The sequence below is a fragment of the Boleophthalmus pectinirostris genome, unplaced genomic scaffold, assembly GCF_026225935.1.
Source record: "Boleophthalmus pectinirostris isolate CB_2022bp ecotype Guang Dong unplaced genomic scaffold, ASM2622593v1 HiC_scaffold_17, whole genome shotgun sequence".
Classification (NCBI taxonomy): domain Eukaryota; kingdom Metazoa; phylum Chordata; class Actinopteri; order Gobiiformes; family Gobiidae; genus Boleophthalmus; species Boleophthalmus pectinirostris.
Genome location: NW_026571115.1, coordinates 11,868,642 through 12,012,820, shown reverse-complemented (window position 1 = coordinate 12,012,820; position 144,179 = coordinate 11,868,642). Strand labels below are relative to the sequence as shown.

The 144,179-nt window shown below is 36.9% G+C and overlaps 3 protein-coding genes and 1 long non-coding RNA gene across 4 annotated transcripts in view; 1 reads left to right on the top strand and 3 right to left on the bottom strand.

Annotated features, from left to right (window-relative positions):
- arhgap23a (Rho GTPase activating protein 23a) overlaps window positions 1-1,355 on the bottom strand; it is a 63,594-nt gene extending 62,239 nt beyond the window's left edge. The window contains 1 exon segment of the mRNA XM_055152251.1: window positions 1-1,355. This exon segment is cut by the window's left edge and continues 692 nt beyond it. The gene's annotated coding sequence lies outside the window, so the exon portion shown is untranslated.
- A 37,507-nt stretch (window positions 1,356-38,862) lies between these two features.
- Window positions 38,863-51,641, top strand: LOC129408535 (uncharacterized). The gene is made up of 4 exons (XR_008632006.1): window positions 38,863-39,037; window positions 41,927-42,064; window positions 49,643-49,718; window positions 49,834-51,641. It is a non-coding gene; the product is annotated as an uncharacterized LOC129408535 (long non-coding RNA).
- Window positions 51,642-73,797: 22,156 nt separating this feature from the next.
- Window positions 73,798-123,595, bottom strand: LOC110159277 (LIM and SH3 domain protein 1-like). Its single transcript, XM_020923826.2, has 7 exons — window positions 123,291-123,595; window positions 106,754-106,848; window positions 93,159-93,243; window positions 86,911-87,015; window positions 81,955-82,021; window positions 80,470-80,582; window positions 73,798-77,610 (listed from the first exon to the last, which is right to left on the bottom strand). The coding sequence occupies exons 1-7, from the start codon at window positions 123,357-123,359 to the stop codon at window positions 77,437-77,439; spliced, it is 708 nt and encodes a 235-aa protein (XP_020779485.1). The 5' UTR covers window positions 123,360-123,595; the 3' UTR covers window positions 73,798-77,436.
- A 944-nt stretch (window positions 123,596-124,539) lies between these two features.
- On the bottom strand, window positions 124,540-143,888 carry LOC110159297 (plexin domain-containing protein 1-like). Its single transcript, XM_055152793.1, has 14 exons — window positions 143,746-143,888; window positions 130,377-130,552; window positions 130,037-130,180; window positions 128,753-128,822; window positions 128,275-128,397; window positions 127,806-127,924; window positions 126,890-126,989; window positions 126,352-126,444; window positions 126,157-126,238; window positions 126,022-126,082; window positions 125,461-125,581; window positions 125,340-125,381; window positions 124,746-124,903; window positions 124,540-124,668 (listed from the first exon to the last, which is right to left on the bottom strand). The coding sequence occupies exons 1-14, from the start codon at window positions 143,822-143,824 to the stop codon at window positions 124,555-124,557; spliced, it is 1,482 nt and encodes a 493-aa protein (XP_055008768.1). The 5' UTR covers window positions 143,825-143,888; the 3' UTR covers window positions 124,540-124,554.
- Window positions 143,889-144,179: the final 291 nt, after the last annotated feature.

Genomic DNA, 144,179 nt, shown 5'->3' with positions numbered 1-144,179 from the left:
TTGAAAGGCAATTTGGATATTGAAAGAAGACAGAAGATCCCAGACAATACAAAAGTTGGATATGTCACAGTTAAGGGATATTCTTACAGTTCAAATCAGGCCTCTGCAAGTACTGTGTCCAGTTTCTATATATTGCTATGGTGAAAATATAGCATCCAGATGGTTGACTCCTCTAATTCAATCAATGTTACTTTCCATTTCACCACAAAAATGTTAAAAACTGTATTTTCTTCTCACAAATTCAGTCCATATCTGAAAATGATCTTGAAGTCTTTAGTCTCTGTCTCGTAGCTACTAGAAGTTCAAATATATTAAAAAAATAAATAAAAGGGTTTCTTCCAATGCACTAACACTAGAGAATTCTGTTAGTATCCTCTGTCCATATCTCAAAGTCAAATGTTTCAAATGTTTTCCCCTTCTTCTCTCCATGAGAAAAAAAAAAATCAATTTGAAAATCTTAAAATTTTTGAAAATCTAAATGTCCATTGCACCACAATTTCTTCTTGTGAGTCAAGTCAAAATGGTACAAAATTCTTTCTTTTTTTTCTTCTTTCCTTTCTTTCGTTCTTTCTTTCGTTCTTTCTTTCTTTCTCCAAAAAGCGGCAGCGGTTGTCAAAAAGTGGCCAGATCCAAACCTAAATTTGAAAACAGTCTAATTTCCATTGCACCACCAGCATGTTGAGTTCATCTCTCAAAATGGTACAAAAGCTCAAAGTTCTGTCTTTTCTTTCTTCTGTCTCGCTCTCTTCGAAAAAGTGACAAGATCATAACCTAAAATTGAACATTTAATTCACAAAAATCAGCATGTTTCCATTGCACCATAAGTCCTACTTCTGAGTTCATATCTTAAAATGAAACAGAAGTCCACTCTCTGTCTTCTTTCTTTTCTCCTCTCTCTGTCTCCCTCTCTCATAGGTTGCAGTTGTTAAAAAGATGACAAGATCTTAACCTAAAACTGAATATCTAATTCATAAAAAATCAGCTTGTCCATTGCACCACAACTTGTATTTCTGAGTCCATATCTCAAAAAGGAACAGAAGTCCACTCTCTCCTTTCTTTCCCTCTTCTGTCTCTCCCTCTCTCATGGGCAGCAGTAGTTGTTAAAAAGATGAAAGATCTTAATCTAAAATTGAAAATCTAATTCATAAAAATCTACTTTTCCATCACACCACAAACTCTCTTCTTCTGGGTCCATATCTCACAAGGCAACAGAAGTCCACACTCTGTCTTCTTTCTCTTCTCTCCCTCTCCCCCTCCCTCTCTCATAGGCGGTTGTAGTTGTTAAAAAGGCTAAATCCGTCCTTGCTGGCTGCAGTGTAAAGAGCAGGTCCTCTGGCTCCACGTGTGCCTCTGTGTTTGAGCCACACAAACACACAGCGACAAAGCTGTAATCCACCCGCTAAACTCCACAAAGCCTGGCCCCGCCCACACCCGCCCCCCCGCACCCGCCCCACTCCACACTAAACTCTCCGAAAAGAGACAAAAAAGAGACAGCACCATTTCAAATACAAAGGAAACAAAATATGACTTACTGATGTATTGATAGTGACTTCACACTTTTATTTCAAGTACTTTTATTATTTGGTAAAACATTGTAGAAATCTGTCAACTTTAAACACCACAACTACTTACTACATCTGCCACTACCAACTACTACCATCACAAATAACTTCTACTGCTACTACTACTACACTGTGTACTACTACTTGTCTCCCCTCCAACTCAGAAAAGAGATACAGGACCATTTCAGACACAAATGAAACTAAATATGACTTACTGATGTACTGATAATGTACTTTTATTTTTAATATTACTGAAGAAGTTACTGGTAAGTTAGTATTTGGTAAAATATTGTCAGAAATGCTGAAATTCGTCAGCTTTAACTACTATAACTTCATACTACAACTGCTACTACTACAATAATGACAACCATCACAAATAACTACTACATCTACGACTACTATTACCACTTGTTTCTACTTCTAGTCCAACAGAAGAATGCAAAACTGTCCAAATGACCAACACATGTCAAATTATCTGTTATAAATGTACTCTAAAACTATTACTTAAAGTTTAGCTCTTTATGTAACATTCAGGAAAACACCTAACCAAATTCACAATGCTCTCTCTGTATGAATTTTCAGCTACGAACAATAGTGAAAGTAGACATGACAAGAATCTCTCAGTTCCAAAACAAGGCCACTTGGAGTCACCATGACCTGGTTACTGGCCTTATACTCCCATCATGCTTCAGTTCACAGGACCCACCCAAGCACCCTCCACAATGACACCTAGACACCAGTGCACTAAATCAGCCCCAACTCTTCTCACCAAACTACCAGGCCTACTAGCTCATGTGAGAAAAGCATTTAATAGATAGTGTTGACATAATTTCAGATGGAAGATGAGGGTCTATTTAACTCATAAAGGTGCATTGTGTAACTTTTCTGGTGAAGGGTGCGTCAAATGCTTTTCTCCTTGGTGATGTTATTGCTTTGTCTGTAATGTTTTACAGTATAGTATTAAACCTTTCTATCTTCACGGAGATCAAACCAGACCAAGTTACAGGTCAGATCTGTCCAAATGCCTATTTTGTAGGTATTTTTGAGCTATAAAACCTCTAATTGAATAAATGTAAGGTAGAGCTGTTTAATGTCATACTGTGTAACTTTCTAAGCAGAGAAATGACATCCATAGAAACAAGCAGGACCTCAACCAAAAAGTCCCACAGTGCACCATTAAAGTATTATCTAGAAAAGGGGGCAGATTACACAAGATTACTCTTCGTTCCGCTCCTTTTCATCCATTCCTCGTATGTTTACCATTATAACACTTTATGTCTTTTTATACTTTATGAATGAAATAAATAAACTAATAAAAAAAATAAATGAACCTTGTCATTTTTTGTTTGGGATTGGCTCTACAAAGTTACCATGATAATCTTTTGGCTTAAAGTGCTTGAAACTGCCACAACCACAACTTTGAGGTTTGAATAGTGGCACCACTTTCTCAAGCTATGAGTAAAAAAAAAAAGAAGTTAATCTTTGTTTACTATGCTAACAAAGAAATAATTTGCATTGTAATATACTGTATTGTTTGATTAACTTCCACTTAAATTCCACTTGTAAACTGTAATGGACCAAAGCATTCCATACAGTATGTTCATGTGTATGTGAGAAGTTCAATAAAGTTTTCTGGATCTGAGTCAGTTGTACCAGTTTTCTTTTTGCACTAGTTTTAGTTTCATATGTGTAGACCTAGTAATTTCAGAGATATTAACCATAAACCAGGGCAACAAATCTGGAATCTGACACTTAAACAGCAAATTTAACCATCAAGATCTGATCCTTCCTCCAGCTCAGTGTTTAAGGGCCCATATTATGCTATTTTCTGATCTATGTTATAATGTTGTTTCCTCATCAAAACCATACCTGGAGTTGTGTTTCATTTCATTCACACACACAAACTCTGCGTACTTTGGCTGAGTTCTTCTCTCATATGGAAAACAAAGTGTCCCACTGTATTTTTAAACCCTATACACCTTCACTAGAATCATTTGGATAATTTCAGCTCTGGAATGTCCAGTCTCTACTGAACTAAAGGTAAAAGGAGTTGTTAACTTGAAAATTACGACTTCATAACATCACAAGATGGAACAGAACATTTTGATCTTTTAGAGATGTAGACAGACTAATAATGCAGGATTACACAAACAAAACCCAACTCCAGGTATGTTTTTGATTGTGTAACAACATTATAACATGACTAAAAGGTCAAGAGAGTCAATTTTGTGTAATATAAGATCTTTAAATTAAACTATAGATTGTAGAATATTGCGTTGTCACATGAACCCAACATTTTAACTCCTAATAAAAAACTCCCACATCCGGATAACAAAGTGACAAAATATGCATCGAATACAAAGGGACAGGCAAGTTTGCTGTGTGACACCCAAGTGGGGCAAGTCCTGACAGGAAAGGGGAAGGAGACAGTGTATTGCCCCTGGGTGTTTGGGAGAGGCAGACTCACAGACCTGGGTAACATGTACCACAATAAAAGCCATAACATTATGCAGGAGCAAAGCCAACAATATTATAATAACATTTTAAAACATCAGATAGTAAATGTTATGAATGTATGTAGAGACATGTACTGCACTAAAACATATGCTTCACAATATAGTATAACTTTAAAGGTGCATTATGTAACTTTTCTGATGAGGGGTCTGCCTGTCATCTGTTTGTCTCCATGGGGATGTTGTTGCCTGCATGGAATGTTCCAGAGCATGACATTAAAAAAGCAGATGACGTCACCAGGACAAGTTTGAAGTCAAATATGTGGAGAGTAGACCTACTCAACAGGTATGTTATTTTATCAGCAATAAAAATACTTGTAATTGAAAAAAAAACATTGCAAGATAGATTTGTTAAATTCCATACGTTAGAACATTACATGGAAAGCAATAACATCGCCATGAATATCCCCTACTAAAAAGTTACATAGTGCACATTTAAAAGTGCCTATATTACAGTAAATTGACTCTCATGAGCTTTAAGTCATGTTAGAATATTGTTACTTCCTCAAACACGCACCTGCAGTTGTGTTTTGTTTCATTCACATGTTTGAGTAGTCCTACATTAATAGTTTGTCTACATCTCCAAAGCTCAAAATGCTCTGTTTCAGCTACCTTTTACTTTACATTCAGTAAAGACAGACAGTTCCAGGGCTGAAATTATCTAAATGATTCTAGTGAAGGTGCATGAGTGTTTTCAGTTTGAGAGAAGAACTCAGCCTAAATATGCAGGATTTATGTGTTAAACATGTGTGAATGAAACAAAACACAACTCCAGGTATATTTTTGACCAGGAAACAACATTATAAATCATAAAAAATGTGTAATATGGGCCCTTTAACACTGAGCTGGAGGACAGATCAGATTTCTATAATGCAATTTGATGTTTAAATATCAGATTGCAGATTTGTTAAGATGATTTATGGTTAAAATCACTATAATTACTGGGCCTAGCCATGAAATATATATTGTATCATACAACTGCTATTATTTTCCTTATAAAAGCAATGGCTGGCTTTAAAAACATAGTGGAGAGGTAGTGAATCATGACTTTTTCCTTGTTGATATTGTTGAAAAATACAGTATTATACATTATTACAATACAGTACAATTTAAATGCAACTGTCTTAGTTGCAGTAGTGAATAAGTGAAGTAGTGAATATCTTTTGCAAATAAAATGATTAAAGTAGGTCATAAATAGTCAGCCATCAAGTACAGATATATAGATGTTCAAAGTGCCACAGGGATAAGAAGGATGGTAACTTGAGTGAAGTGGGAACATATTTTCAGTGAAATATGAGGCATTTAAATGTTCCATGGTTTCAAATGTACAGACATACCATAGACTACAACATATGACAGTGGTTGGCAGTTTTCGTATTTTCATTCACACACTATGTTGTCTACGTCTGCTATTTTAGGTTCAGCAAAGTGCAATTCTACCACAAAAACACATAGCATCATAATTTCCAGGAAGAAATGTTTTCAAACCAAACAAAATGAGTGAACAGCATGAAACTGCAACTGAGAAACATACCACTCAAACAATAAGGAACTGGTGTGAGTGTTGAAATCTACCTTTCAAAATGTTTTTTTATTACTGCATTTTGTTTTTCTTTTTAAATGAATGGCAAATTTCTACAAAATACATAAAAACATATCTTTACATACCTATTTTAAAACACCGACAATGCCTAAAATTATTATTACCTATGTACAGTGTTATAAATGGTAAGGTTTCAGAAAGGAGTTGCAAATTAATCCTTCCTGATTTGAAGAATTCTGTGAGGATTTTTTATAATCTATTCTAAAGATATAATATTTTCAGTTGAACTACATTGCCGTAGCTCGAAACCCATGAACATAATTTGAGAAGAACAAATTTGAGGTTTGGATAATCAGGTTTACATAAAGTCTTATGTTTCTTATGTTATTCAATTTGACAAGTGGGTACATCAATACAGGAGTAGCACAGAAGCTTCAAATATACAGGAAATAACATAAGATCAATGTTTTTGGCTAGACACATTACATTTCTATTCAAACAGTAAACTACACTTTTGAACTACACCTTCACAAAACTTCTCTTTTCAAAATGGCCTTCAACTCTTTCAATGTTTCGCATGTTTTCATACTGTTGATTTTAATGAAAAGCACTTTGGGGACCTTGAGTGTTGTAAAGGGCTCTATAAATAAAGATTGCATGATTGAATACTCAGATCAGCTAACCAATTTAATTTAACTTTTGCTGTGAAGTTTCAAACATCAGTACACGACCCATCCCTGTCCTCCTCTGACCCGTCTCTTTGTAGTCTGTATTTAGAGAAAACACCCCATAATTGTGTCTACATTGGTTTGTTTGTGCCATGTGGAACTAAAATCACCAACCTGTTTTTTTTTTTGTATTTCTGTATTTCCCCCGTGCATTTCCTGGTGTATTCCCGTTCAACTAAACTATAGGTCTTTGAAACATGTGTAAACAAAAACATTCTGAATTCCGGAGTATGGAGGTAAAAATGGAAGTGGGACATAATGACATTTCAATGGGAAAAGTTGGATTAATCTCAGAATATCACAAAATATGAAACGTGCATCGTGCAGCTTTTCTGGGGGAGGGTCCGTCAAATTCTTTTTCACCATGGAGATGTTATTGATTTGTCTGGAAAGTTTCACGATATAGTACTAAACCTTTCTATCTTAATTTAGGTCAAACCAGACCAAGTTACCGGTCAGATCTGTGGAGAGGAAACCCCGCTGTTTTTATAGGTATTTTTGAGCTGTAAAACCACTTTCTGTTCAAAGTTCAAATACAATTTTGAGGTTTGAAATACTGTAGTAATTTTTTGCATCTTTACTTTCAGAAAAGCAAACTTTTTCCAAACAGTTATTCTCTGGAAAATGTGTTGTTTATTTTTGTTATAAAGATTTAAAACCATTTGCATTTAGATATGTTGTCAGATAATCATTGAAAAAACACGATTTCTGCTTCATTTTGCCTCTGGTCGCCTCCATTGCGTAACTTTGAACCTTCTGACGACAGTATTTTAAAGGGTCTATAGTATACAGTACAGTGGGGCCTTCTTTCACTGTAATGGAAAAAGTGCTTGGGGTCTGTCTGCGTGGTTGCTATGTTACATAATCTCCAGGCCTGTTATGAAGAGGATTAAAACATATCAGGGAGCTAATCGGGATGTTAACGTTAGCCACACCTCCCTTAGCCTTTTCCAGCTGGGTTTGTTTTGATGAGGGCAGGAGGTAAAAGCAGGCCCTCCTGTAAGATTAGCAGCACACGTGTCTGGCTTTGAAGTCTGTCTTGGCCTTGAATGAATTGTAAATATTATGTAAGTGTTAATACTTGGCTTGTTATAGCCTATTTTAAGACCAGTACTACTGATAAATGTAATCTATAGGTTAAATGAGTGGAACGTTATGGTGTAAAATAATATACAATAACAGAAATTGTGCACACAGTTTTTGGGCAACACAATACATTAGGACTAAAAGTAAACTAGGACTAAAATGGCACTTAACTACAATCTTGAAGAGACAAGTCAAGTTACAGGCCAGATCTGTAAAAATGCATGTTTTTTTTTTAAGGTGTTGTTTAGTTATATTTTTGCACTATAATCCCCTGTAATTGGTTAAATGAAGAATAGATTAGTTCAATGTCATAGTGAGGAACATTCCAGGTAAATAACTTCTCTACGGAGGCCAGCAGGCAGCAAACTAGTGTTTTCACAATAGATACTACAATTTCAAAAGTTATTTTGATACTGGCAAACAGACTCCATACTCAACCGATTCTGATAATAAAAACACTTTCTTTAGACAACAGAAGGTGATTTTCAACATTAAATTATAGTATTTTCCTTTATATTCCCATGTGGTCTTATATGTGTGTAATCCATCAGTGGTCCAGGTAGGTTCCATAGTGGTCCATGGGTGTATACTAGTCTATGTGCTCTTATACTTGTTCTGATACAACTCAAGATCATTCTAAAGCTGTACAGGAAAGATTCTTTTTCAGTATCGATACCTGTTTCAGTACCAGTTTTAGTATCGACTAGTGTCTGATTTTCAATACTTATGGCAACTCTACAGCAGACCCTTCTCCAGAAAAGTTACACCGTTATATTTCACCTGCCTGAGCTAAAATTTTTACTCAAAAGCAAATATTGACACCGATCCCTGTCTCAAGGCTACATGTACTTCTCACAGTTGTTTTGCATATATGGTATAAAGTCCCCCTGGGATTTTCTTTGTCTTGTCCCCTCTCAGGTGAAGTCTTTGGAGGTTGTTCAGACCTGCTTCAGACCTGCTTCAGTGGGAGGCATGTTATTGTAACTGTCCTCAATGTAAACTGTAACTCTACTCTGCCTCTTTCACTCCTGCTCTTAAGTCTATGTCAAAGATCACGGTGTTTTATGAGACAGAGAAAGGCCAGACAATGGGCTTTTGTTCAGATAAATTAGCCACTCCTCCAGCTTTGACAGTGATTAATGTTGAAAGTAACGTCAATTTATGAAACAAAGCGTAGACAGTACATTTTAAATTATTAATTTTTGCATAATAGTAATAGTCTAGTTTCACAGACAAGATATTGGATAATTGTTCAAAGATGCAGACAGACTAATAATAAAGGCTTAATCAAACATGAATGAAACAAAACACAACTCCAGGCATGTTTTGGTCGAGGTAACAGCATTATAACATGGCTTAAAGCTCACGAGAGTCAATTTTGTGTAATATAGGACCTTTAAACTGTCTTCTGTTAATTGAATATGAACCTTAAATACATACAGTTACATATTATTACATTATGTCCTGTCTGCAGGGCTGGTCCCATTGGCAGGGAGACGTGCCCCCCACAGTTCTCCGTCCCAGTACTTTATGGAGCTCCCTAATTACATAGAAGAGAGTATTTTTACCCATCTGCGTCTCTGAGTCATGTGGCGTTCGTGTGCTTTGAGTTCACATGTAAACGCTGTGCCGGGCTCTCTGCTGCTCACTCCATAAACTATTTAAACTCAGGAGGCAGCGAAGGGTGCACACGCCTCGCAAAACCAGACAGACTGTTATTTTTAGGAGCAAAAATGCTGTTGAAAAGTGAAATTTTTATAGTTACGACTCTGTTTTAGTGAGGAAAGGTTTTTGAGGTGACAGAGAGAGGAGGAGGTAAGAATGTACACTTGGTGATTCAGGAGTTTTGCACCGATTTGCAGTATGTTGTTACAAGATTTTCTGACTGATAATCTCTATATTCTGGTTCAGTATAATTCATGGTTTCCTGTTTGTAGAAGATTACATATTACGCCGTTTTCTGATCTATGGTATATTGTCGTTTCCTCTGTTAAAAACAAACCTGGAGTTGCATTTTGTTTCATGCCGTACTCCACTGTGTATTTAAACTCCATACACGTTCACTAAAATGGCATGTATGAGCCCTGGAATTGCTGATCTCTACTGAACAAAAAGTAAAATGCTGTTAACTTGAAAACTACATGACATCACAAGGTGGAACAGAGCATTTTGAGCTTTGAAGCTGCTAATAATAAAGGATTACTCAAACATGTGTGAATAAAACAAAATACAACTCTATGCACGCTAAATGAGGAGGTTACCACATTATAACATGCTTAAAAGCTCACAAGAGTCACTTTTGCATAATACAGAACCTATATAGACATTTACCCAATTAAAATATATAATATTTAGTTTTGAATTGTTAATTGTTTTGGCAATAGTGCTACATTTTCTTCACATGGAAATACATGGATAGGTCAATCCTGGTTCAATCAAGATCACTGCACTAAACATTCACTAAAACTATAATAAAATAAGTACTGTATAGAAATTATTTGAGTTTATTTATTTATTGTTTACATTTTTGATTATAAAAACTTTTGATTCTAAAAACATGCACACAAAAACAAATTGCCCATACCAATGTATTGAATTATAGATATCAGCCTAATTACACTGTACAAAGATGATCTTAATTAATCCATGGTTGAGTAAAAAGACATGTTATAAGCAGGTTAATTTAAACCATAATCTCCTGTAAATCCACTGATACCTTAATACTGCAGACTGGCTGTAGTTACATACTGCGACCACAAGAGGGCAGCTGCCACAAAGCTCATGAGCAGAGAGAGGCAAAGAGGGCAACAGGGACAGAGCCAAGTCATGCACAGTTGAATATAATTACATGTTGATGGTTTAAGTCAATAGAAGGAGCAGTTATCTGGGCTGTAGACTGAGACACATAACTAAAGGAGGACTGCACCTGTTGTGGTCTGGTCTTTATAGTGAAAGCAGGTGGAGATGTACCAGGATAAGGTCAGATCCTCCTTAAGTCCACACAGCAGCTGCAGGTGGTCCCGACCCCCCACCACTTTCAGTTTTCGTCCCCGGGGAGAGATTTATACTGTTTAGTCTGCTGGCTAAATATGAAAGTCTTAATATAGTTTTCAAATGGGTGTTAATGCTATTGAAATTAAACAACAACAACTGAGATACAGGGACAAATGCATGGACATGTTTAGACTAACTTTTAGAAATCAGATAACAATTTAGATACTGATAGTGTTATGATATCATGTTTACATATTTTAAAGGTGTACTATGTAACTTTTCTGGTGGAGGGTACGCCACAAGATTGTATCAATACCATGGAGATTGTATTGCTTGCTAATCTTGGACACAATCTCCATAGAGACAGGTGACGACTCCAGGCCAAGTTACAGGTCAGATCTGTGGAGAAGTGCCCCTGTTCACAGTAAAACTGTTACCGAATAAATGCAAAATACTTGAATGTGCACTATGTAACTTTTTAGTTGGCTGTTCGTTCTTATTTGTTTTTATGGATATGTCATTGCTCAGCCTGGAATGTTCCACAGTATGACATTAAACAGATCTTCTTTACATTTAGTCAATTACAGGTGGCTTTATAACTCAAAAATACCTAGAAAAGCAGGCATTCTGACTGTGAGCGGGGTTGCCTCTCCCCAGATCTGACCTGTAAATAAGTCTGGTGTAGTTTCCATGAAGACAGAAAGGTTTAATGCCATACTGTGAAGTATTCCAGACAAAGCAACAACATCTCCATGAAGAAAAGCATTTGACAGATGCTCCACAAGAAAAGTTACACAATGCACCAGTTTGCATTCAACTTGACCGTAAACAATATTAAAATTATTTCAGAAGTACAATGTAATTTGCAAGGAAAATATCTCATTATGTAAAAGACCTACTGACAATGTAGTTTGCATCTCCACAAACATTTACTGACACGCGTGTGGTTCTTGTATTACAGTTTCAGTTTTCTCTAATGCTCCTGGACATTTTAAAACATAATCTCTAATCACAACACTTGCAAATAAAACATTTTCAGAACTATTCAGCCCTAAAGACATTAATACTGAAAAAATCCTACCGATGGCTACAGTTATGAGATTGTAAAGCAAAAGCAGTCCACCTGACCATAGACTCCTCTCTCACATTATGCATGCATTCTTCAGGTTCAATTCAAACACTGGGTCATGCCTTTTACTATGGATACACTGCACTGCGCCTCTCTGTTCCCATAACATTTTATCACACGCTAACAAATCTGACATCTTACATTCAAACTCAATTTCAGTACTACGGAATAGACTTAATACCAATTCCACAATGACAATTAAAAACACAATTCATTTAGACAATAGAATCTGATTTTCAACATTACACTGTAGTATTTCCTTTTCTTTTTTGTCCAGGTAGGGTTCATAGTGGTACATGTGCGTATACTAGTCTATGTGCTCTTATACTTGTTCTAATACAGTAATAATCTAATAATTATTCTAAATCTACTCAGAAAAAGTTCATTTCTGTCCTGTGAATGTGACTTTTTAGAATTGATACCTGGTCAAATGAGTATCTAGTTTCGTTATAAATTTTTGTATGATTAGTGTCTGATTTTCGACACTTTTCACAGCCCTATTCCAGATCACATACGCACATGGTTAATCAATACGTGCTGACAGCCAAACCTATATTAAGTCACTCTTGGCTAAACATCCTCTGTTTCTTTATTTTACGGTCTTGTTAAAACTGTAAAAAGTACAAACTGTGCTGCACACGTTTTCAATTTTATCTGACCTAGATATATGAAGTCTCTTTATCCAAATATTTTAATGAGCAAAAACACAAACAAAAGCACTGGGCTTGACCATCCTGGAGTAATAAAAGTATTTGTTCTGTAATGTTTACCTAAGTAATTAAGTAACCAATGTTTGATTACACAGGCTTAATATCTCCCTTACATTGTTCCATGTGTATTAGTAGTAGTAATTGTTGTAGTAGTGGTAGTGTTAGCATTAGTAGTAGTGTTAGTGGCTGTAGTAGTGGAGCTAGTACTAGTGTAGATTGTATTGTACAGTGTAGAGTAGTAGTAGTATAAGAAATTGAATAATGTTAGATTACACTTAACATATCTTTTTCCTCTCTCCATGTATAGTAGTAGAAGAAGTACTACTCCTAATAGTAGTAGTAGTAGTAGTAGTAGTAGTAGTAGTAGTAGTAGTAGTAGTGGTAGATAGTAATAGTAATAGTAATAGTAGTAGAGGTGGTAGTAATATTGACAGTACAAGTATTCTTAGTGAAGTACAGTTACAGAAACAAGGATTTTCCAAGTTGCAATTAATTTGATGGTACATCTACTTACTATTGCATACTGTTATTGTTCCTTTGAGCATAACACTTTCCTCTATTGTTCACCCACTGATATACTGAGTCTATGCAAATAATATTTACTCAAAAAATGAATTGTAGACCACTTTTCCCCCCACATATCTGACCAGTTATTCACCTCTTCAAGGAATTAAAACAAAAATGAAAAGTTAATCCTTGTAGCATTATGATGATTTTAGTTGTCACGAGGGATGCATGAGTCAGTGCTCTGGTCTACGGACCAGACACACACAGGGACATAGAGAGAGCATTGTCCACAGCAGGGGACTTACAGCAGATGTTGGACACTGGACAACAGGGAAGAGAAATGAGGGCAAAGTGATAAAATAAAAGAAAAGTCATTGGAGCTGTGGAGATTGTGGAGGATTTAAAAATATGCAAGCTTTCTGCCACTCAATTAGGATATGGTAAGACCAGAGCCATCCAATGCAATAAATTAAAACAACTGGATGACAGAGCTTGACTAATTAAATAACAAATTGCTGTGCTGTCATCTCCTTGACTACATGAAGATGTTAATGTTTTATCTGGAATGTTCATTAAACTGTGAGCAGTGTCAACTCTTCTATTACAGATCTAATCTGTAAGTTGGCCTAGTCATCACCTGCTTGTCTCCATGGAGAATACATGGAGATACCATACTGTAGGAACATTCTGCATCAAGTATTAACCGCTATGTACATGTAGTGAAAACAAAAAGCTACTACATATTATATCATACTCACATATAAGGAACTGACTAATAATTCTATAGCCCAACATTCTATAGGCCAGTAATATTTAATACATATGGGGGCAGTTATAACTATTATTGTAAAAACACAGATTCTGTTCTTATACAGCAAGTTCTGGGGCCAGTCACTAAGAGAAATGTTTATGTTCAGCATTTGAGTTGAACATATGTTTATCTTTAAAGTCAGTGCATGACCCAGAGCTGAATAAAACAAGAGACTGACACACATTTCCTATGAGGCGTGTTTATCAAATTAGTGTCATCTAAATATGTCGACTAAACAATCTGACCCAGTTTTTAAAAGCACGTTTACAGTTAAAGTTAAAGCTGCACTGTGTAACTTTTCTGGTGGAAGGTCCATCAAATGCTTTTCTCCATGGAGATGTTATTGGTTTGTCTGAAATGTTTCACAGTATATCAATAAACTTTTTTATCTTCATGAAGACCAAACGAGACCAAATTACAGGTCAGATCTGTGGAGAAGCAATCACGTATTTTTCCAGGTATTTTTCAAGGTATTTTTGGACTATAGAACCACCGGCAATTGAATAAATATAAGGTAGAACTGTTTAATGTCATACTGTGGAACATTCAAGACAGAGCAATAGCACATCCATACAAACAAGCAGGTTACAGACCCTCCACTAGAAAAGTTACACAATGCACCTTTAAAGTTGAGCTGCAGCATTAATCGCAATCGAAACAAAATCACAATTTCAAAGGACACAAAATCTCAAAAGACAAAATTTTTGAAGTACCATACATTTCTTCACAAATAACAAAATCTCCTGTCTTTCAGTATTTTTCCCAATTCTTCAAGACACCTTTAAATTGTGAACTTTGAACAGAATACTATTATTAAAATACATCACAGCTTGTACAAAAAATCACAAATTTGATAGTTTTTCCAAAAAGGTTCAGCCCTACAGTACAGTAATGCATTTAATAACAATGTAGTTCTCTTTGCATTTATGAATGAAATGGGGAAGAAACTGAGCTGGTGAGACAGTAATAGGGAAAGCCACAACTAAAAACATCCTGGTTACGTTTCCCAGAGCTTAAGTGGAGAGGCGATGCTTGGCTTTAACTTAATAAGAAGGGAGTGGCATCTGAACAGACTTTGTATCTCTGAGTCACGTTTATAAGAGCAAGATGGAGTCAATTTATTTCCTACAGTGTAAATCTCTCAATGTAAAACAAAGATGTTGCTGAGTGTAAGGCTGACATGATAATCACAGCACTATATTGAGTTATCATTCAATATATGAAAGCTGGAACAATAATATCAGGGTCAGTATTTATTGTGTACTTTTGTAAGGCAGGATATCTTACAAGTTTTTGGGTACTAGTATTTGAACAATGCCTGTTTTTGGTACAGGTTACTGAAATAACTCCACCTGGACAACGGATACCACATGCATTTACAAAACTTTACAAAGTCTCAAACCATCATGTCATCTGGATTTATGATAGATTCCTGATATGTGTGGTTGCCAGGTGGATTAACCAATCAGGGAGAAACACGGGGCATTCTTGTCAAAACATACAAACTGGTTTATGAGTAAAAGAAAACACGTAGGACTGAGAAAAGGTGCAGATTTATGAAGAATCAACAAGCAAAGCACTAGACTCTATGAATCTGTGATAAAAGATGTCATAGATTTTGTTCTGAATGATATTGTGCTTGTGTCTGCTATGTATGACGCCAGTGGATCATTATGTTATAGTTTGGTTTGGATTTTAAATTACACGTTTCATCTACAACAACTTAATAAAAGAAACTTGCCCGCTGACCTCTGCATTAGAAAACTGCAGTGCCCGATGGGATCTGACGTCACTATAAATGTCATCACAACAAAGAGTCAAGAAGTTGTTTCCAATGGATAGCTGCAGATCACACTAGCCACTAGCCAAACACAGATTTTTTTTTTATTTGTATCGAAATTATTACGTAATGGTGCTGAATCCTACGTGTATCACAGATTAAGAAAATAAAATTAGACACGAAGGTAAGTGGGCATATGCCAGTGGTGAAAACAGAGATAGATCGGCAAAATGTGGTCTTGAAAATAAGTCATTAAAGATGAGTTAAACATGCACAAATCACTCCAAACTTCAGTTAAACAAATATAACATGGTTTAAAAACTCTGGAAAGTCGATTTTTCATAATACTCCCGCTTTAAACATGGTCACATTTCTACCGAGGCATCAAACCCAACTCAGAACTCATAACAGTAAACATTAAACAAGGCAATCCAGGCAGTTTACACGAGCTATATTGAGTTATTGTTCTCTACTGTAGCTCCACTATTTCTCATGATTCTCAGGTTTCCCTTAAATATACGACAATTTAAATGGTGCTAAATTGAAACTGTGTTAAGTGATACAGTTGAGTTATTTTGTCATTCATCCTGAACAGGCCCGGTCTGCATTAGTTCAAGTTTCAAATCTCATTTTTCACTTTTCACAAATGTTCTTTCTCAGAGTGTGAACAGTAATGCTTTGTTTTGGCTTGAGGAAATCTGTGGGTTTGACAGATGACGACTTTCCCCTTGTTTCATGGTTCAAACGTGTTTTCACAGCTGATTTGGGATCCTGGAGGTGCAGAACTTAACACTTAAAACTACATTCTTATTACAACTGTTTCATGGCTGTATATTGGTTTAAAGCAATTAAAATCACCACAAGACTTTCCATTTTAGCACATATAACAGCAAATAGTCTGATCTGCACACTACATTTAAATTTAATTAAAGTTTTCTTTTTTTTTTTTTTTTTTTTTTTTCCTGGGGATATTCCAATGCACAGATTTACTCGTATTATATTCATGGTTTTCACTTTCCTTTTATGAACACATTTTTGAGGACTTTTTTTTTCCATGAAAGAGATATAATATTCTGTTCTAAATCGTTAATTGCTATGGCAACAGCCCCCATTTTTCATAATTCTCTAACCCATAGACAGTGTTTACCTCATGATGCTACAATATACATTGGGACAAAAGCTGACAGTATTGTAGAAATGCAGCGTTTAATGTCTTTATTTACGTTAAAACATTGATCTTCATATTATGTGGCTGCACTGTAATGGGGCAAAGAACTATGGTCTCTGTAGTTCCCTCAGCTTTTTTGCACTGCTGCAACCAAATAATGCAATGGTTCCAGAAATCTGATAATAGTCCATAATGTTAATGTGAGACTTTGATACTGTAACATGTATCATAATATACGGATTATTGTTACATCTTTAGTTTTTACCTCAGATGCTCTTCCTATTGCCACTTATCCTTAAGATCCTGGTTTATTTTACGATCTATATGAACTCCAATATAGATTCATCGCTGTAATTGAATGTAATGCATAACAATTAATCAAATTTGAATCAAGCGTTGAGGTTCAATTGTCAATGCCATACTTGGGTCTAGAGCAGAGATAGGAATGGAAATTAGACACTGAGACTGACACTGTATTTTTTATGTTTAATAGCACTAAATTTAAAGTCATTTTTATTTTGTTTTTGCAAAGAAAAAATAAAACTGAATTAAAAATTGAGATCAATCGGTTAACAAAAAAAATAAAAGAAGAAAAAAGGCAATATTTTTTGTCAGCTCTATTTAAATATTTTAAAAATCACTGAAAAAAAATCTTTGTCCCAATTTCCCCTCTGTGTGCTTAAGGCGGGCAGCAGCTGCACTGGGTCAGGTACTGCCCCAGCTGGACTCTCTCTTATGTTTGCGCACATCTCCCCCTGCTCTTATATATATGAATACAGTTACAGTATATACTTGGGGGCCCATACAGTGACGACATCTGGCAAATAGCTGTTCCCCCTTTGACTGTACAACCCCCCATATTTTTTCCTCACTGACCACAACCACTGGGAGCAATCAGAGCGTCACGTCTCAGCTACATTGCAATAGGAGCCCAGCCCAACCCCCACACATTTGAAAATTTCTACTTTTTTTCCAAACGCTGGTGGTTTTTAGAGGTTGCCGAAGACCGCAAGACTCCAGCAAACCACCCCATTGGCCATCCCAGCAAAGGATAGGGGTGTATTTTTAGCTTGTGTGTAATTAAAAGATGGAAATTATAACTATAGGGACCCAGAGGTGACGTCAGTGTGCTCTGCAAGTTGGGGCGTGGCAGTTTGGATGCGAGACAGAGCTATGGGGCATGAAAAGGAACGAAAAAAGGAAAGCAAAAAAAATAAAAAATAAAAGTGTTTATTAGACTGAGTTAGATGGCCTGTTGGAGTCTGCAGTTTCCATTTGAGGTCATCTGGTTTTTGCATTCCTGCCGTGAACACCACAACCAGGAAGTGCACGGTCCGTTCACAAAAAGGACGTTTTAGGGAGCAGCCAAAACAGTCAATTTATTCTGAAAAAAGGTCAAATTATGGACCAAGACTGAACTAAGGAAAAAAGAGCAAAAAGAGGTCACAAGGCAAAATAGGCTAGAAAAACAAATGCTAAATTCTGAGATTTGCACTGTGTCCACTTGTCCAGTGGAGGGTCTGTCACCTGCTTGTCTCCTTGGACACTTGCAAGTCAAATTACCAGTTAGATTTGTGGAGAGGGAACCCAACTCACAGTAAGAATTAATGCTTTAAAATATATTTTTGAGCAATAAATAACGCTTATAGTGAAATAAATGTAAGACCGATTAGGTAAATGCCTAGGTTAGGTAAATACTGTGGACAATTTAAACCAAAGAACATTAAATATCTCCTTGGAGACAAACAGGTTGCAGACCCTCTCCAGAAAAGTTAACCTAAAGTGCATCTTTAAAGTTATTTTCAGTAAATTCAGTTATTATCTGCCTGGTGGACAAGAGCAGACAAATACCATGACCATTTGTAAATATTTAGCCACAAAGCATCAATTACATAATTTACTTAATTTAATTTAATTAACAAAGCTTTTTTTTTTTTTTTTTTTTTTTTTTACACATATTTAACTGGCAAGATTAGCAAGTTTCGATAAAATTCTTTGCTGAAACCTATTGCTCTTTGTTCATTGTGCTCTCTGGTGTTCTTCTGTCAGATCAAAGTTGGCAAACTATCAGACAGTAGTAAAGTAGACAGCATCTAGTGGTGATATATGAGAATACAACTGGGCCGAGTCAACCAGTCTAATTACAGATGGTAGCTTTAAAGCAATTTATCAATAAACCATCCACATTGAAGGTCCTTTATTACACTAAATTGACTCTTGTGAGTTTTAAACCATGTTATAATGTTGTTCCTCAAAAACATACCTGGAGTTAGGTATGAATGAAACAAAACATGAGTATTTGAGTAGCCCTTTATTATTAATCTGTTTATATCTCCAAATGATTCTAATGAAAGTGTGTGGAGTTTAAAAACATAGTGACACACTCCCTCCCACATGACATCATAAGGTGGAACAGAGTGTTTTCTGTAATATAAGATACTGCACAATGGTCTATAGGGGTATGGTCAAAGTGCTTGCATCACATTGTTGGCCTATGAGTTTTGTCAATGATTCGTGGTTTCGACAAAGCTGAGTGTCTCTCCTCACTCGTTCCCTTATTTCAATCCAAAAAGTCTATTTCCAGAAAAAATAAAAAATAAAAGTAAAGGAAAAGTATAATATATGAACACTATGTCTGGCTATGACTCATTGAGAATATTATGAAGTGATGATGTAAAGACGACATTTAACAGAACAGAAAATTCCTCCATATTTTCAGCATTTTCCTGCTCCATGCCAAATCCCAATCAGTTTTCCAGTTCATATATGACCTCTTTACTGCAGACACTGAACAGACGAAGTCATTTGGAAGAAAGTATCCACACAAGAATCAATTACCACATGAATATTGAGCTTTTTACACTACTGTGACGTCAATGGCAGCCTGAAGTGAAGCAGAGCTGGTCACATGAACTGATAAATGTCACTGAGATGTACTATGCTTTTAACCAGTGAAGTTGTGAAAGAAATATTTTGTTGTTGTTGTTATAGTATTTAAAGGTGCATTGTGTAAATTTTCTGGTGGAGGGTCCGTCAAATGGTTTTCGCCATGGAAATATTATTACTTTGTCTGGAATGTTTCAGTATGGCACTAAACTTTGCTATCTTCAGGAAGATCAAAGTAGACTAAGTTATAGGTTAGATCTGTGGAGAGGCGACCCTGCTCACAGTCAGACTACCTGTTTTTCTATGCGTTTTTGACCAATAAAACCACCTGTAATTGAATTAATGTAAGCTAGAGCTGCTAATGTCACACTGTGGAACATTCCAGGCAGCGCAATGGCATCTCCATAGAAACAAGCAGGTAATGGACCCTCCATCAGAAAAGTTACACAATACACCTTTAATATTTACAACTATGAATACATTTAATTAGTCTCACCCTTTAATATAAAAGTCTGTAGTACTAATAGTAATCTGCAGTTATACTCAAAACAGCAGAATGTAAAGTAAATATTTTATAGAAAGACGTGTACCACTCAGTGACATTGGCAACATTTAGAATAGCAGTGATAGTGGAAGTGGCTGGTTTAGAAGTACTAGAGTAGCATCAATAGTTTAAGTCTAACTCATTATTATTACATGCATTTCTAAACATCCTCATACTGTAGCTATGTCTTTTTTTTTTTTTTTTTTACTTTTCAGTGTACTAATTACATTCAAACTGTTATATACATTATATTTGGGTGGTCAAATGTATTGAAAATCAGATACTAATCGACACTAAAGCTAGTATCAAAACTAGGTACTCTTTTGAGCAGGTATCAATACTAAAAACATCACATTCGCAGGACAGAATCAAACCTTTCCTGAGCTGTATCAGAACAAGTACAAGAGTTCATGGACCACTATGGAACCTACTTAGAAGACTAAGGGCTTACACAGATATAAGACCACATGGTAATATAAAAGAAAGCACTATGATTTAATGTTCAAGACCAAGAGTATTTTATTTATTACTGTAGTATTGGAATCTGTATTTATCGTATCTAGGCCTTAATATTGAAATGGAGTTTGAAATGTTTGTATCATGACAATACTACAACCCTAGACCCTTATCTTTCACTCCTATAGAACTTTTAAAGATATTTTCCATTTTGCCTCTATCCAAGTGCTCATTTTCAGACCCTAAACTGCCCTAAAGTGAAGATCATCTGAACAGTGATGGTTTCCCTGTAGCACTGTATCTGCTGCAGCGACAGTCTCCATGTGCAGGGCTGATGTGTGCCCTCGTGTTAAACTCCTGTCAGTGTGAGTTAGCGCGATCTTTTAATGCAGGGATAATCTCAGCCACACAAGGCAATGTCCCCAAGAACTAAATGTCAAATGCACAGAATAAAAGGGAGGATAATGTTTGGACTTCAGCTGTGATAATGGTATAATATCTGGGAGGGACATTATCAGAACTAATGTAATCTATAAGATGTTGAAAATTGCTTTATATTATTTCAAATATCTGGCACAGTACAATGCTCAATTAAAGGTGCACTATGTAATTTTCTTGTCTCCATCAAGATGAGGAATATTCCCCATATAATGTTGTATTTGCATCAAAACCATACCTGGAGTTGTGTTTTGTTCACACATCTTTAAACACACAAACCCTGCATATTTAGGCTGCATTCTTCTCTCAAACAGAAAACACCCTGTTCTACCTTGTGGTGTCATGTGGCAATTAATACAGGAAGTGCTCCACTGTGTTTTCAAACTCTATACACCTTCATTAGAATCATTTGGATGATTATAGTCCATGGAAATTGCCAATCTCTACTGATCTAAAGATAAAAGGTAGCTGTTAACTTGAAAAATACCACTACACGACATCACAAGGTCGAACAGAGCATTTAGAGCTTTGGAGATATAGACAGACTAATATAGCATTACTCAAACATGTGTGAATGCATTTTGTGTAATATAGGACCTTGAAGCTTTATAAGTAGGACCGTTACCCATTTGGTAAAAAAAGACAAGTCTTCACAGGCAGAGGAGTGCTACACTGTTGACATCCTTCGTGAGCATATGGTACAGCTCCACTCTTTTATACCAAATTCAGTTGAGGCACTGCTTACAAAAAGATCCAAGCTCTTGAAGAACACACATCGTTCTGTTTGGTTTAGTGAGTCCACAAGCGCACAGAGGATATACAGTGGACAAATTAGACCTAAACATACCTTTTATGGCCTATAGGAGCATATTTGAAAGACACTGAGCTGGAATAGTTGACTGAAATATAATATTATGAGGTTCAGATGAGGTTTGGAGAAAATTTAAGTAGGATGCCCAAAGAAGGAAGCAGAGGCAGGAGGAGAGGGGCAGGCAGACAGCCATTTGTCAAAGTCACGAGAAAAACAAGAATGCAGGAAGAATGTGGGGTTAGGTTAAACAACAAAGAGCTTATCAAACATATGGAGTGCCACATAGAGGAAACAGGACACGAACAAGCAGCTAATAAATCTACATACATGACACAGGAGTAGGAGTGAACACAATACGTCCAGATTATAGATCTTTCTGAGTTATGTGAGGGCTTGTTCAAGGTTACTCGTAGTAGTAGTAGCTTCGTGATATGACTATAATATTTTATACTCCAGGTATGTTTTTGAAGTGGTAACAACATTATAACATGTCTTAAATATCACAGGGGTCAATTTTGTGTAATATAGGACCTTCAATATACTTTTTGACTCAATAATTTCAGTTATAATAAAACAAAACAAAAAAATGCATGCTTTAATTAACTCGTGAAACTGTGAAAACATAACAGACAAAAAAACAGGACTAAATCAAAGTTAATTTTGGACTTTACAGGAAAAGTCATGAATAAAATCAAAAACAGTGCATTTTTGTCAGACGCAGAACTTATATATAAATTGCGATATCAAATTACTGCGATATATTGTGCATCCCTAATTTGTAGGAGAAGAAAATTTAAAAAAAATACATATGAAGTATTTTTAAGAGCTACCATCTGTCTCACGCACCTCATTCATGCTTAGACAAGTTGCTCAGAGTCTCTTGGCATAGGACACAACAACAGTGCTGGTGAGAATAGATATCGAAACATCAACCTTTCAATTATAAGACAATCACAACAAGACATATATCAGATATCGTATCGGATAATTCAGTTTTCCTCAGTCAAAAATCAAACCAAATTGAACCAAATAATATCCCTTGTGGATCAATAAGGTTTGTCTAAGTCTAAGTCTGAAGCATGGTTACCTCAAGGGGTCAAAACTCAAACCACTGCGGCCTTAAATGGTGAAAAACTATGGGAGCTTGTGAGGATCAAACAGCCAACTCTGAGCTCCTGATGGTTGTGTGATAAGCCACCCATGTGATTTTTTTTTTTTTTTATCTAATATCTGTATCAAAACACATTCCTACAGATTTTCTTTTTGAAACACGAAAGAATAACAAGGAGACAGAACATTTCAGGTGAATTTGCAGCTCCTGTTTTCCGTCTCTGCATCCTCATCGTCTCAGTAACATTCAGTGTTAATCCCGATCCTGTGACTTCATTCATCAAGAGCCCCCCCGTCACTGTGTCTGTGTCTCTGTGTCACAAACAAACATTACCCATGGGTGAGAAACTGTTTACAAGATAGAACTGAAAGTGTTATAAGAAGCTAATATGCAACATTAAAGGAGACAGACTATGCTTTTTTCAGCTATTTATTTAAAAAAAAAACTGGTCCATTGCCTCAGCATTAGCAGAAGCGAGAGGCCTCTTCAAAGTGGCATTTCACTCTAGTAAGCTGCAAATTCTCATTAACTTTTTAATTGAGGAAAAATGGCTATGTCTGAATAACTAAACTAAATAAGTAGTTAGTAGATAGGAGATAAGGGGTAAGTAAAAGTTGAATTTTCAGAGTACTAATCCTGAAATGCAGGACAATACAGGATACAAAATACAACTTTCACTATGTTATTGATGAAGGAACTTTCATGGTTAAAATCTCATAAAAGTCGACTTTACATACACATTTCACATTACTTATTTGTAAAAATGCTGTTGAGATAATAATACAAAGTTATTGTTGTCATCACATTGCCAAACGTTAGTGGTAATGGATACAGCTGCTGTAACTGAGAAAATGAACTGCATTTGCTCTATTGGGGAAGTGTGGGTGTAGGGCAGTGAGTCATTACTATAGTTTAACCAGCAATAGTCCATTAATTGAAGTTTATGTAGCCAAATACGCCCTTATGTAAGCAAATAATGTGAGACTGGAATGAACATATTATGATTTTACCAGGACAAGTTGGCTTTGTACTAGAACAAATTACAAAAACATGGCACTGAAATCCAATCAAACCTCCCACACACAAACTCTCTACCACTGCAGTATTTTATATGGTAGAAGTACTGAACCACTCAACTGAATTAACCGTTAGACCCGCCCACTTAGTTAATTCTCTCACTCATAAGTTCAACCAAGACAGAGCAACTGCCTGGGAAAATCACACGCAGTTGTTTCAACATGCTTCTCCATCATTGGATAAAATGGTCCGTACCTTGCTTTCTTATGGTTTGCATGCAACAAGACGCTCTTTAAAATGTCATTGTACAGTTGAATTATAATTATGTATTATAGGCTCAAATCAAAACTAAGCCGTTAGTCATTAGTAGGGGTTTATAATAAATAAATTGTGCAATCCAGTTCCCAATTTTTAGCCACACCATTTCTGATTGATTTCAATTAATATGTCTGCTGTCATTGTATGGCTTATGAGAACTACAGCTTCTCTGTACTTTCATTACATTACAAATTTTTTTATCCAATCCAAACGTAAAAACATGGGGGAAAAAAATCTCACAAGATCATTTTCAGCACGTGTGATAATCTTGTGGCATGAGATCTTGTCCCATTCCGAACCATTAGTAGTGTAATAAATGGCTTACAGGTAACACACTTCAGATTCTAAAGAGAGAAATGTTTATTTTATCGTTTAATATATCAGAATCATCCAAAGCATGTAATGTGCATTATAAATAATAACAAAAATACTTTATATTTGTATCAAATGTCACATCCAACAAGTGCACTTTTTGACACTGTCCAGCCTGAAAAATGAGACAGGTTGCATTAGGAGAAACAGTTTTGCATTCATAACGTGTACAAAAATACTTGTATTACATCAATTTTACCCCTAATTCCTGGATGACTGAAAAACAACAACTGTAATACACATACAAACTGGAACTTCTTACCTCATGCTCTTCCAATGCTTCCCTATCTCTGTCATGTCCAAACTAAACTAAACATATTTTGCTATATTGCATTCTGAACGCATGATGTAGTGGACCCATAGTAATAATAATATCAGGATGTTTCTCTGAGAACTGCATGTCTCTGAGTATTTGACCCATTCAACCTTTCAGGAATATTTGGCACCACCTCCGCGAGTTTGTCCCGTGAGTAAACCTTCCTTCAGCCTGTCTACACGTTTCATTATTTCACCCCATGACAGATCAGATGCAGTATTTTGTTATCTGTCAGTTGCCTTTCTTCACACTGCTCCCTTCTGCATACCAGCTCTACTTGTTCAAACAGCCTTTGCAATGAGATACAAAGCGCCATTCATGTTTTCCTGCAAGTCAGATTTGAATCTTTGCGGTGCTTTTTCAAAAAATGAGAAAAATTTTGATAAATGGAAATGATAAAATAATAAATCGACTTTTAATCATGTTATAACTGTTTTCCCTTCTCATTTGCCCTCTCAGAGTTGTATTTGGAGTGATTTGTGCATGTTTGAGTAATCTTTAACCACTTTTCAAGACGTCATTTTGCAGATAAAACCCCTTTTTCACCGCCACTAGCACACGCACACTGCTCTGTACTCCAATTTTATTTTCTCAGTCGGTGATACAAGTAGAATTAAGTAACGTAGTATAGTCACTTTGGTACAAAAAAACTAAAATCTGTAAAAGGAACAATATTTCCATGGAAAGACCCAGAAGAAGGTCCTCATCTAGGCCACATACGGGTCAAAGTTTGTGGAGATGCAAGCGCAATTACAACAATGACAATGAAAAACATACTCGTAATTTCGTAATTTCTTTGGCTAAAGAGTAATCCCTTTTCCTTCATGCTTTATTAAGGCATTGAATAGTGTAATTATAAAGCGTTACCCTTACTTCTACATATAAAATACTAACACAAAAATGTCTGTCAGATTGGCCCCCAGCTGTTTGCATTGACACCAGTCCCTCCTGCCAGTTTAGCCTCTTCACTGGGGGACAAGTGTGTAACACGGGGGGCCCCTCACCTCTGAACCTTGAACTTTGAACCCTACGCTCTCAGGCCCTCCAGCCAACAGGCCCGATCCCAGAGGCTGATACTGAAGTCTGCATTTCAGAACGAGACCAGACCTGCTCCTTCCATTCTTCACATGAGTGGACCATCACATCATGGAGCCCCTCACAAGATTCGATGCATATTTCTCTGTGTCAAAACAAAACACACATCTCCAGGATACAGGGAGCAGTGACGCAGGTATGGTATGAATAGGCTGAAACTAATTAGGATATACACTGAGAGGGCATTGTTTCAAATTAAAAAAGGAGAAAGGTAAAATACTAGCTCATTGATTTGGTTGTATAGCAAGTATGTTTGTTTGGAAAATACAAATCTATGTACAAAGTAATGCTTCAAAACTTTTACTGGTTTAAAACAGACTTTGTAGATTATGCAGTGACAATGTTATAGTTGTTTCCTCTCACCATTTACTCTCTCAAAGTTCGTTTTCCAATTTTATTTTCTTAGTCACATAGGATTCAGCAGCATCGCGTATTCATTTTGGTACAAATGAAAAGGAAAAACACACTACTCCTCCCAAGCATGATGTTCAGCTATCCATCGGAGTTGGCAACAACTTCACAGCTGCTCCCACTGGGCACTGCAGTTTTCTAACGTGGAAGTGGTTTTAGATGAATATTGCAATTTAAAATGTGCAAATTACAATATAATGATCCATGAGTATCATAGATTATAACTATATAACAGGCTCAAGTACAATATGTCATCTTTAACATACCAATTGTGGTTCAGACTATTAAGCCAAGGCCATATCTTGCCCTTGGCTTAAGTATAGAGACAATCATTCAATATTTATGTCTACAGAGTGCTCTACAATCTACATACATTAGCATAGATTGTACAAACGTAACCCAATTGAATAGTAGTCTGGTTAGCTTTCAAATGTGATAAAATACCAAATGTTCCACTCTCCCATTCACAAATGCATTTATATAGAAGTGTACACAAAAGCTGGGGGCATAATGGGCTAAGTGTCTTGCCCAAGAACACAACAACAGTATTCATCTATAGGATCTGGGATTGAACATCTCTACCAATCCGGGGAGCAGGATTCAAACCACCAACCTTCAGATCAGAGGACGGAAACTCTAGCAAATGAGCTACTGTTGACCACATACCTCAGTGAACTCATGATTCAAATAAATTTATCTTGACAATACACACTGTAGTACTAGTCTGCTGGCAGTTATTTTTACTGTTTTAAATCTTGTGTATAAATTACCCCATAACTTTCCCCCCTTATCTCATCACATTCTTTGGCAGTAGTGTACACATGTGCTTCACACACAGACGCAATTAGCCAAGGAAATACTAGATCAAAACATGATAAGTGACAGAGCTGTACAGTGGACTCCTGCCACATTCATACTAACCATCCAGCCAGCCAGTATTATTTACACAAAAATAATTCAACTTTCTGAATGCTTTAAGAACATGCTGCTGAAAGTGCTGAAATCAAGACCTACTTTCTTTGGTAAAAGTGGAACCAAATGGCCAGATTAATCAAAACAGTGTGGCGTTCTCAAAAACACACGTTGTTTATTTAAGATTGAATGCTAGTCCAAGAATACATCATTGCAAAGGGGTACAAAAAACAAACAAAGCAACTACTTGTTCATTGTTGGGCTGCTTGGGGAGGGGGTTTTCCATGTGCATCACCAATCACTAATCAATTACTAAATCAATACTGTATTGGGTGTTGGACTGGGAATCGCAGGGTCCCTCACGATTCGATATGTCGATATATACCATAATCCACATACTGCACATAAAACTGTGATATATTGCAATTTTTTAGAACCAAATACATTTTAGCAAGAACATTTTTTGTTAAACCCCATTTGTGCAAAGTTATTAAGAAAGACATCTATTCTAATCATCAAAACAGTGCATATGTCAAGTGTATTGTATACACAAGCTTCATTCCACTAAATATACAACAAAACTGTAGTGTGGTCACAAAAAAAATTGCTGAAAGGTGAAAAAAATTCCATTGGTGATATATCAATATAGCAGTCGATAATAGCAATACTGTACAACCAAATTTAGTATCATGATACATTGATATTTTGATATTTTTGCACACCCCTAGTTGAGACAATGCCTTAAAGGGGCGCTGTGTAACATTTCTCATGGAGGGTACATCAAATGCTTTTCTCCATGGAGATGCTGTTGCTTTGTCTGGAATGTTTCACAGGGTGGTATTAAACCTTTCTATCTTCATGGAGACCTAACCAGCCCAAGTTACAGGTCAGGTCTGTGGAGAAGTGACCCTGTTCACAGTCAGAATGAATGTTTTTCTAGGTGTTTTTGAGCTATAAAATCACCTGTAATTGAATAAATGTAAAGTAGTTAATGTTATACTGTGGAACATTCCAGGCAGATCAATGACATATCCATAGAAGCAAGCAGGTGACGGACCCCCAATCAAAAAGTTATGCAGTGAACCTTTTATGTTATGGTTCTTTTAGATAAATAATACAACACTAGAATATATTTAGCTGTAAGCAAACTGACGGTAAACTGACTGTACAATCAATACAGAGGCATTAGCTTCAGAAACCACTGCTGACAGAGCCGCTCCCATCTCACTGGAGTAAACAAGGTCATGTCTGTCTCATGTCCTTCACCTAAACAAGCTCCACCCACTGTTTTTGTACAACTCCAACTAATTTACCATATCGTGAGTGTCACGGTAGTGGAAAATCTGCACAGTGCATATTTCTTTTTACATTTGAAAAAAAATGTGTTTACCAGTTCAATGAATCCTTGTATGGCGCTTTTCATGACACTCAAAGACACTTCACACAGTTCAAAACAGACACAAACACAAATGGAAGAAACAGATAAAAAAGCAGATGCATTTATTTGAAGGCAGTTTTGACCAGGAGACTTATTCTGCTTGTCTGCTATATAGTTGTAATCTATGAGACCAGTGGATCAATGTTATAATTTGCACATTGTAAACTGCAATATTAATCTAAAACAATGTCAGAAAACTGTGGTACCCGATGAGATCTGACGTTTACACAAGCCTGTATTGGTGTCGGAACCTCTTATGGACAGCAGATTTGTTTTTCATGTGTACCAAACGACCACGTGACGCTCCCGAATCCTACGTATTATCACCTATTAAGAAAATAAAATTGGAAAACGAAATAGGTACAGAGCAGTGAGCATATGCTGGTGGCAGTGAAAACAGGAGTTGATATGGCATCTTGAAAATAAGTGATTTAAGATTACTCAAACATGCATGAATCACTGCAAAAACAACTCCGAGACGGTAAATGAGAAGGGGAAACAATTATACCATGGTTAAAAACTCTCAAAACTCGATTTTGTGTAATAGGTCTGCTTTAACTTCACTTGTCAACAGATATCGTGATTGCAATGTTTCTCTGTCAAAATAAATATAATCAGCTTCGAGCTTTTGTTTTCAAATGTCTATTTTTAGACAATATTGATTCAGGACTGAGAAGCAAATCCAGCCAAGTCCCTCTGGTTCTGAGTGCAAACAAAGCACTCGCCATGACTCCAGTATTCAGTACATACATATTTTTTATTAAACATATTTATGAAATGACTAAATACTACTATAAAACTATAAGACTTACTTTTATATGTTTTTAAGGTTGAAGTTTAGTCCTTTTCTTTTAAGGTGCATTGTGTAACTTTTCTAGTGGAGGGTCCATCAAACGCTTTTCTTCATGGATATGTAATTTGTTTGTCTTAAATGTTTCACAGTATGGCATTAAATCTTTCTACCATCATGGAGATCAAACCAGACCAAATTACAGGCCAGATCTGTGGAGAGGCAACCCCGCTCACAGTCACAGTGCCTGTTTTTCTAAGTATTTTTGAGCTATAAAACCAACTGTAATTGAATAAATGTAAGGTAGAAATATTTAATGTCATACTGTGGAACATTCCAGACAAAGCAATAACTTCTCCATTGCCAAAGCATTTGATGGACCCTCCACCAGAGAAGTTACAAAGTGCACCTTTAAATGCAAAAAGCAGCGTATTCACAAATTATCCCTCCATTATTACTGTGACGGAGGTGCTTCTTTGACCCTATAAGTGCAAACCAAACAGCTAAAAGTGTCATTCGAACACCTGTGCCGGGCCCATGTGTGTTTGAGTGATTAGATCATGTCAACAGCCCACACAGGTTAATGATTGTACACTACAGAGAAGAAGAGCGAGAGGGGGGGGAGTGCTAGACCAGCTGCTGAAGAGGAGAGGAATGTAAAGAAGGTGACAGAAGAGAGAGAGAGATAGAGAGAGACAGTTATGGCAGTTATGTTATACTATGTACTTGGCAATGAAACATCTGTCCAGGGACTATACGGATAAAAATTAAGAGTTGTGACTAAATACAGTGCATTCACTGGAATAAACAACAAAGATTTAAGCAACAAAAATGTATTAAAACATCACACTGCATCGCTGAAGTAAAAGTACAGAAGTAGAGTTACCATAACAAACAACACACGTACTGTATTTCTAACCCAGATGCCCTTTCTGACAAAGTATCATAGCCACAGCGCTACCACTTCTAATAACACTTTAGTCCCTACTTATACATATTATATAGATTTTATACAGATTCTAAAACTAAGCACTAAATTAAACATTTTCAACGCAGTATCTAGTTTTCTATTGCTGTAAAATACATTCATTTCTTCTGAGAATAGGGGTGACTCTCCACAGATCTGAATTGTAATGTACCATAGTGATGTAACCTGCTTGTCTCCCTTGTGATAGACAGGTTTAATCTATACTGTGGAATATTCTAGACAAAGCAATAACATTTCTATGGAGACAACCAGCTGGTGGACCCTCCACTGTATATTACGCAGTGCACCTTTATCTTGCCACTACAAAGTATTCCACAACTTTTTTTGATGACAGTGCAAAAATTCATAACAGTTAATACACCCATCACAAAATAAAATCATATTACTGCTTAAAAAAAATCTGAATCACAATCAAAATTCAGTCTTCATTCATAAATCTGTAAACGTTTCCATAACTACACCACAGTCGGTGTTACGTGCCTCATAGAAGCCTGAGCATCTGTTAGCTCTCTCAGAAACGCTTTCCTCTGCACAGCCACGCATGTGTTTTCACTTAGAGCTCCTTAATCAGCCTGGACCTGCTGACTTCACTGTGGTCTGCAGCGAACGCATCCACACAAGACCCAACGGCCATTAGTGGATCAGGAAAATGCCCCTGTATAAAGTCTTCATTTGAACCACCAGTAACTCAACCAGGAGGGAGAATAAGGAGGTACAGCTGAACAGTTCGGGAAATATATGGGTTTGCACAGTATATAAGAATCATATGAAAATCACAGTTTATTCTGAAATTTATGACATCCTTGTATTAGTTTATTAGTTTATATTTCATCTCTCAAATGTTAAAGAAGATGTATAATGCTTGAGCTGGAAATACAGTTATAATCTATCTATCTTAAATCACAATATTCATTTAAAACGACTTAATAAAAGAAAGAAGTCAGCTGATTTGCAAAAGTGTAGTTCCCAGTGGGAGCTGGCGTCACTGTAAACTTCATTACAACAATCAATTCAACATGTCTGGAAAGGTCTAAGCTACACATTTTATTAGAAAGACTGGAGACTGGATATTTTGTTCTATGAAGACAATGACATCAGTCTTTGAAATTTCCAAATCAAGAATTTCAATAACCATTACATACTTATCCTTAAAGTGAGTTATAATGAACAGTAAATGGGTGAACTTTGGCACCTCGAGACGCCACTTAGAAAGAAGGGATAGTATACTGTATATTTGCTATTAGGGAAAATAAACCCCCAGCGCCTATAGACACTAAAGAGGAGTTTTATGGCAGGTGAGCAGTGGGATGAGAAGAAGAGAGAGTGTGCATTTATATAGAGTGAGAGGTGATTGGCTGAGAGGCAGAGGCTGTGAATGACTAAGAGCAACATATAGCAGAGGTACAAGTACAAATGAGAGATTTTGAAAAATTACCTAACTGCATTTTTTCCCAGTAAATAGATTTCAGATTTTTGCTTTCATATCTAATTTTGTCTAGGAATGTGACTTTTAAACTCATCCAGGAACATTACATTAACATTTAAGAGAAGACTAAATAAATACAAGCATTCCACGCATTTCAGAGCATGTTTGTAGAAGTTTAAACTACATACAAAGCAGCTCTTGACCATAAAAGAAAGGATATTTTGTTGTTTGGAAAGGAAATTATTTTTGCAATTTCTTAATCTCTACCATTGAAATTGTGATTTTGATTTGATTACCACAGAATAAACCAACATTGGAATCTGAAAGGCTGCAATTTTTTAAAGGTCCGATGTATTCTTGTTGTATTAATGTTGTTAGCTCCTCAAAAACAAAAATGGAGTTGTGTTTTGCTTCATTCACACCTGCTTGACTAATCCTGGTTTATTAGTCTGTCTGCATCTCCAAATCTTAAAATGCTCTGTTCCACCTTGTAATCTCATGTAGTTTTCAAGTTAAAAGCTACCTTTCAGCTTTAGTTCAGTAGAGATTGGCAATTCCAGGGCTGAAATCACCAAAATGGTTCTAGTGAAGGTGTGTAGACTTTAAAAACACATTGGAACACAGGATAAAAATGCAAAGTTTGTGTGTTAAACGTGTGAATGACACAAAACACAACTCCGAGTACATTTTTGGTAAGGAAACAATTATAACAGATCATAAAATAACGTAATATGGGCCCCTTAAGTACTACAATTTCCTCTACAAACAACTAAATATTCTGTGTCATTCTTTATAAAAAACAAACCAAAAACTGCAAACCCTGTTTTCAGATCTACACAATACAGTGAATGAATACAATCATTACAGGTAGTCCTATATTTCAACTTCTTCCTGAAAGTGCAGTTTGAGGCTACAGTCTCCAGTATCCTTGCCCTTCTCTTCCTGTAACAACTCTGCCATTCAGCCATTATGTAAAGTACAAAGTCATGCAGTAGCCACAATGCGATCCTGATGTAGCCCTGAACTAAAGAAGAAGAAGTAACATCGACCTCCTCATTTCAAGACTGTCATAACGCCGCTCTCATGTTTCCTGTTATCAATACAGTCAGCATCACGTGGAAAAAACTGCAGCTATTAGCCTAGCCTCTGCCCCACCCTCTGGCTCTATTGATCTGACTGCACAACATTAGCCACCGACACTAACGTTATTACAGCGTGGTCCCCGTGGTAGCCATTAAAGCAGCGTCATCCAGCCCTCCACTGCTCTGAACCTGCAAAAATAGATTACCTTGGAGCCAGCCTGACAAAAAGGGTTTAATTACATTGAATAGAGTGATTTTGAGTCACGCTTTATCAGCTGTATCTCCACCCACACATGTAGCTAAGTGGATTTGGATGTGTTGATTTTACTGTTAACATTTGATATGTTTGGTAAAATAGGATTATGTAACTATGTACTATGCACTATGTAACTTTTTGGTTGGGGGTCTGTCACCTGCTTGTTTTTATGGATATGTCATTGCTCTACATTACATTTATTCAATTACAGATGATTTTACTGCACACAAAAAATAGAAAAACAAGTATACTGACTGAGCGGGGTTGCCTCACCATAGATCTGACCTGTAGCTTGGCCTAGTATGGGCCACAATGTACCTTTAAATAAGGCTGAGCAAAGTACACACTTGCCAAGATGTGGTCCTGGTTTTAGCCCAGTTTAGTCCTGATGCGGGTTTGGTCCTGGTTTAGTTCCTTGTCCCAGTTTAATCCTGGTTTTAGTTTAGTCCTGACGTAGAACTGGTTTTGTACTTTCCTAGTCCTGGTTTTATCCTGGTTTAGTCCTGGTTTTAGTTCCAGGCTTTGATTGTTTTGAACCAACCCTAATATACAGTCTATATAAGTCTAAATAAAGCCTTTGGTCCATATTCCACAATGACTTGAAAGTGTATGTTTTTGTCAAGTAAAATAGATATAAAAAAATAAATAAATAAATCAAATGGACAGCTCAAATCAAAATATGTATTCAACAACTGTTTTGAAAATTACGCAATATAATACCTGTGGCAAGAACAAACCATGACATGCCCAGTTGATGGCAGAGAGTGCTGGCTACAACAAGAATATCTAGGAAAAAAGAAAATTTCCAAGAACTAAGATCGTATTTGAGTTGATCTATATAATGTATAACTGACAACCCATCTTTAAAGGTGCTGTGCCTGATTTTTACTGTCTTAAAATATGCACAAACAGAACTTTTTGCAGTGATCCAAAGCTCACCTCAATAGCTGTTTATGATTGTTTTATTCATTTGATTTGATTGTCACTGATTGAAAAAATACAAAGAGTAAAACTACAATTAGCAACTCCTGCTGGTGAACACAGACACAACTGAGACAGCACTGTGTAGCCAAGAAAGAAAAGAAAAACACAACATTTACGATGAAGAACGGAAAAGATCTGTTACAGGGCCTTTAAATGCATTGGGTTTTTTTTCCATTTCATTTACCCCTTGTTGCTTTTCATTTAAATATTTTGACCGATAATCCAATGGGACAAATTCCTTTCAGCACGTAAAGACAGGTGAAATTATGTTTGCGGAAAGACATGGCTAAATTAAAGCTGGTGGGTGTTGGCTAAAATATGCAGGGTCAAAGGTCAGGTATGGAAAGGGCTGGACACTGTGTTAGCTGCACAAAATAGAGCAGGAAACATATAGAGGACTATTGTACGTTTTATTTGCTAGCGTTGATAATGGAGGCCAATTTTGCGGGCTCAGACACAGCAGTCTATAGCGCACTTACTACCGGCTGTGTGGGGTTTTACAGTAGTTCGGTACCTTTGTTACAAGCCTAAAATTAAAAAGATGAAAGGTGAATTAAACACGCTTGAAGGCAATGCGCTATAAAGGCAACATAGAACCAAAGTGGTCCAATTACAGCCCACCGCGAGCAGGAAATGTTAAAGTCTTTGCAGGGGAGAATACAACAGGGAGGTAGAAAAAGTGCTGTATACGCAGGTAGAAGGATTTTGGACAAATTTATGGAAGAAAACTTCAAAAAGTTGATTTTGCATAATAGCCCCTCTTTAATGGTCCTATATTGCACAAAGTTGACTCTTGTAAGCTTTAATGTTCACCTTTAATCATCAAAACATAACTTGAATTGTGTTTTGTTTCATTCACACATGTTGCTGCAAAATTGGACTATTTGCATCTCCAAAGCTCAAAATGCTCTGCTCCACCTTGTGATGTCATGAAGCAGTAGTTTTCATGTTAACAGCTTCTTTTACCTTTAGTTCAGTAGAGATGGGCAATTCCAGAGCTGAATTTATCCAAATGATTCTAGTAATGGTGTATGAAGTTTAAAAGCACAGTAAACACAGAGTGTTTTCAGTTTGAGAGAAGAACTCCTAAACTGCCTAAATATGCAGGGTTTGTGTGTTAAACATTTGTGAATGAAACAGAAAACAGCTTAATATGGACCCTTTAATGTGAATTTCCTGTTATGGATGCCGTTTGGAGGACTTTTAGAGAAAATGAAAATAATACAATGGAATAACAACCGGTATCTTGAATACAATACGACAGAAAGATAAACTTAGCCTTGACTCATTCAATTTATGTGTTAGCGAGTCTCCTATTTTATGAGATTTCCAGTCCAATGTTTGTATAATTAAGTTTGGGAAAGAAATGAGCTATAAAAACAAAATACAACTAACTAACTAATGACTTACTGATCCTTGTAAAAAGTTGTCAAGCAAAATGAATCCAGGCTAATTACAAGCTCAGAGTTGTACTAACATGTCACAATAGCCTTGCACTTAAATGACAGCACACGATAAGAACGCATGCATATTTAACGTCTTGACCTGCATGTTGAGAACAAGATTAGACCAAACTAGACCAAGATATCCATGCCACAAGATGTTTTTTACTTTCTTTACAACTGACTTCACTGACAACACCCTCACAGCATTCAGTTGTGGGAGAGTGTTGTGGTTTAAACCCAAAAGCTAAAGAGATTTCCTTTGAAGATGCAGCCAATTAAAATAATTATGTGCTCAAAATTATAAATTGGTTGTGGTTGAGGTCAGTCTTGATCTAAAATCCAGAGGCTATGAGTCCGGTATAGTATGTCGAAATGCATGAAAAGGCTTGTAAAATGTATCGTCATGACAACACTCAAATTAAGCATTAGAGAATTAACTTAAAACACAATAAACAAATTAAAACAAGTCCTTAATGTTTATTTCAAAACCATTCCTAATAATATGATACAGTGATTTTAGTATTGTTAAAAGTTCAAAAAGCAGCTTTTCTGGTGGAAGATCTGGCACCTGCTTGTCTCCAATTTTATTGCTTGAAAAACAGTGAGCGGACTCGCCTCTCCACAGATCTGACCTGCAACTTGACCTGCATAGTGGCATTAGTGCTTGTCTAAGTTCAGTGACATATAGAGCTTTATAGGCAAAGCAAATCTCCATGTATGTGGTGGACCTTCAACCAGAAAAAAAACGTACACAGTGCATCTTTAAAGGTGCAATATGTAACTTTTTGGTTGGGGGTCCGTAACCTGCTTGTATCTATGGATATGTCATTGCTCTGCCTGCAATGTTCCACAGTATGACATTAAACAGCTCCACCTTACATTTATTCAATTACAGGTGGTTTTATAGCTCAAAAACACCTAGAAAAACAGGTATTTTGACTGTGAGCGGGGTCACCTCTCCACAGATCTGACCTGTAACTTGGTCTGGTTTGATCTCCATGAAGATAGAAAGGTTTAATGCCATACTATGAAACATTCCAGACAATACAATTACTCCATGGAGAAAAGCATTTGATGCACCCTCCACCTGAAAAGTTACACAATGCACTTTAATATGTTGTTATAGTGACAAAGAGGTTTCCTTCATGGATCTATAAAGTTTGTCCAAGTATGAATACAATTTCCTTTAAAGTAAATGCACAGCAACAGACATTGGAAACATTGTAAAGAGGAGCTCTAAGCAATATAATGCACAAAGGCCATTATGCCCACAACCCTAGACAAACAATCCTACATTCATACAGTGCACAGGGTCGGGCAGGGGAACTCATATCCACACAACACAACAGATTGGTCCCATATGCCAAAGTCTAGTGCCCAGTGACAGACCTCCGCCCCAGTGACATCCACCCCATGACTCCTCTATGACACACCAAACTCATGGTACATTCCAGGAGTCACACTCTTACAATTACATACATACCTGGAGATTTAGCATGCAGTAAGTGGGAATAGGGCAAATAGTGGCAAAGCAGAAATAAAGGTGCATTGTGTAAGTAATTCTTGTGGAGGCTCTGTCAAATGCTTTTCTCCATAGATGTTATCGCTTTGTCTGGAATGTTTCACAGTATGTTACTAAACCTAGAAAGGTTTAATAACATACTGTGAAACAATAAACTAGAGATCAAACCAGAGTTACAGGTCAGATCTGTGGAAAAGCAACCCCATTCAGTCAGATTATCAGTTTTTTCTAGGTATTCTTGTGCTATAAAACCACCTGAAATTGAATAAATGTAAGATAGAGCTGTTTAATGCCATACTATGTAACATTCGCAGGCAGAATGATCCATATAATCAAGCAGGTGACAGACCCTCAAAAAGTTATAATGCACCTGTAACAATCTGGTTAGGGAAAATTATTCCTAAAACTAGTAGCATGTAGTATCTTTTTCAGTTATAATAAGAAAAGTTACACCATTTTTCTCAGTTAATATATGGGCCAATGTCTGGTGCAGAACAATGTATGTTTGTTTGTGGGAAAGACACAAAGATGGCACAGCCAGTTATAGTAGTATACTGTAGTGGGCTCCATGCACAGTCTGAGTTTGGGACGTCCTGTCTCTGGTCTGACAGCAGCCTGATGCAGAGAGGCGGACAAAAGACTGCGGCAGCCCACGCGTAAAGACAAGTCTGGATCAGCTTTATGGAAGTAGTCGCTAAAGCTTAAATACATGATGGCACCAGCGTCGCGCGCAACCAAGCAAAAAGCACTACATAAACTTTGATTAGCTTCTGCGTCTCAGCAGCGCAGTATAGTTTATTGTGTGTACACAGTGGCTATGTAAACTAGTGGTAATCCTCTTAGGAAATCACGCTCTCTGACCAGTCCTGGTGCAGCGTACTTCAGGCTGTCCCAACACAATAACGTGCAGGTAATAACAGTGAATCATATAACGGTGCCAGCGCGCGGTACTTACGTGGTTCTCAGAGTAGGGTGGTATTCCAACAAGGCAAAAAGCAACTCCATTCATTGGACAACACGAACTGTTCTTCTGCAACAGGGAGAGGCAGATTTTGTCGCTCCAGTAGCGACAATAAACACAGACAGACGCGAGGGTCTGTGCGTAACGAAGCTAAACGCTCCAACTCCAAACTTATACGTTCAACTCTCCTCCTGCTTCCTTCCTTCTTAAAAAAAAAGCCCACTCAGTTCCCGTTGTTTCGGGCTGTTCCCCCCGCCTCCCCCTTCTCCTCCTCTTCAGCGGGACATAACTAAATCCCTCCGTGTGTGCTCGGCCTGCCTGGAAACAGGAGCCGCAGCGCACTACACACGGGCCATCGGAAGTTCCACGAGCGCGCCTTCAAAGTAAAGGCCAGAAAAAGGTGACGGGACAGTGCGGCTTTGAACGGTAAGATTACGCAAGTCATCACAGGACAAAATTTGGCTCTGGTTTAGGCAGAAACCGTAAACAGATAAAAGTTTAAATTTAGGCGATTAAAAAAGAAACCAAACAAATGCGGAGTTACCAGGAATGAGATAAAGCGAGACATTGTCTCTAAAGTTAAAACAAACACAGTCTTCCTGCTTCAACTACCAGTTGAAGAATAAAAATAGCTCTATAAATTTATGGAGCTATTAGGAACACCATTCATTTATTTACCGGATCTCAAAGTTATGGTTAATTGTTATCTTTTGTCTTAAACCGAGGTAAATTACAGATGGGTGCATGTGGGTGCAGGCGCTCCATCATGTAGACCGGTGTGCGGGCTCCCTCTGTCTGCACCAACTCGACTCACTTTTGGAGCGGACCTACTACCACAGATGCTCGTGACACCGAAGACAACAAAACAAACAAAATGATAACGAATAAGGCAATGATTCTTTTCTACAGTTAAAGTGCCAATGACAGGTTGGACTACTCTTTTTAATAGAACACAGTCAAGATTTAAGAATTTACTAAAATGTAATTCCCCTCACTTTGGTCATTTTGGTGGTTTAAAATTGTACTTCTTAGTTGAAAATCATGCCATCACGCTAGGGAATTCAATAACTGTTACCTTGCAACCATTGTACACTAGACCAAAACCCGTTTAATGTGCGCAGAAATTAATACTTGACAAGTAGCAATATAAGAAAAGTTGTTTACAGTATCAGTTTCTCGTGTGTACAATTTGCCTAATTTTGGGGTAGAATTTTCACTAGCCTGATGTCATCAGTGTGTTAAGAACTGTAATTTTACAACATATTTTCAACATTTTGCTAATTTCTTCTTGATTGGTGTAAAACTATAATTTATATTTACAGCAGGTTTTATCCCATTAACTTAAATAGAACTTTGAATTTAAGTAAGTTAATAAGTAAATGAAAACAAAAGAACACTGTAAGTCACAACGATAGGCCAAAGTGATCTGACATTACCATACTAGGCTACTGAATATACTAGAAATTCCCATCTAAGTATATTTGTGAATCATAATAAACTTCTGTCCACAAAAACAATAACTTGTCACTTTGAGGTACAGTTTTAGCCTCATTTCTCCACACACCCAGACTGTGTATAATGCAGATGTTCTGGGAACTGTGCTGACAGATCTGTATTTTTAGCTGCATAAATAATGATTGTGTGAGTCAATGGAGAAGTGAAGGGAAGCTTACTCATCAGCGCAGTAAGAATACGCTTTGTACACTGGGGTCATTTGGCACTATTGGCCTAAGGGAAAAAACAATTAAAGGAAATAATAATGCTATTATATTTTATCACTTATCTACAAGTTATAGGGCCCATATAATGCTATTTTCTGATCTATGTTATAATGTTTCCTCATCATAAACATACCTGGAGTTTTGTTTCATTCACTCATGTTCATAACACACAAACCCAGCATATTCAGGCTAAGATCCTCTCTCAAAAGGAAAACACTCTGTTCCACCTTGTGATGTCATGTGGTAATACAGGAAGTGCTCCACTGTGTTTGAAACTCCATCTTTCACTAGAATCACTTGGATAATTCCAGCCCTGGAACTGCCGATCTCTACTGAAATAAAGGTAAAACGTAGATGCTAACTAAAAAACTGCAACTTCTTGACATCACAGGGTGCAACAGAGTATTTTAAGCTTTAGAGATGTACATAGATTAATAATAAAAGGTTACACAAACATGAGTGAATGAAACAAAGCACAACAGCAGGTATGTTTTTGATGGCAGTAACACCATTCTAACATGACTTTAAGCTCACAACAGTCCATTTTGTGCAATATAGGACCTTTAAGTATGGTCTGCTTTTAAACCTAAAACTTCACTGTGTAAGTTATGTTGCAGTCAAGAAAAAATAGATAAAACTAGGGTCATGTGTAAAGGTAAAGGGGATATATGGCTTTAATGTTGGTGTGACAGCTTTCAACTGCGCTACACATGGCTGCTATTACTATGAGGGGAGCAAGTGTCAGGCCACTTCAAAAGCCTGTGTGCCTAATGGGGGGGCAGACACAGACAAGGGCAACTTAGATACAGTATTCCCACGGCGATGGTATGTCCTAGTACTATCATTATGGTAAAAGTACTGCATTACAACTCGATAATATAATGAAGAGGACTTTTACTAAAGGTTACACAAAATGGACCCCTGCAAGTTTTAAGCCATGTTAGATTGTTGTTACCACATCAAAAAATATGCCTGGAGTTGTGTTTTGTTTCATTCACACTTTCACAACCCTGCATATCTACGCTGTGTTCTTCTCTCAAACATAAAACACCCTGTTCTACCTTCTGTTGTCATGTGGAAATAGAGGAAATGCTCCACTGGGTTTTTAAACTCTGTACACCTTCTCTAGAATCATTTGGATAATTTCATCCCTGGAATTGCCAATGTCTACTGAACTAAACGTAAAGGTAGCTGTTAACTTGAAAACTACAGCTTCATGATATCACAAGGTGGAACAGAACATGTTGAGCTTGGGAGATGTAGACAGATTAATAATAAAGTATTACTCAAACATGTATGAATGAAACAAAACAAAGTGCAGGTATGTTTTTGATGAGGTAACAACATTGTCTTGAAGCTCACAAGAGTCCATTTTGTGTAATATGGGCCCTTTAAGTAACCTATCCACCTTTGCTTTTTGTGTTCATTCTCTCATGTTTAAAGACACACTATCTTGGGCCAAAAGCTTAGACAAGATACTCTCCCAAAGTCCTGGCTCTGGCCCCTCTCATCTCCCACTCAGCCCCATTTCAGACACATAATTCCCACATGTCTTTCCAAATCCATCCTGGTTCAGGGCAGTGGACTTGAACAAGCTCCGGAGCTCTGTGGAAATCCACCAGAGACCAGTGGGACTTAACAGAGGTATCCTGGTCTTAAGGTGGAAATGGCAAATAGTCCATCTTTAAGGTGGACTAAGATAAGGATTCTGAGTTAAAAAAGATTGCATATAAAGGTATGTTTTAACACAAAGTACTTGAGTAACAGCTGAAAAATTCACAGCTGTATTTTAAAATGCTATCTACAATGTTCTTAAAGGGCCCATATTATGTTGTTTTCTGATCTATGTTATAATGTTGTTTCCTCATCAAAAACATTCATGCAGTTGTATGTTTTCTTGATTTTCATATGTGAAAAAAACAAGCAGGTAACGAACCTCCGACCAAAAAATTACATAGTGCCCGTTTAATGATACAAGTTATGGTAAAAAGTGTAGAAATATACTAGTTTATTGGTCTAATATATTTGTGGATACTGCATACTTTCATATAACATAGTTCTTCTACTGCATTACATGTGTTTTCTATTGACGCAGACAGAGAGATAAATCAGGCCAGACCAATGCACAGTTTGGTGGGTCGCTCGCCGGCGCCCCCTCCTGAGCTGAGGCCTGTCTACGCCTCGTCTTGGATCACATGAACAAACTCGGGGAACGCATAAATCCTCTTGTCAGGTGTGTAGTAAAAAAGCTCCTTGTTTTATTAATAGCAGAAGTGAGAAATTGAGAAACGACAGTCTCAATGCAAAATAACTGTGAGGGGAAACTTTAGCCTGAACATAGCAGTGATAATACAGAAGTGACCAATTTCATCAGATTATAACAATGAAACATAAACAGATGGCTGATAAATGGAGTCGGCAGAGCTAACGTGTTGGCTAATAACAGTGAGATAAAGGACACGTTCCCTTGGCTCACAGTAAGTGCAACTAAATATCAAGCAGAGTTGTAGCCAAGTTGATATGAATTAAGTAATTTGTTGGTTTGCTGATGAAATTGGCAGTCGGACAAATTTCACAGTAAGTGAAACCACAAACACAATACTACCAACTTCAGTTCAATATGAAAAATAATTCTAAATGTTGTGGTATTGATGCACTGATCCAATACAGGTATCGGATATCGGCACCAATACTGAAAAATTCTTTGGATTGAATATCAGCTTCCGAATATCAGTATCTGGGTTGGACATATAAATTGATTTAATGAGAATATTTCCAGATTGTAGTTGTCCCAGAAAGACTTGTAATTAGGGGTGTGCAAAAATACTGAAATATCGATATATCGTATTGTTTAATTTGATGAAACAGTATCGATATCATGGGATGCTGTATCGATAGATCGCTAAGAGAATTTTTAAGTATATTTTACTAAATTATTTTGTGTAAGAGCTACAGCTGTTTTGACATTTTCACTGTTTTGAGTAAAATGGGTGTTTTTCATATTTACTTTGCACAAACTTAATGGACTTAATGGACTTTTGGTATCACAGCTATGAGATTTAGTCTTTGTTTTTTACTGAACTGTATTGAATCGTTTTGAAATACATCGTATCGAATCAGACTGAATTGAACTGAAAGTGCACTGTGTCAAGATATGTATCATATTGTGGCCTATGTATAAAAGCATGTATTGTATCGCCAACTTCTTAATGATACCAAGCCCTACTCATAAAGTTTGAATTCGTATTTACACAGAGCTGTTCTGTTAGACATAAATAACAGCTGCATAACAGATTTATATCAGTTTTGTTTTATTTTATTTTTGTTTTAAGGAAATGCAATTTTTAGTCTCTCTTTATTGGAACTGAAAAACCTGGATGATTTATTATTAGTATTATTAAATAATAACAAAATCTGGCAGTTTTAAAGAAACTAGACTTCTTATATGTTCCCTAAAATCCACACATTGCATTTATTTTGTGATTAAATAAAGGTCAATAAATAAACATAAAACATTGCACAGAAAGCCTATATACCTTCTATTATCTCATTATTTTTCTGTGGGTCATCACTGGTCCCTGACACACAGCCAGGGGGCACTCTACCACATCACTGACTGTACACTCAGCGGAGTGACCATAATGTGAGTGGACACCTCTCGCTCTCCTCGCCTCAGGGCTGAATCAGGGGCCAGCGAGGAGTACCCACAGACCACAGAGGGGAGAAGGGGGGGCAACAAGGCACCCTACAGCCATTACGTAATCACAAGTGTCATCCCTTTTAGTCGCATGACCGCGCCCAGACACCCACACCCTCCTCCTTCCTGTGTCCTCATCTGGGATCTATAAGAAGTAATAGGATTTCACTGTACACTATGGAAGTAAAAATGTAATATACATCCCATATTATTATTATTATTATTTTATCTATGACAATTAGCTTAATTTAGATATTATTCACATTATTCATATTTAGGTTCTTTGTTCTCATATAATCCTTTGTACGACTGTCAAAACAATGGATACTCAGATACTAATTGATATTAAAACATATTACATATACATACAGATGCATATTTGAAAAACCGATAGTGAAAGAAGTCAGATAAATAGGAAAACTTTTACATTTCTGTGTAGTTTTGGTCTTGATCTTGAACTATAGGCACTACAAGATCTCGTGGTAATTTTAAGTAAACTATTGTTTTGTCTTGAAAATTACATTCTTTTGTCAAAAAATATGTTTTAAAATTATAACTGTAACATCGGTATCAGGTATCGAGAATTTCCTTAATAACCTTACAATCACATTTGAAAGTTCAGTTTGGTGTCACCATATTAGCCCTATTGAGACCTGGTATAGTCCTTTGCAGACCTGATTAAGATTTTATGGTACTTAAGTGATTCTGAAATTCCCACAATAACTTTTAAAATTCCTGAGATTACACTATGACATCATTAAGCGTAAATTTGATGAGTCCTGACATTCCTGCAGGAGGATACAGGAAGTGTTGCTCCTTTAGTCTCTAGGCCACTTCATGCTGCTTTCTTTGCCACTCCAATTGTTTTAACATCCTCAGGCCATCCATTTTCTGCTCCCTAGTTTTCTAATATCCAGTTTCAGTCCACTTACTCCAAGTTACTGAGCTCCCTTTAAAAGCCAATTACTGTATGTAGTAAATGAAGGCCAAGCTGATATTAGAGATTGACCGATATGTTTTTTTCATGGTCAATACAGATACCAATTGTTTAGATTCTAGAGAAACTAACGGCTGATAAGCTCTGCCAATATTTTTGGAGTGATATGTCACGCAGATATTGGTAATTCTACCAAAATTATCTTATTCACGACCTTGTTTAACTACTGGATAAGAGAGTTGTGTAGTGACATTTTTGCAATTTTTTACAGTTCTTTATGCATATTTACGCAGTTGGGCCAAACTAAATATTGGCCTGTGCTGGAAATTTAAGGCCGATAGCCAATACACTAAAAAGTTGAAATATCAACCTGATATATTGGCCAACTAATATACTGATCTATAGTTGACATCGTTCCTTCAACAGGAAATGACCAAATTCAACATGGCTGAACAATTTTGGAGGAATATTTTTGAAATTTGCAAATTGCGCCAATTCAAATAGTAATTCCAGTTGGATGAATCTTGCAACCAGGCTATTATTATTTATGATGATTTTTTTTTTTTTTGCAATTCAGTATCATTCACTCGCCAATGTCGGTCTTATCATTGAATTTCACACCATTCTCATGTTAGTTAATACAAAGTTCACTTCTGGAGCTCTGACACTGATAAGAAGATCCATTAGAAACCTTGTACTGTACTTGCTCAGCTGAGATGTGTTGCTATCTCTCTGGCACTTTGCTAATCTAATACAAAAGTAACTGTATTCTCTGTTTCTGCAAATGTAATATGAAGCAGGTTATTATCACTGTAACTGATAACATGAAGAGGGATGCACACTAACAGCTACAGGAATATGGACATGCTGAAGTGTCTGTAACAAATGTGCAAAGATCAGCTGCAAATCTTAAAGATGCACTATGAATGTTCCACAGCATGGTATTAAACATAATTGTGCATTTATTCAACTATACAGCAATATGTTTTTATTGCTCAAAAATGCATTGAAAACAAGTACTGTCACAACAATGGATCAAAACATCTTCTGGACTTACTAAACTATTAAGCAAACATTTCGCTACTAACCAGGTAGCTTGTCCGGGGCTTTGTGTTAGTGACTGTGGCTCCACCTGATGTGGGGCTAACAGGTGTCAGTCTTGGGTGGCTGAAAAACAAGCAAGCTTTCCTATTGTAAGCATAGTCACTTCTCGACAGACCTGACCTGTAATTTAGCCTGGGGTCATCCCCTGTTTGTCTCCATGGAAACGGAAAAGCTTTACTGTAAAACATTCCAGGCAAAAGAATAACATTTTAGTGGAAGTAAGCAGGAAAGTTACAGTGGATTCACGCCTCAGACACCTCTCTCTCTGTTTATTCTCTTACCCCTCTTAATGTCCTCCTCTCTCTCTCCACTATTTCTCCCCTATTTCTCTTTCTTCACCTCTCTCTCTCTCTCTCTCTTCCTCTTCTCTCTCCCCCCTTTCTCCCTCTCTCTCCTCTTTCTCTCCTCTCCCCCCTCCTCTCTCTCTGTAGGACATGGGGGCAGCCCTGTGTCTGTCAGGACAACTGCGAGAGCAGGAAACAGCTGAAGCGGCACACAAGAGGACACTGTTACACTATTTCAGTTATTACAGTTTACACAAGAATATCAAGGACACTCAACTTTAATGGCTTTAAGTGACTGTAGACAGTGTAGTTCAGTTTTGTTTCACTGTGGTCGTATGTGGCATTACAAGGAGGAACATTGTGGCCTTTTCAGAACTGGCATAAGTACATGATGTCTTGATCAGTATTTGTTGATTTAAAACTTTGAGACAAACTTCTGAAAAACCTTTGAACAATAGAGTTTCATTAGGACAGTAGTTTATACCAAGAACCAAATACCACTGGATATAAATCAGGCCTGTGGAGGTGGAACAGAGCATTTTAAGCTTTGGAGATGTAGACAGATCAGTAATAAAGATCTGCCCAAGCATGTGTGAATGAAACAAAACACAACTCCAGGTATGTTTTTAATGAGCTAAATTTTGTGTAATATAGCACCTTAAAGTGACATTTCCAAGTTGCAGTGTTATTCTATTTTTGCTGTAGGTTCCATGTTACATTATCAGAGCTGTTTCGTGTCTCATTTGTCTTGTTTAAACTGACAGACTCCAAAACTGCTGAGGCCCCACTTAATGTAGGTCTGTTCTTTGGCCTGAGCACTGGGAGAGCTGATAAGAGTCGCCATGTTTGAGATAAAAGAACAAAGACGAGGAAATAACTTTGAACGTATCACCAAAAACGATTGGATATTTAAGTGTGTCTGAACAATGCCCACGAGTCTCCAGTCTGCTGCAACAGGTCCAAAAATATCCTGATAATCAAGTGAATCATATCCACAGTTGGGACAGTCCAACTTGTGCCTGTGATTCAAACATTGAGAACATGGAGAAGCTATTTAAATAAAAACGTCTATGAGGATCAGAGGTGAAAGTAATGAATGTAAAATATCCAGTCTCATAATATTTGAACTTTTATTTACACAAAGTTGTTCTGTAGTTATCTGAGAGACAAGTTACCGCTACGTAACACATTTGGATCAGTTGTATCTTATTTTATTTGAGTTTAAAGGAACTACATGCTGTCAGGTACTTAAAGGTGTATTGTGTAACTTTTCTGATGGAGGGTCAGTCACCTGCTGTTTCTATGGAGATGACATTGCTCTGCCTGGAATGTTCCCCAGTATGATATTAAACAATCCTACCTTATATTTCTTCAATTACGGGTGGTTTTATAGCTTAAAAATACAGAGAAAGCAGACATTCTGACTGTGAGCGGGGTCGCCTCTCCACAGATCTGACCTGTAACTAGGTCTGGTTTGGTCTCCATGAAGATAAAAAGGTCTAATGCCATACTGTAAAACATTTCAGACAAAGAAAGACAACCATTTGTTACACAATGCACCCTTAAAGTCACACGCACGTCATTTACACGTACACAGAAATGGCAATGTCGTGCATAAGTGGAAGTCTTGGGGTCATATTCGGGAAACACACACCTTTTCGGATCTCTCTGTGTGTAAATATTTCCAAAAGGACAACATGATTCACAGATTAGCGTATAAATCAGGCTGCAGTGTTGAGAGGTGACGTGTTGTGTTTCCTGAATGGGCAGAAATGAATGAAAGATCACATTAAAAGACAATACCGAGTGGCTATCCATGGGGTTGAGAGTGATTCACAATTTAAAACGAAATATTATATCTTCTGAATGGGGAAAAACATAGTTGCGTTGTAGCAGGAAGCTGAAACTCGACTATGATCTCATTTATTGGAGGAAAATTTTGAAATGATGAAATTCGTTAAATGATATACAAAGGTAAATACTGGATAAAAAGTTACATTCATTAGTCTATGTTTGAGTAAATATATCATCTAATCCAGTGTTCTCAAACTTTTAACATGTATGAAAATATTTGATCTTCCAAGTAGTAGTACAGAATTATAAAATGTAAGCTTCAAAAATAAATGTTTTAGGTTAACTGTGATGTTATGCAACGACTACTGGGCTACCACTACTTCGGGTCTATTACAACAAAGGCCAAACTCTTGAACCTGAAGTGTCCAGACAGAAAAGTGAATCATACAGGACTACACACAATTGGGAGACTCTGTGTTTCTATAAAAGGTAACTCAGAGGAATTATTGTTAAAATTAGAAAGTTTCACAATAAGTCTTCTGAGGACTTTCCCAACCATACAGGAAAAACAAACATCGGTCTCATAGAAACAGCAGGAGTGCTGAGGGCTTCCTTCCTGGTTAATTCAAAATCTAATAGTGGCTTTCTACATTTCACAGCTCTACTTCCTGTATTTTGGACTCTACTTCCTGTGTATGTTGCATCACTTCCTGCATCACGAGGAGAATGTACACAAAAAATGGTGATGTCGTGGATAAGTGGAAGTCTTGGGGTCATATTCGGGAAACACACACCTTTTCTGATCTATCTATGTGTAAATATTTCCAAAAAGACAGCATGATTCACATATTAACGCATAAATCAGGCTGCAGTGCTGAGAGCTGATGTGTTGTGTTTCCTGAATGGGCAGAAATGAATGAAAGATCACATTAAAAGACAATACCGAGTGGCTATCCATGGGGTTCAGAGTGATTCACAATTTAAAACAAAATATTCTGACTGGGGAAAAACATTGTTGTGTTATAACAGGCAGCTGAAACTCGACTATGATCTCATTTAATGGAGGAAAATTTTAAATTATGAAATTCGTTAAATGATATACAAAGGTAAATATTGGATAAAAAGTTACATTCATTATGTTTTAGTAAATGAATCATCTAATCCACAGGTGTCAAACATAAGGCCCGGGGGCAAGATCCGGCCCTCCAAGACCTTTTATGTGGCCCTTGGGTGATTTTCTACTAAAATATTTTAATTATATTTCTATTAAAATATTGGTAATTTTCTGCGGTGCTGATCATAGCAGCGTCTCCAGTGTCTCTGTACGTGGCCCCTCCCACCAGAGCAGCACAAATGAAGACTTATCTCTTTCCAAACGCTCTTAAAGGACGATCGTTTTGACTGTTGACAGTGACACCCTCATCAGAAAAATGTCCAACATGAGAAAAGTGGAGCCGAGTGCAGGATTTTACAAGAAAAACTGACTTATTCCTGTTTACAAACAAGTTCATGTTAAAACATTGTGTTGAAATTGAATTTTTCTTAAAGTTTCAGGTTGTTCATAATATTATAATATTATAATAAGAAAGAGTTCATCAATTAAAAAAGATTTCTGTAATAGATTTGCGTTTTTCTGCACAAATATTTGAACTTATTGTTATTTTTGGGGTTTATATGACATGAGTTTTCTGATCCGGCCTCTTTGGGATCAAAGTAGGTTGGATACGGCCCCTGGACCAAAATGAGTTTGACACCCCTGATCTAATCCAATGTTCTCAAATTTTTATCATCTTGAAAATATTTGATCTTCCAAGTACCACCAGATCCTAATCAGGTCGAAAACAGGTCTTCACTTGGTCTAATATAAGTTTACATTATTGGTATACTAGTTATAAACAAGGACTAACCCAAAGAAGGGCGCAAATGTGGATTAAACTGATTCTAAACTCTAAACTAAGCGAATGCCAATTGCTGCGCCTTTATCCCTTATTCCAGTGGTGACCAAAGTGGGATCCGTGGACTCCTGCGGGGCACAGAAGCATTGCAGGAGAGCCCCCAAAGAAAGCAAGAAGTAAGATATGTGTTTATATTTCTTTATATTAGTATTAAGCCCACAGGAATGTGTTGTTTTAATATATAAATCATAAAATAAATTAAAAAAACATGATATTCTTTTATATTTTTAGAGGGGCCCTACGTGATTTTCACATCGATAGAAGGGCCACGGAACAGCAGACTCTGGGAATGGCTGCCTTATTGCATCTTTAACATGACCTAACCAGTTACAGTAATTGTTGTATTGTTTATGGCACAACAATGACATTAGACCCTGTTCTCTTCATATATATGTGCATAAATCCATATATTATTACAGTGAAGTGAAATGGCCTGTTTGCCTGAGGGAGATAATTTCTAATCCTCAGTGTTTCTTCTGCCTTTAAACTCAGATCACTTGGTCTGTTCGTGGCCTTAATGCACTGAGCGCTGTGTTTTGAAGCGGCAACTTAAGAGGGCACAGAGAAGAGAGTTTACAAACCAGCAAAGACAATTTAGGTTAAAAGTGTACGAGAAAGTGGATAATGTATGCTAGATCTTTGTAAGGATACTGTCAATATGTAATTATAGGAAATACAACAATTATGCTGAGCCTGTGGGGTATGGCAGGTGACCATTCTAATATTTTGTGTTTATTTCTCATTAGTATCTATGCATTTAGTCATCATTTTTGTCTCCAATGAATGACAAAATTATTATTATAACTGCAAAACACTGATCACTGAATGTATATAAGATAGTGCTGACAAGTCGCCAAGACAACCAGCATTAAAAAGTTGCACGATGTAACTTTTCTGGTAAATAATTGAAGTTTAACTGAATAAATAAAAAAATACATATGTTTAATGTCATACTGTGGAACATTCTAGGAAAATCAACATCGCCATGGTCACAAGCAGATGGCAGATGCTTATCCCCACCAGAAAAGTTGCATAGTGCACCTTAAAAAACAAAAACAAACATGAATTAATAATAATACATTTTACATACTAAGAACAAATTCTCCACATTGACTAACTGCCCAAAACTCAACTTTACTTCCTGGAAATGCGATTAACAGGAATAACGTGAAAGAGGTCTAGACAGGATTTTAAAACAATAATATCACCTATTACCTAAAGTGCAGAGTCATCACCGTCTGCGCTGAGTCTTATGAGGCTAAATTTACTAAAGAAACCACCATCTGCTCTGCTGCTCAAACGTAATCCCCCAGGGCCCTGTGAAAAGAGGTGAGCTGCAGTGACACAGAGCAGCCACAAGAGGGGGCACTACCTGAAGATAAACAAAAACAAGGCAATAGAGTTAGGTCTTGTCTGGATTAGAGAATCATTTTATAATTTAACTGTGGAAGTAAAACAGGAATAAAGTCATATAGGAAAAATTACACTGAAAAAGCTGATACCTGCTCTTGGCTTTTAGCTTCCTGTGACATTTTGGGGAGTTTTCACAATTCAAAATATACAAATGTTTTGTTTTAAATTGTTAATTAGGCAAGAGACCTAATTTTTCATAATTTTGAAACACATGTTTATGTTTTATTTGCTCATTTAACAAAGAATGGGGATAATAATAGCATTTATTTGAGCAGATTTGAGTATAGCAGATTACTCGTGCTGACTGTCCCACTTGAGTTGTGACGCGTGCTGCTAATTGTTCGGCTGTCACTCCTATAACCCCAGGCATGAATTCTCTCTCCTTCTTCTCTTCCCTTCTCTCTCTCTCTCTCTCAGGCTCTCCTTTCCTCCTTTCTCACTATCCAGTCTCTTCTCTCCTCTTTCTCTCCATCTCCCCCTCTGTCTCTCCGCCCTTTTCTCTGTATCTCTCCATCTCTCTCACCACTTCCCTCTCTCTCTCCATCTAACTCGTGCTCTCTTGCTCTACTCTCCCACTCTCTTTCTCTCCCTCTTCTCCCCCTCCCTCTCTCCCCCTCTCTCTCTCTCTCCCTCTCTCTCTCTCTCTGATACAAAGTGCTGCTGACAAGAGAGGCTTTGACCACAGGTCAACTTTAAAACCATAAAAGGACCACGCCGGCCCATCTCATTACAACTCCATTTGAATACATTAGCTTTACTAAAACAAACTGTCCCATTATCTTTGACTAGATGCATTAGGAGTGGTGCAGAAATTGTAAATTTTAAACTTTTTTGAAAGATTGCAACATAAATTTCTTGCATTTTTATAAAGAAACTTATGTTGTAATAAGTTTTATTTATTTATTGCCGCTTTTTAAGATTTTGTATTCACATTTTGCATATTTTAAACAACAGGTTATTATCGATAATTCGACATTGGGTTTAAATTGGCCTTGTATCTGGTTTACTTTTTTTTAAGTTTTAAATTTGACAAGTTAATCCAGGTATAAAAAATGAATGAAAATCTAAATGTATACTAGAATATACCATGTTTTCTTCATACTGAGCAGCCCTACTTGCTTTTATAATGTGAGTCTGAAGTGGCCATCTTGGTTGTTTACTTGCAGAAGTAGGTTGTCCTAGATTCTTTCTTGGGACAATCTGTGCATTGTCTGCTCCTATACCAGAGCCATAGTCTGAATAAGGACGTGAACTCGAGACCCTCTCCTTCATGCGCCACTAACTGCTCTTGGCATAAAAACAGCTAATAAAGATTCACCTTTTCAACACTTTTCACTAATATGAGTAATTGAATGTGTGCAGGGTCTGGTTCATGTAGTAGGGCTTTTCCATTATAACTCATTGCTGCTTTTGCTGAAATATAAATGCAAGTAGGATTGCCTGTACTGCTACTGTATACAACTAGTAGCATTTCCATTGTCAGTTTTGGTTTAAAGGTGGACTATAATGTAACTTTTCTGGATCAGAGTTTGGCAAGTGCTTGTCTCCATGAAGATGTTATTGCTTTGCCTGGAATGCATAAAAAATTGTCTATCCCCATGGACACAAGCAGGTAATGCCATCAAGTCAAATCTGTGGAGAGAAGAGTCCACTGAGAGCATGAATGCATGTTTTTCAAGGTTTTTTGAGCAATAAACCCACTGGAAAATGAAGTAAAAGCTGGAAAATGAAGTAAAAGCAGTATAGACATGCTCAACATTTCAGACAAAGAAACAACTTTGTCTCCAGGAGAAAAGTTATACAGCACACCTTTAATTGATGGCATACATTTTAAATATTGCATCATAAAATCGAGAAATTTGTTTGTAATCAGTAAAACAGTGATAGAAAATTATGAAATAAGAGAACAATTTTAGGTAAACATTTAATTTAACAGCACAACCTCAATATCTTAAAATACTCACTGAATTCAGATCTTAATAAAGTATATTAGTGATGCCAAGTATTCTCCATAGACTGTAGTAGTAACCGAGCTAAACTCCCTAAACTCCCTTATAATATCTGTATATGTCTCTAAAAGGCATAGCCAGTGTTACGCTCTTGTCATAGAAAACCGCTGCAAAACATCTCCCTGCCTCCTGCTGTGTGGTTAATTTTCATTGTGTCTTTCTTTACCCCTGGTTTCCAAATGGACAACTAGGTCAACGGGCCATAACAACTACCCTATAGTTTATACCGTATAGTTGTCTGAATGGGTGGAGAGACTGCCATATGCTTCTATATATACGTGCTTTAATTTCAATTGTAATGGTGCATTGTGCAACTTTTCTGGTGGAGGCTCTGTCAAAGGCTTTTCTCCATGGAGATGTTATTGCTTTGTCTGTAATGGTTCACAGTATGGCATTAAACCTTTATCTTCATGGAGACAAACTAGGCCAAGTTACAGGTCAGATCTGTGGAGAGGCAATGCCGCTCAGAGTCAGAATGTCTGTTTTTCTATGTATTTTTGAGCTTCAAAATCACCTGTAATTGAATAAATGTAAAGTAAAGCTGTTTAAAGTCATACTGTGGAATATTCCATGCTGAGCAATGACATATCTATAGAAACAAGCAGGTGACTGACCCATAGCCAAAAAGTTAAATGGTATACCTTTAGTGCAAAACAGGGAGAGACAAAGGGGATGATTTTTAACTTTCTATTATGCAGAACAATAGTGAGAATTCCTAGGAGTCCTATAAGATTGAAGCGTGTTAAGTAGAGGGGCTTTGGGTCAGGGCGAAAGATTTGACCACCTGTTCTTTCTTTTTATCTGCTCCCGTCTGGAACACTTGTTGTTTTTGAACAGTCACTCTGAACCGTGGTGGGAGAAGTACTCAATTTTGTTACTTTAGTAAAAGTACAGATATTGGAGAAAAAAACTAAATAAAACACTGAAGTAAAAGTAAAAATATCACATGAAAAAATCTACTTGAAGGTGTGCTAAGTAACATCTTTACTGGGGGGTTCACCACCTGCTTGTCTCCATGGAAATGTTATTGCTTTGTCTAGAATGTCCCACAGTGTAGTTTAAAACTATCCTGGGGATAGACAAGCAGGTTACAGCACTACACTGTATTACTATTCAGATCTGTGGAGAATCATCCCTATTCACAAAAGGAATAATTGTATTTTTGAACAATAGAAACACCCCGAATGAATAAATGCTAGATGGATATGTGTAATGGAGACAAGCAGGTCGCAGAAAGTCCACAAAAAAAAATTGTGCAATGCACCTTTTAAGTAAAAGTATTAAAGTACCCATTTACAAATGTATTTAAAGAGTAAAAAATAAATGTATTTTGCGCGAAGTTTTTCCCTACAGCTGTTTTCATTAGTAAATTTTTGTTTTCTCAGATGTCAAAGTTGATGGAAATAACCCCTCAACTCTTTCAGCAGGTCTCAAACAATAATAAAAAATACTTTCACTTTTCAGGCCAGTTAAAAAATGTAGTGGAATAAAAAGAACAGACACCTGCTCTCAAATGTAGTGAAGTAAAATTAAAATGTATCCAATTAAAAGAAAAGTACAGTTACCCATTTTTTATTTTTTATTTTATTATTTTTTTAATACTACTCTTACTTCAGTATGTTCAAACACTGGTTTTGAACTTAAAAACCAAACTGTCCGACCTCTCCTAAATGCATACTTTCGCAGCTTATACAAAATATTTCTAACTACTGGGTTGCTCTGAGCTAATTTTGACTGCATTCCTTTCCAGTCAAATCTATGGGAAACAGACAAAACAATTTAGCAGATAAGTCAATGGGCTGGGAGCACTGCACAGTTGAAAGTTTAAAGGCGCACACAGGGGACAGTTCAGATATATGTCGTCTTTCCGCCTTCAACTGGCCTCATGGGAGATTTCACTATCTATAAACACATCAGCAAAGGCTTTCAGATTAGCAATGGAAATAAGAGTGAGGATTGTTTTTATATTTCGTTTATACAATTAAGCTTTAGTGCATCATGAAGATAGATAAGAGGTATAGTGGGCAATAAACAATAAACGTTTACATATCACATGTCTTAAAACATTTTTATTTCTCTGGCTTTTTAGTCACAGCAGCATATAATTCTACACTTTAGAGTATGAAATTATCAGGGCATTAATGCAAAATAGATTATACATGATTTTTGTACATTCACATTATAAATTTGACTATTGTGGGCCCCCATAATGTAATTTTGCTGAAGCTGAACAAAAGGTTACTATTATATATGCTTATATAAAACTGAATCTAACTCACTTAAACATCAACTATAGTGCTCAAATAAAATTATGGTAAATGGTCACATTTTTATATAGTGCTTTTCCAACTTCACTCAAATCGCTTTACATCAAGGAAGCACTCACCCATTCACACACAGACACTTAGGGAGAGGGTGGGTGAAGTGTCTTGCCCAAGGACACAACGACAGCATTCATCAAAGGGAGCCAACCTGTGTCAGTAGATCTGACTGCTAAACTAAATGATGTTTATGTCCAGAGCGGGATTCAAACCGCCAATCTTCGGATCACCGGACAAATCCTCTACCAATTTAATCCAAAACTTCAAATAATTCAATTCAAATTAGTATTAGTATATCCTTGTGCTACTAAAATCTTGGAATAAATTTGTGGCAACACTGTCTTTCATGTTTTCTAATATTCAAAAATATAAATTCAAAAAGCTATAACCCATATGCTCAAATCATTCCTCTCCCTTCACTCAGACAATGAAAGATTAAAAATAAACTTGTTTGTGTTGGTAGCGTTTTGGACCAATCCATCTCTGAGGCCTGAGTTCGATGGACAGTGGCCGCTCTGTCCTTAATTACTATTGATCGGAAAAAGCACTAATGACCCGATCGCAAATGTACTGAACGTAACAATTAATCCTCCTCCTCGAGTTAATGTTTTACAAACTTCTATTGAGTTAGCTGGTGTTTTATGGGCTTGTAAGGGCAGTCAGATCCCGATTAAAAGTACATGCATCAAGAGTAGTTGGGAGTATTGCTTTAATGAGATGGTACTGGGACTATGCCTGCAGAAGATACTTTATGTAACCGTTTAGTCCTATCTCTGTACGGGACACTGTGTTTTATCAGTGTTGTTTGTTGATGTGTGTGTTAACTAGAGCAGTGATTCACAACCCTTTTACTCCCAGCGACCAGTATATTTACCCTTGAACATCCAAACCAAGAAGGAAAACATTGTTCGGTCAATAAAGATGATATACAACAGTAATTAGGCCTGTCACAATAACAAATTTTGATGTACGATATATAGCTGAAATTATAATATTGAAACTAATTTAAGCCACTGATACAAGAACCCAAGATCAGATTTAATCCACAAAACTATTCTAGATCTAAAATATTGTTAAAAACTCATGAACTGAATAAATAACAGAATGAAGCACTTAAGTTTGCATCTGTAATGAGTCACAGAAGTTATTAATTCAACTTTTTACAGCTTAAAGGTGGACTATGTAACTTTTCAGAGAGGGGCCTCTCACTTTTTGTTTCTATGGAAATGCTATTGCTCTGCTTGGAAAGTTCCACAGTATGACATTAAACAGACATACCTTACATTTATTCAATTACAGAAGGTTTTACTGCTCAATAACAGGCATTCTGATTGTGAGCTAGGTTGTCACTCCACAGATCTGAACTGTAACTTGGCCCGGTTTGGCCTCCATGATGATAAAAAGGTTCAATACCAGACAAAGCAATAACATCTCCATGAAGAAAGGTACTTGATGGACCCTTCACCAAAAAAGTTACACAACCTTTAAATCTTATTGTACAGCCAAAGAAATACCAAAAAATTCCCACTATTGCAAAGAAAAGGTACACATGATAATTATTGAGCCCCAAAAATTCTGTTCCAGCTTTCAAATATTGAACTGAAAGATAAATGATATTGATAATCTTAATGATAAATTGACAATAAGATTGATGAATTACAGTATCATGACGGACCTATAAACAAAAACTAAAATTGAAAGCTTGAATTGAAATTTGTTGAAATGTACATCACATCACACAGTTCCCCACAGATATTATTCTATAGATAAAAAACATCTACCTCCTTCCCACCAGTGCTCATGCCTCTCCCACAGACCCATTTGAAGGTTTCTGGTGTAAACAGGCCCAAAGGAAAAAGCCGGAAGAGATAACGCTCCATCGCCACAAACCAACACCACGAGATCACATGACTCGCAGGAAGTCCCACTCCGGTATGGGCATATTTGGGCGTTACGTCACAATATGATTTATCACAATGACATCGTCCCAGGCCCTGCTCTGCACCAAGGCCGAGTCGAGTCAGCACTTCCCTCCACTGCGCACAGTATTAATAGTGTTGGTTTCCTCAGATATAAAGAGAGGCAGGCTACTCTTTCATGGCAACGCAATTAGAAAGAGAGATTTTATTACACTTAAAATGGCATGTTAGACATTCTAGATTCAATACTTTGAGGATGCCAGATACTTTACAAAGGATTCTTGGTTCATCTAATTAAGTATTTATCGTTATACTTAATACCTAGCTAATTTTAAAGCCACACAATGTAACTTTTCTGGTGGAGGATCGGGCCCTTTCTTGCCCCCAAGGAGATTTTACTGTTATTGCTTTGCCCGAAATGTTATTATTATAATTCAGTTGTAGGTGTTTGTAGCTTTTGCTCAAAAATAATTGTGCTTGCATATATCCATGGAGATACCTTTAATGCCATACTGGGTAACATCTGTAACAACAGGAAAAGCAATAACATCCCTCTGGAGGCTGGTCCGTTACCGGCTTGTCTTCATGGAGATCTTTTTGCTTTGTCTGTAGAGTTACAGAGTATGGATTAAAACTATCTAGACCAGTGGTCACCAACCTGTAGATCGTGATCAACAGCTGGATCTTTGCCATGTCCCCGGTAGATCTCCATCTTAATTTGACAATTTGTGATACTAGATGTGCATTGAAAGTGAGTGCTTACTTTGGTTTAACTTATCTGCGTGAGGTGGCCTTTTCACAAATGAAAATCATCAAATCCAAGCACAGAAACAGTCTGACTGATAGGCACCTCACAGATTGTCTCAGTTTAGCTGTCTGCAACTATAAACCAAACTTCAAAACATTATCCAAGGAAATTCAGACTCAGCCATCACCCTGAATTTGATAATAATAGAACTTCTCTCATTAACCCTTCGATATACTGTTAATGCTGTTTAGTGGTCAAATTTGCACTATTTTGGTTGCTTTCACTGCATTTGGTTTGCATTTTGTTTGTATTGCAGTTGCACTTTTTTTTTCTTGCAGAGAGTGTTTTAGTCCCCATTCTGTAATGAATGTTCCTTTAGTAAGAATGCAAAAATAAAGCTGTCTGGAACTATAAACATGATCACGTTTGTTGTTATTTACATTCATGTTGGTAGATCTTGCTCTTTCCTCAGACCAAACATGTAGATCTTTGTCTGAAAAAGGTTGGTGACCACTGATCTAGACTATTTAATCCATGGAGACAAGCAAGTACTGTAACCACCCAGGCAAGTTACAGGTTAGATCTGTGGAGAGGCAACCTCCCTCACAGAAAGTGTCAACTTTTTCTAGGCATTTTTAGCAATAAAAACACTTCTAATGGAATAAATATAAGATAGACAACTTTAAAGCTACATTCTAGATAAAATAATGACATCTAAACTTAACGACAAGCAAGTGACACTCTCCTCCAGAAGTGTTACGCAGTTCAGCTTTAAGTACGCTATTAGAATGAGTATTTTTCTTTCCATAAGTAAAAAAAAAATACAGTAATAATACAATAATAATAAACAATAAAAAAATAAACAAAACAAATGTATGCTTTTACATATGCAAAGAAAGTCCAAACAAACTAAACTAAACTCTAAAAAGAATCACAACCCACAGACGCGTTATTGTACTGAAAAACCTGTTTGTTTACCAGCCTCACTGACCAGAAGAGGACTATGACTTTAGCTTAACTATTCTGCGCTGAGGCCATGAACCCTGCACATGTGCCCTTCAGATTTTTCCAACACAGTGCATGCTCTGTGGAGGTGCCCGGGGCTTCCTATTCACTGGGGATAACGTTATGAGATAAGCAGATCAACAAACGGGGACCTTGTTCTTTTGTCCGTCTGACCTTAAAGCCACACACGGCATACACACTATACACCTATACAAGGCCATGCTGGGTCTGACATGGCTCTTACATGGGCAGCGGGGCATGAGGACCCAAACAAACACATGGTCTGACTGGTCGAGGGGTGACATCATCTATGCTAAAGCGGGTGGGCTAACGTCACACTAACCTCAAGCTAACCTCAACGTGCAGAGAGGAAAGGAGACGGGAAGTGCCACTTTTGGACAACCTGCAATAGAGCTGTCAATGATGGGAAATATATTACTACGGAAAACTATAAGGAGCACTATGTAACTTTTTGATTGGGGGTCCGTCAACTGCTTGTTTCTATGGATATGTCATTGCTCTGTTTAAAATGTTCCACAGTGTGACATTAAACAGCTCTACTAATCCTTCAATTCAAATGGTTTTATATCTCAAGAATATAAAAACAAGCATTCTGACTGTGAGCGGGGCTGCCTCTCCACAGATCTGACCTGTAACTTGGTCTGGTTTGGTCTCCATAAAGATTGAAAGGTTTAATGCCATACTATGAAACATTCAAGACAAAGCAACGGCATCTCCATGAAGAAAAGCATTTGACGGACAGTTCACCAGAAAAGTTACACAATGGACTTTTAACTATAACATTTACCCACTAATGCAATGAAAAGGTACACACACACAAACTGGTCACCAGTGTCACTATAGTAATGTAAAAGGCCTATACATTTTGGAAAGATTTTGAAAAAACATCTAAATTGGGCTGAATAAATGGAGAAAAATATTGCTATTTTTCAGACAAACATTGCTATCGTTATTAGATCTTTTTACATTTTACCGCTCCAATTTGAGTGAAGACTGAAGCATGTACTGATAAACTAAAAAGAAAAAAATCACACAAATTAGATTTTTATATGACAAATTTAAAAAAATTGCTATTTAATAGTTCTGATCTTTAAAATTGCAATTACTTTTGGAACCTAAACGCATTATTCCCCTATAGTACTCTCTCTTTCTGTCTCAAACCTGATGCATGTGCCCTTTGCAGATCAGGACAGCAGATGAGACAGGGGGATGAGGTAACCAGTGATCTCGATACTGAGGGCAAAGAAGGAGACGTGCTTTATAAAGAGAGAAGGAAGAGGGAGTCTAGACAAACCATAAATCAAACTACTGTCTCGTGATTGCCTCAAGTGTTAATACTACACTAGAGCTACACAATAAAGAATTAATTATCATAACATGGATGTGATCCCATTGAAGTAGTTGAACTGAAATAACACTGATGTGACAAATGACTCCATTACTGTCAAACTGTACTAGTGTTACTGAATTTAAATGGTTTAGTTCATATTAAATTAATATGAGATAATATAAGACCTGGTTTAATCTTGCTTTATTTCTGTTTAATCCCATTTGGTTTTAAGTTATTAAATAATTAAAAGGTACACTCTGTAAATTTTCTGGTGGAAGTTCATCTGATCGTCTCCATGGAAATGCTGAAACTGCTGAAATGTCCCGTAGTATGGCATTAAACATCTCCATGTAGTCTGTATTTCCATGGAGTCAAGCAGGTGAAGTTACTAGACCAAGTTACAAGTGATCCTGCTGTCAGTAAGAAAGCATTTTGTTCTGTAAAATCCTCTGTAATTGAATAAATGAAAGTAATACAAGTTTAATGCAATACTATGAAACATTTTAGGCAAAGTAATAATAACTTCTCCATGGATACAAGCAGGTAAAGGACTCCCCCCAAAAGTTGCACAGTGCATTATAATTGGGACTAAACAACAGAGAGATAAACCTGGACTAGACCAAGATTAAACCAGGACTAGAGCAGGACCAAACCAAGACTGTGTCAGGACTAAACTGGGCTCAAACCAGGACAAATAAAAACGCACCATTATCTTAGTGTTCACTTTACCTTAAACTAGTCTTAGGTTTGACCTGGTTTAGTCCTGTTTTAACTGAACATTTGAATTGATACCTGGTTTAACTTAAAGGTGCACTGTGTAACATTTCTAGTGGAAATGTTCATGAGGGAGACAAGCAAGTTAGAGTACTACGCTACATTACAACTCAGATCTGTGGAGAGTCACCCCATTGACAGAAGGAATTATGGTATTTTTGAGCAATAGAAACACCTGTAATGAATAAATGTTACATGGATGCATTTAAAGTCATGCCATGGAACATTCTAGGTAAAGCAAAAACATCTCCATGGAGAAAAGCATTTAACGGATACTCCACCAGAAAAGTTACATAATGCACCTTTAACTTGAGCCATTTTAGGCCATAATTTTCAAGCAGAGATTAGTCTAAATAACTTATTTATTCATCTTAGTAACAAAAAATAACACTTTAATTAGCATGTGTTGCCCCTACAATCAGTTTTCATTTATTTCATTCATAAAATATAAAATATGTCATAAAGTGAAACATACAAGAAATTAATGAAAAGGGGCAGAAAGAAGTGTAATCTTATTTTATCTTATACTAGCAATGTTATATCTCAAATCTTCTAATGAGTTACGACATTATATTGTATTTTGTTTGACTCCACCACCTGAGTCCACCACCTGCACTTGCCCATACCTGTCTCATAATAGCTTATTTAGATGTGACAAAACAGGCTTTAGATTAAACATCCTTTTCTCCCAGTGGCTTCCTTTCACTCCACAAACACACAAATACACACACATACACACACACACACACAAATATGGGCAGGTGACTTAAGTACACAGTGTAACAGTACCAAACACTTTCAATGCTTTAAGCCCTGATGCACGCCCTCTCTACAACCATCTATGACATTAAAGGAACTGAATGTAACCTGCACTCTTTCAGTTTTAAAATAGTACTATAATCACAATTGAACCTGCATTTTCAGTGCCTAAACCTGCATACAGAGGACACATACACACAAGTTTTTCTCATTATTAGTACATGGACAGCAGCATAGGCAGTGATTAATGGCTGGCTGCAGGTGCTGGGGTTTAGGTAGTGACGGTTCAGATCAGAGAGAGTCCTTTTTCAGATTTAAACCAACTGGATTTCAGCACTGGAACTGGCAACCGAAAACAGAGACATGTGTGAGGCTTATTCTAACATAACCACTTGGCTATGATGCCCAATGTTTTTGTAATTAAGGATTATTCAGCATTAGACTTGTTAGCGGTAAAAGCTATGTTTGATATGAACATGTCTACCTCGTATCTCACTTTCATCAAGGATAACTAAGTATATATTTTAAAGGGCCCATATTATGCTATTGTCTGATCTATGTTATACTGTTGTCTCCCCTATTTTCATCTTATGATGTCATAGAGGAAGTGCTCCACTGTGTTTTAAACTCCATACACCTCCATTCACTAGAATCATTTGGATGGTTTCAGCACTGGAATTGTCGATCTCTACTGAACTAAAGGTAAAATGTAACTGTTAACTTAAAAACTACCGCTTCATGACATCACAAGGTGGAACAGAGCATTTTGAGCTTTGGAGATGTAGACAGACTAATCATGCAGAATTACTCTAATGCTGAATGAAACAAAACACAACTCCAGGTATGTTTTTGAGAAGGTAACAACATTATAACATAATTTAAAGATCTTAAGAGTCAATTTTACGCAATATGGGACCTTCAACATAAATTTGCTTGACAATCCAATTACTCCAACCACACCCCTCCTTATTTCACCTCTCATCTCCCCATCTCCCCATAGTATGTCTATAGTCAGTTATTATCAGATAATCAGGTGATGTTTTGAGCTATGTCATGTCTCTCGAGGTTTGCCTGGCACTTGTCTATCCCCTCCCCCCTGGCTGTCCCCTCCCTGTGGTGAGCCACCTATTTGCCGGTATAGTGAAAAACACACCCTATGGTACGGTGCAATTGAGGTACGAGGTGTGTGCGCGTGTGCATGCTAGTTTGTTTATACCAGCTATACAAATTGTAGCATGCAATGACATAAATGAATGAATGAACGTTGTAGACTACTCTAAACGCTCATGTCTTGTCTCGTGTCCTCACCTGGTCCATCCTAGTAGACAGTCTCCTCTCTCCTCTTCATCCCAGGCATGGCACTAGCTGTTCTGCTTCCTTGTGACCTTTCCTTGTCTCCTTGTTTCTTAGTTCCCAGTTGCAAAGAAGAACTGACCCCGCTGTCCTCATATAGCAGTCTCCCAGCGTTTCAAAACAGGCATGGTCCTTACGTGCGCTTCCTTGTGTCTCCCAATTTGACAGTTTGATAGATCCACATGGACACTCCTATCCAATGTTGTTCAAGTCCTGGAGCAGCAATGGCATGATCCTAAATGAGAAAAATAGTTGTGTTTTTAGTAATGTCTTCTTGATGAGAGACAGAAGAGAGAGGGAGAGAGAGAGAATGAGACTCCCGCTTCTTGTTCTCAAGCTGCCTGTGTAAGCTGGCCCCTTGCCCGGACCCCTCCCTCCCAAATCTCCCCTCCCCCCTCCCTCCTGGTGCAGCGAAACACAGAGTCCCCCCCTGACAGCCAATAGGAATGCAGGAGGGACGCAATTGGTCGACAGGAGGCCATGTGACCCCCGGCAGAGCTATGACAGACCCTCCACCAGCTGTCCAACCTGAAAACCTCAGTTGCCATTGACAACAGCCACAGTTCTCAGGTCATGAGGTGATTGGCTGGAAAGGATTTATGGCCCCCGCCTATGCCTTAATGTCTTATTGTAGGAATATAAAGAAGGTGAGGGGCATGCTGGGACGTGTAGTCTTGACTAGGAGCAGACAGGCATCCTCAAAGTTCAGGCAGGAGGAATGTTTGACCCACATTTAATAGTAAGATATAAAAAAAAGCTTGCAGAAAAATTTAAAGGGCCCATATTGCACTATTTTCAGATCTATGTTATAATGTTGTTTCCTCATCACAAACATACCTGGAGCTGTGTTTCAATCACACATGTCTAATACGCAAACACTGCATATTTAGGCTGTGTTCTTCTTTCAAACTGAAAACAGTCTGTTGCAACTTATGATTTCATGTGATAAGCCACTGTGTTTTAAAGTCCACACACTTTCACATGAATCATTTGGATAATTTCAACCCTGAAATTTCCAATCTCTACCGAACTAAACATAAAAGGTAGCTGTTAACTTGGAAACAACTGCTTTGTGACATCACAGTGTGGAACAGAGCATTTTGAGCTTTGGAGATGTAGACAGACTAATAATAAAGGATTACTCAGATATGTGTGAATAAAACAAAACACAATTTCAGGTATGTTTTTGATGAGGTAACAACATTATAACATGGCTTAAAGCTCACAAGAGTCAATTTAAGTGTAATATAGGACCTTTAAATGCATTGATGTAAAAACTCTCTGAGTGTAAAACATTACACATAACATATATGGACCTGTACAGACATTCATATCTTGCAATTAAATATCATAGTCTCTTTAAGTTTGAACTTCTTGCTCTTACCTGCTCAGAAGGAGGCAGATGGTTTTCCATACTTACACCTGAGGGCAAAAAACTGTTGTTAATACTTTCCATACACATAATTTTATATTAAAACCAGAGGTACTGCACTGGGTCTACAAATATCATAAGATCAGGGGCTCATGATATCAAAAGCATTAAAAACATTGCTTCCAGAAGTTAAAGTCACCCAAAATGCCCTGGACAATACGTAAGGTAAGGTATACTTTATTGAACCACATAAGGGAAATCTGTTATGCATATCTCACCAAAACAATGAGTTCTCAGGATCTTACCATTATATTATATGTCAAATACAAAATATATAGCAAATAATGTCTGTGTAATAATTAAAGTACAAGCAAGAAAGGTGTATAAAATACTAGTAAAGCCACTATAACTTGCAGAACCATTGCCTCATTAATAGCTCACTTAAAGCAGCACTGTGTAACTTTCCTGGTGCTTTTCTCCATGACAATATTATTGCTTTGTTTGAAATGTTTCACAGTATGACATTAAATCTTTCTATCTTCATGAAGACCAAATCAGATCAAGTTACAGGTCAGATCTGCAGAGAGAGAAGCGCACACAGAGTTAGAATGCCTGTTTTTCTTGGTATAACACATGTAATCAAATGAATGTAAAGCAGAGCTGTTTAATGTCATACTGTAGAACCTTCCAGGTAGAGCGATGGCATATGCATAGAAACAAGCAGTTAACGGACCCCCAACCAAAAATTTACACAGAACATCTTTAATTTCCACACAGCATTATAGGATATTAAACGTGCTAATAAATGAAGCACTAAAAATCCGGGCATTCTTAGTTATTCAGGAAAAAGACATCCTCTGCAGTTTCCCTCTCAGTTCACACTCAGGGAAACTCCCACTGAAAACAACAGGAACCCCAACCAGCACTAGGCCATGGTTAACCCAGACCAGCCCTCCTCCTCTCCCCCCTCTTCACACTCTCCTAACCATATCCATTATAACATGCCTCTTTTATTGCCTTCTTTTATTCCTTTGCTCTGTCTTTGACCTCGGAGTCTTTTGCTCTCCCCGTCCCTCTCTCTCTCCCTGTCTCTGTCTCTCTCTCTGCCTCCTTTTCTCCCCTCTCTATCCCCCTCCCCTCTCTATACCCCTCTCTCTGTTTACTCCCCCTCCCTCCTACCCTCTCCCTACTCTGTGTGTCTCTCTCTATCCCTCTCCTCTATCTCTCCCTCCTCTCTCTCTCGCTCTCTCCTCTCTACTTCTCTCTCTCCCTCTCTTTCCCTCTCTCTCCATGTTTTGTATTTTTGTTTCGTGCTGATTTATGCCCCGCCTCCTCCAGTAGATTTCTTTGGGATTCCTGCAGAGGTTATTGGAGGTTACAGGTGCCACAAAGAGGAGTTGTCCCATTACAAACCCATATCTGTTATAAGGAATATTTACACCAGAGATAGGCCTGTATAGCTTTATATACAGCAGGGTGAAGAAATGTAAAATGAAAAAGCACTAGTGGGAAATAAAATGTGGTTAAAAAGCACTGACCACTTCCAAGCACTTGCATGTACTTTCAGTGGTTAAAACATGGACTCAGAAATCTTGTTAGGTAGCAGGAGAATAGCAGAGGCACTCCGATTTGCGGTGTATTTATTAATGGTCACGCCAGTGCATTTCGACTACTTATGTGTCTTCATCAGGGCAGATAGGGAAGACTCATAAGTAGTCAGAATGTGTTCTACTTCAAAGCCAGAGAATACAACTACTTCAAATACAAGAATTCAAAGCCCTCTGGTCTGATGAGCACCTGTATGTTTTGATCCAGTGCAGCACTCCAATATCATGATTTTTATGGACTCAGAATTTTTCTAGTTCAATAAATGCATTGTCCTTTGAGCTATACAAAACCTTCACAGTTAACTAAGTGAATAAACTTTGCTCCAAAAAAAAGAGCTAAAAATACAAGAGAATATCTGTTTAATGGATACACTTAAATATGCATTATGTTACATTTTTGGTGGAAGACCGCAATCAGCGGTGGAGATTGCTTTACCTGGGATGTTCTTATTGTTTCAAAAACATGTATTGCTAGTATAAGAGGACTCGCATCTCCACAGATCTGACTTGTAAATTACATCATGGTGATGTTAATGAGGTTAACTGATAAACTCCATGGAGAAAGATAATTTAAAGCCATACTGTGTAATATTCTTGGCAAAGCTATGAAGATCTCCAAGGAGACAAAACAGTTACAGTGCAACTTTAATACTTTTAATACCACTAGAGAGGACACCTATACTTACATTATCTAAAAAAAACAACTTTATATTGTCTTAACGGTTTTAGGTAACAGCACTTTTCAGAGCTCACTTAATTCTCACAGCGCTGTATATCACCACTCTGGTATGTTCAGAGCATTCCAGAAAGCAATAATGTGTTGAGGTATGTTTTAGTGACCAATAATTTGACCCCTGAGCTGAAATATTACCCAATGAAAAGACATTTTGAAAAACAAGTTCTGTCTTATCTCTACCTAAATTATTTATAGTTGCTTGGATTGGAAACATCTGGCCATAGTATTGTCCCATAGTGTACATTTGTCATGTTATCCTATGTTTGAAGCAAATTAGTTGAGAAATACCTGAAGTTTGTCCAATAAAAATAAGTTTACAATTTGTGGTAGGAATATTTCCTTTTAAAGGCATCTTTGTCATGACGTGGATTGTGGTAGGCCTATCTACAAAAAATACTACTCACTATACTATTCACAAGAGGAAACAAGGACTTGAAAACAATAGAGCACCTGAAATGGCTTACACGATGGAGCTGTTATTGCTCGACTTGTATCGTTAAAGTCTATGGCATTGCACTGAACTTATCTAGCTTGCATATATTTAATTAAAGGTGTTATTAATGGTAAAAAAAAAGCATGCTTTCTGACTATAGCCCGTATAAAGAAGTCGACTAAGGGAGTGTGACGTCACCCACAGTGTTCGGCTCCAGTCCAGCTCAAGAGGCTAGCAGTTGGAGGAGCGAATTTGGAGCCGAGTTTCATATTTGGAATAGAAATGGATTTATGGAGAAAATAACAAAATAAAACACCAGGATCATGTAGAGCGAGTTAATACGAACATTTTAAGACCAAAATGAAGAGACACAGCAGCAGTTACAGAGAGAAGGGAAATTTTTTTTCAATATAAATGAACTGAAGCCAGAAGTGCCCCCATGCTCACTTTCTATTTGGAACACAGCTATGTCCATTTATTTATATAGTCTATAGTTCTGTCAGCTAGATCATCTCTCCACAGACACCTTCTTGCCTCCATGGAGTGAAATGCCTTACTGTGGAAGTAAAGTACCGGTAATAACATCTCCATGGAGACAAACAAGTGGCAGGTCATGCACCAGAAAACTGATCCATAATATAGCATAGTATGATTCAAGATTATAAAATGGGGTTGGGACAGAGCAAAAACAGGGAAGTCAAAATACCAGTTTAAGTTGCGCAAAAGATGTTCATTTTGTCTTCTTATATACTTTAACTTCTTGGGTTCTTTTTAAAGACAATGCAGTGAAGTGTGTTTACCTTGTTGACATGTTTCGGCTGCTAGCTGCAAGCCATCTTCAGAACTGTCCAGTTTAAATTATTCAGTCATGACATACACGTATTCTGTTTTGTGCAAAAGTACTTTCTTACTTTTCTTTGTAAGCTGCGTTATTCTTACTTACTGCTTAACTCCAAAGTGCAGTTTAAAGTGCGATGCTCGCTGGGTGCTCTGTCTGTAGATAGAACAGCCGGTGTATTGTAATGGGGAGAGATTATACTATCAGCGAAGGAATTCCGATTATTTCCCAGAGTGGTTCTGTGAGCACACAAGGCAGAAACTTTAGACAAGTAAAGGCAAGCGACAAAAACTTAGACTGGTTTCAAAGGCACAGATAAATGTGAATTAAAGTGGTTACATTTGTTTTGGTAAATGTTTTTTTGTATACTTTTGACATTCAAGCATCCACAGGTGGAAGACACAAACATGGTCTTATTATCATTTTCAATTATTAAAGGTGGAGTATGTCACTTTTTGGAGATGGCACGTCAACTGCATGAATCCATGGAAACAAAAAGTTAAAACAGACTTTGTAACATTCACCATGAAGATAGATACATTCATGCCATCCACGGAATATTAATATTAACCTTCAGGGAACGTTCTGCTAACCTAAAAATAACCATCTCAGAAAGTCCTGGGACCCAAAAATGTTGTTGGATTAAAGCCAAATGAGCATTTCTATGGAACCCAAACCTCTTCCAAAGCAAGTAAAAGTCAGGTTTTTCAGTGAAATAAACATAATTTAGATTAATTTACAAACTGTGGCATTATCTTGAGATGTTAAGCAACTTTCACTTAAATAAAACTCAATTAGATCATGCCAAGCTGCCATCTCCTGGACAAATTGCACCAGCCTTCATCTAAGGTAAATAAATAACAAGAATATTAAAGTTTAGTGTAAAGGCGCTGTGCCACTGAATCGAGATTAAAATAACATTAAAACGCAATCACTGGAATCACTGAAGAAACTACTATACTTTACTTTTCCATCTCACCTGTTTTTCTTCCGACCTGCAGAGATGGCTTCTTCACGGATCAACCGCCTCAAAGTGCTCCTCTCAGCTCAGAGAAGGTAAACAGCGCCATCTGCTGGATCAACGAAGCACTACCAAAAGAATCAACCGCTTCTCTTGTTCACACATACAAAGCTTTTTCATATTATCCTTTCTATTTAATATAAAAATCCCCTCTATCTGATGAGTGAAGCTGATAATGTGCAGCCACGATAGGAATAAGCTTATTTGACGCTACTTTAAACAGAAATGGAGGTAGGAATGAAGGACCTCAGCTGGGATGCCTGCAGTGAGGGTCAGAAGGCAACCACCCATTATGAGATAGTTATGTTTAATGCTATTCCAGAAAAAAATAAATAATATTGGCATGGAGACAAGCAGGCCCTCCAGCTAGAAAAGTTACCAAGTACTCATTTAAGGTATATTTAAAGTAAAGTCTAATGCAAACAACTATGCTAAGATTATGGTTTGTTATCATTAATTAGGCTTGAAAATGAAAACTATGTCTGTATCTTCTTTTTTAAGTAAAAAAAAAAAGAAAAAACAGCTCACTCACCACACACAAGACTACACAGCATTACACTAGATTTCCCATGGGATCAATTAAATATCTACTTCCATTAATTGCTGCGTAATAATTAACAACCAAACACAATTCACAGTTCTCCACCACCTTTAAAAATCTATTGGGAGTTTTCCAGAATGTCATAGTCACAGATGGCGGACTCACAAGGGTCAATTCTGCGTAATATAGAACCTTTAAATACAGTATTATTGGACTATACAGTGCTATGATGTCATCTAAAATACTTGTCAATACTTAAACATGATTTAGATGACCCAAAACTGACAAAAATCTACAAAAATGAGAGTGCAAGCAAATATACAGAAATCTTTATTAAGCCATATTAATAGCCTATGTTAAATACTGCAACAATTTGTGCATTCGTAAACATATCTCTTTTTTCATAAAACATTTGAGGTCTGGTGGTACAACAGAAAATACATACAGTATGTGGATAGAGTTACATGGAGCCTATATTAACACTGTTACTGTCAAACTGCTGCTTAGTTAAAGCCTTTTTAAAGTAATATGATGGCAGATGTGATCGGCTTTTGTTACTCCTTCCCCTTTGACCTTTGACCTTATGGGGAACCCTGATTGCCATAAAATATAGGAAAATTGGCAACACATGATAAAAACACTGATACAAGGCGTGAACTGTTGATATAATGGGTCTAATCTGAAAACAAAACTAAAATATAATGGCAACAAATACTGTACAAGACATGTTTGTAGTGCTATTAAAAGGCAAATTGTGCATCACCCCTTGAAAAGAAATCTACAAAGAAAGCGGTGAAATCAAAATATATTATTCAAGGTGCACTGTGTAACTTTTCTGGTAAAGGTTCTGCCACCTGCTTGTTACCATAGAGATATTATTGTTTTGTCTCGAATGTCCTGGTATGGCATTAACAGGGGTTTTTACTGATCTAAAAACTTGCATTCTTACGATGAGTGGGCTCATCTCCCCACAGATCAGACATGTAACCTGGCCCTGTGGTGTCATCTGCTGTCTAATCTGCTGTCTAAGTGTAATGCCATACAGTGGAACATTCCAGGCATTATCTCCAGAAGAGAAGCAAAGTTACACAGTGCAGTTTTAAGGGTCTAATAGAATTGAATAGGTATAACTTCACCATGAAATAGTCAATACTGTAATACGGGTGTTGACAGAGGGTGGATGGGTTGAGAAATAGATTAAAGGGAAGCAAAGTTTGGCTTCAGCTCATGATTTTGTCTTCACAGCCTTCTCGAGTCTGGAGATCTCGTGTAGGAAGACCACATCACATCACAGCACAGCATGGTTCAGCTCTTCTCCCTGGAATGAAATAAACAAAAATATTGAAAATCTATAATGATCAAATGGGAAAATGTCTTATATTGACAGCACAAAACTCCATAAAATACAAAAAACACAGTCATCATCAAAAACATGCACGCTTCACAGTAATATATCAATTTTCATCATTCAGTCACCAGTGTCTTTATATGCATTTTAGTGTCAGCAAGGTTGCCTCTCCACAAATCTGACCCCTAATATGGCCTGCTGGCGGCACGTGCTTGTCTCCATGAAGATAGACACTTTAATGCCATACTGTGGAACATTCCGGGCACAGCAATAACATCTCCATGGAGACAAGCAAGTTACATGGTTAACCTTTAAAGGGCCCATATTACACTATTTTCTGATTTATGTTATAATGTTGTTTCCTCATCACAAACGTATCTGGAGTTGAATTTTGTCTCATTCACACATGTTTAACACACAAATCTTGTATATTTAGGCTGAGTTCTAATCTCAAACTGAAAACACATATTTCCACCTTGTGATGTCATGTGGTAACAACAAGTGCTCCACTGTGTTTTTAAACTCCATACACCTTCACGAGAATCATTTCTCTACTGAACTAAAGGTAAAAGGTAGCTGTTAACTTGAAATGTATTGCTTCATGATATAACGAGGTGGAACAGAGCATTTTCAGTTTTGGAGATGTAATCCTCAATTACTCAAGGATTACTCAGGATTACTCAAACATGTGTGAATGAAACAAAAACACAGCTCCATTTTTTTAGATGAGGTAACAACAACATGGGATAACATGGGTTAAAGCTCACAAGAGTCACTTTAAAAGTGGACCTGAAGGACCTTTCAAAGTGAATTATGGTATCTACACTTCCAGCCAAATGAGACAGGGTCATATTGAGAGTTTTCTGGATTTTATGTGTTATAATTTTTGTTAAAAAAAAAAAAAAAAAAAAAAAAAAAAGTGATTTATGACAAAGGGGGGAAAGTCAAAGTCAAAACCTGTATTCACTTGAATGTGTGACTAAAGCTAAACTAGACTCATGGATTCACATTCACTGACGTGGATAATGTTTCTGCATTTTAAATGATATGCTCCCTAGTCAGGTGTTATTGATGCAACCTTCTCTGGTGCAAAATAAAATTATAATTCTGTACAAATCTAAGAGAAACCTTAATTTATTTGTGCAGTAATGTTGTTGTTTGACCATTAGGCTATATACATATAGCATAAAACTAAATATTAGTCCAGTTGGTTCAAAAAGTATGGGGAAAAAAAACAACAGATAACCCAAATTCATGTCTTAACCTTCAGTTGAATGGATCTATGTACATTCTTTAAACCTCTTCTATTTAATGTATCCGTTTGTTGTAGCCCTAAAAAGCCCGATCCTGTTTAATAGCATATGTTTACAATTAACACACACGCACCGTTGTCCATGATGGCAGCCACAGATGCGGGACACGGAAGCGCACATCCCCACGGTGCACGAGCACTCCTGGGGGCTCCGGATCTCCTGTCTTCATCGCAGCATCATCTTCGTCATCCTTAAAGCATATAGATGATGTAGGAGAGGAAGACCAGGCCCATGATGGCGAAGAACATCAGCATCAAAATGTCCACCATGATGGAAATAGAGTCGGAGCAGAGGCGAGCGGCACAAACAGAGCGACGGCCGGTGCACAGGATCGGAGAAGATCGGAAACAGTCGGGAGTTTACGTAAGGACGCACGCCTCGCCCATCCCATCCTCTGTCTTCAGCGAAATTACGAGAATAAAAAATAAAGGGGTTACAAAATAGAGCCTTGTGGATCTTGGTAATGTTGTAATGCACTCTATTCATCTAGGGTATGTAATATAAATGTTAATGTAAAAGCGAGGAACTGCGCTTTTGATGAAAAATGGAAAAGCCATGAAGTCACTCAGTACAAAGGATTGGGATTGCACTCGTCTGAATCTTTGATGCGTTTATGAGTAGGCCTAATAATAGACTACATTATAAATATGCACTAAAGCAACTCCCATAATAAAGCTTAAGTATACAAAAAGTATAAGAAAATGTAATTTAATTTAATGTTACTTGCATCTATTTACACCAGATTAGCCTAATATCAAATAATATACAGCTTGGATATCATCTTACAAAGTACATAACTAGACTTTGAAGTAACATTTTACTCACTGTCTTCAATGCATACATTAGGAAAAAGATTAAAGGACCATGGTACCACACCCCTATTCTCAACAACAAAGTAATAAATCATGATTTTAGGGCAATTATGTGTAACCTAACAGCCCAAAGAAGGATGCAGACACAATTTCAGATTATAACACAACATTCTATAGACTAAACATGTTTAATACAGATGAGGTCAGCTAAAATTAACAGCTTTTCGTTGTAATACAAGAATGGGTCTAATCACTAATAGAAATGATCCGGTTTTGTGAATCTACATTTTGGAGATTTCATGGCAAGTACAGGGTGATCAGTGGGGAACCTGCTTGTCTCCATGGGAATCCAAAACTCTAATGCCATACTATGCAAAGCAATAGTTTCCATGTAGACAAGCAAGTGGCCAACCCTTCACCAGAAATGTTATGCAGTGCACTTTTAAAATATGTGAAAAAAGAATCACCATAGCCGCCCAAACCTGTGTTTTCAGACCTCGGAGTAAACCAAAGACCACAGTGTGAGAAAAATGACATTTTATTGAATCTGCAGAATCATCAGTACAATTTGATGTGCTGTAACACGGCGATAGGAGATGAGACCAGGTCCGTTATGCATATGCTGTTTATGTTTGAGTTTATGTGATCAGTATGCATATTATGGTCATCTATTTAATTAAAAAACAAAAATATATATCAAAAAGAAATTAAAAATGGAATGCACAAAAACTGGATTACATTTTCTCTGTAAAGTCTACAATTTTAAACCAGTTTCATCGATGGATGTGAGGAAAGATTTTCTTTTAGTTCATAGGAGGATAGGAGTTTACAGTGATCTCAAAAGGGGAAGGGTGAAACAGACAAATGGACAATGAAGGGACATCGGTTATAATGAGATGGCATGGTATTTCAGTAGACAGCGATATTTGGTGAAAAAGTGTTATAATCCTGACTATTTTTTAGGTCAAAACATACAACTTGTCCTGACTTGACGAAGCTACGATAGCTTTCCAAAATCCCAACAGAATCCACGCAATCTTGGCTGCCTCTTGTCACTTTCATATCATCCAACCGACAGACAAGTTACATTTTGAATTTGGTGAAACTGATGAATTGTTTTGAATGGTCATCTCCAAATTACCAGTCAGAAAACAACATTATGATCTAGTTTTGCATTTTTTCAATGAATACAGGCATACATACACACAGTAAGTTCTTTCATTTAGTTTTGCGATCTATTTCACCAAAACAATTCAAAATTTTCCACAATTCATGACATTATAAAGTTGCATTTTTTATGAACACTAACTTGCACCACACTGATGTTTTTTATGCATTCTTTAAAAAAAAAGAAAAAAAAAAGAAATTGCAATCTTCTTTGACCCATTTTCACAAAAATATTGGAACCATTATTTTTTTTATGTAGGCAGCCACATCCCCGAGCACCACAACCTGTAAAATAATTCCCTAACTCATCATTATGATACATATAATTGTACAAAGTCATCTAGCTACATAGTGAGAGCCAAGATTTTTTTTTTTTTTTTATTAAGAAAGCTGGAGATTTGACACCCAAAAACCAAAAGACATTGACTTGTATGGCCAGGGCTGAGATAGTGAGATATTTACACCACTATGCTAAAGGTATTTAAAAGTGAATTATTTTTACTCACAGAATTGCGGTATCAAAACAATGGACAATACAGCATTGTCTGTGAAATTGCCAGCAAAATATATGCTTTACATTGTATTCTCGGAACAACCTTTATATCTCAGTGATCACCACCAATAAAATTGCTCTTGTTAATATGTGTGTTAAAGTTAAAGCTACACTACATATCTTTTTTAAAATTGAGAGTCTGCCACCTGCTCTATTAAACCTTTATATCTCCATGGAAACAAGCGAGTGACTTCACCAGGCCACGTACGTCAGATCTGTGAAGAGGTGATCCCACTCATAGTACAGTGTGCATGTAAAACACCTGTAATAAATGCAAGATTGGTAACTTGTAATGCGATACTGTGGAACATTCAGGCAAAGCAACAACATCTCCATAGAGACAAGAAGCAGGTGGCAGACCTTCAACCAGAAAAGTAACATAGCGTATCCTTAATATTTATAAGACTTTATTATTATCTGTAGCTATCTTAGATTCAAACATAATCTAGCTACACAAGTTATTGGTTTAATACTGTGTCTAAGAAGGTATTTTAATGGTTGGTTCTGGCAATTCTTTCATTTTAACAAGGAAACGTGTTGGTGGAAAAAAAAAAAACACAAAATAACAAAATAAAAGTCACAGCAAAGATCTGAACCCACGTCTCAAGAAATCAGGAGAGGAATGTTAAATCACAGAAAAATTAAGACTACAATATTGAGTTGTGCTTGGCCCTGTCCTCTATACACAACACAATGTACAGACTGTGGCCATTTTATTAGGTACACTAGTTCCAATGTAAATGCTTAAGAAGTAGATAGCAGGATTGAATGACAAATCTGCTTAAATTTAACCAAACAACCAAATTATTGAAATTAATTTGTGATTTTTTTTTTTGTAAATATCTATTTTTTTAAATAACGCAAACGAGTGTACCTTTAAAATGAACAGTGAGAGTATCTAGAATTTCTTAATGTGGACTAGGTTAAGCTGTGTCCATCACCAATCAACAATTTCAGATTAATTTCCAAGACTGAAGGCATCCAGGCGGCAAAGACAGGAATAAAAGATTGTAGCTAAATCCACACTAACCTAAGGTGGAATTTCCAGTGAGGCTGTTTTAAGGTGGACTGACAGTGTCCCCTAAACTTGTCCCTGAAGCCTCTAGATCGTGTTAGCTTTTGCTCTCCTGTGAAGCTACATTATCCAGTTTTACAACCCATGATGCAGTGCTGAACCTAAGACGTCTATTTGTCCACATATAAATATATTAAAAACTCTTGAATTATATTGAAGTGGCGTATTATTGAGGAAAAATATTAAAAAGGAATGTACAAGTCAAGAAGCTAAGGTTAATATACTGAGTTTCTTCACTGTTGTTTCCAGTCTAGCCAAGTTTGAGCTGCAAAAATAGATATGAAAATCACTATAATATGTCCATTCAGCATTGTGCAAATGATTTTAGCAAGTACATAAGAACGCTTTAAAAGCACACTACGTAACTTTTCTGTTGAAGGGCGTGGAATGGACCATCGTATGACATTAAAGGCACCACCAGGCCAAGTTACAGGTAAGATTTCTGGAGAGGAGACAGCGCTCATAGTAAGAATGCATGTTTTTGAGCACTAAAACCAGCTGTTATTGACTAAAAGCACGCTAAATAGGGCCTACACTTAATGCCATATTGTAGAACATTCCAGGAAATACCATCTACATGGAAACAAGCAGGTGAAGGGGCCCACACCAGAAAAGTTACATAGGGTGCTTTTAAAATATCGGTTGCGTGCGCCTTTCTTAATTTGTCAAATTTAAGTTGAGGGGAGAGTTAATGCCTGAAATACATACAAACTATTTTTGTAAAAGTAGCCGTTAAATAGTATTAGACTATGTTCTTATGATTCAAAATACAATCGAAAATACATGTATTACATCTGAACGCCCCCCCTCCCTCTCACAATCTAAACATAGGGTTACAAGATGAGCAGATAACACATAAATGCCATTTTTTGTTTGTTTGTTTTTTCCTCAATTTTTTTAAGTATAAAGCAACCCAATCCAGCTTAAACCATTTGCACACTAATATCTGAAGGAAATGCATGTTAATTAAGTCTATGTTATAATTTGCATGTGTTTAGTTTTAAGTGCAAGGGATAGCAGAAATCCACAATGCAACGATCAATTAGTTTCATATTTCCAAACACAAGAAGAATAAAATATGTAAGGATGCCTGTTATCCATACTTGAGACAGACCCCAGCGCTCACAGATGGAAAAGGCAGGCAGAAGACACAAAGGAAAAGACATATTTAAGGTGGATGGGGTGAGCAAGGCAAACAGGACGGGAAGAAAATGGTGAAGGAGATTAACAAAACAGTATAAAATCAATAGAAAGCGATGTTAAGATTAAGATGAGATGGCACTGGGCGTATTTTCTTAACTGCTTTCTCCTCCCTCCTCTAGACTCTATCTCTCTTTTTCTCTCTTTTCATTCTCTCGTTCGTGGCTCAAATCTGCTCTACGTAGTTGGAGGGGAGCATGCCCACTTGGCCAGTGCGCTCCACACAGCCGTGCATCCAGCCTTCATCGATATGCTGAGCTCCCACAATGACGTCTCCCTCCATGAAGGAAACCTCATCATCATCTGCAGCAGAGTAGTCGTACAGCGCCCGGTATCGTTTCTGGAACAAAGGAAAACTCAATTACTCTAAAGAAGATGCATTATGTCTTTTTCTGGTATATTCACATTATCCCAGAAGACATCACAAGCCCCTGGAATGTCATTCTGGTATTATTGTGCATAGGGCTGACAACACAATTAAAGTACTACTACTAATTTTACTAAAACACAGTTAAAGGTGCACTGTGTAACTTTCTGTTGGGGGTCCATCAAATGTTTTTCTCCAGAGATGTTACTGCTTTGTCTGGAATTAAACCTTTCTATCTTCATCGAGACCAAACCAGACTAAGTTACAGATCTGTGGACAGGCAACCCCGCTCATAGTCAGAATACCCATTTTTCAAAATATTTCTGAGCTACAAAACCAACTGTAACTGCATAAATGTAAAGCTGTTTAATGTCATACTGTGGAACATTCAAAGCAGAACAATGACATATCAATACAAACAAGAAAGTGATGGACCCCTAAACAAAAAGTTGCACAGTGTATCGTTAAGATTTTGGCAAAAACATTCACACTTTTTTCCCAGTTTGGCAAATTTTTAGGCAGCATCTCCATGATCTTGTTGCTTGGCTTGGTCAGGACTACCTTAGCTGAAGGATTTTTCCCTACCTATGGTGCATGTTTTTGGATTGTTTGGGAGAAACGAGAGTGCCCCGAGGAAACCCACCCAGGCACATGCAACCTCCAGACAGAAAGGTACAGGCAACCCGGAACCCTCTTGCTGTGAAGCATGAGTGCTAGCCACTCAGCCTCCTTGCCACATTTCTGGTTAAGTCCCATACATTTCAATGGAGAATTTGAGAAAAGTTTTGCAGCTAAAAATTATATAAAATAGGTTAATTTGTGTAAAATGCCCAATGTTCATCAACAAGTCAACAATGCATTGATAATCTACTAAAGAAAGTAGTAAAGAAAGTTTTTTTTTTTTTTTTTTACTCTATTTAAAGGTTGTATGGAGGATTTTTTTTGTTTCAAATTGTCAATGATAGCATTATAGAGGTGCAGTAGCCTTGTAATTATGATGACCAAAAAAAAGAGAATAAAAATTCATCAACTCTGGACGTGGTGGGGCTAAACATTTGCCAATAGATAACGACACTGCCTCGTTATCTGTTAGCTGACAGGCTGTCAATCAAACTCCCTACGTTTCTAGCGTAACTGACTTGCCTGCGCGCCGCCGGTACGTGGTTTACGAACGCCTGTCACGCAGTCCACAGACGCAAGATCCACAGACGCTGTTTACTCCACCAACGCAACAGTTCTTAGCGGCTTTTTTTTACCTATATCTTCCTCGCAGTTCGCACAAAGTTTGTTGCAATGGCAGACAAGAATCCAGGAGCAGTTAGCCGCAAAAGAAAGTCCGTTTTTGAGGTCGCTGAAAGAAGAAGACAAGGGGAAAAGCAGCGAAGCCAAACTAAGGTGATTCTTGAAGATTCATTCCAGCGATGGCGCAACTGAAGCAGACGCAGGGTCTAAAGACTGACGCACTGGTCGCCAAATTACTCCTGGACAGGTCACTTCTGCTTATTATGAAAACGTACTTTATTTCCAAGAGCTAGTCAAACGTTTTTCAGGACACGATGCGATATCCTATGTCTGAAAACGTAATTTTCAAGGCAAAGAAAGAGTCCGCTTGCTGCTGCGTGTTGTAGCTAGTTCATTCGCACTGAATCTCCACGCAACCTTCTCTGCACCCCTTCCTGCTCCTGTCCCCGCTGCCGTTCCGCTCTTCCCCCTGCTCCTCACTTCTCCGGGCACGGAATCTCCGCGCACCGCTCCCCTCTCCTCTCTCCTCTCCCTGCTCCTTGCTCCGCTCTTCTCCCTGCTCCTCACTTCTCGTCCGCGCACGAAATGTCCACGCACCCGCTCCCCCCGCTCCTCACTTCTCCGCCTTGCCTAACCAACACTGTAGTTAGTTGTTTACAAGTCATGTGCAGCGCACCGGCTGTAAACAAACCTGTTTCTGGCGTAACGAGGAGGCGGGAGGAGGCGTTTCTATGTAGGGAGCTGTAGGTGAGGGGGGGTGGTTTCACGCATGCGCAACATTTGAAAAAGGACAAACAGTCGCTGGATTTCTCGTTCCTTGGAAAATCCTCTATACAACCTTTAAATGAATGGGAGTCATGCTTATCCGGAAGTTTCAACCACATCAGAAGGTCGAGTTTGTAGCAGTTAGAAGTGAAAGTGGGTGGGGGCGGAATAAGATACAAACACAGATAAATGGGTGATAAAGATGACACCCTTTCGGTAATTTTGGATAATGAATCTCTGTGGAATACATGGTAGCTGTCCCTGTTTCACTGTTTAACACAATCTGAGGGCACCAAAATGAAAATTTGTAGATTAAAAAGATTAGTACAGGTTAAAACATTTTGGGAAGATAAAGACTCTGAAAACATAGCCAGTATTTATTTCCCTGTTGTTAGAAACTTTTTGAGATTGATTGATACTTTGCAGTGACATCATGCTGGGGGTGTTCTACATGTATCTCTATAGCGAAATGTTCAGTAGTTACAATGGTGGCCTAATGCACACATTAACAAGCACAGATCTTTAGATTGCCTGAAAACTCAAGAAAAAATCCAAAATTGATTTAAACAACAGATCTGCAGAGGCCAAATTATGGTCCTGTTTAGGTGTAAAATTTTCAACAAAAAGATAAAAATTTAAATGAAAAAGAGTCGGCTAATGCTATATGCTTCTGTTGTAGTTACAACAAAGTCAATTTATGGCCAGAGTATGAAAACTTAGTTTAAAGTCGAATTTAAGTAACAGAGCTTCAGACAGAGTAGAGCCTACAGTTAGCTAATAAAGTTTGTCTAAGTCAACACAATAAAAGAGTAAATGAGGTCTCACCCCTGCGGCACTGGCAGTCTCAGGGGCACACTCAGGGGCACGTTCAGTGGCAGCAGCGCGAGATGGCTGTTCCTGGTAGTAGCTCTGAGCGGGTGCAGAGCCTCGGTGGTTGTCTGAGAAAAGAGAAAATAAGAAATCACATTAATACCACATTTTAACTGAAATACAGTATATCCAAACAGATATACAGAACACATATTTGGTTAAACAATAATACTGGATTGATTCTTGAGTTCATTTAATTGTGCACTATGTAACTTTTTAGATTGCCTGTTTCTATGGCTATATCATTGCCAGGCCTGGAATGTTACACAATATGACTTTACACAGCTCTACCTATTAAACCTTTCTATCTTCATGAAGACCAAACCAGATCAAGTAACAGGTGAGATCTGTGGAGAGGCAACACCGCCCACAGTCAGAATGCCTGTCTTTCTAGTTATTTTTGAGCTATAAAATGACCTGTAATTGAATAAGTGTAAGGTGGAGCTGTTTAATGTCATACCGTGGAACATTCTAGACAAAGCAATAACATCTCCATGGAGAAAAACATTTGACAGATCATCCACCAGAAAAGATACACAATGCACCTTTAAATAAATCCTGTGCCTCTAATGAGAATTTTAGAAACAGCCTTCTTTTTTTCCTCAAAGTGAGTAGTGAAAAACAAGCTAAAACTTGCTTTAATTTCTTGTTACACAACCTCCCAGACAATGCTTCTTATGTCTGAGAGAAGACAAAAACTGCAGCCCTGAATCTTCACCTGCCTGAGAAATTTTGATACCACATAATAGCCACACAAGAGCAAATATCTTCATACAAATGTCATACAAAACAGCACCAGTGGAAAATTAAAAGACGGAATCAGCATTTTCAAGTGTCCAAGACTGTAGTGACTTACTTGATTAATACATGTATTACACAAAATTGATATTTGTGAGCGTATTTCATGTTAAAATGCTTTTACCTCTACAAAAACATAACTGGAGTTGCGTTTTGTTTCATTCACATGTTTGAGTGATCATTTCTTATCAGTCTGTCTACATCTCCAAAGCCCTAAATGCTCTGTTCCACCTTGTGATGTCATCTAGAGGTAGTTTTCAATTTAACATCTACCTTTAACCTCTCGTTCAGTAGAGAGTTAGGCAATTCAATGGCTGAAGTTATCCAAATGATTCTAGGAAAGGTGTATTCATTGATAAAAAAATTAAGAAAATATGCAGGAAAATTTGTGTATTAAAGATGTGTGAATGAAACAAAGCACAACTACTCTTACGCAATATAAATTCATTTCCCTATATACAGAAAGTGTGATGTGTGTGTGTTTTTTGTTTTGTTTTTTAAATAAAACTGCTGTTATTCTAAAATTACATTACATTACAAACTAAATTACATTCTTACATGCTTGTCACACACTGGATCCTTGATGATAAAACATGCAGATATTTTCAAAGAAACATATACAGAAATGTTTAAAAATCATACCCATGGTATGGGCGGCTGGTGATGAATATTTGCCCTTATCCCTCTCCATATCCGCATGGTACTTGATCTGAAACAGAAAAATAAACATTTCATTACACATTTATTACCATAAAATAGAGTGAAGTTCCTTTTTTGCCCAGCAGAGAGCTCCTTTCCACTTTGCTGTGGCCTTGTGAGAAAAGGTGGGGCTGCATTCAAAGCCTGAAGGCAGCAGAGGCAGCAGAGGCTTTGACAGTGACAGGAAGTGACATATCAGAGACAGGAAGTAGCAGTCACCATAGCAACCCCTGGTGCCACATCACTGCAAACAGGTGAAGCGGAAAAGAGGAAACTAACTGTTGCTTGAATGCCTTTGTGTTTCCTAGTGTTATTAACGAAAGGAGGAAGAGGTTAAGCATTTCGCCTAGCACACAATTTCTGCCTGAATAATTCTTGGGGAAAAAAAAAATAAAATAAAATAAAAATAAAAAATTAGAGATAACATTGAAAAAAAGGTATTAAAAAACATAAGAGTATCAAAGCTCTATTTAACCTTGCCAGTTCTAAAATCACTAAACCCAGTCAAGTAAAAGCAAACCCATAGAATAACAATAAATTAAATTTATGAAATATTAAAAAATAATAATAATTAAAAAAAATTAAAGTGTTAAAAGCTAGGGAATAAAAGTGGATCTTAAAATGAGACTCCAGGGCTTGTCCACCCTGATCTCTGAAGAGAACAAAAATTGTGTAATATATTTGGAATCATTTGTAATAATCAATTTTGTAGCCCTGTAGTGAATTTGGGGAAAGGGCAGTTAATGAAATTGAAGTTATGTTCCATGATCAGTAGGCCTTAGCTCTGTGAATAGAGATGTTTTGTTGGTTGGGTACATCTCAGGGACATACTTGTATTCCTGTTCAAATAAAAAAAAAAAAAAAAAAAAAAAAAAAAAAAGCACTACTACTATATAGTCCAGATAACAATGACTGGGTACTATTTGCAATTTACGAACTGATAATGATTCCAATAAATAAATAAATGTATATAATTAGCATTTTTTTTCTCCTCAGTACATACACACATAAAACTTTTCTCCTCAGCCGTTAAAAATAGCCAATGATGAAACAGGAAACAATTGCATTACTACGTGTCAAAGGAAGCATTCAGCTGCAACACAAAACTCACTGACTCCTCTATGAAAGTACTCAGTAACTGGGCTCTAAACAGTGTGACTAACTGTGGGTCACTCTAGACTTTACAGCCCAGAGTTTGTCCTGTCAGGCTCACACTCAATGAGCCCACTGTGAGCTAGGAGCAAGTTAAAGAGTCTGATTCAGTCTTTAGTTGGACCGAATTGAGTGTTTTTTTTGCGAAGGACAGTGCGCTCAGTGAGTGGGAAGATCTGTTTTCTCAAAGTGCAATATGTTACACTGTTAAAGGTGTATTGTGTAACTTTTCTGGTGGAGGGTCCGTCAAATGCTTTTCTCCATGGAGCTATTATTGCTTTGTCTGAAATGCTTCACAGTATGGTATTAAAACTTTCTATCTTCATGGAGACCACAGTCACAATGCCTGTTTTCTAGGCATTTTTGAGCTATAAAACCACCTGTAATTTAGTAAATGTAAAGAAGAGCTGTTCAATGTCATACTGTGGAACATTCCAGGCACAGCAATGACATAAACAAGCAGATGACGAACCACCAACCAAAAAGTGACACAGTGCACATTTAAGACTGTAAAGCAGATTGCAGTATCTTAAGCAGATGGGATGAGCAAATGTAACAGTCTAAAGTAGCCACGCCCGAGTCAGATTTCAGGTTTTCAAAAGGGTTGAGGTGTAGGTACATAAATATTGCAACAACTGTCTACCACTAAACACCTGTTAGGAGTACTGTTAAAATATTCATTAGAAGTAAAAGTACAAAGAAAGAGTGTTGGGTGTCAAGTAAGGTCAAGCCAAGTTACTGCTACTTCTGCTTTAAAGGGCCCATATTACACTATTTTCTGATCTACGTTATAATGTTTTTCTCATCAAAAACATACCTGGAGCTGTGTTTTGTTTCATTCACACATGTTTAACACACAAACCCTGCATGTTTAAGCTGAGTTCTTCTCTCAAACAGAAAATACCTTGCTCCACCTTGTGATGTCATGTGGTAATACAGGAAGTGCTCCACTGTGTTATTAAACTCCACACACATTCACTAGAAAAGACATTTGGATGATTTCAGCCTTGGAATTGCCACTCTGAACTAAGCTCTTAACTTTAAAACTACCACTACTTGACATCACATGGTCAAAAAGAGCATTTTGGGCTTTGGGGATGTAGACAGACTAATAATAAAGTTACTGCGGGTATGTTTTTGAGGAGGCAACCGCTCTTGTGGCTAAAAGCTCACAAGAGTTGATTTTGAGTAATATAGAATCTTTAAAGTGCACTGTGCAACTTTTTTGATGAGGAATCTGTTTTTCTCCACGGAGATGTTATAGCTTTTCCTGAAATGTTCATCAGTAAGCCATTAAGCCAATCTCTTTGGAGACGAGCAAGTGAAGCCACTGAGCCAAGTTACAGGTCAGAAGCCTGTTCATAGTAAGAATTTAAGTTTTTAATTAATTTTCAAGTAATAAAAACAGAGAAATGAAACAAATCCTAAACCTAACCCTATGACAACAAATATTTAATGTTTTGGTAATAAATAATTTAAATTTATCTAGAAAATATGTTGAGAATAATACATAACACAAGCCATGAGGAAGACCACAAAAAAAATGTATGGATGAAGCAAATGTAGCATGTATTCATGAAGGTCATTCTGCATCCTTGAAATGAAAAAAATCTGTCATTATTACATGAAATAACTCTGTAATTTGCTTGTAATGGGCCCGATTTGATTTATTGATCAAAAACATAATCAATAACCATTTTATTTAGATTTGAAGTCCCCAATTCAATCGTATGCATGTTTTTTTCTCACCACATTTTCCCTTGATCTCAGACACACAAATCCCTCATCAAAAGAGAGCCATAATTAGCCAGTGCCCTCCACACTCATTATACAATTAGACAGGCCGGGCTGCAGAGCTGGTTATGTGCATGTGTAAAAGGGCTAGAAAAATGTAAAAAAAAAAAAAAAAAAGAAAAGAAAAGAAAAGAAATCAGTGTTTGATTTAAAAGGTGCACTGCGTAACATTTCTAGTAGATGGTCTGCCACCTGCTTGTGTCCATTTCTCCGTAGAGATGTTATTGCCTTATCTAAAATGTTCCACAGTACAGATTAAACCTATCTATCACGAGGGAGACAAGCAGGTTGAACCATTACACCATTACTCATTTTTTGATGAGGTAACAACATTATAACTTGGCTAAAAGCTCAAAAGAGTCCATTTTGTGTAATACTGGACATTAAAGTAAAGTCTTTAATGCACACCCTTGTTTGAAAGATTACACAGCAAGTTTATGATCTTTTTACATTTAAAGTGTTTTAGCAACGCAATATTCTAATTTTGAAGATAACAATGTCAAAATCTCATCTAGACGATATTGCCCAGCTCTAATATGCAATGACTGGTAATGAGTTTTCCATGCAAATAATCTCCACAGCTGACCTAAGCAGTCTGGGAGAGTGTGCATGTATTTCTTCAACACTGCTTGGTATTTACAGAGAATACTACAATCAATAACTGCAGCTAAGGGACAGCAGAGGGGAGAGTACAGCCAACAAACCATCCGGAAAACAATATTAGAGGGAATTTCTGAAGGTTACAGTGGGCTAGTTTGAACAAGGAAGAGGTAGATATTATTATGAGGTTTTAGTTATGTTATGCTACAAACCTGATTTAAAAGTCCTATATTATGCAAAACTGACCCATCAAAAACAGACCTGGAGTTGTGTTTTGTTTCATTCAGACGTTTGAGTAATCCTGCATTATTCGTCTGCCTACATCTCCAAAGCTCAAAATGCTTTGTTCCACCTTGTGATGTCATGAAGCGCTAGTTTTCAAGTTAGCAGCTCCTTTTACCTTTAGTTCAATAGAGAAGGGAATTCCAGAGACGAAACTATTCAAATGACTCTGGTGAAGGTGTATGTATAGAGTTTAAATATAGTGGAACACTTCCTGTATTACCATATGACATAACAAGGTGGAACACATTGTTTTTTAGTTTGAGAGAAGAACTCAGTCTAAATATGCAGGGTTTGTGTTAAAAATGACAACAACAATGACACTAAAAACAATTCCAGGTACGTTTGTGATGAGGAAACATTACAACATAGATACCAACTATATACCAACTTCTATACCACAATGATAAGGACTGTTTTGTAGACAATAGGAAAAAAACTAAATAAAAAGTAATAGTAGCTTTACCTTTATGTGGTCCTAATACCATTCAAAGGACCATTCAAAAACTATTCAAGAAAGACACTATTTTTTCCTACTTGTTACAATATGAGTTGTAAAATTGGTGTTTTTTTATTTATTTTTGACAACCCTATGTGGTTTTATAAAGAAGAATTGCTGATTAAAATAATTTGGCAAAAAACAAACAGAACTAGTTAATTTCAACTTTTTGCAGTGGTCCAAATTTATTCCTCACATACCTTATGAATTCCGAACATATCAATTATTCACCATGATGAGTTTATAAGCACTTTTCACAACTTTCAGAAGACAGAGAATAGTTTTATCATCACGGTAATTATAACAACAAGTAACAACACTTCATTATTGCAAAGTAAGATACTTTATAATTACATGCAGAGGGTACACAGCTGACTTGCTTTGACCTCAAGAGATGCTTATACAATATATCTGTATTGGGGCAAGATTTGCTCAAATACCTGGAATAAAGAGGTTGCTTCACACATTGTATTTCTGAAGCCAGGTATGTTGAAGAGAGCGTGTGTAATACTCATCAAACTTGCAAAAAGTGAGCTCTTTTAGCAGCTAAACAAAAAAATCTGGCAACTTACATCGCTGATTTGTTGCTGCGTTTTCTTGAGTCTCTCCATCTCTGGTGTATCTACGACTGCCCTGTAAACCCCTTTTTTCTTCTCAAAGTCCATTTTGTAGGCGACCTGCAAAACAAATACAGGAAATCAGAATAAATAAATCCAAAATGACAGCCAACGTGTGCCAAAGAGTACTACAAATACAATAACAAAATCAGCAATAGAAATGTTTAAAGGTCATGTAATATTTTTGCAGTCTTAAATGTTCCAAACAAATAAGCAAGCTCCCGTGCAAGAAAAAACGCCTGGCAAACAATATATGCAAACAATAACATTTCAATCCAGACAAACAGGTCGAGTTACATATAAGCACATTTAAAGGTCTTACATTATGCAAACTTGTCTCTTGTGAGCGTTAAGTCATGTCATAATGTTGTTACCTCAACAAAAACATACCTGTAGTTGTGTTTTGTTTCATTCACACATGTTTGAGTGAATGAAACACAACACGACTCCAGGTAGATCAGAAAATAGTGTAATACTCTACTTTCTATGATGAACTTTGTATGAGTCATGTTTTAATATTGTCCACTTTGAAGTCCCTGCAGATACATGACCAAACTAAGAAGGCATTTTCACTTTAGGCAGAGGCGTATCATATTAGCAAACAAAGCTACGCATTTAGCCTGCTGCTACTGAGGTGACTCTTACTTCCTGTTTGGCGGGGCATTTAGGCAACTGGCAGCTCCATATATGGTCATCTGAGAGGTATGACAGTGCATTGTGTGTGTGTATGTGGTATGTAAGGGCCATCCTGAATTGGGACGGGACGGAAATGTCCACCCAGCAGCCCAAGATGAGTATCGGGAATTACAGTATACCACCTCAGCGCTGATGTGCAGTAATTTAACCTATAGGGCTTATTTAGCAGAGCAGTTTCTCTGACTAAAGTGAAAGTTGAGTGGAAGTTGAGTTTTATATTAAACTGTGGTTAGATCCAGGAGGCGAAGAGGAGGAATGTCCCTACATAACTAAATAAACAGAAGGTAGAAGTTCAGAGGTTAAAAGTTAAAATTTTATAAAATGTTATCTATTAATACATTGTTCTGCCTTAATGTCTATAGTGGAGAGTTCAGAAGTTGCCATGGTGACACAATGCACACAAGCACTGCCAAAAAAAAAGTGTTGAAACAGTCTGACAACTCAAGAAAACAAACAAAATAATAATAATTTAAAAAACACATTTTCACAAGTTCTGTTTAGGTGTTTGATTATCAACAAAAATGGTGAGATTGACTAACTAAAAATTACTTGTTTGGACTTGTTTAACAGCACAAATCATCTGACCTGTTGTAATTCTAGCTAAACCAGCTCTTTCTGGTCCGACTATGTAAAAAAAAAAAAAAAAAAGCTTCAGACAGAGCAGTGCCTACAGTTAGCATCACACACCAAGGGAATGTTGATGGTATCAGCTGCAAAGTATCAATATGAAAAATGTTAAACGCTAATGCAATTTTGTGGTGTGTGTGGTGTTGTGGCTTTGAAATCAAACATTCCAATTGATTATTGAAATAATACTCAACTAATTTGGAAAATTAATAACCATATATGGGTTATACATAGACCTGTTGCAATAAATATATATTGATTTATCGTTCAATACATAATAAAATGAACAATAATATATAAACACAAACTAATTACTTAAGTGTGTTCTGTTATTTATTTATTGCAATAACAATTTTGTACGTTTACATTATTTTTGGGGGATAATTTTGCTTTATGGTTTGGTTTCAATATTGTTTATCGTCTATATTTTCTTCGGCAATATATTGTACTTCTAAATGTGTTATGACAGTCCTACTGTACACAGACTTCAAATCATAAGCTTAGAGAAGAGGTTTTATGACTCATCGAAATGACTTGGAAAATAATCCGTTTTTGTTTTAATTTTTTAATTTCTGTATAAAAACATTCTAATCTAATAGTCTGTTTACTAAATCAGGACAATGTTCTCAAGCAACATCCATTTAGGTTCATCTCAGTAACATTTTGTATTAAAAAAAGAAGTAAAATCTCACATTCAAGGGCCTTTATAATCAAATGACTTCTTGATTAACCTGAAAATTACATTTTTTTTGCAGTTCTACAGTCATACATAGTTAAAAGGCCCATGTTACACAGTTTTCTGTACTATATTTATTGTTGTTTGCTCATCAAAAATATACATGGAGTTGTGTTTTGTATAATTCACTCGCATTGTGTTTTTAAACTCCATACACCTTCACTAGAATCATTGGTAGAATCAACTCTTGATCAGCTCTTGAATGGCTCATCTCTATTTGCTATTATTAGCTGTGGAGATTTAGACAATAATAGGTAATAGCAATAGTCCTTTTAAAATTTTGAAGTTATTCCGACTTATCAAACAGAATTTTTATTTATTTATTTTTTTAATCATATCCCAGTCTTAATCCATACAGACAGATCCTTACCTACCCCCCTCCTCTCCTCCGCCTTGTGCTGTCGTGACGTGTTTATGACTCACTCCCTGCAGCTAATGTGCTAAAAGCCATTCAAGGCCTTTTCCCCTTTTTCCCAAATCAAAGATCAAGAGTAACATACTATCAGCAATCAAGATAACTATGACCTGGTTTAAACTGGGAAATACAGTTGCTAGGTTTGTTTCTAAGTAAAGTAAGTACTGTATGTATTTAGTAAGTAAAGTATGTAAGTAAAGTAAATAAATAAGTAAAGTATAAAAAGTGACATGGCAAATGGATCAAATATTTTTTGGGGGGGTCAATATTTATCGTGAGTGACCTTTTCCTTGTACTAGTGAGGAACTTCGGTACTTTGTATTTTTAACTGTATTGAACATTTACAGTCTTTTTTGGGAATAATTCTGCTGATGTGTTATAGTGTCAGTGGCATAAATTTGTTTCAATATTATCTTCTGTATTTTCTTCAGCAATGCTTCAATATGTGTTATCATGACAGCCAGGCCTACACATGGATTTTTGTAAAATATGCATGATTTAACAACTATGGTGGTGCTCTTATACTTGTTCTGTTAAAGCTCAAGGTCATTCTAAAGCTATTCAGGAAAGGTTCTTTGCAGTTTGTGTTTTTTAATCATATTTAGAATACTTTCTGGGGATAAATTTACTTATTATGTCAGTGGCATAAAGTAGTTATTATCATATTATTGTCTCTATTTTCTATATCGTACTTCAATATGTGTTATCGTGACACTCCAAGCAGGTCAAGTTACAGGTCAGGAGAGGTGAACCTGCTCACATAGTAAGAATGTGTAAGAATTTTTTTGAAGAATTAAGAAAAAGACATGTAAGCTAGCATGGAAGATTCCTGGTAATGCAAGAACGTCTCCATAGTGACAAAAAGGAAATAACCCCACACCAGAAAATGTCCATAGTGCACTTTTAAATTGTTTTCATTTCAGTTATGTTATTTTTTGTTATTGTCATTTTATTTTTTATTACAGAGGCCTACAATAACAAGGTGTGCTATAGAGACTGCAGTTTCTTGCATGGGTTATAAAATCTTATAAAAAAAAAAAGTTTTAATGTGAGAAGTGCCAGCTACTCTACCAGTCATTAATTATTTGGCTGGTTTTGTAACAACTTCAAATTTCACTAATTTGTGATCATTTAAAAACAGCTTTTTAATGTGAGAAGCAACAAACTAATATCTGATAAATAATAAAGTACACTAAGCTAACAACTAACTCTCACCATATATACACATCAGCATTGTGAACAAATGCTTTATGATATTTTTTCTTTACTTTTAGTTGGCTATTGTTTACTCATAGCATCGCATTAGCAGGCTAACGTGATTTACCTCTATCAATAGGAGCTGCCGACTCTTCGTTGTGATGACGTTTACAGCTCAGCTCCCACTGGGCACCACAGTTTACTAATGCAGAAGTCAGCAGATCTGTTTCTTTTATTATGCCATTTTAGATGAAAATTGTGAGTTAATATGTGCACATCATAAAGTAATGATCTATGGGTGTCATAGAACTATATATGCTATGTGCTCAAGCACAATAGGACTTCTTTAAAATTGCCAAAGATCAAGCAGAAGTTCCTCATCAATTTCACCTCTACACTGCCCATTTAAACCTATTCATTAACACAAATTCAATATTGCTTCTTAAATCCCTTTATGTAACAGGTCTCCTCTCTCTCCTCCCACATCCCTCGTCTCCTTGCTTCATTCATATTTTACAGCCTCAAAAACAGCCCTGACAAACCCCAGCTCAAACTCATTAGAATTTGCCTCTCATATTTGCATTCCTTTAGCATCTTCCTCCTCAGTCCTCGGGGGGATTTTGGACTTTTATCTCCCCGTTTTTTCTGCACCGCTGCTTTCCTGACTCTCCTTCACCTCCTTCTCCATTTTTGTCATCACTCCATCCATCCTCCTCCTGTTTTTTCCCCTTTCGTTTTGTGCTCTGAAAACGTCTTGTAATGAGGTGTGACAGACTTCCGTGCTGGCTGCCATGGCAACAGGGTCACAAAGTATTTCCCCAAATAAACAACTTCTGCATGTGGTGGTGGACAGAGTGGCAGTTTGACTAGTAGGCAAAAAGCAAAAAGGTCGTGAGTAGGGATGTCAAGATTTTTTAGTTAATCTACAATTAGCTCTGTACACAGTAGCATACTAGCTAGCTCCCTTGGTCTCAAAGCTAACGGACACGTTTATTTAAATTGTAAAATATATAATAAACAACCAATTAAAATTTAAATCAATTAAAGTAAAGACTACCCAGTTATCTGTATATGTAGAATACTTTTTGGCATTGTAAGTTTGTGGCGTCGTTTTAATATTTATGCCTCAAAATTTGCTTTAGCGTTAGCATTTAAACACAAACATCTCTCTTTCCTCTCCTGAAATATTGTGTTTTATTTGTGTACTTTTTAACATGTCATCAGTGGACATCCACCTACATCTCTCTGTCCACTGCTTTATCTTTAAATATTTATTAATTTTATCACGACTCAACAAAAACAGAGATGAAATTGGATAGGAAGTAGCAGCACTAACAGTGAGGTTGCCGGGTGTTATTGTGCGCACAGACTATTGTGATTATTCAGGTTAAAATATAATTTTAAGAACTAACATAAATAATAGAAGGAAGGAAGGATTTTTAGAAGGAAAAGTAAGTAAAAAACTAAACAAAAATCAAAATGTGAAGTACTTTTATATGTCTGTTTACATCAGATTAGCTTTGTTTTGCATGTACGGGGTATTAATTGCTAACACATCACGTCACCGAGTTACCTTTTATTATTTAGGTATTGTGATGCGAAAATTAAACTAATGGAATAATGTATAGGTCCCCACTCACTGTTGGTCTCTTTTTATTGTTTGAGGCATGCATAAACCATGTAGAAAAACACCATCTGTCCTACAATCCCCACAACTTGTAACAGCTACCCCCACCCCATCGGCCCACTAAAGACTGCTCCCATTCACTGTGTTATGACATCTGACAGTGACTAATACACAAATACCAATGCTGAGTTCAATTTTTTTTTTAAAAATCATTCAATTCAGAACATTTGCACCTTATATTGTGTCTACCTCTGCCTGTATGTCATGTTGTTATATTACATGCGATAAGTACCTCACAAATATGTGTTAAATGTAATAATGTGATAAAGAAATCTGCATCAAACCAGACAGACATCAACACAACAAATTAAAATAATGAACACAAATGTAAACAATAATAATATTTAACAAAAAAAAAAGTTACTTGTGACAATGACAATAAATCCTTGAATCTTGAACTAAATCTATTCTCAAAACCTAAGGTGGTGCCAGTTCAGATATTCCACTTCTCAAGCCTTATTAAAGCTGTTCTCATGACCCAGTTTGTACAGATATTTTTAACATTCAACTCAAAATATCTTGGCTATTTCTGCAACAGTAGTAGCAGTGTTTTGTGATTACTCTAGGGAGGGACAGGATAGTACATACTTGTATAGGTAGACAGGTGCCCATAAAAAGTATAATTAAAGGTGCATTGTGTTGTTTACGGCAATGTCAGCACCCGCTGGACGCCGCAGTTTTCTAATGTGGAAGGCAGCGGACTTGTTTCTTTTATAAAGTCATTTTAGATTGATATAGCCAATTTTATCCAAATTATAACAATGATTCACGGCTGTCATAGATTAAAGCTATATAGCAGAAACAAGCACAATCGGTCTTCTGTAAAAGATATAATGTGAGGTTACCGTGCTCTGATTCTCCGACTGCGCTTTAAGACGAAGGTTCTCTGGAGTGTCAGCCACCACAGTGAATTTTGTGCTGGGATAGTGTCTATAACAAAACACACAAAAAACATCATATTATTACACATAATCAAATACAAAATGCAGTGTCTAACACTTAAATCTACATTTTCAAAACACAAGCCACAAGTGCATGTCTGCGGCCCCACACGAGGTGCAGACTGTTATGTGAGGTGGTCCTGGGGTTGAGTTAGGAGCCCCCTGTGGACAAAAGGGATGTCAGTATCACACTCAGTGCTTTGTCAGTGCAAGCCAAGGTACTCTGAAAACAGGGGAGGTGCAGGCAAATGCTGTGAATGAAGTTAAGATATAGAGAGGGAGAAGTGTGTAGGTGAGAAGGGACTGCAAGCATTCAGTTAATATGGATAACATCTAGACTGCACTATAACGGGAAAATATGTAATGCAAATTATTAGGGACTTTTGAATATTGTTATAACAAACTGTCAAATTGTGCAATGTATTCATGGGTCAACTTCCTGTCATTTACAACATTTTGAGGAAATTCAAGATGAAACCAAGATTAAGACTCCCTAAAGCCTAAAACTACACTCAAGATACAAGAGTGAACAGAATTGAACCACGACTAAATTAGACCAAAAACACAGCTATGTTACAGCTATGAGGATTAAACTATACTGAATCAGAATTAAAAGAGTACAGAAATGAGCATAAACTAGCAAAAATGTCTAAACCTATCTTCTAAACCAAGACTATGAGAAATGTGACCTGTCTATGACTAAACCAGGACTAACCCAGGTAGATCTAAACTAGAAGTAAATTAGGCCTTCTAGTTGCAGTTTGCTGTTATTAAAATGCAAATATTACAAAACAGCATTAGGTCTCAAACTCGTACAAAGGATTTTAATCTTGGTATCAAAATGGGAGCCAAAAAAGTCAATCAGGGCATCCTTGTTGTTACTGTCTATCTCTTGGTGAACTTTGAGCTTTTTGCAAGCTTTTCCAGTTTTGTTTATTAACTAAAAATTGCACATAAACTAACGTAACCTTCCTTCTTGTAATACTAGCATTGCATTTGAATATACAGTATTTATGCAGCCCTCACACAACATGCACAGACATACAGGCATCGCTATGGAGGAAAAGGGGGGGGGGGGGGGGGGGTGTCCACACAACAGCACAGAGGTCACACAGACACAGCAGGAGAGTGATGTCATGGGCCATGGCTCTGATTCTCAATGAATTCTGGGAAATCTTGCGGCAGCCCCCCTCGGACCACCAGTCCTGCAACAAATCACAACATACAGTGGAGGCCAAGATTATTACAACACCAGACCTGTCATGATAACAATTTTTTAAGTGCGATATATACTGCTGAAGTAAATAGATGACAAACCAAACCATAAAGCAGAATTATCCTCCCAAACTATTAAAATTTATAACTAAATTTACAATATTGTTAAAAACATGAGCTGTAATAAATAATTAGCAGTAGGGATATTATCGGCCAATATGTTTGCTGATATGGGCCGATATTTCACGTGGGCATGTTATACCTCGTTATAAAGCTTAGACTCGACATTATGTTCATTTAATCCAATTTACAGACAGATAAATGTCCTAATATGTGGCTCTGCATCAGTATTTATCTGCAGAGTTATTTGTCTGTGTCTGTGTCCGTACTGTCCCTGAACACACCCACAGAGTCATGTCACTCACATGCGTTTGTTTACACCCGCAGACACAGATCCAAACACTGAGATTATATTCTTTTTACATGCAATTGGTTTGAGTCTGGATTAAAAGGACATTTATTAGTGCAGACTTGTGATGTGAGGAGGAGCCTGTGTGAGCGGTGAGTGTTGGAAATATGTCGACTTTGAAGCTAGTTTTGGTTCTTTCTCATTGGTTAGCGATTAACTGCTATAGCTCCTGCACATAAACAGGCTGTTTTCTATTGGTCTGTTGTAAAGTGACTATATTGGCCGTATATATGTTACTAGACCAGCACTGATATGTAAATTAGCCTTGAATAGACGTGTGAATTATGAAATTTACGCATATAATTAATTACTATAGCGGCGCGCACGCATTTACGGCTAATGGCTGATAGCGGTAGTTTATTTACTAGCTAGTAGTGATGGGTCGATCGCGAAAGAAACGGCTCTTAGAAGTGAACAACGGGAGCCTGCTCCTTATTGGGAGCCGTGTTTTCTCTTTCTCCCACTTTTTTCTCTTCACGCCGCGTGCAGACTCTTGGTAGTGTGACAGCGGGTAGCGGCTGAAAACTAAACTTTCAGAAATCTACGTGTGCATAGGATAAAAAAGTGCATATTTGGCTGTAGTTCAGCATAAAATAAATAAACCAGGACTAATCTTGGGATCGAAAGAGGGAGAGAGATATAGACCGTGTCCCGACACTCAGTCCTGGTTCAGTTCTGGTGTAGTCCTGTTTTACATATGGTTTAGATCTGTTTTAGTCCTGGTTTAGTCCTTTTTCAGTCCTGGTTTAGACCTGGTTCAGTTCTGGTTTAGTCCTGCTTGCAACAAAACACCCTGAAGAGTCAAATAAATAAATGTTGCCAAAATAAATCCAATTTGTCCAATTTAAAATCCACCAGAGCCAAACCTAAGTTTTTTAAACAATTCAAGATTTACAGTGAATTTTTACATCACTAAATATATCGGCGATTATATCGGCTATAGGCAGCTCCAACTCCCATTATATTGGTATCATATCGGCCACAACAAAATCCATATCAGTTGGGCCCTAATTAGCAGAATGTAATGTGTGAACACTGTAATAATTCTGTAATATAGTTTCAGTTCATAATTCAACCCTTTACACTGAAATGTTATCATATAACAAAAAAAATCTAGTACAAAGAAAAAAGTATAAATATTAAATATAAATACTGACCCTCCAAAATTATTGTTCCATACATCATATATTGAACCATAATAGTAATTATCATGACAGGCCCATACATACAACGCTATTACAAAAATGAAAGATATCTATGCATGATGTTATGCTAATGATAAAAATTGAAAATGAAAAATGAAAAAAAAAAAACCTTGGTAAATATGTGCATTCTTGCTTGGACTATGGTTGCCTCTCAACCGATGTGGCATTACTTGCTTGTACATGGAGAGTTTAATGCCAAACTGTGGAAAATTCCAGGCAATAGAAGGTACACAGTACACCTTTACCTTAATTAACCCAAGATAAGAATTGTGTATAAATGAGTCAGAAATCTAAAACAAAAGCATGTTAACTGTCAATGTCAGGGAAACACTATTGGCATTTTAAAGGTGCATTGTGTAACTTTACTGGTCCATCAAATGCTTTTCTGCATGAAGATGTTATTTCTTTGTCTGGAATATTTCACAGTACGGTATTAAACCTTTCTATCTTCATGGAGACCAAACCAGACCAAGTTACAGGTCATTTTAGAGCTATAAAACCACTTGTAATTTAATAAATGCACCTTTAAACATGTACTGACCATTATTTGACCATGTATATAGACCACTGTATAAATAGATGCTGTAGCTGTAAATGGGATCTGTACTTAATTTGAATCATGAGAACCGTTTGAAGTCCCGCCCACTCAGTCTCTTTTCTCACTCTTATATTACACCATGAAAAAGTCGATTAGTCACAGGCAGTTGTTTCTTTCTACATGGTCCTCATCGTTGTGTCTGTTGCAAAAGTTGTTTTCTGGAACTAAAAGAAATACAATTCAGGTAAAGGCTGCCCCCCCCCACCCACACACACACACACACACAAACACAAATAGAAGCTCAAAACAGCGCGGATGACTTGAATGTGAAGATTTGTCACTGAGATTCAGGGTTTTCATTTGAAGTTTTCTAAAAATCAATGCATTTTACATAAAAATAGCTCTGTCCAAACCAACGGACAATATTTTTAATCCATGGCAGCTCTTAAAAAGTCACCCAATTCTGCTGGAAAACTCTACCTGGCAACATTGATACAGGTCCATTAAAGGTGTGCAACTTTTTTGATGGAGGGTCTACCATCAGCTCGTCTCCATGGAAATGTTATTGCTTTGTCTGCGATGGTCCATAGTATGGCATTGAGCAAATACTGTATATCTTTTGGTGGTTTTTTTTCTCAAAACTACACTAAAAACATGTGTAAGCGGGCCCACTTCTCCACAGATCTGACCTTGTCTTGGCCTTGTCATGTAGCCTGCTTGTTTTCATTGAGATAGTTAAATAAAATGCCATTTGGTAGAACATTTCAGGGAAAAACATGAACATCTACCTTGAGTTAAGCAGGTGGTAAACCCTACCAGTAGTTACACAGTGCACCTTTAAATAATGGAAATAAGAAAAAGGAAAAAAGAAACCTTATAAAGGCACATGTGAAGTAAATATATTTTCAGTAAAGGTCTTGTCATTTTTAATATGGTCAACAAGTTCAGTATGTCTACAGTTTCAAGCTAAAAGGTCAATAAACAGAAGTACCCACACACTTTGATGCTCCAGTCACTCGGCATTGCTTTATCGATCGACTAAACCAAAGTCAATGGTGTGAAGTAAAGAGTTAGTCAATGCTTTAATTAACTAAAGACTCAGCTCGATTCACAGGGGGTTTGTGCACAGTGAAGACCCCCTTTCACACAGACAGTACTTTGCCTGGGGGCTGGGGAGGGGTGACCTCAAAAAAAAAAAAATCAACCCTCTGGGAAGAACCCAAATAATCACAGTCCTGGCAACATGGGATTAGCAATTACAATCAAGTATTTCATAATTTATCATTAAAGGGCCCATATTACACCATTTCTGATACATATTATAATGTTTCCTCATCATAAACATACCTGGAGTTGTGTTTTGTTTCATTCACACAGGTTTAACACACAAACCTTGCAAACAAAAAACACACTCACACTAATGTCATAAAATGTCACTATTGAAAACTTATCATACTTCAAATTTGTTATCATGACATTATCATGACAGACCTATGTTCTACAAGTTCCAACCCAAATCTAGGCTTTCTATTGCTGAAGTTAGAAGGGTCCCTGGATGTTGCTCACTTCTCCTGATTAAGCCCTCCAAAAAATATGGCTCATCTTTTACTATTTGAAGAAATCTGCCCCCTGCTGGTAGGGGACGTAATTAGGTATTTGAGAGAGACATGCTGCAGTGAAAGGGCTTTACCTGGCTCAGACTGCTGCAAAACCTGTAATAACCAAAATCCAGCTCTGATCCTCGTCTGCTCCAAACAGCCCACAGTGAACACACGCAGGTGCCAGTGTGCTATGACCTTCAATCAGACTGACCCTGCAGAGGCTAAAGAGCTGCCAAAATGTACCATATTGTGGCTTTAATAGAGTAATCCCTAATTGTAATTAAAGGTTCGTTTAGGACACAATTGAGTGATTTTTCTGGAAAGCACTGTGATAAAATACATTAGTGATAAATGTTTTAATAATAGGATTCCGTTTAAATCACAATTTAAACTTGTTCATAAGAATCGACAAAAAAATTGACAAACTACCCTAGTATACTAGCCTAGTAGTTAAGGGTATGTCTAGGATCCAATTGAAGTTCTTGTCATGCTACATTCAGGTAATTTCTGATGAAATTCAGACATTATATATATATTATAGACATTTACAGAATTGAACAGCACTTTTTGGGGTTGATGGGAGGTAAACTATAAAAAAAACTCTGAAGTATGATATATTGATAAAGTAAATACAGATTCTAAATGGCAATACTGAAACAAAATCATAAAGCAGAATAATCCCCCAAAAAGTATTCTTAGTGTACAATGTTGTTAAAGAAAAACATGAACTGCAATAAATAAATAACAAAACGCAACATTTAATTAGTTTTTCTATAATCATAAAAGTTCATAATTCAAGCTCAAATCTCACTGTAGAAGAGAAAAATCAAGAACATTTTCTGTCATGTATTTAGTGATATGTCGATATTTATACAGTATTTATATAGTATTTATCATGACAGGCCTTGGGGGAATTGGAGAAACATAAAAACTCCCAGATCTTTAGCATCTTTAAGGCCCTGTCACACCTTGACGATTTAGCCAGCATATGCCGATGTACCAGAATTCCCCTAAATCGCTGGCATACGCTGAACCATCGACGTTTTTTTTTTCAAATGTGGGCATATACATAGCGTATTCATAACGAGTTGGGCGTATACATAATGTATTGAACGTTTTGATAACTTATAGATAACTTATACCAACTAATGCTGAGCGTGTTGCCAGCGTCCCCAACTTATGCCTAACGACAGTCTAACCTGTATAGCGGACGGCAGCGTATCGCCGATGAACACGTCTCGTCGCCTATTAAAAGGCTGCCGCTTGACAATTTAAATCATATCATATGATATATCATCATAACAATCTCTCTCTGTACATGGTGCTGAATGCAACAGATCGATTGATAGGTTGGTAGGTAGCCTATAGAGCGGCGGGATCTGGCTGCAGACCACAGGCTGTTAAGTTATGATCGTGATCGCGTCAACTGTTTGCTGTCTACAATAAAACCACTCACCACTGCACTTCTAGATCTCAGAGCACTTCACTTTTAGTTTAGATATAAAACTAAAACTGAGTTATTATTACTTGTGAAATGTGATGCAGTACTTCAGATACATGGTTTTTAAAGCATAAAAGACTTGAGATAAAGTCCACAAGAAGTAGAGTCACTGTCGCTAATCTGCAGGTTCACACGCGCGCTGGACGTAAACAAACACACGTGCGACTCGCCTTTTTACTTTCAAAGAACGACTCAAATGGATTATTAGCATGGTTTGTCGACTGGATGTCATTATTTGCGGAGGACAAATTCTATGGATAAAGTCTTCTTATTGAGCTGGCACAATGAATTGTTCGGTTAGGCTGTATGGTGTTCTCCGCAGATCGCCTACATGACGCTCTTTTTTTTTTAAATGCACGACTCTCAGTGAGGACATTTTCCCACTGTGTGATAACCTCTGTGGCCGAAGTATTCTCTGATCAAGTGTTTTGCATCGGCCCATATGAAATATGGGAGCACAAAGTCTGGAGGAGTACTGATGGTTTCCTCCCCATTTTTATACTGATTCTCCTAAACGCTGGCAGTACGCCATTACACGGTAGCTACAAGTTAGAAACACGTTCAGTAAGTTCTGCGGTCGTCTGGAACATGTCAAATACGTCTGCATACGTCAATATGCCTTGGAGATAAGTTCGATATAAGTTACACATAGGTTCAAAACACATTACTCATAAGTTATGGGTATGCTAGACATTTTCTCAACGTATTTGGACTTATGAGTAACTTACAATTAACATTTGTCAACAATCGTATAACTTACCTACAACTTATGGCCCGCGTATGCAGGACGTATAAACATACGCTGACATATGTCGAGAAATTTTCAGCATACTAAAAATTTTTCGACGACCTTGTCGTATGTCGCCGTATGCCAGCGTGCTTCAGCGTGCTCATAACTTATATAATACTTGCCTAGAACTTATCCGACGTACATCAGCGTATTTGCTAAATTTTTCATACGTCAGCATACACTGGCTAAATCGTCAAGGTGTGACAACGGTTTTAGCAGGAATTTCAGCAACATGAGGTGCCTGTGAACTATTTAAAGCTCTTAAGGTCATTAACTTAAACATATCTGGCAACATTATAGCTGTATATGTTTTCTCAGTTTAGATGTCCCTAGATTTATGCTGGGAATAATAACATCTCCCATCTCTGTAGGGCGTGACGTCTGTGGTTTTCCTTTTTAGGAGCATCTTTGAAGTCTGAAACGCCTCCTTTTCTCAGGCAGGGGGCGTCGCCACCAATCCCTCAAAACTGTCATCTCTTACAACTGTACAGATTTCTGTCTCATGTATTTTGAAATTATCGGTTTACACAATAGGTGTCAAATTTTATCTGAACCACAACTAAGGTTCATTTTATTTATACAAACCTGAAAATCTTCTACAGTATTTGCCCATTATGTTCCCAACTCTGTCATTAAACAATAAATCTCCATGGAGACAAGCAGGCGACGCCACCAAAACAAGTTACAGGTCAGAGCTGTGAAGAGGCTAACCCGCTCAGTAAGAATGCATGTTTTCAATGTATTTTTTGTTTTAAAAATATCAATAATTGAACAAACACACCATAAATAAGTTTAATATGTTAAAGGTGCACTGTGTAACTTTTCTGGTGGAGGGTCCGCCGCCTGCTTGTCTCCATGGAGATGTTAATGCTTTGCCTTGATTATTTCACAGTATGGAAATAAACTTTATAATCACATTGGAGACAATGGTCAGATTGTCAGATCTATGGAGAAGCAAGCCTGCACATGTAAGAATTCAAGTTTTTAAGATATTTTTGAGCAATAAAATACATGTAATTTAACAAATGCAAGAAAGATATGTTTAATGCCCTACTGTGGAAAATTCCAGGCGACGAGCTGATGCTAGTAAACCAGAAAAATTACATAATGCACCTTTAAGCTTGCATTTTTTGTTGCAAACAGCCCAGACATTGTTTGGAAAGCACCCATGTAAGTAGAGCTATGCCCTTTTAATTGCAATCCAAATACAGGCTTGGAGAGGAGTCAATGGGACTTTGCACTGTAGTGTCTAAACGCATTTATAGCTTGTGTTTCTGGCAGAGATGAGTCACTAAAACTATCTGTCAAAGCTGTGCAACAAGGTGATGATTCAAGCGGTGACACATGCAACGATTCTGTGAAAAGATTGAAAAAAAATCTATGAAGGAAGGGGAGTGTGGTACAGTGGTTAGAACTCACAAGAAAACGATCCAAGGTTCAATTTCTCAGTGTTTCGTGGAATTTTCATGTTCTCCCTGTGTCTTTATAAATTTCAACCATGTCAGATTGGATCATAGTGGCATAACTCATCCTCTTCCTCCTCTGATATGTAATTTTGCTTTACATTGGCCTGTCACAAATGTTGAAGCACGATATATTGGTACAGAGATACAGTATACTGCGATAAACGGTAATACTGAAACTACTTTATGCTACTACTCTAACAACACTGCAGGATAATCCCAGTAAACCATTTTTAAATAGACAGTATTAAAAGGTGCAGCTGCAACAAATAAAGCACTATTATTGGTCAATAAATGGCCATAGAATTCACCTATTCAAATGTTTACAGCTCATATTGTTTAAAAGCTACAACAATATATTGAATGATAAGCAATGATTGTGGCCTAGGGAGAAAATGCAAACTCCACATACAAATAACCCACATTGCATGGGAGCTGAACCCAGAGGTTAGGGCCCTGGTCGCAGATTGCGCATGAAACATCTATCATAACTTAAAAATAAAGTAACTTATTTCAAACTAGCGAGTGACATAGAGAATCACTTCCAAAGTCAATATTTAAACTGGAAATAACTCCTGAATGAAAACACAGCCCTTTCCAGGAACCATTGGCAGACGAGGAAGCCAGAATTGTTGCTATATGATTGTCGTTTCTTTAGCAAGTTTCCAGGTTATGCAAAACTGAGGAAGTCAAATACAGGGCAAAGGCATTTATAGTCTTTAGAGTTTCAGCTGTTTCAGTGGTAATATGATATGATACACAATACACGCTACAGTATCATCACGATATGCCAATACATGAGTTATCAATATATACACATGATACTCAGATATATTACTGTTTTTTAAGAACTAAACAAATTTTAGGAACAATATTTCTTTGTTAAACTACTGTTTGTGCAAATAATCATCATATTACCAGTGTATTGCATAAACAAGTTTGTTTCTTCCACTAAATAAGCAATAAAATTGTCATGCGATCACAAAAAATTGCTAAAAGACACACAAAAAATACTCTTGGCGATGCATCGATAGAGCAGCCCATGATATTGATACTGATACTGTATCACAATATATCGATATTTCTATATTTTTGTTCAGCCCTATTTCCTGTACCATATTCCCATTCCCATTAGTATCAGTATGGCATAGTAACAGTATCCTATTGAGCTCATCTGCACAGCCCTGTAGCGCTGAAGTGGGTTAAAGGCAACAAACATATCAGTTACTGGGAACATCAGTGAAAACAGTTATATTTATCACACTAAAGAATAACATTTACAAACTTCCTCCCCTAAAACTCAAGGCTCTTAAAGTGGAGTTTACTTGATCCAGGCTTAAATTAAACAAACTGAAAAAGACACAATAAACAGGCCTGAAGGAGACACTTCTGCTGCCGGAGGAAAGTCAGATACAAAACAAAGACATTTTTAAAAAGTGGTGACAGTGTAATCTGTTATGGACTAGAAAGAGCCACAAAATTATGAACTAAAACTTGTGGTTAAATGGTTGCCTGAGCAGCCAAAGCCACATTTATTTGGACATTTAAGGTTCTGTGTTATAAAAAATTCTCTTGTGACTCTTGTGAGTTTTTAGCCATTTTATAATGTTGTTAAAAACATACCTGGATTTGTGTTTAGTTTCATTCACACATGTTTAAATAAAGCTCTATTCTCAGTCTGCCTACATGCCTCAAAATGCTCTGTTCCACCTTGTGATGTCATGTAGTGGTAGTTTTAAGGTTAACAGCTACCTTTTATCTTATGTTCAGTAAAGATTAGCAGTTCCTGGACTGAAATCATCTACATGATTCTAGTGAAGTTGTATGGAGTTTACAAAAACAGTGGAGCACTTCCTGTATTACCTTAAATATACCGGGTGTGTGGGTTAAACATGTGTGAATGAAACAAAACTCCAGGTATGTTTTTGATGAGGAAACAACATTATAACATAAAAGATAAAATTGCGCAATATGAGCTTTAATATTACTTTGAAAGACGTGTGAATCAGGAACCACACCCTGTCTCCCTGGTTTCTGTAGTGTGTTCATGTCAAAACAAACATGAGGGCAAAACAATCAAACAATCAAAGCAATAAATTCAATTTTTGATGAATGAAGTCACATATTTCGTTCCCAATAATAGAAGAATTTGTAAGAAAGAAAAACACATGACACAAATTAGCAGTTGTGGTTAGGATGGTTTTGACACCTTTTATGGTCTGGCTCTAGAGGAGTTTGCATTCAAACTGAAAGTAGGTGGGACTGGTAGGTCAGGTTAAATTGTGAAATAAAGTCACAAAATACAATTGATTGAGCTTGTATTGAATTGCAGATGATTCTTGTAAATGTTCTGTCAAATGTTAACACTTCTGAATACAGTTACAATGTGCTTGTTTTTGTCAAAATAAAATATAATGTTTTTGGATTGTGTAGTCAACACTTAATACTAAATTAAACCCCATAACATACACCTATTACAAAACTGTCATAACGTGATATTAAAGGTGCACTATGTAACCTTTCTGTTGGGGTCTGTCACCTGCTTGTTCGAATGCATACGTCATTGCTCTGCTTCGAATGTTCCACAATATAACAATAATCAGATCTACCTCACATTTATTCAATTACAGGTAATTTTAAAGCTCAAAAATGACTTACTCTCCACAGATATGACCTGTAACTTGGACTGGTTTGGTCTCCATGAAAATAGAAAGGTTTAATGCCATACTGTGAAACATTTCAGACAAAGCAATAACATTTCCAATAGAAAAAACAGCTGGTGGACAATCAACCAGAACAGTTACACAATGCACCTTTAAAACTGAGCAGCCCAACACACATGGGACAGTTGTCTGTATTACACAAAAACAAAATCTTAAGTTTATTTTATTTTACTTATCTTTATGGTTGTGCAACTATTTTCATTATTGTAATATCCATACAGTTTTCCCAATATTATGCAGCCAGTTACTAGTCAAAACCATGTGTTGTGCTGCTGTGAAAGTTGCTACCCAAACTTAGGCCCCTCCACCTTCTGGTGTTTATCTGCTTCCCATAGGCCTAAAGCCGCTCTGGGAAAAAGCCTGCTCCCTCCCTACTTTTTTTTTTTCCTTTTTTCAACTATTAACAAAGGAAATTCCTCAAGTTCCTGTACAGTGACACTACAAGCCTTGACCTATGAAAAGCAAGCACAGACTGTATGTGACATAGCTCGTTGGGAATCTACGGGATCCCCCCAAAATGAGTGGTGAATAATGGTGGGAGTAATGAGTGGAGCAGGCAGCAGTTCAAGTTCAGTCAAGTCCCAAACACAAATTGCAGTGGGGAGGCCAAGAAAAGTTACATAAGACATCTGGTTTACATGCAATGCTACAGCTGCTAAAAGATTTGGTGTATTAAAACGGTCCTATATTACACAAAATTGACTCTTGTGAGCATTAGGCAATGTTATAATGTTGTTACCTAATCAAAAGCATACATGGAGTTGTGTTCCTATAATCCTGCATTATTAGTCTGTCCCTGTCTCCAAAGCTCAAAATGCTCTGTTCCACCTTGCGATGTGATGAAGCGGTAGTTTTCAAGTTAACAGCTACCTTTTACCTTTTGTTTAGCAGAGACTGGAAATTCCAGGTCTGAAATGATCCAAATGAGTCTAGTTAAGGTATGTGGAGCTTAAAAACACAGTGGAGCACTTCCTGCATTACTACATGCCATCACAATGTGGAACGGAGTGTTTGCTGATTGAGAGAAGAACTCTGTTGAAGAAATATGCAGGATTTGTGCGTTAAACATGTGTGAATGAGACAAAACACAACTCCAGGTATGATTGTGATTAGGAAACAACCTTAAATACCTTTACACAACTATTGGTTCTAGAAAATAATTAGAATATAGAATCTAAAGATCAAGTTTTATCAGTTTGGACAGCCCTTGTTATAACTCTCTCCACTGTCATTAGCTTACTCAAAGCAGTATCTCAAAGTTCTTAAGGTCAAGGTCGATTCATGCATGTTTGAGTAATCAAGTATTGGCCTGCATTTGAGGCTTGAGTGCTCTGAAAATTGCTGTTTTCACTTAACCCCCATCCCTGCCCACAGCTCGGTAATTACTAGCATAGAAGCAAATATAACATAATGATTGTGATACTTTAGCACATTTCTGCTGGTTTGCCAAAAGTGTCCTTAGATGAGGACTGTAAAATTACCCACTAATGTACAGAAATATGACTGTACCCTTGTTTGACAACATTTGAAAGACGTTCCCAAGATTAGAATTGAGAAAATATTCATAACAACATTCACATATAATTGACAATTTGACACAGTTCTGATAATATAACACAAATGAAATAAATAAATAAATAAATAAATAAATTGAGGTTTAAACACAAGGCAAAACATGAAGAAGATTCACAGTAGAGATCAGAAATTACATGGCTGAAAACTTCCTATTGATTCTAGTGAAGGTGTATAGAGACAAAAACATAGTGGAGCACTTCCTGTATTACCACATGACATCAAAAGGTAGAACAGCGTGTTTTCAGTTTGAGAGAAGAAATCAGCCTAATATGTAGTTGTGTTTGTGTGTTAAATGTGTGTATGAAACAAAACACAATTGTAGGTATGTTTGTGATGAGGAAGCAGCATTATAACACATATCAGAAAACAGTATAATGCGGGCCCTTTAAAGACAGTGGGAATTGTGTGGTGGTACTTACGCATTGCAGTATGGTTTCCTTTCGTACCCTTTGTAGGTCTTCATGTTTAGAGTCATTTGGCAGATCTCGCAGCTGAAGCATGATTTATGCCAGTACTGAAACAGAAAAAAAACAACACAAAAAAATCAGATATAAAGAATCATCTATACAGAATTCACAGTCATCTATTTGGCCAGTGGAGAGCTAAGATAAGATATTTAAATGTGCATGTGCATGTCATTTTTCTGGTGAGGGTTCCCCTTCCTGCTACGATGAGACGTAACTGGGACGATATTAAAACTTCATGGCCTAAGTAATTGCGATTAACGATAATATCACAGTAATGATTTAAGTTAAAACATGTTATGGATGTGAATAATTGCTTTAATTTAATATTACGAATAAGTTCTATATTAAACAACTATTATATGACTGTAATTTGTTGTAAGTGAAAGCAATGATGATGGAGAAGAAAACATGATGGGTAAGTAGCTTTTTTCTGCACATTCTAGTAAAATAATGATGATGATCTTTGTTGTCAATTATCATGATTATGTAAATTTATTGTCCCATCCCTATCTCGCATTTCTTCAGCTAGAGGCGTGGCATTGCTAAAACAAATACCAATATGCATTTCTTACTACGAGTGAGCTAGCCTCTCCACAGATGTGACCTGTAACTTGGTTTCACCTGCTTGTCACCATGGAGATAGAGTTAGTTTATAGTTTAATAACAGAAATTAAGAAAATTCTGGATTTAACAACATCTCAGTGTAAGCAAACAGATGGCAGATACTTCACCAGAAAAGTTACATCCTGTATCTTTAGTAGGTTTGTGATATAAAGGAGATCTTAATGTAAAAAAACATACTTAGAAATACACCATCCCCTCATGCATTTCTAACTTGCATGGAGGCACATTACAAAACAAATGAGTTCTGATATTTGCATGTTGTAAAAGAGGTGGACAGGCAGCTTTCTTGTTTCACAGGTCAGGAATTTTCCAAAAGGTTGACATCTCTGATTAAATAGATAAAAATAAAACAATTTGAATATAATTTGGTTTAGTTTGGGGGGCTTTTTCTTTACATTACATTACATTACATACATACATTAGATTGAAGCACCTACTCTCTTATTTACAGTTGTGAAACGTTCAGCTTGTGGTTCACACATGGAGCAGTTTATAATACCACTCCTTTCTTATTAGTTTTTCTGTAATTGCCAGTGTTGTTGCAATTGATTACTATTCATACAGAGGCCTTCACACACTCCTGCATCTGGATGTATTTCTACAGAACATGTACTTCATGTCTAATCAGGCCCATCAACAGAAATTTGGAGGCCCAAGGCAAGAAGCTTCACATGAGCCCAACTTTAATATAAATGAATGCCCTTAAAACCCTGGGGCCTGGGACAGCAGACTCCTTTTGTCCCTGCCCGTCTACTGCCCATATCCATATCCTGTGTGTGTGTGTGTTATCCATCCTCAGTTTTGATGTGTTTGTGTGTGAATCCATACCCAGACACACACACCCCATCATGCCTGTACATGTTTATGCACCACATTTGAATACAGTAACTATTCATCATGAACTAACGAAGCAGAAGTTTAAGTTTTCTCATGCTTTCCTGTTTTGTTGCAGAACCATTCAATATTTATCTGTCATGATACTTATTTTATGTGTTGTAGTTTATAAGTCATGATCAAATTAGAGACGGTAAAGATCTAATTTAAGATATTCATATAAATGGGTCTTATTCATTTAGTTCATTACTCATTCATTAATCTATTATTTGGATTAATGCATTTCCTTCAGGATAAATTAAGTATATCTATCTATCTGTTCATTCAGTATTCTTAATATTTGAACGTTATGATGTATATTTTGTGTAGTTGTCCAGTCTTCTCAAATCTAAATGCTCTTGAAGTTGTTTACAATGTGCACTCCAACAATCCAATTATGATTTAAATACTCTTCATACTTGTCCGAAGATATGCTTTTTTATTTTTTCTCCAAAAGCGTGCAGCCCTGATCTGGACCTCATGTTTTCCTCCCCTGTTGGTCTTCCCATTGTGTCTTCTCTTCACAACCACACTCCTCCTCTCCTCTGCTCAGATGCCCTCCCTCTCTCCTCTCTCCTTCACTTCCCCATAGACTTGACTGGCACCATCCTGAAAGTTCAAAGTGGGTAGAGCCGCAGCAGTTAACATTAGCAGGCAAGGAGCGTGCGAGCAGAGAAAGGAGGGAGAGGAGACAGAGAGAAGAGAGAGAGGTAGGAGGAGAGTGGGTGAATGGGGCAAAAGAGGGAGAGAAAATGGAGAGAAGAGAGAGAGGGAGAGGGAGGGGTTGAGAAAAATAGGTAGGTACAAGCAAAAAATAACAGGGAGAAAGGAGGGAAGTGTGAGGAAGAGAGAGGGAGGAGGAAAGATGAAAGGGGAAGAGAGAGTGATAAGTGAAAGTGTGAGAAAGAGACGGGGGGCAACGACGGACCAAGAATAAAAAGAGGGATGAGAGAAGGGATGTGACAAAAAAATTAAAGAAAGGGAGAGAGAGCTGCAAATAAGTCTGTCACAATAAACTCATTTCGAAGCAAAATTAATTGCTACAGAGAAGTATTGCAATAAACTATAATATTAAAACTAAAAGTATCGGATATTGGCGCTGATACTGGAAAACTTGACTTAAATTTCAGTTATGTCGATATCCTGATCTATAAATTGACGTATTGATGACTCAGAAACCCTCATGTTTGAATTTGTATTTAAATAAAGAGACAAAGCTATAACTATGCTATGTTTGGATCAGTTTTAACTTTCACTCTCTGCATTAGTTAATATCAAACCATAGTTTAGTAGGATCAGAATCGATATTGGAACTGAAAAAGCTGGATCGATGCATCCCTAATGATAATCATAGTAAACCAGTTTTAAATAGACGGTATCACAAAATAAATATTGAGACCCAAAATATTGTCCCAGCTTTCATGTATTGGTAAGTCGATACTGTAATTATTGTGACAGGCCTAAAGAGGGAGTGAGGAAGAAAAGAGAAGAAAGAAGAGGCAGCTGAGAGAGAGAGGGAGAAGGAAAGATGAAGGGAGTGATAAGGGAGAGTGTTTTAATTGAGAAAATGATCTAGATGAAGAAAGAGTGATACAAGAAGAAAGAAGAGGAACAGACAGATTTGACAGAGAGAGCGACAGAGACAGATAAAGAGATAGACAGATAGAAACAGATAGAGAGAGAGAGAGAGAGAGAGAGAGGAGAAAGAAGGAGATAAATAGATAGAGACACATATAGATATACAGTATAGCTAGAGAGAGAGATATATATGTAGAGAGAGCGAGAGAAAGGGAGAGAGGAGGGAGGGAAAGACAATATTAAAGGCAGTGAAGCAATGATCTGGCTGCTCCCTCCGTAATTGTCAAGGGGAAAGCAGGAGTAGAGCTTAGACTTACAGAGAAAGAGAGCGTCCCTGTTAGCGTGGCCTCTGGGTGTATTCTGCGAGCACTGCCAAATGTTTAGCTCTATAACACATGCTCACAAGCAGGCAAGAATAGAAAATGTACTCCTAATTTATTTAATAGAAAAGTTAAATAAATGTAATGTTAACTCAAAATAACCACCTCAAGAAAACTAAATATTTACTATTAGTTTAGGTATTAGTCAAGAAAAAGCAAAAAATAAAATAAATGAGAGCTGCACAACATTAGCTGTATCAGAAAGGCCTATCTAATTAAAGTTCTGCTAATTACATATGTGATGTGGCTGTTAATTACTGCAACATTGATATAATTACAATATTTATTCTTCTACTTTATACTTTTCTGTCTTTTGGTGTTATTGCAATACATGTAGATTGCTGTGTTGCCAATACTTTTGCAATATATAGTGCGCCACTACAGGAAGTACATGCTGCACTTCAGTATTTCTGATCTATGTTAAAATGTTGTTTCCTCATCAAAAATATACCGGGAGTTGTGTTTTGTTTCATTTACACATGTTGATTCACACGCTGAGATCTTCTCTCAAAGGGAAAACACTCTGTTCCACCGTGTGATGTCATGTGGTAATACAGGAAGTGCTCCACTGTGTTTTTAAGATCCATACACCTCCACTAGAATAGTTTGAATGTTTTAAGTGCTGGAATTGACAAGATCTATTGAATTAAAGCTAAAATGGTAGGCGCTAACTTGAAAACTACCACCACATGACATCACAAGATGGTACAGAGCATTTTGGGCTTTGGAGATTTAGACAAATGAATAATAAGGATTAGTCAAACATGTGTAAATGAAACAAAGCACAACTCCAGGTATGTTTATGAGGAGGTCACAACATTATAACGTGGCTTAAAGCTCACAATTTTGTGTAATATAGGACCTTTAACATTTTGTATTATCACTACTTAAAATGCCATTACCACAAAAGTTCAAACTGACTGGTATTGTCACATATGTCAAATTTGCTTGTGATAATGCTACTAGTTGTAATAGTATTTTCCAGTGGCAGAGACCTCTCCTCTGTTATGTATGTGTCCGGATGTGAAGGACCACCCAGGACCACCCAGGCTATGGTCCAACATTATCACGCTGAGTGTAACAAAAAGAGCACTTATGTAACACTGGCTGTCTTTCAATACTGTCAATAACAACAAGCTCCAAACTCTAAAAACCACTATGGTCTTCATCTAGGTCACTCTATCAAACAAAAACAAAGATTATGAAATAACTCTTACTCTCTTGACCTAATTTTATATTACATTTTAAAAGGCTCATTTTACACTGTTTTCTTTCTTTTAGCTTAATGTTGTTTCCTCACCAAAAGCATATCTGGAGTTGTGTTTTGTTTCTTGCACACATGTTTAGCACACAAAACCTGCATATTTCAATTCTCCTCTCAGACAGAAAACACATTGTTTTTGATGAGTTAACAACATTATGGCACATGCCTTAAAGCTCACAAGGGCTTTTTTTTTCTTTAAAACTTCACTATCCAAAAATATCTCAAACCCGACACAAATGAGCTCTTATACACTTATACATCTCTACACTTCCAGGTAGTATATTTACTCTATACATTGAGTATAACAGTCAACATGCAGCCATCTATTGTGCCTGTAATGACATTGATAAACCAACCATTCTCCATCCCATTATTTTTGGGGCAATTTAGATTCTTAACCTATAAAGAAGGTCACATAATTACATAGTTTTTTTTTTGTTTTTTTTTTAATAACTTAGCATCCATTTGTCCATATAGGCCCTATATGTTGGGGCGACAGTAGCTCCAATAGAACAGCAGTAGAGCGTTCACTGTTCCGAAGGTTGGCGGTTCAAATCCCGCTCTCAACATAAACACCATTAGTTGAACAGTCAGATTCACTGACCACAGGTTGACAGTGCAATTCTAGCTCCCTCAGATGAATGCTGTCATTGTGTACTTGGGCAAGACACTTAACTCACCTTGCCCCCAGTGTCTGCCTACAATGCTGCATGAGTGTGTATGCGAATGGGTGAGTGGTTCCTTGATGTGTGCCTCGAAGGTGGAAAAGTGATATATAAAAATGTTATTATCATGTTACTAATGTTACTTCAGTTTCACTCAGTGCCGCTTCATGTGATATTGGGTATCCAGTGAAACTAGTGCTAACAGTGTTATTAAAGTCTAAAAATAGAACACAATACAACAAGTTTCATTCGCTGAAGATAGTTTGATGACTGTTTTTTTAACACCTTCAGCCAATCCACAGACAGTTCTTCAATACGGGCTAACCAAAGCTAGTGCTACAGTTTTGTTGAATATTATGTGTATAAACTCATCAGCTGATAACTTCTGGTAATTTCCAGTGTAAATATTGACCATGGGCTGTTAGCATGATTTAAGTTAGCTGCTGAAAGTTTATGAAACCACTCTGCCGGACCTAAACCTGCTAACCCACATTCCTGCAAGAAAAACCTGTATCTTTATGGAGAACGTAGCCCCCATTAAATGAACAAAGGTCCTGTTTAACCTGTTACAACTCAAGGACTCCTGTATTTGCTTGTTTATTGACATTGACTTTCAAAGAAGATGTATTATTGAGCATGCAGAAATGTCGAGTGGTAATGATACTAAATACATTAATAATAGTAATTTTCCTTCCAGTAAAAAAAAGCTGTCACAATTAAAACACAAATTCTAGCATCTAATAAAACTATATTATGTTGTGGAATTAGTTGGTTGAAATGGTTTAATAATGTGATTTTTGAATTTGTGATTTTTATGGATAATAATCAGTTGGTCGCCAAAATCTAAAGGTGCACTGTGTAACTTTCTGAAGGGGGGGATTAAGATCAGTCTAGTTCAGCAGCTCAAACACTAAAAAGAGCAAATCGTCTACCTGATACAGCCCATGGGTTGGTCTCTTTTTAACTCAATATGATGACTCAGTTTGTGGAGTTTGTGCCTAATTTTCCACTACAATGTTAAAACTAACTGACACGCCATCTCTCATTCAAAAATCCAAACTAAATTATATTCTAATACTATATCACTATTGTCACACTAACAGAAGAACACAGGAAAGATATGACTCCACAAAGATTGCTGTTCAGTTTGAGCACTAAACCCACAACCTTCTAGTGATAATGAGTGGGTAAACGTGACAATTTGACTAAACACATGCCAATTTCTAAAACTGCCTCCCATATATCACTTACTCATACATGAACCACAGTCAAACACTCACGCAATCACTAATAGCCTTTCTGTTGTAGCTTTAAATGCAAAATGGCTGCTCAGTTTGTTGACACTGTGATTTAATTTCAACAATCAGAGCCTATTACCCAACCTAAAACTGGAGTTACCCTCAAATGTGCATCAAACAGTTATCCATTAGCATAGCCGCACTGAGGAAAACTGGCTTTTCCTTAGAAGCCGAGACTGGATCTAGCCATCAGCTGGAAATATAGGACACTGCAGCAGAGAGACGATGCCCTGGAAATAAAATATCATAAACAGTTTGTCTGCAGCTGCAAGATTCAAGGGCACCAATACATTGCTTCTAAACTGAATAAAATGTGTAGTAGTAAAATATTGGACAAGAAATTAGTCTTACAGAACTACACTACATTACAGTTCAGATCTGTGGAGATATTTTTTAACTATAACTATTTTTGAGCAAGAGAAACATAATAACTGAATTCTAGATGGAAATGTTTAATGTCATACCATGGAAGATTCCAGGGAACACAATACACATTTCCATGGAGACAAGCAGGTAGCAGACCCTGCCCAGAAAAGTTGCACAGTGCACTTTTAATTGGAGATTCAACCTTGATTATAATCAGTAAAGCATTGTTGTCAGTTTTATTCTGCATATGCTTAAAAGTGCACAGTGTAACCTGTCTGGTGGAGGGTCCATCCCCTGCTTGTCTCCATGGAGATCTGCCTAGAATGTTCCACAGTATGCCTATAAACATACAGATCTCCATGAAGACTTGCAAGCCAAATTAGAGGTGCTCCACTCAGAGTAAGAATGAATGTTTTTTAAGATATTTCTGAGCAATTAAACACCTGCAGTTGAATAAATGGAAGACAGATTTAATACCATACACTTACACTGGACTATTTAAACCAAAGCATTAACATCTCCATGGAGGCAAACAGGTTGCAGACCTTCTCCCAGTGCACCTTTAAGTGTCAGGTATGACTGTGAAGTTATGACTTTTTACAGGAAAGTGTGTGATCTCGTGTGTGATAATTTGTGCATATTGGTTAGATTACATAACGGTAAAAAGTCCCCATAGTCCAATGAGAGGAGAGGAGTGTTAGTATGAGTTTTATAGTGTATCTGCTGTGCATATGTGTCAATGGAGACATCCAAGATGAGAGTGAAAATGCTCCGTCAGCCTTTGAGCTTCCTCTTTGTGTGAGGCTAGACCATTCTATACCCTGAAGCTACGGGACGTCCCACACTGACACTGCATTTACACTGAGAGAGAGGGGCAGGGTTTAAGGGGTTAAATGATGCACACTTATGTTCAACTCAATGTTATAGGCACGTATAATATGGTAAGGTAAGGCAGCGTGATGTAAACAACAGAACGGCCTGCAAATGTGATGAAATCATATTGTGAGTCAGTGCCTCTTTATTTAATGCAGCTCTGAGCTTAAAAACGTCTAACTGCACACCTCATTTGTCATGCTCTGAGTGAGTGACAGGTGGATTAAACCATGAATAAAGAGTGAACATTTTACTACCTCTCAACAGTCATGTTAAGAAATTAACTCAATGAATGTAGATAAATTAAAATTGTGATCAAACGTCAAAAATGTTTTATTTTTTTTGCAAATTGCACATCCCAGATGAATACTGGTCTGTGACTGATTCAAAAGGCAAACCCTGACAAAAATGAAACTGCTGCTGAAAGCAAAATTTCAAAAAGTCAAAGACGCTGACCTCTGTTGAGACACTGATGTTGACACTTAGTACTAGAAACTTTGAGTCACTTCACAACTACAGATCAACCAATATGAGTTTTTCAACCAACAGCCGATATGTGGGACCAATTTTGATTATTTTTATACTGATTCATCAGCCAGTTTCATTTCGTAGAAACCATCTGACCTCGCAGTGTAAGAATTTGTTCGCTCGATGGTAGACGGTACAGTTTATCATTTAACCAATCACTGTTATTTGGTAGTCATGTATGTAATGTGCCACTAACAGGGCTAACTGGTATATTAAGCTTTTCCCAAATCCCGTAGGAAGAAGGGCAATAACGTCTTTTCCCTTTATGAAATTCACCAAACAGTCTCTTTATTCTGGCTTTAAATCCTCGATCTCGGGAATCGTTGACAACACAGAATGTATGGCTCTTCACTGACTGGCTGGTGCCCGAAGTTGCACTTCTGGGATTTTTGCGAACCGTCTAGTGTATTCTGTTTCCTAACCTAGTCGCTGGAAAGAAATGAAATTGAGTGGAGGCACTAGGTGGCGCCAGCCTGGCTAGATTATGTTACCCAAGTAATGTAATTTAAATTACAACAATGTAATCCAAAGCCCCTTTATTGCCACAAACCTTTACGAGGGCTGTAGTCACGTTTTGTGTAATTACCTCTTAACACTAAAATGGAAATAATGCTTTGTGTGTATTTTTTAGGAAGCAGATCGACCTGTGCTAGAGAATTAAGGCCGATATAATAAAAAGTTGGTTGATATATAGTGTATCTTTACAACATCAAAATGTAGCTCAACTTATATACTTTTAGGTTTTGTGGTGCAACTTTCCACTTTCCACTTCTTTCTCTCTTTTCAATCAACCGTGTGTTTGCTTTGTAGTGACAGATTAAAACACAGCAGAGCTATATTTGGTCTTTCTTTTCACATGGTGGTTTCCTAAATACAACCACAGCTTCTCATAATATTGTTCTCTAAAAATGGCCATAACGTATCTTAATTTATTCGTTTACCTTGCTAAGTTAATCAGTATAATGTTTTTAGAGCTTTTCTCAGCATAAAGCATTAGCAGTGACTATACACAGATCAGGTTGCTTAGATCAGTATTGCTTTTAAATAGTAATTACTTTTCGTGCAATCTTGAAAGTAATGTTAATGGCCCGTATCGGTCACTACAGTACAGTAAGTGCAACGGGAGACTTGTGGCTAAGAGTGAAACAGCCCCTGGGAAGTCTTTCTAAAGCTTTATTATTGAGTAAATCAGAGGCAATTACCAGTATCTACCATTTGTGATATCCAGAAGAAATTATAACACATTGCCTAGTGGAATTTAATTTAGATTGTACAGATTTTAGTTTATAAAAAGGATCATTTGGCGGTATTAATTACTTGCCCTAAAAATCCCACATCTGGCAGTTGCTAACGAAGAAAATGCTATATATGGTTAATTATTGCCTCACCTGACACTATTATATTGCAGCCACAGGCATCCTGACCTGGATTTGAACAGACATGCTAACCTAGATCATGTTAAATGTGGGCTATGCTAGCATGCAATGTCTCTTAATGAGAGAAATGAAGGTGAAGCCCTTAACAGCAGCCGTACTGTTCTATATTTGAGTCCATCTCCCCTTGCTGTGTGCTGTAAAAATGCTATTTTGCAATTAAAAAACAATATTTAAATCTATATATTTAGGGTTTGAAAAGTCTAGTCAATCATATACTTTGTGCAGTAGTTAAACTTGCTTAAAATTTATAAAAATGGGAAAACTGAGAAGACAATGGTAAAAAGAAAATAAACTCTATTTATCTGACTGGGGCTGCACCTTTACCAATCCTGGTATCAAATATTGGTGCAGAGTCAGAAAAAAATGCAGGATCTGGTATCAGCTCCACGATATCTTTTCAGCTGATATCTTCATTGGACTCTTTACTCTTTCTAGTATATTGAATTTCCTTCAGGATCAATAAAGTATCTATCTATCCATCAATCTATCTACTGACTGATGTAGGTCCAGGACATGATGATCCAATGATGTTAAAATTTAAATTCATACAAAGCTATTCAGTACTTACTTGGACAACATAATCACAATCAGAAAAATCTTGTAATAATATTGTTTTGGTTTTTTTTGAGAGGAAAAAAAGCCATTTTCAATCACTGCACTCATATTCTTTAGTATTGGATATTGGCAGATACTTGGTTTCGGAACTGAAAAACTATCTATATCTGACACGTTTGCAAACATTTTCAATCATAACAAGGCCACTCTGACAACTTTAAAGAGACAACAATTAATCCTTCAGTTTGTGCAATGCTACTTTTATTTTGTAAGATAAATGGCAACAAATTTAATAGCTTGTTCATCCAAAAGGCCACATCTTTTACACTGGCCTCCGTGCCCTATTGGTGCCCTTTAAGCCTGTCTTGACTCGGCTTTGCATCTATAAATTCTGGATGGATTTTAAACATGAGTAATACTAACCTGCACCTCTTTAGCCTTCTGCTGTTTATTTAAACCCATGTAAAATGTTGGATATAGAGACACATATGACCTGATCTTTTCCTATTGTTCTGAGGATAGCACGATGAAAGAAGAAGTAAACTGAGAAGTCATGTGTGACAGTGACCTCCATGACTCAGCACAGGAGGCGACTGGCCCCACTCCCTCCTCTGGATCAGATGAATCAGCGTTCAGAAATATAATGGAAGGTGTCTACAATAGAACAACTTAAAACACAAGGAGACCATAATTGCATGAGAAAATGTTAAAAAACTTCATGTTAAATTGAGCGTATATGAGATCAGCGGATATGGATTTTTCATAGCTGATCAGAGAAACCCGATGAGATAAGATGTGCAGATATTTTTGGACCGATTTTGGTTCTTTTTCCCTAAATTTTGTATTTTACATATAATGCTAACTTACTCTCAGCACTTCTTTTACCACACACATATAGGGGAGCTGTGTAGTTGTGTTTTGTACAGTTAACTCTTGCATTAAAGTGTTCAAATTGAGCTTTTTGTGTATTCTTTAGATAGCAAGTTGGCCAAAACAAAATATCTGCTTGAGATTTGAGACTGATATCAGATATGGAGAAAAGAACAAATATCATTTCGTAATGTATATAAATGCAATGCTAAAATTGGTACAACTTTGGCATCATGGATCTATAAAATTACATTGTCACATACTACTTTACTTTATTTTTACTGCTGTCCAAAAGGTGAGGTACACAAGATTTGGTTGTTGCTGGTGTGACTTGGAATATATAGGCCTGTAAGAACATGCAATCAGGAAGTACATCTTAGCATGCCAAGTTTAGTTCACTTTACTGTCAGGGCAAAACTACGGACTGGTCTCTGAGAAATTTGAAAAGCACTTTTAAAGTCATCACGATGAATAATTAAGACAGTAAAAATCCGGTACAGCTCCTTTCCAGTACGTATAGTTGACAGTTGCAGTATTGCTTGAATGATAACTGGATGAACCACCATATCAAGGTCTCATAATGGCAGACATCATACAATACAACTCTACACTCCCTTTTCTATATATAACATAACCAGCATAGGGCTTAAATAAACTAACCCATTGTTTTACATTGTTTCTGTAATTGCCTGCACTTAATGTCAGAGGAATTGGCTTTAGGTCAGCTCTTCATTAAAATGTATTATTCTGTTCTAAAAGGCTGCTTTGTTAGGAGCAAGAGTGCGTCTTATTCACTATACACTTTATTATAAATTGGTAATGGAAAATCAAATAGGCCCTCTTCACAAGACAACAGTTAATCAGGATTTGTGTTACTTTGAGTTAAAAAAAACAACAGAGTTAGACATTAGCTTAAGTTTACAAGGTGTGTTCATTGTTGTGAGGGCTTATATAGCTTATATGTATTTATTTCACATGGTATTAAAAATGATCTTCATTTATTATGATACATTCTGCCTACTTCCATTTTGGATTATAGTGACTGTTGGCAGGGTGCGCAAAAATATTAAAATATCAATATATCGTATTGTTTAATGTGATGATACACTATTGATATCGTGAGCTGCTGTATCGATATATAATTTTTTATAGATTTTACTAAATTATTTTGTTACAGCGCTACCGTTTTGTAGGTCGTTTGGAGGGGGAAAAAAAGTCGATTATGCAACATATTTGACATTTTCACTGTTTTGATGATTAAAATGGGTGAGTTTCATATTCACTTTACACAGTAGTTTAACAAAGACAGCCATGAGTTAGGCTTTATTTTTTTTACTGAACCATATCAACTCAATTTGAAATATATATCATACTGAATCGTATCGAATCGAAAGCTCACTGTATTGAGAGAGGACTATGTACCCACTGATTGATGATACTCAGCCCTAGTTGGCATGGCATGGTTTTTGTTAAAGATGTACTGTGGAACTTTTCTCTAGAGGGTCTGCCACTTGCTTGTCTCCAAGGAGATGTCATTGCTTTGCCTGGAATGTTCCAGAATATGGCAATATACTTAGTCATCTCCAGCAAACAGAAAAGTTACAGGTCAGTTCTGTGGAAAGGCGAGTCCTCTCACGGTAACTACGCATGTTTTGAGAGTATTTCTATACAAATACATGTATTTTAGTAAATATATGTATAACGTCATGTCGTGGAACATTTCAGGCATAGCAATAAGATAAACTTGATTGGATTTTGAGTATTTATTTATATATATTATCAGCTCTTGCATTCATATTTATAACAATTAAACACTTCATAATGCAGTGACACTTTGCACAATTAGTTTTATTTCATTTTATTATATGTTTGCATGTTTTTATATAGTGTTGATTTTAATGGAAAGCACTTTGGTAACCTTGAGTGTTGTAACGTGCTCTATAAACAAATAAAGATTAAATGAACAATGGTGAAATTATTATAGACAAATTATGGAGAAAGATTTACGCTATTAAGACAAACGTATTTCTCTGTGTCTTCACTCACATTTCCTGAGAGCTAAAAATGTATAAAGGCGATAGTTTCGTTTTCATAGATGCAGAGATACAAGTGCCTGTGCCTGTGCCTGTGGTTTGCATAGTTTAAAGTTTGCTTCAAGTCCACTATACATATTAGGCAAATACAAAGTCTACAAGTAACATTATACAAGGGCAGAGTATCGGAAGGAAAAGGCAGGCGCTCAAGCAACAAAAGCAACAGCCAAAACGCACTTCCTGTCTTTAACATGACTTGCTCTGTTCCTTAGCTCAGCCCTGCCCTACTCAACGGGAATCTAACCCACACACAAACAGACCTCTATAGTTCACTCCAGGACCCCGCATTTACCCCCAAACTCAGGTGAAAGGCCCCTTCTGTGGCTGGAGGGCAGAGGTGCAGTGGGGTAACAGAATAGCAACTTGCTGTCACCAAGATTGATTCCAATGTGAAACAAATTATAGTTCTAAGATAACCAAGATTTGCATGTTTGTAAAGTAACAAGAGGTAGATAAACCCACTAACTCACTGAGTAGCTAAAAAGTACTTTATTATCATGCCATGCTAGCTGTAGTTCAGTTTGGCAAAATTATAATACAAAAGACCTAAAAAACATCTTAAAAATATATGTAAAAATTAAGTTAACATTGAACTTTATTAACCCCACATAGAGTAAGACATGCCTATGATTTGGTAAATAGGAAGCAAAAGAATTCAAATTGTGTACACCATAACACTTTTATACCACAAACCTTACATACAGTTAGGCATGGTTAAACATTCAAAGAAAATAACATTTACTCAAAGAACTAAGTAGTAATAATAGAAATTGCGGTTTAGACCTAGATACAGTAAGTGTGCACAGCAAAACTTATAACACTAACCCAGTTTAAACTTAAAGGTGCATTGTGTAACTTTTCTGGAGGAGGGTCTGTCAAATGTTTTTCTTCATTGCTTTGTCAGGAATGTTTCACAGCATGGTATTAAACCTTTCTATTGTTTATATATATATATATATATATCATACTGTGTATCATTCCAGGCAGAGCAACCCAAAGTCCCCACAGAAACAAGCAGGTGACAGACTGCCAACCAAAAAGTTACACAGTGCACCTTTAAGCACACATTTCTAGAGCAATTGTCACTAAGTAACATAAAGGTCACACAGGGGAATCTGGGAGGTTGTTTAGTAGTTTTCCGTATATAGGGCTTGTGTGTACTGATGCAGGGAGCAGGAAATAAGGAGGACAGTGACTGACTCCAGAGTACCCAAAGGTCCCTGGGACAGGCCTTTGACAGAGCACGTTTTATGGGAGTGTCAAGCTGAAAGAATGTGCCTCTGCTCCAGGCAAGATTCCAGAGCATTCAGGCTGCACGGGCAATTTAGGTTTAGCACACAAACAAGTGCTTCAGTTTGGTAAATAAACAGGCGGAGGTATCGTCCCAGGACACAAAAATGACTCCATAAATATTTTTGCATGTGAATAAATATCCTAGCAACAGAAAAAACATACGGAGAAGTAGAAGAACAGTGGTAGTAGAGGCATAAGAATAATAATATAGTATAATAATATGGTTATAGCAATAGCATTACTAGTAGTTGTAGTAGTAGTAGCAATAGAAAAAATAGATTTAAAAAATTTGTAGATTAAATTCGGACATTTTGAGATACTGACTAAATATAATTTTTCCATAACTCTTTTAAGGTAATAGTACCATAGGTGGACGGTCCAAGAACAGAAAAAAGATGCAGAGAAGTAGTAACACTAGTAGTAGAGGCATACGAATTAGTAATATGGCTGTAGCCGTAGCATTACTCAGAGTTGCTGTCGTAGAAAAACATAGATTAAATATGTGTATATTAAATTCAGACAATTTTCATTGTTTTGAGACACAGACTAAATATAAATACTTGTACTGATAGCAATAGTAGTGAAAGAAAGCATTAGGCCCTGCTCCAGAAAATATTGTGTCTTGATTAGATTACATTTTCCATTGCAAGATATGACCACTGCCTTGGTGGAGTCTCATTTTAATATTGTATTAGTGTGTATATGGAAACCTATGAATTTTTCACATCACCATATCTCTGGCTGGAATAAACCTTGTCTCTAACCCCCATTTGAGAACACATTAGTCATGATGATATCAACGTAACAGCGCAATAAGCATCCCATAGAGTGCTGATGCTACTCAAGATAATGCATTGAGCGTCCTTTCTCCACCTTTCTCGTCTGACAGATAAACTCCAGACAAGGATTGATTCTCGGTGCATTCAGACGCCCATTAGACAAATATTCAACTTGCTTTTAAGATAGACTTTGAGAAAAGGAATAACACTACCACATAAAACATGAGTCAGAAAATGCTTTATGAAGTTTAGCCGGGAACGCATTATGCACAATACGGTTTCTATTGTGTGATTTGCAATCCTCAAACGCCTATCTATGGCTACATTTGATTAGATTACCACCTTAACTTGAGATTACAAAGCCTCTTTTGATTGCAAACTAATCGAGAAGGCTGCTTTAATCATCCTACACTTGGATTAGCGGAAGAATTAGATGCGGACATGCACATACCAGTCCACGCTAAAGCCTTTTACGCACGTACACCGACGGCACATTGCACTTGTTGTAGCCCAAAATCGAAATTACTCGGTTACATTAACTCGTAATCTGTCCAAATTGCGTTGTAAATTTCAAAGTTTATGATTAAGAAAGGCCCCTGGACCGTGGCATTAATCAGTTTCCCTTTCACACATTTCAAGGCCCACACCATTGCACGTCTTTCTGTCGGAGGAAGCGCACGCTGGTTGGTCTTTTATCACACCCTTAAAGCAGTACTGCGGATTGATTTTTGCACAAGTTACATTTAGTTACCCCATAAATCAATTAACAAATCATATAAGGTAGTTTATGGTCCGTTTTGGTGCGCTCTCTCCTTGCAGACGTGGGTTAGCTGTTAGCTTTCCCTGCTAGCGATATACCTGTCCTATTGGGTGTTGAATTCATTCACAAAATTGCAGTTGGGTGTGATTTTTGAAGTGTGCCTTTGGATAATGGTTAAATGCGTAAAAGAGTCAAGATGTGTATAGAGATTTTAATGGCGCTATGGTGTTAAAATACATGGGTCGTGTTCTTACCTTGTCCAGACAGTTTAGTTTTTCCACGGGGTAAACCACTCGATTACATCTGCTGCACATCGGATTCATGTTGAGCGCTCTTGTAGCCTGTTAGCACGGAAAAAAGCCGCTGATACTGGCGTAAAAACGGAGCCCACTTCTTCACACGGTTCTTCGCTTTAAAAAAAAAAAACACCTATCCCAGTCACCTCTGATCGGTGGCGAACCAACAGCGATCGACTTGTATGAAGCAAATCCAAGTCGTTGTTGTGGTAGTGGCACAGCTGGCTGTCAGTCCTCGCGAACCAGACACGGAAAGCGCGCTCTCGCCGCTCCCTCGGCTCCCTCCAAAAGCGCGTTCACGAGGCTAAGAGGAACGACCAGGGCGGCGTGGGAGGGACGAAGAGGAGGAGGTCCAGATTTTCTTCGCCCTTTTTCAGTTTTCACAATTTAAAAAATCTCTAACATTTCAAGAATTTTAATTAACCCTATGAGCGTGGATTACCGACTGCAAGGGGTGGTACTGTCTGGGCTGGCACCTCCTAACCAAAATCATTATCTCCTGACTGTCTTGATTGAGTTGTGTGGCGGTTTGCTTTATTGACAATGCATTTTTATGCAATTATTATTTTAGAATTATTGTTTTTGTAGCGTTACCTCAATTACGCCGTCCAAATTTATTCTCCACACATCTGCCACGTTCACCGCATGTCCTACTTCACGAACAGTGAAAGATTTGATAACAATGCCCCCTTCTGACTAAACTGTTAAACTGCGCAATAATTTAACGCAGACAATGCACAAAAACGTTTGGGTCACTTTTTACATTTTACTCCACAAATTCCAAAATTAAACATACATTTTTACACTCAAAAAGTTCATAATGCTTCAACAAAAGTAGCAAATAAAGAAAAATAGGTGCACAGGTCAAGATAATAGCATATTCGAAAAAGCAATTGAAGTTGCACTCACTAATGATAGGCCTTCCACCTGAAAAGTTACATAGTGTACCTTTAAGTAAAATGAAGCACTAATTCATAATTATTTTTACAATATTTACATTTTTATGCATTTATTTTTTACAAATGTTTTGCTTAAAAGTGCTAGAATTTAATAAAATACAAGTGGTACAAGTTTGATAACATGTGACGCAATCTTCCAAAATTTAAAAGTCAGCGACCTCTCACTGTGAATCTTGTGCTTTGTGTAACTGGAGTTTCCTGTTTTTTTTGTTTGTTTGTTTGTTTTGTTTTGGGGGTTTTTTTTGGGGGGGGGGGGGTTAGTCTCAATGAGGTCCAGCTTCTACAATACAAAACTTCTCATTTCCATCTCCCTCCATCTCCGTATAGCCTGGTTTTTGATTCTGAAACTTCAATGCTGGCCAGTAACTGTTCCTCCGCTAAAATACAAAAAAGTTACACAAACTTTAGGTAATATTTATCATGAATTAAATCATGTTATATTGAGAGTTTATACCTGAATGTGGTAAAGTGGTGAGGCAGTGGCTGGATAGCAATTGATGAAAACAGCTACAACAACCAGGGACAAAATCAACACCAAAGCCACAATAATACCGGCGATCACAGCCAAATTAGGATGGTCCTTCTTCTTGGATGAAGAGTCAGTTTTTATTTCTGAAAATACAAAGAAAAAATTCAATTGATAGCCAGTACATGCACTACTACTGGTATGCCCCACTTTACAAATAATTAAATGTCCTATATTACACAAAATGGACTCTTGTGAGCTAATGTTGTTACCTCATGAAAAACATACCTGGAGTTGTGTTTTGTTTCATTCACGCATGTTTGAGTAATCCTTTATGTCTGTCTGCATCTCCAAAAGCTCAAAATGCTCTGTTCCACCCTGTGATGTCATGTGGTAGTTTTCAAGCTAACAGATACCTTTTATCTTTTGTTCATTAAAAGTGTTTTCTATTTGAGAGAAGAACTCTTCCTAAATGCAGGGATTTGTGTGTTAAACATGTGTGAATGAAACCAAACACTGCAGCTGTGTTTTTAATGAGGAAACAACATTATAACATACATCAGAAAATAATAAAAAACTCACCATTTCCAGTTTTGAATATCTTTTTTGTCCCATCTGAAGGTCCTGAAAGAAAATATAAAACCACATTCAAATCTATAGCAGTAAATTATCTTTTTGAAGTCAATAATAAACAACTTGTTACCATTTTTCTTGCAGCCATTTTGCAGAGTTGTCACCCCACTTTTGCCTGCACTCTCTGAGGTCACAGAGGGGTCGATGGAGGTTTCATCTCTGAAATAATCTTCACAGGTGAAATCTTCACTCTGTAAAAGATAAAGGAATAAAGCACACAACATAAATTAGATAATAAATGTGTTACTTATTTTTTGTGTGTGCATTGTGTAACTTTTCTTTTGGAGGGTCTGTCATCAGATTTTTTTTTTTTTTCCCATAGAGGTGTGTGTTATTGCTTTGCCTGAAATCTTCCACAGTAGCATTAAACTAATCTATCTTGCATTTATTCAATTATTATTCAATTCAATTACATGTGTTTTTATTGCTTAAAAAACATATGCACTGTCGCCTCTCCACAGATCTCATGTGTAACTTGGCTTGGTGGTGTCATTTTTTTGTCTCCATGGAGATAAATACTTTTAAAGCAATACTGTGGATCATTCTAGACAAAGCAGCAACATCTCCATGGAGACGAGAAGGTAGTGGACCCTCCATCAGAAAAGTTATACAGTGCACCTTTAACTAATACCTCTTCGAAACAAGCATAGTCCAACCACTCCTGCCTGTGTCTGTCCATGCCATCAGAGCACCTAATGCACAAAATGAGAAAATTAAAAACTACACATTGATTATATTTAGACAATTTAGACAAAATGAAAATTACCTCTGGAGAACATGGCACCAGCTACAACCCAAGGATTCATTTGCAGAGTGGCAAAGGTCACAGCTGTTATGTTGCAAACATGCTGAAAATATCAATATAGTGAACACCATAGTAATTTATTGATACAAACTTTATTTTTCAATTTTCAAATTTATTGTGTATACAAACTGTAGGCCTATCTTGGTCTATACTTACTTGGAAGTGCAGTAAATTCAATGGCGGAGTTGTTTTTAATTTTAGATGGCTCAATCGCTACTCTGTGGTATTCATAAATAGTCTGTTTTCCATCTGTAACACAAAAACGGTTATATTCTTTTGGTATTAACAAGAAAAGATAAAATTGTCATAGAGCTGAAGCTATTTATGGAGTCAGCTATTGCCCATGAATTTCTAGGTCTATTTTACACAATACTAGTCTCACTTCCTCTTATTGGGACAGTGGTTCTTCAAATACAAACTGGCACTTTAGCTTGAAGATGTTTTAAGTTTAGAGCACCTTGTGGCTATGGTGACCACCTGTCCCTCTTTTGTTGCCGTACACAGCAACTTATGTGGCATTCAAGTGTGATTGCACCCCCAAGATTGCTCCAGACTAAGGTTCATAAAGGGTGCGTTCACACTTGCAGATAAACTGGGACTAAACCTGAAACTAAACCTGGACTAGACAAGGGCCAAACCAATTCTACACACACACTCTCATCTAATTCCCAAGTATCTGCTATGTGACACTGACCTGGAGCTGGAGCCGTTGATGAGGTGACCATGAAAGCATCGGACAGCCCTGCCTTTACGGGATGGTCTGCAGAACCAATCTTATCTAAGGACAGAGGTATCTACAAAGACAAAGCATATTATTATATACAGTGAATGTGGAAAGTAAGACTTCAAAATAATTCAAATTAGCCAACTGGGTCTGGCCATTTACGGGTTTTAAACAACTCAATTAGTCCCTTTTTCTGGTCACAATAATTACAGTAACTTTACTATTCAGCTTGTAAATCCCATCTTATTTCTTTAAAAGTAACGCAACCAGAGCCTTAATTGAAAACATATTAAGAGAATATATTTAAATGTTTTTTTTTGTATATTCATAAGCTTGCCACCCATGGGTTTGAGAATGAGATGAGAACCTAGTACTGTTGTCAGAGCAATTAACAAAAAAGTTAGTAAAACTCGTGTATATATAACAATTTTAATAACTTAAAACTCTTTAATTTTCATCTTAAAGGTCCTGTATTACACAAAATGATGTGTGTTATAATGTTGTTACCTAATCAAAAACATAACCAGAGATTCATTCACACATGTTTGAGTAACCCTTTATTATTAGTCTACATCTCTAAAGCTCAAAATATTCTGTTTCACCTTGTGATGTCATGTAGTGGTAGTTTTCAAGTTAACAGCTCCTTTTACATTTTGTTCAGAAGCAATTTGCAATTCCAGGGCTGAAATTATCCACATGATTCTAGTGAAGGTGTATGGAGTTTAAAAACACAGTGGAGCACAACCTGTATTATCACATGGCATCACAAAGTGGGACAGAGTGTTTTAGAAAACAGTGCAATATGGGCCATTTAACAACATGAAAAACAATGTACAGTCAAGTATTTCAGGTATTACTTTCAAATCCATAAAGCAATGGGCCTTACGTCTTTGTAGCTGAATGAGATAGTTCCAGATTTGTGGAGCGCCGCCTGGAAAGTGAATGCACCATCTTTCTCTCTGCCTTGGAGCCTCACTTTTCCCCATTGGACCACAAACACCTCCCCTGCAAAAGACCAATGCATTAAACCTATACTACACTTCAAATGAAATATGAATCAATTGATACTTTGCAGAGACATCACACTGGGGGTGTTCTACATGTAGGTCTATTGCTGGAATGTTCAGCAGGTGGCACAATGTACACATTATCAAACACAGACAAAAAAGTTTTAAGATTGTCTGAAAGATAGTTTTTTTAAACTTTCTGGTCAGATTGTGTTCAAATAAAACTCAAATTAAGTCTAACTTGAGTAACAGAGCTTTGGGCAGAGTAGTGCTCTCAGTTAGATTCACACCCCCAGGGAATGTTGACGACATTAGCTGCAAAGAATCAGTTAACTTATTGAACTTTACCATTGTCTAGATATTGTACAGTGGAGTCTTTGGAGAAGCTGGGATCAAAGTTCGCCATCAGAGGAGCGATGTACTGGGTTGTGGTCAGCATGCGGTGTGTAATGTCCCCCACAAAAATAAAACCTGTACATTTAAACATGGATTAAAACTCTGCCTCCATGTTATTTGTTATTTTGGTTCTCCACAAGCACAAAACCATCATCATGAACACCAAATACATAGGCCTACACCTCTCACAAACTGTCCTTACTACAATAATTGCTATAGACCTTGGAATACAGTCATCCATTTTCAGATTTTAAGATAAAAAAAAAAAAAAAAGATAAAATAAAAAATAGTTTCCTAATTTAAAGGGTACATTTAATATGCATAGCTTTGTGTTTTAGTCATGCATGACTTAGTTACATTTGAGCACTGATCTGTAACAAACATCAGAAAGGTCGAAACAACATCTGTCAAAATTTATCAAGGAACCTACCTCCTGTTGCTATGGTGATCTGCCTCAGGAAATGACCGTAAAAGGGAAAGTCAAACGACAGGACCACCCTCTAGATATAAGAAATAATATATTTGATTAGGAATTTTCACTATCAAAGATCAAAACAATGCATAATTTTGTATGTTTGTTCTTCAAGCACAATACGGGTTTTACAATACAATGGGTCTCAATATGTGTTGCCTTTCTACTCTTCCAAAACAATTAGCACTGTTGCCATAGTAATTAATAATGACAAATGACAGACTCAAAATGGCTTATAACACAAAGCTGAATAAGTTAACTATTTAAATGTAATGTTTTATTGTTAATTGGTGGTCATGTTAGTTAATATGGGCCTTATTTGAATATATTAGTATTATATTTGCATCTAGTTGTGTAGTTAATTAGCTGTCCCCAAATCACATCATTTTATTACACACGAGAGGTCAGAACAGGGCAGGATGCTGGACCTCGTCTGCAGGCTGGAGAACATTTATTTGGCTTTACTTTAGAAACATTACAAACATGGGCTGGAGGAGCAGGACTCTGGCGAGATTGTTTAAAAGTCTGATTCATAATGTCTGTTTGCATGTGCTGTCACCAGTTATTATCTACACACAGAATGTAATGTTTTGGCTGGTATTGCCTGGTTTATTGAATCAGAAACTTTAAGGGTTGTTTGTTGCAAGGTAAATTAGCTCTAACTTGATTTGAGATAAAACTGTATTATAAAAACATATGACCCTAAATCTAACTAGATAATAGTTATGTTATCATGAATAAATAATTTGAAGTAATTTAAATCTAATGCATGCAAATATAACAAATTTGACATCAGTGTTGTAGTTAGGGCTCCAACTAACAATACTTCTGTAAATCAGTGAATGTGAGGAGCGGAAATATAGACAAGATTTATCAATAATAAAATTACTGAATAATTTTTCCAATAATCTGCTTAATTCAGCGGTCTCTTTCAGGTGGAACTGACTCTGCACTTTTAGTGTTTGCTTGATTTTGAGCAAAGTTATTCATATTTTTGTTCTCCTTCATTTTGTTCTTGGGTATTATCTTGTAATAGTTGTTTAGTCCTAATATAGTTTAGTCCTAACTTATACTTGAAATAGTCTAGACCAAGTTTCAATCTGGCAGAAAACCTAATCTTTTTATAAATGGTCCTTGGTGTGAAAATACTGATGGCCACTGGTTTAATTGTTACATTTCTTTTACGAATCAATATATCGTAAAAAGAAAAGTTATTGATATAAAAATACATTATAATCTTACCGCCGCTTGTTTGTGTGCATTTGAGAGGATGCCATGGACTCTAACTTGACCATGCCTGAGGTCATTCATGTCCACCCAGAGGTCCCTTGTGTGTTGGTCATTTGGGCCCAAACTTCTCCACGTGTAATATTTCCCAGAATCCTCCTACCAGACAAAAAAACTCAACACTTATACTTGTACTATGCCAGCAGAACTGACAGGTATTAAAATCCACTAAATTACACCTTGTCACGTGCTTATACAAGTCCATATGTGAGCAGTGTTTAAACATATTAAACTAAAAATACAGTTAATGTCTTGAATAATTATAGTCACACAAAATAAAGGTATACAGACTTACCACTATACGTGTCATATTGTTTGGCAATGTCTCAATGGTTACGCCAGGGCCCAAAACTGCTCTGTTTTTCCTGGGATGTCCAGCAGGTGAACTCAGGGCAGTGTCAACAATAGCGTCACCTCTATTTGACTTTCCATGTTGGCTAGAAATCATTGTGTTCACTCTGTAGAAATCGCCTGTACAAAACAAATCACATTGGAAAGCTCAAAACATTTTTCAAATTTATAACAAACCCACAGTTATTTGTCGACAAACAAGTGTAAATAAACATTCCTCAAGAATAATATCGTGTTGTGGCACAGCACTCAAAGAAATTTATCTTGGGTTGGTTTGTGTCATTTCTTGAGAAAAGATAGAAACACAATGGCAAAGTATCTTATTCTACAAACAGAATGATTCATGTTTGATAAGCACTCTGAGGTAGGTAGGTTTTGGTGTTATAGTGGTAATGTTGTAATTGACAGTTTGTCTCTACTTCAACAAAGAATATGATCCAGGGGAGTTCAAGCCACTGAGTTTGTTGATGTTAGCAGCAACAGGCTCTGGAACTGCAAAAGTGCATGTTATGGTAATGTACACCCTTATTATTTAAGGTGAATAAACAAATTACAAAAGTATTTTAGTTGTTTTATGTCAAGTAAAATAATGAATTGTAGTATACTCTTCACAAAAACACTTACACTCAATAGTCTACCAAAAAGCCTATGTTTTTGTTTTGGTTTTTTGACAAATTGAATCCAATAAGTTATCATCTTAATCAGTTACTAGTACTATTCAAAACTACAGTATATTGAAGCAGATTCGAACTGATTTGGTTGCTGATTAAGGACTAAATATTTAGTTTTTGAGTATTTTCATTCCATTTATTTATTTATTTTACAAATTACCTTGATGGTTACCGCAGAAACACGATTACGACACTTTCTGTCGCTTTACTGCACGTTGCGTATCTCTGACGTCACCTATTCTATATAAACCAACGTTGCTAGTTCATTTTCGCGGGGTGTTCCTTCTAACCCTAAATCCGGGTTTCCTCCTGTACTGAATGTTTGCTGTTTTCTTTTGGACTTTCAGCAAGCTACAGGAGGCTTTTCATAGATGGTGCGGATGTATTTTAGAGGGCGTAAAAAAGTCCAAGAATATCACTCCGTTACGTTCAGTTCCCGGTCAGAAACACTGTGAAACGACGCCGTGGTCAGTTTGTCTGCCGCGAAGAGTTCGTCTCTGCTGCTCCGGTGTGTTCTGCCGGGACATGTCCGCAAACTGAACAGAGGAAACTGAGTGTGGCTAAGCTGCAGGACCTCCTCATGGTCCTGTGTGGATGCCAACGCTCAAACATTTCTTTATTAGTGTATAGATTATCAGAATTGTTCTTTCTTTACTTACACGTGGTTCTTAACTAAATAATGCGAGTGTTAAAGTCCTTAGTCCACACCTGATTCAAATTGCCTAGTCCTTTGCAGCTGATATTAACTGGCCCTGGGTGCGTGAAGCTAACTGTGAAGCTACCAATAGACACTGTCTGAAGCTTTTTATTTTATTTTTTTAATACTCACGTTAGACTTACAGATGAGCTTCATTTTAACACAATCAAGTCTCTCACACTTAAAAGCACAAGCTATAGCGCCTTCTTGTTGAAACTCAAGCACCTAAGCAGGACATGAATGCTTGTATTGGTCACAGGCTTCTGGAAATGTGTTTAAAACCAATCCATTTTGTATTTTTCTTTTTATATTCAGTTTTTAGGCAATTTAAAACCATTGTTTCACCACAGTAACCACTGAACATTCCTCTAAAGATATGTAGAACACCCCTTTGTAATGTCACCACAAAGTAGCTTATCCATTGGCCACTCCTGTTAAAACCCTTGAGTGTTTTATTCCCTCTTTTACTACTTTGATTCCCTGTAGAGCTGTTGAAAAGCAACTGATGTTTATTTAAGTAGACACCGGTGCTCCATTTTTGGCTATGAATTTTTTTTTTTAAACAAAAGCACTGTCTTAAAGGACCTGGTAGACTACACCCTGATAAACTTATCAAAACCACTTGTTTGAAAACTTTGGTTGTCAAACACACAAATTAAATCTAGGACTTGTGCAATGTGTTCCTTTCTATGGTTTAGTCATCCTAACCCCTTTTTTACACGCTGACCTTGACTGAGTTCATAAATAATTTTTAATGGGAGGTGAGGTCACAAAGGTGTTAAGCCACTTTGAGTGATTGGAAATGATTTTAACAAGATTCATGTGCATTAAAATACCAAAAAGATAAAATCTACTTTGCCATATTAGTCACAGTACACAGTTTTATGTCTGTTTTGAAGTAAAAAGGGAAACTTCTGCCTAACTCAGAACAGTTGCTAGAAAACAATATAAAAACATTTATTTGATTGAAAATGACTTGTAGCGCTTGGCCACAGTTGGAGTTTCTCAGACTGCTTTCTTTTGTTTTGTTTTTGTTTTGTTCTCTTACATTTTAGGTCTTTTATTTGGTGAAGATTGGTTTAGTTACCATGTCCCCTGCTAAACTCCCAGAGCCGGGACTGCGTGGGTAAATTCTTGGTGAAGCCTATTTGAAATCTCAGTGGGGATTCCCAATTTAATTAGTGACCTGAACCAACCGCACGCATTAACAATAAGACAAGTCAGTCAAATGTTTCCAATATTTTGCAATGATATTATATTTTTGTATGACCTTAAAAGACCTGTTCTTGATGGATGATTTTTTACATTTTTAAAAGAACAAAAGGAGTAATTAAATAAAATGTACTATATTCAAGCAGTTGAAGATACCCATGACAAAATCAGACCAACTCGGAGCTAAAAACATCCAAGTAGAAAAGACTCAAATTCTGACTAAACTGGTCTACTATGCCAAAACTCAACTATATTTAAAGGTCCCACTATGGAACTTTTTTAGTCATAGCATAGCTTTTCTTTGTATGTTCCACAGTACGGCATTAAACTTCCAAGTTCACAATAACAATCCATGTTTCAATAACAGCTGTAAAATAAATTAATGTCAGTTTAATGCCATAATGTGGGTAATTCCAAGAAAAGCAATACATCTCCATGGAAACAAACAATAAGAACATCTCTGACCTGAACAGTTATGCAGTAGACCTTTAAACTGAAACCATGCCAGGCCTAAACCAGCTCTTCATCAGGACTAAATTCCATCTTTTAAGGTCATATATTAGGCAAAAGTGACTCATGTGATCATCAAAGACATACCCAGAGCATTTTGTTTCATTCACACGTGTTTGAGTAATCCTTTATTATTAGTCTGTCTACTTCTCTAAAGTTAATAATGCTCTGTTCCACCTTGTGATGTCATGAAGCGATTGTTTTCAAGTTAAAAGCTACATAATGCATTTTATTCAGTAAAGATTGGAGTTTCCAGGGCTGAAATTCTCCAAATGATTCTAGTGAAGGTGTATGGATTTTAAAAAACACTGTACCACATGAGACAGGACAGTGTTTCCTGTTTGAGAGACGAGCCTAAATATGCAGAGTTTCTTTGTTAAACATGCGCGGATGAAACAAAACACAACTCTAGGCATGTTTTTGATGATGAAACAACATAACATAGTCCAGGAAATAGCATAATATGGGCCCTTTAACAACTGTCACGTCATTTAAATCAGTTGCATGCGTTGTTACTCTCCACCCGCTTAATTAGTTATGTGTCAAGGAATCTGCAGCAACTCAAACTTGAAAACTAGATTAAGGTTGATCACACATCCACCCTTTAATGGCATCTATGAGGTAAGATTGCGAGTGCTTGTTGAAATACACAGTGTAGGGAGGAGTGCTATGTTTTAGTTTCCCCCGTTTTTTTACTGTCACTCAGTTTGAAATCTGGCTGCAGGCCGACACTTGGATATGGGAATTGTGTTGTCTGGACTGCTTTCTAGACATTTGACACATGAGCTCACAAAATTTTAAATGAATTAATGTTTTTATGGTTTTGGTTTAATACTTGTAAGTCTAAAGAGCAAAACACACAATTGAATTAGGCTGGGGTGAGATGAGGCAAGTGATTTCTGTGGAAGTGGCCCTCAAAATGGGAAAGTAAAAATGATGTAATGGTCCGAGAAGTTGTACTGGTTTATAAAAATATGTCCTCTGTGTTTGAGGCTCGGGGAATGTTGACCCTTTAAAAAACTGTAAACAAAAACATTCTAAGTTCCGGAATGGAGGCAGCTGGAGGCAAAAGTAAAGTGGAACATAATGTGATTTTAATGGGAAAACTGGGATTAATCACAGAATATGACAAAATATGAAAAATCAAGGACAATTTGGCAAATGGGAACCACTCAGACACATGTGAGTGATGTCAGAGCCTGGTTTAAAACATTTACACGGGTGTTTTATTATTTGTTTATTTAACAAGAGATTATAATAGTCACTAAACATTTTTATAAAAGAAAACGCCAGATTTATAGGTTTTTTCCTTACTGAAAAGTCCACTACACATTGTCACCTTTATTTGCTGATATATTACACATTTCATCATAAATTATACTTTTTGTGAAGCTCAAATACAATTTTGAGGTTAGATTTTTTATTTATTTATTTTTTTAATTTTGCCATCCTTCTTAACAGAGAAGCAAATTAACTATGTGTACCATGTAAATTCAGCATTATTGGGATAAAAAAACATTAGTATTTAGATCAGTTAATCATTGAAAATATATTATGTCTTCTTCACTTTGCCTCCAGTTTCTTCCATTCCACATTCAGTCAACATTCTGATGACTTAGGATTTTAAAGGATCTATGAAAAGGAGGATCTCTGTATCTCATTATGTTGGACTAATTGTGAGACCTTTTTAACACATTTTGAAGCACAATATATCGCTACAGAGAAATACTGTGATAAACAATAATATTGAAACTACTTTATACCAGTAACACAAAGCAGGATAATCCCTGTGAACTAGTTTTTAAATGTAATGTATCATTGAAAGTCTTGAGCTGCAGCAAATACATCACAAAATGAACTAATAATTAGCCATAGAAGTTATTTATTCTACCCTCTACAGCTCAAATTTAACATTATTAAATAGAAATGGCAAAAATCTCCTTGATATTGCAAAGAAATTGTGCACATGATAAATATTGAGCCACAAAAATATATTGTTACAGCTTATAAGCGATAAGTTGATATAGTAATCATAGTGACAGGCCTTATCTTTTTGAGAATTTTGAGAAAACGCAAACAATATAGACTTTTAGATTATATTGCCATAGTTACAGAAGGACGAGTGATGAAACCATAGTCTGTATACTGTATATATAAATGAACATAGCTAACCCACTAGTCGCTCCTTTCCAAATAGGAAGTGTTCATTTGACTGGAGCTGAACGCTATGGGTGACATCACACTCTCTTAGTCCACTTGTTTATACAGGATTGAGTTTCAGTATTGGTACATCAAGTGTTAGTAGGGTTGCCTGATTTAGGGAAAATATTTGATTGCGATTGTTTTAATAATAGAAATCTGAATTCAGAAGTCCGGGAGAATTGACAAAAACACTGAATTAAAGAACTGAAAAACTAATTCTATAATCACATTTCAGAACATGTTTGTACAGATTTAAACTGCAAGGTTAGCAGTTTTTATGCAGAATAAGAACATTTAGTTGTTTGGGGAGAAAATTATGGCCCTTTAAAAAACTGCAGCCTTTGCCATTTTGTAACTGCGTCGACTCAAATTGCAATTTTGATTCAGATTAATCTTGCAGCCCTGAGTGTTTGATATTGTTAATAGCGGTATCCCTCAGGTTTTACACAAGACTATGGTGGCCCAGACAATCTTTATTTGGAAAAAAAAATAATGATACAAATTTGGAGTAAATATGCCACTGACTGCATCTATTAATCAATAGTGGACTGACTGATTAAAGATTAAATAGAGTTACTTATATTTATGATAACACAACAACCAAAAAGTGTTATTTTTTAATACAAATTTATTGCTGTTTGATTTAGATTATGTGGAACCACCATAGTCTCCGCTGTAATAGAAAGTATAGAAAATGATTGGGCCACTTTGACAATGACAATCTGATTGGAGTAGTAGTATTGGTATGAATGAATTGCAGTAATGAAAAGAACAGCAATATTAATGGTAATGTGTAACTGCTGTAGTAGTGTTACTGAGTTGAAGTGTACTTTGCTTCAAATTGTACTTTGAATCTTCTAATAACTGACTTGCCACATGGACAGATCAAACTCTCTGTTTAGGCTGGACACCAAGCCTTTGATTACAAATGTTGAGAGGTCTGAAAAATATTTAAGGGTCAAATTGTTTTGTGTTTTTGTTTGGATTAAACAGGCCACAGCGTTTTCTTGTTGTGCCAAATGTCACTTGATTACAACAAAACTCGTCACAAACAATATTTTTGGTCTTTTAGATTGAAGCCAAATATTTAGTAGGAAATAGCTCTGACAGCACTGCAAAGAGCCATATGGTGACCAATGTGACACGCACCCAGTTAAACTAAAGCAAAGGATTTCAGTGTTGGGAACTGAACACATGAAAAGAAAACACATAATCTGAATACTAATTTTGAGTACCTGTATTCTGGTGCATTTACTCTTTCATTTGGTTACTTTCCTAATTAAAAGGAGTACATAGCAGTTCTTTGTCATGCAATTTTGGCTTTGAACTGTACATAATTAGTGAGAGAAAATGTAAAACACAGCTCTTGTGGTGAATGCATGTGTGATTTTCCTTTTCTAAGATATAATTTAATGCAAAACAACAAAATAAAGTTGTTTTTAATTATGTTATGTTTTTACACTATAATATAACACAGCTCAGTGTAAAAGTATCCCAAGTTGTCAGAATACAGTACTCTGATTGGACCATGTTACATTTTCTCCTTTTTAGTTTAAATTACTTTTTCAGAATACAATTTTTCTTTTGCTTGATCCTACCTGGATAATTGAGGGATTACACATATATGTCATGTTTTTTACTCTATAATATAATGCAACTTAGTGTAAAAGTATCCCAAGTTTTCAGAATATAGTACTCTGATTGGACCATGTATCAGAATATGTTTAATTCAGAAATTCAGCATTCTGTAACTCAATACCTTTTCAAAGTATTTTCACCATCGCTGCCAATGTGACACGCACCCAGTTAAATGGAAGCAAATGTGGCGCAGATGTTTTGCCCACTAAATGACCTATGCCCAGATGCCCACACTACCAAGGAACTACCAAACCACGGCATTTGGATATTTTTTTCACCGAGCGGTCAGCATGCGGACACACCCTTCCTGAGCTGGGACTGGCATGAGCCCTATAACATCAGCCACATGGACAATTACAGTATAACTCTGAACAGGAAGTACATTTAGGTACAGCAGATGGAGATTTGAGGCCCCTTTGGTTTGGTCCAACATGTGAATATTTCAGGTGTTGCATATACGCACTGAAATAGGCTAAAATAGGAGGCGTTTAGCTTATGATCTACGAGATGCAATGTTGTAAAATTCAAATTCCTTATATGGCCTCATGTTCCACAAGTTCTTTTCACTAGCTACCCTACCCATGTGGTTATACTGGTGTAAGTATTAAAACAACAGATGGACAAATAAAGATAACCACCTCATAATCCGCTAAAATCTCTGTAAAATACTTGCTACTGCTAAAAGAGTAATGTTTCTCTTCGTATTAAAGGGACCACATCACACTATTTTCTGATCTATGTTCTAATGTTGTTTCCCCATCACAAACATTCCTGGAGTTTTGTTTTGTTTCATTCACACATGTTTAACACACAAATCCTGCATATTTACACTGAGTAAATATGAGAAAACACTCTTTTCCACCTATTGATGTCATGTGTTTTTATGTAGTGGCAGTTTTCATGTTAACAAGATAACAGCTACCTTTTACCTTTAGTGCAGTACAGATGGCCAATTCTGAGCGGAAATTATCCAAAGGAGAGGAAACAACATTATAACAGAGAAAATAGCGTAATATGGGCTCTTTAACTAATATAGAGGCGACAGTGGCTCAGTGGTTAGACCCCCGAAGGTTTTTGGTAAGTCACTTCACCCACATTGCCTAGTATGAAAGTGGTGTGTGCATGAGTGATTGGTGGTGGTTGGTGGTGGTTGATGGTTACCACCACTTTGTATGGTGTGTATGAATAATGACGACAGTGCAGCGCTTGGAGAGGCTTTGACAAGCCTGTAAAGCACATTACAAGTGTAAGGTATTATTATTATTGACAAATAGCTATAGACGTTATTTATTTTAACTACTACAGCTCAAATCTCATCACAGTACAGAAAAATGGCAAAAATCTCCCCACTATTGCAAAGAAAATTTACCCACTATAAATTGCTCCAACTTTCATACACTGAACGAGAAATTTATATTGCAATTACTGTGATGGGCCTAAGACTAAGATTTAGTACTTTATTTACCAAAAGACCAAATTAAATAAATCTTTATAGTGGTAAACCAGTGATAGACAATGCAAAAGCCCATGTGTTGGTCTAACAAGGGAAGTACACTGTTTTTTATGTCAGATGCCCTTCCTAATATAACCTTACATTGCTGCAAAATGTACACTGACTTGTTTGGAACTAGCTGTGAAAACCTTGTTAACCTTTAATAAATTATCTTTTCTCTGTGGACTGTTTTGAGAAGCAATGACTGAAATCCATTATGAAGGTATTAAAATGTAATATTGTGAAACGTGACACACTTCACTGGAGATAAAGTGGAATTCTCTTGTCAAATATCACTGTAGTTTATGGTTTGATGAAGACATAGCACAGACTTTGAGATACTGGAATTCATACAATCTTTTGGCTGGGACTGCTACCTCTTGCCTCTTGCTACTTTGAAATCCACTGAACTCGAGTGTGTTTTGCGATCACCAAACACACAGACAATAACATCCTGCCTGCAAAGTATCATAATTTAAATTAGTTTTTTTCTTTCACTTCATCTTTGCGCTTGTTCTAACTTTCAGCTGTCAGCGGGAGGGGGCGAGGAGACCAAACACAGGCCAGTGCTTGGACACAAATCATTTTCTCCTCAGAGACTCAACTTTTTCACATTCAGACTGAGGTAATGTACACTGCTCCCCTGGGACCAGAGTCATTTTTAAACACTGATATAAATACAGTTAATAATGCAATTGGACAAGACGGATAAGAACAGTCAGTGCTGCGCTAGAATTATGGTCTAGTTCTGGAGTCTGTCGTCATTGTGGTTCAAATTTACAACAAACTTAGTACTGCTGGTGTGCTCCATTGTGTTTTTAAACTCCATACACCTTCACAAGGGGCATTTGAATTATTTCAGGCCTGGAATTGACCATCTCTACTGAACAAAACTACAGCTTCATCACTTCACAAGGTGGAACGGAGGATTTTGAGTTTTGGAGCTGTAAACAGACTAATAATAAACACGTGTGAATGAAACAAAACACAACTCCAGGTATGTTTTTGATGAAGTAACAGGATTCGAACAGGCTTAAAGCTCACATGGGTCAATTGGGCGTATTATGCGACCTTTGATTTCAAATCCCATAAACATTACCTAACTGTGTCTCTGGATATGTGGTAGAAGTGTTCAAATTAAACACAATTTTCAGTGATAACAATTACATGTAGTTAGTGCAGTTAGTTACAATTTTTATAGGATGTGGTCTTCTCACTCTCTCTTGCGCTGTAATTTTTATGTTTTGTATCTGTTTGCAATGTTTTTTACTTGCTTAATTACAAAAAAATTGGACATGTCTCATTTATTTGGTGTTTTGGTTCTCAAGGCAATTATTCAATCAGAAAGTGGAATGATTCTCACATGAGGCTCTTATTTGGGCTGCCAGTTTCAATGCTCAAATCCAGATGTTTTAAAACGAAAAAGACTCTCTCTGATCTGAATACTCACTATCTAAACCCCAGCACCTCCAGTCATCCATATACTGAGAATGAGACTGATATATGTTCTATATATATGCAGGTTAAGGCACTAGTAGGATACAAATAGTTCCTTTAAAGTTGCACTGTGTAACTTTTCTGGTGGTGGGCCCGTTAAACGCTTTTCTCCATGGAGATATTGTTCTTTTGTCGAGAATGTTTCACAGTATGGTATTAAAACATTTCTATTTTCATGGACACCAAACCAGACCAAGTTACAGGTTAGATCTGTGGAGAGGCAACCCCGCCCACAGTCAGAATGCTTGTTTTTCTCAGTATTTGTGAGCTATAAAACCAGCAAATAAATGTAAGGTAGAGCTGTTTAATGTCATAATGTGGAACATTCTCGCCAGAGCAATGACATATCCATAAAAATAAACAGGTGACGGACCACCAACCAAAAAGTTACATAGTGCAAATTTAAAGTCTTATACATTGTTATCACTTTAGCCCTTGTTTGGTCTAGTTTAAGTAGACCACTAGGATCTGTCTTGGTCCACTTACATTGGAGTCTATTATTATTTAGTCCCACTTAAGTGCTCTGTAATGAATCAAATTTGAATTGAACTGTGATCCAGTCATTTCAAATCCTCAATGATTATCTTTGAGTTTTTTTAATTGTGAGGTCAGTAAAAACATGTGGATTGGAGCAACTTTCAGACTTTAAAGGAAGTGATTTGACCAATGTTATTGTAAATGGCACTGAGTAAAAGTCTGGTTTATGTTAATGAAAAGGATGCTGAAAGATGTTTTGTTTTGCTTGACTATTTGTTTTTGAAAGAATAAAAAACAAGACTGATTCATTTCAGGAAAAAAAATATTTTTTTTGCCATATTGTGGGATTTGGTTTAAAGGTGTATTTTGTAACATTTCCGGTGGAGGGTCTGTCAAATACTTTTCTCCATGGAGATATTATTGTTTTGTCTGGAATGTTTCATGATATTAATCCTTTATATTTTCATAGAGACCAAAGTTACAGCTCAGATCTGTGGAGAGGTGACCCTGCTTTTTTCTGGGTATTTTTGAGCAATAAAACCACCTGTAATTCAATAAATGTAAGGTAGAGCTGTTTAAAGCCATACGGTGGAACATCATAGGCAGAGCAATAACATATCTATAGAAAGAAACAGATGACAGACCCCCAACCAGAAAGTTACACAGTGCAGCTTTAAACTTGATTTCGTTGTTCATGATTTATAGTTCAGCCCATGTTATATCCTGACATCATGTAAGCTACACAAACTCCCCGTGGGCTGCCGTCATTTTTAACTCTTGCACAAATACAGTTTGTAATGTTACTTGACAGCACAGATAAGGAGCGTCAGGAGTACAGGGCAAGGCTAATTAAGACAACCGACCCAGATGTTGCAAAAGTCAGGAGCAAAGCACTTCCTTTTGTAGAAGAGGGAGAAGGTGACTGTACTCAAGAGAATGTATTTTATCAGTCAGTGACCCCAGGAAATAGATGTCCAAAACTCTAGTGTTGGTTAAATACATATTTACTTCTCATAAGATAGTCCTGGTTTAGAATTGTTTGGTCTTGTCTGAGTCCTTGTTCAGTCCCCGTAGACCTGTTTAACAACTGTTACAAAGATTTGGTGCTGGTTTACTTCTTTATCCTAAGTTTCATTTGGTTTTCTCTTGGGAGCTTTAAGCCATGCTTTAATGCTGTTACATCCTCAAAAACAGACCTGGAGTTGTGTGTTTCATTCACACATGTTTGAGTAACCCTTTATTATTTGGAAAAGTAAACAGACTTGCAGTGGTAGTTTTCAAGTTAACAGCTCCTCTGACCTTTAGGCCAGTACTTGGGGCTTAAATCATCCACATGATGAAGGTGTAGGGAGTTTAAAAACATAGTGGTGCACTTCTTGTATTACCATGACATCACAAGGTGGAGTGTTTTGTATTTGATAAGATTATTTAGGAAGCCTAAATATGCAGGTTTTTGTGTTAAGCATGTGTGAATGAAACAAAACACAACTTCTGGTTTGTTTGTGATGACAGAACAACATTACTACATAGATTATTATTATTATTTTTTTTAAGTGTAATTACTTTTTTTTAAAGTGTAATATAGGTGCTTTAAATCCTTGTTGATTACTGATGAAAAAGGTGGTCTTGTGTGTGTTTTCATTAGTCATGTGTTTCAAAGTGTTGAACTCTGTGTAAATAAAAATACAAAACAATTGAAAAAGTTCTACATGAGTAGTTTAGATTTAGACCTAGTTACTACTGTTTAAGTTCTGGTTTGGTCTTGCTTCCGTCCTCTTGGTGTAGTCGTGGGTCAGTCCTGCTTTCCATTAATTAGTCATATTCTGTTCCTGTTAATCTATTTCAGACACTTTGCAAGTCTGGTCCTTGGTTTATTTGATCTTTTGTTCTTTTGGTTGATTTTGACTTTGTTTAGTCTTGGTTTAGTTCTGGTTTGGTTCTGATTTAGGGAGCATTCACACTTATACCTACTTGGTGCTGGTTTGACTGCAGTTAATTCTGATGTAGGCTTGGTCTGATCCTGTACTAGTTCTGGCTTAGTCCTTGACAAGTCCATGTTTACTACTGGTTTTAGTCCCAATTTTAAGATGTATTCAAAGCTGCCAAAATACAACACCAACTTTAGGACTAAACTGGGACTAAACCTGAACTAGGACTAAAGGAGGACTACAAAAGGACTAAACCAAATTTACGTCAGCCAGATAAATTACATTTCCTGGGTAGTTTACGCCTTGTCCTAATGATGGGTTTCTTAAGTTACTTTGTTTATCCTAGGTTGGTTTTGGTTTAGTTCTGGTTTAGTTCTGGGTTGGTTCTAGTTTAGTTTAGACACGCTTTAATCCCACTTAAACCCTAGTCCTTGTATAGAGACCCGGTTTAGTGATTTAATTTAATTCTTTATATACACATTTTGTCCCCTGAGCTCAAAACGCCTCTTTAAGAGCCACTGCTGGCCTTGCAGAGAGACCAGCCTAATTTTAAACCTGAAATGGGCTGTTTGTGGGCTGTTGTTTAGACTTGGTTGCATTCTTGAGGAACAGTTTATTTTTATTTTACACTTTACAATAAACTGGGTCAACCACTATGGTGCATAAAACAAAAAGGGCACAGCCGGCTCATTTGCAACTACATAAAGATTCCTACTAAACTTGAATTTTATTGTTAAACTTAAATCCAGAATGAGACAAAAGCATATAAAATGGCTATAACATTTTTTAGCATTTCAGCATTATAACATGCATTCATGTTTAAGTACAGTGAAGAAACTTAGGTACACCTACTTAGTGAGAGTTAAATCTTGTCAAAATTTCAATGTTGTTTTTAGATTTACAATTAAACATGCATGCAAAAATTAAGTTACTGCTAGTAAAAGTGATAAATAGTAGCAGAAACCTACGATTTAAAATAACATACTTACTTGTTAGTTGTTTTGCCATAAGCCTGGGCAGCTCAGATTGGAGAAGGCAGGCAAGTAGAAGCATCAATTTTAAGCCCATTTTGAAACAACAGAAAATAAAATGATTGTAAATAAAATGATAGCTCTTCTCGTCTGTCTCCTCTCTCTGCTTCTCTACTTTTGAAAACAGTCCCCTTTTTTCCAGACTCCTCTAAACTCACCGCACTAACTACACCCTTTCTCTCCTCCTCAGAGCTGCCTGCTGGACGTCGCCATGGTGATTACAAAGACAAGCTGATTGGATGAAAAGGAGGAAGTGAGCTGTGTGCCTGTGTGTACTGCCAAAACATTATGGTAGGTTATACATGTTAATGTGATTTCCATAATTGATTGTTTAAATTAACATTTTTAACCTTTTGGGGAAAAAATGTTGTTATGATACATGTTGCTGTTAG

What these genes read in the sequence shown, in the direction of transcription:
- LOC110159277 (XM_020923826.2), bottom strand. Translation starts at nt 123,359, where the DNA reads ATGAATCCGATGTGCAGCAGATGTAATCGAGTGGTTTACCCCGTGGAA. An exon ending in CGCAGCAACAAATCAGCGAT is followed by an intron (nt 82,022 to 86,910) that starts GTAAGTTGCCAG and finishes TTTCTGTTTCAG; the next exon opens with ATCAAGTACCATGCGGATAT. An exon ending in AGACTGCCAGTGCCGCAGGG is followed by an intron (nt 77,611 to 80,469) that starts GTGAGACCTCAT and finishes CCTTTGTTCCAG; the next exon opens with AAACGATACCGGGCGCTGTA.
- LOC110159297 (XM_055152793.1), bottom strand. Translation starts at nt 143,824, where the DNA reads ATGGGCTTAAAATTGATGCTTCTACTTGCCTGCCTTCTCCAATCTGAG. An exon ending in GATCACCATAGCAACAGGAG is followed by an intron (nt 128,398 to 128,752) that starts GTAGGTTCCTTG and finishes TTAAATGTACAG; the next exon opens with GTTTTATTTTTGTGGGGGAC. An exon ending in ATCAACGGCTCCAGCTCCAG is followed by an intron (nt 126,445 to 126,889) that starts GTCAGTGTCACA and finishes TTTGTGTTACAG; the next exon opens with ATGGAAAACAGACTATTTAT.